This window comes from Diabrotica virgifera, chromosome 7, assembly GCF_917563875.1.
Source record: "Diabrotica virgifera virgifera chromosome 7, PGI_DIABVI_V3a".
NCBI lineage: Eukaryota > Metazoa > Arthropoda > Insecta > Coleoptera > Chrysomelidae > Diabrotica > Diabrotica virgifera.
The window spans coordinates 34,919,627-35,063,805 of NC_065449.1; the positions used below are offsets into that span (position 1 = coordinate 34,919,627).

At 33.3% G+C, this 144,179-nt stretch overlaps 3 protein-coding genes across 3 annotated transcripts; 1 reads left to right on the plus strand and 2 right to left on the minus strand.

The window, feature by feature from the left end:
* Positions 1 to 245: 245 nt before the first annotated feature.
* Positions 246 to 73,587, minus strand: LOC114326460 (uncharacterized). The gene is made up of 6 exons (XM_050656123.1): positions 73,413 to 73,587; positions 55,063 to 55,130; positions 40,336 to 42,201; positions 23,307 to 23,954; positions 9,785 to 10,521; positions 246 to 1,901 (listed from the first exon to the last, which is right to left on the minus strand). Exons 1-6 carry the CDS (start codon positions 73,443 to 73,445, stop codon positions 1,672 to 1,674), a joined length of 3,582 nt encoding a protein of 1,193 aa, XP_050512080.1. The 5' UTR covers positions 73,446 to 73,587; the 3' UTR covers positions 246 to 1,671.
* A 31,408-nt stretch (positions 73,588 to 104,995) lies between these two features.
* LOC114326461 (uncharacterized) lies at positions 104,996 to 120,537 on the plus strand. Its single transcript, XM_050656124.1, has 3 exons — positions 104,996 to 105,118; positions 116,728 to 117,055; positions 120,185 to 120,537. Exons 1-3 carry the CDS (start codon positions 104,996 to 104,998, stop codon positions 120,457 to 120,459), a joined length of 726 nt encoding a protein of 241 aa, XP_050512081.1. The 3' UTR covers positions 120,460 to 120,537.
* A 5,329-nt stretch (positions 120,538 to 125,866) lies between these two features.
* On the minus strand, positions 125,867 to 137,674 carry LOC114326459 (uncharacterized). The gene is made up of 6 exons (XM_028274839.2): positions 137,550 to 137,674; positions 135,490 to 135,679; positions 134,590 to 134,794; positions 134,313 to 134,528; positions 131,801 to 132,627; positions 125,867 to 130,975 (listed from the first exon to the last, which is right to left on the minus strand). Exons 1-6 carry the CDS (start codon positions 137,562 to 137,564, stop codon positions 130,500 to 130,502), a joined length of 1,929 nt encoding a protein of 642 aa, XP_028130640.1. The 5' UTR covers positions 137,565 to 137,674; the 3' UTR covers positions 125,867 to 130,499.
* Between the last annotated feature and the right edge of the window lie 6,505 nt (positions 137,675 to 144,179).

Sequence of the window (144,179 nt, forward strand, 5' to 3'; positions counted from 1 at the left end):
ACTCAAATTGACTTAAAGTTTCATTACCTTCCAATAACTACCTTCAATTTTTCTTTCAGTTCGTAGTAAATATAAGTACAGTACGAGCATACGAGCATGCGAGCATACGAGCATTATATAGGCTACGATAAAAATTTATTAACGTAAAAACTGCATTATTTTTTTAACATAAAAAAGTTTGTGGATTCTCGGATATATGCATTTTTGATGTAAACCAAACCGTTAACAAAAAATAATACAAAGTCTTTACAAAATATTTGTTTTATTATTATTATTAAATAAACATATAATAAATAGGGTAAGTTTTTATGGCCATGCTTAAATAACAATTAAAATTTCAGACTTGTGAAGAAAATCTATATATTTTTATGATATTACTGTTAATTATATCTAACCTTTGTTATATTCCCTCATGATTATTAGAGCTTTTAGATTCTCGGAAAAAAATTACACCCTTATATAAAAATAGAGCACGTAAATAGGCTGCAATATTATCTCATTCTTGGGTTTTCCATCGGTGATGTTATCTTTAACTCGTCCATATCTGCTTCCAATAATTCTTCTTTCAGCAATTTTCAATGGGTTCTCAGTTTGAGATTTACATCCTCCATGTTTCGTTTATTTGTCGCACGGTGCTCTATAAAGCAATGTTAAAGAGGACTCGAATGTATTTCCCTGTTTGAGAACCACTGTTAATTGTAAATAAAATCGAGTTTTCCTTAAATCCTAATTGCACTTTTGGATACGTCTATATAAGGTTCTGTGAGCTTAATTATTAGTTTCTTCGGTATGCTCAGTTCTGCCATAACATTACACAGCTCTACTCTACAAGCCTATAATAACCTTAAAGGCTTGATTGATTTTTTTTATTGATTTTCCTTAAACCAAGACTGACAAAATCTTTAAGTAAAAAATATTTTCGTTATTTTTAGTTATAGAACACGTTTTATATTTATTATTGTTCTTCGTTTGTTAATTTCATTTATTGTTCTTCGTATATGTTACTCATCTTCTTTGGAAAAATGAATTTTTTTCTTATTGTCTCTATCCGTTAAGATATTGGAAACTATCATGGCTATTTTGACTTTGTTGATTTCTGCAATAAAGAGGCCGGAGGTAGTCCAGCTAAACCATTTTCGTAGCTTATGAAGCCAGGATATTTTTCTTCTTACTGGACTTCTTTTCCGAGTTCTTTACTTTAAAGTAGGGTCCGAAATAGGTCGTATCTTTGTTCATTGCGTACACTGGGGACTTAAAACCAGGGAAACAGAGTGAAGAAAATACATCGTGACACACTTAAACTGATTGACCACATAACCAGGGTCCAGCCAAATGGTTGGCGGTTGCTAAAGACAGCCAAGCAGGGAAGAAAAAGAAAGAAGATACCTATATTGTATATATTATTGGAATGTAAATATTGTTAGGGTAAACGTTTTTTATGGATTTTCCTCGTTGCTGCCAATAAAGTAAGGATAATTATAACGATCGCTAACACTTGATGACAAATCGACACTAATAGAAGGATATGGTAGTTTTTAAGGAAGTTTTTTAAAGGTAATTTACATACTTAAAACGTTGTACTAAACCTATTAAAAACTGTATCAATATTGAATACTGAAAGTATTTTCATCACAAGTCTTTAAAATATGTTTATCACAAATTCTATATCTACTAGTTTTGATGAAATTTAGTGATCAGTTTGCTTAGATATTCATTAGCCGTTTCAGTGTGACCCCCTTTTGGTTTCGAACCTAAAACATAGTTCTCCGCATGAATTGGTATCAATGCTTGCGCTGGATCTACTCCTGCTATTGCAGTTCCTACTGGTCTGGCTATTGCTAATCCTCCTGGACCTACTACGGCGGTAGCTATTGGTTTACTGGCAGCTACGCCACCTTCACCTAAAAAATAAAATAATCATTTAAGAACACATTGTGAGAGTCATACAACCACTAAAAAAAAATCAGAAATGAAACGAATACTTTAGTCAGACAAATAACAAGGACACACTGATAGAGCTTCTCAAAACAGATGGAACAAAACTTCTACGGAACAGAAAAGAAATATGGAGAATAATCAGAGGACAAAGAATAGAGATGTTCGAACTAATAAAAATGAAATAGGTTCAGAAAAAAACATGGACAGACTACTTTCGATCCCTATTTGCTTAATATGGCGATAATGAACCACCGACACCCGAAGTGACGATAAACGAAGAAATAAACATTGAGGAGGAAGAGGTAAAAGAAGCATAAGAAAATTAAAAAATAGAAAATCACCAGGAGAGGATAAAATACCTAACGGACTCCTTAAGTATGGAGGACTAGATCTGATGAAACAACTATTAAAACTAATCCAAAAAATGATAGAATAAAACAGAATACCACAAGAATGGAGATCAAGAATCCTAAAACCTCTCTTCAAAAAGGGAGACAAATCGGACCTAGAGAATTACAGAAGAATTAATTTATTAAACACAACACTAAAATTACCAGCCAAAGTGATAACAAACAAACTAAATGAAATTATAACACTAGCAGAAAAACAAGGTTTTGGGTCGGAAAGATCATGGACCGACGTTATATCTGTTACAGTTCAAGTTGATTATCCAGTTGGAGTTGACTCCAACTAGTTGGAGTCAACTCTAACGGCTGGTTTCAGTAAAAGTTGATTATAAATATAAAATGAAGATTTATATTCAACATTTACTAGTAAAAGTAGACTCCAACTAGGAAAAGTATACTCTTCCCAATGCCATTTAGTAAAAGTTGATTCTGCTTCACACAAACAGCCGATTCTAGAAATTAAATGTTATTGAATATGTTCAAATTAGTCTAGGCTGTAGCGTCGCCATCGTTGGGTAAATTACTCCGATTCGAATTTTCTGCACAAACTTACTCAAAAAGAGGTCCATATAACAAATCTACTGGGTGCAAGGCAGTACCTTGATCGATAAATTGTAAACAGTTTTTTTTAGACAAATCCACAAAAATAATTTTTTCACTTCGAACAATTTTTTTAGATCATTTGGGTTATTCTGAGCAAAAGAAGGTATTTTGTGATTTTTCTCTAAAATTGATTGTTGTCGAGTTATACGCGATTTAAAATTTGAAAAATGCGAAAATAGCCATTTTCAAGGCTTAATAACTCGGTTAAAATCCATTATTATGAAGGTCAGAAAGTGACCAAATCAAAGTTTATAGCCCCCTCTACAAGATCCAGCAGAAATTTTTGTCACTATTTTATTACTAAGCTTTATCTTTAATTATTAACAATGAGCGCTAAGTGCGTATTAGGCGGATGTCAATGGTGATTGCTAAAGAGATGCACCATTCCAGCCGTCCAATGGTGAATCTCACTCGCACTCACATTGACGGCCGCCTCAATACACGGTTAGCGCTCATTGTTGATAATTAAAAATAATATCTTATTAATGAAATAATGACAAAAATTTCTTCAGGATCTTATAGAGGTAGGTTTAATCTTTGATTTTTTTAGATTCTGATTTTCATAATATATAGTATCGTATGGCATTTTTGCCTTTCGGACAGTTCCGGCGCTAATTACATCTTTAACCCTGTTTCAAGTAACTAGTGTCGATGTACACTAGCCCATTTCCATGATTGGAAATGAAAATGGTTTGACTTTAGCAGGGCTCGAACCCACGTGAACTGGCGTATGAGGCCAGCGATTATGCCGTTACTCCACGGCCGCTCGCTCGACTTTCACAATAATTATCTTTAACCGAGTTATCAAACCTTGAAAATGGTTATTTTGGCGTTTTTCAAATTTTAAGTCGTTAATAACTCGATAACAGTCAATTTTAGAGAAAAATAGGCCCAACGGATCTAAAAAAAATTGTACGAAGTGAAAAAATTACACACACCGGCAAAATTAGCCGAACACCTTAAAAATGGGACATGTTTGATGTCTCGAATTTCCTAAACCTGTTGTCCGCTTTGAGTGATTCTTTTAGTAAGTTATAGCCTTATTAGTTAAGAATATCGGTGTAATAATATTGTTGCTAGACAGGTACATGTCATTTTAAACCGGGAGTTACAATCATACTGTGTTTTTTTCTTAAAGTTCGGAACACCCTGTGGAATATTCTAGTATATATAATATTTTAAAATAAATTAAAAATCGATTGTAGACTTGGGCTTTCTTAACATTTTCTTTTTTGATTCCTTTGCTTATGTTGGAATATAAAAAAGTTATGTGCTTTAACAACTAGCCATGTTTTTTATCAACAAATCCTCATAGTAGGGGAGGAAAGTATGCTAAATTTGCAGTTTGTAAAGATGTTTCCTATTTAAGATTTTAAAGTAACCCCCCAGCCCACCTCCGTCGGGGTCGTGTTTGGTGCCATTCGGTAGATTTTTGAAAAATATTGAATAGGTGTATTTTGCAGTTTTACGATCTGATGTTCATTTCGCGAAATATCGCAGGGTTCGTATTTAAAAAGTTTAATTTACCCCCCTCCCCTCTCCGTGGGTTGTCACGAACCTCTACGGAGGTGGGGTGGGGGATTTAATTTAAAATCCTAAATAGGAGCCCCCAATTTTTATTGCAGATTTGGATTCTTTCCGTAAAAATAAGCAACTGTTATTCGACACATTTTTTCTAATTATGGATAGATAGCGCTATAATCGGAGAGAAATGATTGTTTCAAATGGAAAATTACATTAAAAAATGAAAAAGCCCCCACTTTGTGGAAAATGTAACTTAACCTTTTTCTGATTTTAGCACATACTCTTCACAATCCAATAGGTTCCCATAAAGCTCGAGTAACTGCAAATTTAGTATCGTTTCCTCCCCTACTATGAGAATTTATTGATGAAAAACATGGATAGTTGTTAACGCACATAACTTTTTATTATCTCACATAAGTAAATGAATCAAAAAGAAAAATGTTAAGAAAGCCTAAATCTACAATCGAGTATTAATTTTAATATTTTACATGTGCTAGAATATTCCACAGGGTGTTCCAAACTTTAAGAAAAAAACAGCATGATTTGTACACCCGGTATAAAATGATATTTACCTGTCTAGCAACAATATTATTACAACGATATTCTTAAATAATAATGATATAACCTACTAAAAGAATCACTCAAATCGGATCAGTGATTTAGGAAACTCGAGACATCAAACATGTCCCATTTTTAAGGTGTTCGGCTAATTTTGCCGGTGTGTGTATTTTTACGAATTTGTTTAGTCATTGTTTATCGCCAAACGTCACTAAAATCATTCATTATTGTACTCATTTTTCCTCATTTTCGGCAGTAAAGTAAGACTTTGTTGTATTGAAAGAAGAATGTTGCTTTACCTGCCGCGATTATTAATCAAATTAACCGAGATTGAATGTAAGTGGTCAATGGCAGCAATAGATTATTTATTTGAGTGAAATTAAAATTTATTTACTTTAATTATTAAAAATATTGTACAAAATTTATCTTATTACATATTAATAAAATTTATGTCAAAAAGTAAAATTCTGTAGTGTTTCGCAATTATATTCATACAAAATAAATCAAAACTTTACAGATTTAGTAATTAGGTAGGTATACAGTATTGATAACTATCGATTAAACAGCAAAATCGGCTATCATGCAAAAGTCATCTGTCATTACTGTCATTACTGTCATACGAATTTTTTATTTCGTCTAAAATTAAAAAAATTTCCTCAAAGTTGTAAGTAAGTGTTAATGTTTTTTATGATTGACGATACAATTTTGTACGCACCACCTGAATACTCTTTATCGAACGCGTCTGTTCCTCTGCTCGTAATATCAGACTCGTTCGATAAAGAGTCCCTTTACTGGCTGACTTTACTGAAATTGGTTAAACAATTTTTCGACCGCGGTACCGCGTGACACCCTGTGTATTTGTTATAAGGATTGTTATACGGATGTATTTCTTTGAGTAAGTTTGTGCAAAAAATCGAATCAGAATAATTTACCTAACGGGGGCGACGTTACAGACTGTACTAATAAGTTGTTGAAACGGTCAAAACAAAGAAACGCACACTCATCAAAAATGCACTTGAGATTCTCGTATAATCAACATTTACTGAATCGATCCAGGAAGAGTCAACTCCAACTAGTAAAAGTTGATTTAAATTTTTAAAATCAACTTGTACTGCTCGTTTCAGTTGGAGTTGACTCCAACTAGTTGGAGTCAACTCTAACTGAGAATCAACTTGAACTGTAACATATCTACAATGAGGCAAGTGCAAGAGAAATCTTTAGAATACAACAAACCGGCATATTTATGTTTCGTAGACCTTAAGAAGGCATTTGATAGGGTTAAATTAAAGAAAATTATCAACTTATTGTACGTAAGGGATATCATCATCATGGCATCTACACTCCTAGCAGAGTGATTGACGCCCTCTTTGGGCTCTTCCGATTCGTTTGTCGCGGTGAATCAATCCGCATTAACATTTTGGTTTTACAATTGGGTGTGTGACTTGGCATCTTCTACAATTTTCCTCCATTCGTTCCTGTTTTTGCTTCTGGTTACCCATTCTCTGACTCCCATCTTCTTAAGGTCCTCGACTATCTGGTTCTCCCATCTTTCTCATGGTCTGCCTGATCCAGGGTCTCCATTTGGAAATTTTCTTTATAACGGCTTCTGGATTCCTCCTTTCTATACGTCCCATCCATCTGAGTCTCTGTGCCTTGATAAATCTGAAGATGTCTTCTCCGTTCAGAAGTTCTCTTACTTCGTGGTTTATACTACTACTATCGGTTTACAGCGTTCTCCGACGCCTTCCGACTCCTAACCGCCATTCTTCTCTGTTTAACCATAGACCTGGAGGGATTTCTCTTTCCTCTAGTTCTTTTTCAATTCCCTCCCTCCAGCTTCTTCTCGGCCTTCCTCTTTTTCTTCTCCCTTGTGGTGTCCATGCCAAAATCTGTTTAGGGATCCTGTCATCTGGCATTCTCTGTACATGGCCGTACCATACCAATTGTTTTGTTTTTATGTCATCAAGTATTGTATGTGTTACTCCCATCATTTCTCGTATTCTCTCGTTCGGTATCCGATCTCTTCTTGATTTGCCTGCTGCTCTTCTCCAGAAGTCCATTTCTGTTACTAGTAACATTTTCTGCGCTCTTTGTTTCAGTGGCCAAACTTCACTGCCATATGTGATTATACTTTTAAGTATGCTATTGTATATGAGCTGTTTGTTCGCTTTAGATATTGTCTGGTCCCACAGAATGCCGTTCATCATGGATATGGCTTTTCTACCCTGCATGTTTCTGTCTTTTATAGCAGCATCGAGTGTTCCATCTTGAGTTATCTTCATGCCCAGGTACTTGTATTCATCGCAGTGTTTAATTTCTATCTATATTCATCACTTCGTGGTTTATGAGTTTTCTAAATTCATTATTACCTAAGCTTAGTGGTTCTGCTATCCTCCGAATTATTTTCCTTTCTAGGATCCTCAATATTTCTTCCTCTTTCTGTGTCAGACATATTACTTCAGCGCCATATGGTGCTACTGGTCTAATTGCTTCTTTGTAAATTTTCAGTTTTGTATTCTGAGGGAAAGATTCAAGGAAAAAGAAGCATAGAGACACAGAATATCGTGGCTGAGCAACCTGAGAGCTATGAAAGTCCGAATAGCTATGATGATTGCCAACCTCTGTCGCGGAGATGGTACTTAAAGAAGAAAAAGATCGAAAATATCTGTCAAAGCAACACACAATATAAGTAAAAGTAGAGGAAGAACTAACTGACCCAATTAAAGCATGTAACGGAATAAGACAAGGAAATTCTCTGAGCCCTCTATTATTCAACTTGATCTTGGATGAAATAAAAAAAAAATAAGAACTAATAAATGATACCAAATGGAGTAAAACAACTTAAAATAATTACGACGCATAGTGAAGATGCTTTACATCGTATACTGGACCAATTAAATATAGCCACCAGAAAGTTTAACATGTTAGTTCCCCCACAAAAGACAACATTTTTAACAGCAGATCGACCAAGATATACATTAGAACTGGAGGGTCTATCTAGCTACGGAAACTCAAGAGAAAACAAAAACAGTGTTAGCAACAGCAGAGGTGAAAACCCTTAGAAAAATCGATGGTAAAACACTATGGGACAGAGCTAGAAATACAGTGATCCGACGGAGATGCAAGATGGAGAACATTATCATCTGGGTAAGAAACAGAAGAATAGAATGAAATGACCTCATAAGCCGAATGACAACAAATAGAGTAGTAAAGACAGACCGAGAGGCGGTTCCCAAATAGGAAGACGATCAGTGGACAGACCATGAAAACGATGGAACGACGATTTACTGGACCCACATTGAAAAATGGACAGAATCATGTCTACATAAAAACAACAAGAAGAAGAACTTCCACATGGTCAAAGATTTCATAGTAATTGCTCGAACAGGTAACATATGAATTACATTGAACAGAATATTTAAATGATCTGGGGGCAAACATCAATAATAAAAATGATTAATCGAGACAAATCCCAAGCAAAATCAGCAGAGAAAGTAGAAGGGTCTAATGATATATTAAAACACAAAGGTATATCAAGAAAAACAAGCCAAAGGTAGGGTTTATAAATCTGTCATAAGACCGATCATATTGTACGTATGCAACAGCGGAAATTAAACAAAAATTCAGAAAACATGGGAGATGAAAGAGAGAAAATATTATGCGTGATATATGGATGAATCAAAGACGACAAAAGGGGCAAAAAATTACAAACTCGAGAATACCGAAGAATCTGTTAAGAATATTAATCACGGGACCTAGATGAAGATGTACACCCAGAAACAAGGCTTATAGCAGTGGATGAAAATTTAGGGATGCTAAGCGGTAGAAATTTGAAAACAAATAAAATATATTTTTAATATTAAATACATATACAGAGTGGGCCAAAGAAAATAGTCCACCTCGATATTTGGCAGTATTTATTGGATTTTAAGGAAATGACGAAACAGGTCGATTTTTGATCTAAGGGGGACACATTTTTAGGGTACATACATTTGCCATTTGTCAACCCCCTCCCTTCCACTTCCCCCACCCCTTATTTTTAAATAGGGAATAGGGGTCGTGTGCAAGCTCATTTAAAAGGTTATTCGATTTTCTATTCAGTAATATAAACATTAACATAATTATATATACAGGATGTCCAAGAAAAAATATTTTAATTAAATTAATTGACACAAAAAGAAGAATGTATGTAATTTATTTAATTCAAAATATGTACATTCTACTGCTGTCACAAAACAGAAAAAAAATGTTTTTTGGTAAATAAACATTGCTTTTCGCTCAATTTCAATGTTCAAGCTGCCACCCATCTGCCTTTTGGTAGGTTAATATTGAATTTAAGCGAAAAACAATATTTATTTGTCAAATAAATATTTTTCTCTGTTTTCTGTCAGTACTAGAATGTATTTTGAGTTAAATAAATTGCATACACTCTTCTTTTTGTGTCAATTAATTTAATTCAAAATAATTTTTCTTGGACACCCTGTATAAATAATTATGTCAATGTTAATATTAATGAATAGAGAATTGAATAATCTTTCAAATGAGGTAGCACACGACCCCAATTCCCTATTTAAAGATAAGGGGTGGGGAAATGGAAGGGAGGGGGTTGACAAATAGCAGATGTATGTACCGTAAAAATGTGTCCCCCTTAGACCAAAAACTGACCTGTTTCTTTATTTCCTTAAAATCTAATAAATACTGCCAAATATCGAGGTGGACTGTTTTCTTTGGCCCACTCTGTATAATCTATTTACCTGCTACCGCTAGTCCAACGGGTCTGGCTTCAGCCACAGAAGCATCATCTGTGGGTAAACCGATTCCAATGGTATCGCCGTCACCTTCTTCCTCTTTTTCTCCCTCTTCTTTTTCTCCTTGGTTGCCTTCTTCCTTTTCACCTTCCTTTTCTTTTTCCTTTTCTGCTTCTAATTTTTCTTGTTTTCGTTTTTGCTCCTCTTTTCTTTTTTCTTCATCAACTTTTCGTTTTTTCTCTTCGTCTTTTTTCCTATCTTCTTCCTTCTTCTTGTTTTTATTTTTGTTGTTTGAATTTTTCTTGTTTTCCAGCCAAGCACTTATACCTTCTCTGTTTTCTAGTCCGATGGGATTGCTTTTTTCTTGTATTTCAGCCAATTTTAAGGCAGAGGAACTTAAGCTGTCCATATTTTCTTTATACGCTGCTTCTTGAGCTGGACTTAATTTTCCTTTCTGTTTGAGAATTTCTTGTAACGATATTATCTTTTGAGCATAGCTTTGTATATTTTTTATATTCCTTCCGAAATCTTCTAAATCGAATTTTGATGGAAGGGGTGGATTTTCTAGCTCAGATGTGTCAATTATGTTGTCTATACCCGTGCTTTCATCTTCTTCATCTTTTGTTGGCGTCTTAATTATGGATGTATGAACCGAGCCGTCTGACTTTTCTATAATTTGAAGAGATTGTCCTTTTCCTCCCCCGTAGAATGGAATTAGTGTGATTTTGTCACTTAACCTAAAACTAAAAAATATATGTCAATATTATACTACGGCTTTTTAATTGAAATGCATGTAGAGAAACTGTTAAACTCTACATGCCCTCACTCCCAAAATTTATTTTTTTATTTTCTTATGTTCTATGTCAGTGCTTCCCAAACTGTGCGCCGCGGCGCCCTGGGGCGCCGTGGCTCGACTACAGGGGCGCCGCGAAAGTTTTCTTCCAATATTAGACATAATCACATAATTACCCTTAAGTATTAAACATTAAACTAAAGTTGTTATGACAACTTTTTAACTTTTAAAATATACCTATATAAAAATGTTTCCCATGATAAACGAGTTCAGTTATTAGTAATTTTATTTGATGCCGACAATATATCCTCGATATTTTAAATTCCACGAAACAATTCTCTTACTACTGTAAATTGACTTCGGACCGACAGGCAATAAATCACTGCCGGTCGGCAAATACAATCGTCTCTTTGCACGTGCACATTTTAAAACTATGAATTTTTACTTATCTAAATTTTAGTTAGTTGAATTTGTAGTTTCATACTGTTCGCATCGTTTCATTTATCAGTGTGAATATAAACAGGGTTGTTTCACCTACTTGTGTACAAAAGTTGCTGTAAAAATGGAAAAGTTTTTGAATTTATATAAACAAGGTGGTTTAAAAATAAAGTGGATGCACCACAAACTAGTGGTAGAGTCGTGAAGAAACGAAAATACCGTAAATATGATGACAGCTATTTGGATTTTGGCTTTACATCAACAAACGTCAATGATGAAGAGAGACCACAATGTGTATTGTGCCTGAAACTTTTGGCTCCAGAATGCATGCTTCCAAATAAGTTACAACGCCACTTGGAAGCCAATCATCCAAACTTTGCTGACAAACCTCGTAGCTTTTTTACCAGGAGGTTAAATGATTTGAAGCAACAAAAAGGTAACTTTTCCAAGCATTTGTCGATACCTAAAAATGCTTTGCTGGCATCATACAAGGTTGCGTATAAAGTTGCAAATAAAGTTGTAAAAAGCCCCACATAATCGCAGAACAATTAATTCTACCGGCTGCTGCAGATTTGGTAAACATTATGATCGGAGAATCTGCGGGAAAACTTCTTTCAGCGGTGCCTTTATCTAACAACACCATCAGTCGCAGAATTCAGCGTATGGCGGAGGATCTTAATGATCAAATAATTGAAAAAATAAAAGAAAGTGAATTTGCGTTACAGTTGGATAAGGCAACAGATTCTAGTAAAGATGCACAATTGATTTGTTACATAAGGTTCTTGGATGATAATACCATTGTGGAGGATCTTCTGTTTTGTAAAAAAATCACTGCAAGTACAAAGGCGCAAGACTTGTTCGAGATCCTGAATACATTTGTGGTTGAAAACAATTTGGAGTGGACAAAGTGCGTTGGTGTTTGCACTGATGGTGGTCGTTCAATGTCTGGCCGTTATGGAGGATTACAGGCGCTTGTTCGAAACAAAGCTCCGGATTCAGTATGGACCCATTGCATCATTCATAGAGAAGCGCTTGCATCAAAGAATCTGAGTCCTTCACTAAATTTGGTCTTAGAACGTGTGGTAACTGTGGTAAATTATATAAAAACTAGGCAGGTGAAAGCAAGGTTTTTCAAAAAAAATGTGTGAGGATATGGGTGCAGAACACACGTCTCTGTTATACTACTGCCACTCACGATGGCTCTCTCGTGGTAATTTTTTGTCTCGTACGTTCTAATTACGGCAAGAAATGTACATTTTTCTTGAAGAAGAAAAACACCAGTATGCCAAGTACTTTGTAGAAACGGATTTTTTGATTCAACTAGCATAGTTATGTGATATCTTTGAAAAGTTAAATGCGTTGAATCTCTCCCTGCAAGGCCGCAACACGCACATTTTAAAATTGGCGGAGAAGATTTCAGCTTTCAGAAAAAAATTAGAAGTATGGAAGAGAAAAATTAATGATAATAATATCAATGATTGTTGTCCCTTGTTGCAGGAGTTTATTATCTCCAATGAAGTTAATATCTCTTGCAATATTAAATCTATTTTTGCGGATCACTTATCAGAGCTTATCAAATGATTCGAAAAATACTTTCAAGCTGATAATATCGACCAGTTCGCATGGATTCAAGATCCATTTAGAGCGGAAGCTCCTTCTGAATTTACTTCTTTAGAAGAAGAAAATCTCATTGATTTGGCTTGCGACAATACGTTGAAGACAAAGTTTGGCTGCACGGAACTAACTGATTTTTGGATATCAGTAAAAGATGAATATCCGCTGCTGAGTGGTAAAGCTCTGCGCATCTTAATTCCATTTGCAACATCCTATTTGTGCGAAGCTGGGTTTTCGGCGGTCGCTGTAATAAAAAGTAAATACCGTGCGAATATTAACGTGGAACAAGAAATGAGGGTAGCTGTGTCCAGTTTGATTCCGAGATTTGAAAAGTTGTGTAATGCACAAGAACAAGCTCATTTATCCCATTAATTACTGTAATTATTTTTTCAATAAATTGTTTGTGAATTTAAAGTATGTTTCATTATTATTAAATTAACCTAACCATATCAACTGCAACAGAAACCGTATTAACTACAGTTAAAGTTAGACGTTAAATCAATATTTTGACTCAGGGCGCCGCGGAAAAATTCTAGTTTATTAAGTGCGCCGCGAACTAAAAAACTTTGGGAACCACTGTTCTATGTGATTAAAAAATAGGACTCAGCTCAATTTTAATCCTCCAGCCCTCTCCCCCACCATCAAAAACGTCATTTATTCGTTTTTAGGTAGGATACAATTAATTTAAAAATTCCAAAAAATTCACATGCATAGTTGAGGCTTTTACAAAACATGTCTATTTTTTTTGTATATCCGTAGGCTGAGTGTACATAAAACCTCGAAATGCATTTTTTTTAACGTATAACTTTGGGATGGCTGCAGGTCTATTTTTTTTTAATTTGTGTATGTTGTCAAAAAGTATATTTATAATTTATTTCAGATATTTCTGTAAGGTGCGCCACCTTCAAAAATCCGAAAAATTGATTATCCCTATAGTCCAGAAAGCCACTGCGCATCCGCTAGGAAAAAATATTCTAATTCGGATTTTTTGCACAATCTTACTCAAAAAGGACCCCTTTTAACAAATTTGCATGTTGCCAGGACCAAAAGTTGGTCAAAAATTTTTTAAACGTTTTTTTTTTGTTTTTTTCCTAACATTACTTTTTTGCATGCAACAAAATTTTTTTAGGTTTTTTGGATCATTCCAAACAGAAAAGGTCTTTAGTGACTTTTCTCTAAAGTTAATAGTTTTTGACATATAAGCGATTAAAAATTGAAAAATTGCCAAATTGGCCATGTTTAACCCTCAAAAACTATGTGAAAAACTGAAAATTTGAATGTTGCCAAGGTAAGTAGATATTCTTTAAACATCGATTGATCAAATGCCGAAGAGTTTTTTGCAATACAATATTCAAAACTCCTTTGTTTTTTAATTGCTAATCAGGCGTGCGCGAAGAAAAATCTCGAAACAGGTCGATTTTTATTTTTAAATTATGATATTGTGGCATATATGGTACACTAGTGACATCATCCATCTGGGCGTGATGACGTAATCGATAATTTTTTAAATGAGAATAGGGGTCATGTGACAGCTCATTTGAAAGTTTTTTCAATTCTCTATTCAGTAATATAAACATTTACATAGGTAATTAATTATACAAGGTGTCCAAAAAATTTTTATTAAATTAAATTATTTGATAAATTGACAAAGAATTAAATTATTGGACACCCTGTATAAATAATTGTGTAAATGTTTATATTACTGAATAGAGAATTGAAGAACCTTTCAAATGACCTAGCACACGACCCCTATTCTCATTTAAAAAAAATCATCGATTACGCCATCACGCCCAGATGGATGACGTCACTAGTATAACATATATGCCACAATATCATAATTTAAAAATAAAAATCGACCTGTTTCGGGATTTTTCCTTAAAGTCGCCGATTTACGAAATAACTAATTTATTTCTTTCATTTGCACCATATCTGTATACACATGCAACGGTGGAAAATAGTGTCGCGCACGCTTGATTAGCAATTAAAAAACAAAGGAGTTTTGAATATTGTATCGCAAAAAACTCTTCGGCATTTCATCAATTGATGTTTAAAGAATATCTATTTACCTTGGCAACATTCAAATTTTCAGTTTTTCACATAGTTTTTGAGGGTTAAAAATGGCCGATTTATATGTCAAAAACTATCACTTTTAGAGAAAAGTCACTAAAGACCTTTTCTGTTTGGAATGATCCAAAAAACCTAAAAAAATTTTGTTCCATGAAAAAAAAAAATAATTTTAGGAAAAAAACAAAAAAAAACGTTTAAAAAATTTTTGACCAACTTTTGGTCGTGGCAACATGCAAATTTGTTAAAAGGGGTCCTTTTTGAGTAAGACTGTGCAAAAAATCCGAATTAGAATATTTTTCCTAGCGGATGCGCAGTGGCTTTCTGGACTACTATTTTATAGACATCAAAATAGATCAAATTCATTTTTTACATTCTATGTGAACGTTATTCACACGCATAGTTACGATTTTTACAAAAAAAGAGTTGAGTGTACATAATCTCAAAATGCATTTTTTTAAAGGCCCATAACTTTTTTTTGAGATGGCTGCAACTCTAGTTTTTTTATTTTGTGTATTTTATTAAAAACTATATTTATTTTTATGCGTGGGACTAGCAACCTCACCATCATTCCTCATGCTACTTGAAACACCGCAAGGTGTCCTTTGCTCCACTTGGAGATGTATGATATATGATGATGATATTTATTTTAAAAAAACTATTTATATATTTGTTTTTAGATTTTTCAGCCCAGCTTTCCACTTTTTCTCCAAATCTATTGGTTTCTCTATAACCCCAGAATGTAGTGTGGTTATTGAAATCACTAATAATAATAGTTGTAGGTGTATACATAATAACGATTACAATCATATTCCTTATGAACCCTTCACCACTGAAGAAGTCTCGAATACTATCAAAGAGCTTCACAACTGGAAATCCCCTGGACTTGACGGAGTTCAAAACTTCTGGATATAGAAGTTCTGGAGTGTTCATGAGTGTTTGTCAATATTTATTAATCACATTATTTCAGCCTCAACAAAAAGGATGCGCTAAGGGTTCCATAGGTTGCATAGAACAACTTTTCATCAACTCACTCATTTCTAACCAAGCATATATCAAAAAACGAAATCTCCTTACTGCTTTCATCGATTACAAGAAAGCTTTTGATTCAGTGTCGCATGGATGGCTTATAGATATACTGAACATATATTAAAGAGATGATAATATAGTGACCTTTTTAAAGCATATTATGACGAAGTGGAAGACTAAAATTCACCTTCAAACAGCTGGTGAAAACAATATCGAAACTGAAGATATCCCAATTAACCGGGGGCTTTTCAGGGGGACTCGTTTAGTCCACTTTGGTTCTGCCTAGCGATGAACCCACTATCTCAGCTACTGAACTCCAGTAACTCAGGTTTTAGCATCAAAAATAACAACAATGCGGTGGCGAAGCTTAATCGTCTGTTGTATTTGGATGATTTGAAACTAATGGCTTCCAGTCAAAACCACCTAGATCAGATACTGAAAACTGTAGAAACATTTTCAAATGACATCCGTATGCAATTTGGATTAGACAAGTGCCGTATTCTAAATCTAGTCACGGGAAAGGTTCAGCCCGGAGGTTTCGATATGCAAGATGGCCAAAACATCGAGGCCATGGGTAAAAATGACATATATAAATATCTCGGAGTAAAGCAACCACGGAACATTGATCATAAACAAATGAAAACCGAACTAACTTCTGAGTTCGTACGAAGAGTGAGACAGCTAAATCGGTCATATCTTAATAGTAAAAATTTGTTTAAGGCATTGATTGAATACATACGCCTTTTCCGCGCTTAGCTACTCATTTGTTATTATAAAGTGGTCAAAAACGGATATTGAGAATCTTCAGCGAAAAGCAAGAACACTTCTAACAAAGGCACAAAAACATCATCCACGCAGTGCAGCAGAGAGAACATTATCGAGATACTTAGGAGGAAGAAGACTTATGGACATAGGTCAGCAACTGGATAAACAAGTTACTAATCTAAGAACTTATTTTCAGGCGCAGGCTGAGATATCTACTTTACATCGCGCAATATGCGCAGTAGATGACACAACACCGCTTAAACTGAGGGAACAAGAAATGCACATAAACCACCAATCTAATGAAGAAAAACTGCGCACCTGGATGGGTAAGCCTCTGCATGGGCGGCATCTGAATGAGATTAGCCAAGAACATGTCGACAATTCAGCGTCGAACTATTGGTTGACGTCAGGAAAGGTGTTTCCCGAGACGGAAGATTTCATACTTGCCATTCAGGATCAAGTGATTCCAATTATAAATTACCTGAAGTATATTGTCAAAGATCCTCAAGTCCAAAACGACAAATGCCGATATGGATGTCAAGCCCAAGAATCCATCCAACATCTTACCGGGGGCTGCCAGGCGTTTGTCAGAACTGAGTATAAAGAACGCCATGACTCAGCAGGAAAGATTCTTCACCAGGAACTAGCTAGAAAACTTGGACTCCTCCAGACCGACCATCTCCCTTATTATCAATACGTCCCTGATAGAATCCTTGAAAACGACAACTACAAGCTATACTGGGATCGGACTGTGCTCACAGACCAATGAGTGGTACATAATAGACCGGATCTCATACTAGTTAATAAACTTACTACGCAAACAACATTAATAGATGTGGCCATACCTAACAACAATAATCTGCTGGAGAATGGAAAGTACCCAGAAAATACCTATTGTTCTTTCTACTACTGGAGTCATTCCGAAGAACCTCATAGAAAACATCAAAAAGCTGGGTCTAAATGAACATCTTTACAAGACCATGCAGAAAGCTGTACTACTCGCGACGGCCAGAAGTGTACGAACATTTTTGGAAGACCCACCTGTATTCCAAGTCACCTAGGGCTTGATAAAATGGAAAGAGTCCCACCAGAGCTCAATCCTTTTGATACCCTAGGTATCTGGGATGAGTCAATTTTCCCCTTAGAGGGAGTGTGAGTCGCATGGCTAAATCTGGTACATAATAATAAGACTGTTTAGAAAAAATACTAAAGCAGAGTACTTGTATATAGTTTCAGAAAAACAAAATAGCTTTATGATGTTAAAATTTATGATTTTATTATTTTCTAAAGTTTCATAAATATAAAAGAGAAACTTCACTTATTCCCCGTTAGAGGGCGTTCTAACCATACTGCGGTATATATAGTTTTATTTTATACCGAGAAACTATGGACGTGTTGGTGTAAATTTGTCTTCTACAGAGCCTCCTTGACAACGGGTAGACCTAGAAATAGTACCATCGGGGGATGGCAGGAGACAAATTTGAATTAAAACGAAACCGTAGATTTTCTATTTATAAATATAAAAATTTAACTGACAGATTTTGCACTAAACGTGGCCCAAGTTTTTGAATTATTTTTGATATTATCTCTGCTTTAATTTTGTTTAAAGCGTTGGTTTATATTTTATGTTTTTGTTTGTGTTTTTCGAATAGCTTCTTAAGGGTCACATAGTTTATTAGTTAATATGCGTCAAGGCACCTATTAGTTAAGTAGGTAAAAAGCTGATCGTGAGAGGAATTGGAGTACATGTAAAGACAGTCGATTTACTTCTAAACACTCTTATTATTCTGACCAGCTTGTTTTTATTGAACAGCTTATTTGGCAACTAATGAAAATTAAGTAGGACATTATTTGTCTTTGATAAATAAATTTACAACCAAAAAAATCGTTTGTTTAAATTCGCTAGTTGTCAAAAATTGGAATCATATACTAGATGGTCTGATTAGTATTCTCATTTAAAATTAATATCATCTTTTTTAGAAAAATTTTTTGTTGTATTCGATATAGCCACATATTATCTCAATATAATGATTTCAGCCACTTTCCTACTTTTTAAGCAGTCTCAGTAACAAGATTTTTACTTACGAGCCATCTCATTAAATTTAGGAAAACGTAATAATCTAAGGGGGCCAAATAAGGAAAAGAAGTTGAACAGAAAAGCAATTAGAAACCAACTTATGAACTTTTGCCATTGTAATAGCACTCTTGTAAGTCGGTGCTTTGTCTCGAAGAAACAACACTTTTCTCGGCAATATAGAGCGTTTCTCACCTGGTCTCTTTCTGTACTCTGGTGTATTTATAGTAGTTGATCTAGTTTTCATTAACGGTTGCCAATCGACGCCAACGGCGGACGGATTGCGCTTTATAAGGTCCTGTGATGGTACACGACAACCCTCACGGAATTTTCCTAATTTATTTGTTATAAAAATAAGGTCATATATTATAATTGCAAGTTGTATAATTTATTATGATAGTAGCAAAGTTCAAAGTATTGAACTCATTTTAAAGACTGCAAAGAAAGCACACGTCATTCTTGATATACGTATAGTACCTCACCATATATGGTCATACATATTGGCACTGTTTTTATTTATGACAGATATAAATAGGAAGGTCGAGTACCTGAAACATCGTCGTTGTCGTTGCACTCTCTAGCGCGTAGTCAGGGGATATAGTTACCGAGAAATGGGTTATCCCCGACCTATCCCAAGGTCAACGTAATGTAATTGTACAATTAATTATATAAGAATTAAGTTTCTGTAAAAAGTTTAAGTTTGCTTGTTCGGGGTAGTGTCTTCGTCCAGCAACCCCCCAACTTCACAGTCCAAACACTGCTAAGAAATGGTAATACGATTATGTTTTTGGTCAATCCATCCATCCATCTATCCATCCACCCATCGGCAGGATAATTTTTTTTAGGTAATCAAAACTTCGTTCAAAGTATGACTTAGTGCTTGCTCTCTTTACTAATTCTTATGATCTCTGCCAATTCACGCACCTTTAATTTACGACCAGCTAAAACCATTTCGTGTACTTTCTTCACATGTTACCGTGTAACTGCTTCGGTGGGCCGTCCAGTATGTCAACATGTCAACTTTATGTAGCTGTCAAAAATATACTAATAGCCGCATCACGCTAAAATTTGACATGCATATCTAAAAGGGTTAAACCCCTATATCTAAAGAAGTCTGAAACTTACAGAACTGTTTTTTGAGATCGCAACGCCCTAAATTGGTGAAGGAGATTTTTTATCTAATCACCAGATGAATGTAAATCACGATTTTAACACTGCAGACATAGCCGGTAAATTTAAATTCTTTGGTAATGATCTCTTTGATTTTTATTTGATAGCTCTCCAATATAATAATATAAAACTTCTAGTTATATTTTTTTAGTAACCTCCTTCTGCTTGACTTTTGTGTAATATTTGTTTAGCAGTGCTTTCTTCAGTTTTTCCTGGGACGTCATTATGCTTGTAACTTTGTATATACATATTTTGCTCTTAAAGGTACTCTCCATGCTTACTAATCTTCACATGAATAGGATTTTTAAGGGAACATTAAAAGAGTTAGAGCAATCATTATATTGAAACATTTCATATAGAAATGTCACAAAAGCGAACCACAAAGACTAGTTTGAATTAAAACAATATAATTTGGAAAATTCCGAGTTCTGCAGGACTTTCCCCAGAATGGGGACCCTTATATGGGTTTCTTAATTTTATTGCTAGGAATAATCCGTTATATACGTAAATAATACACAGATACAGTAAAAAAATAAATTTATTTAAATATGTACAGAAATAATCTTATAGTATACTCATATAACTTATTACAAAACCATTTAATAAAAAAAAATAATGTTCTTTTTATAAAACATAAGTAACAAACAAAATGTGACTTAAAGAGGATACAATTTCATATTATATACCTATAAAATCGATTTGAAACCGTGGAAGGAGTCAGACAAGGTAACCTGATTTCTCCTCTACTGTTTAACTGGGTCTTGGAGAAGATTATGAGTGGACAACAATCATATCATCAATTTATGGAATACAAATTAGACACAAAACAAAGGGTCTAAATGTAAACTGCTTCGCTTTTGCAGCTGACTGTTTCTTTTAGCTGGAAAGACTGATCGTCAAAGGTAGAGTCGAAGGCAGAAGATCAAGAGTCAGACGATGGCCTCATCTAATTTTTAAAAAATCACATAACTCTCCCTGTCGGAAGCATCTCATAAAGTTTAAAAAATAATTAAATGGTCAATCAAAAAATAACCGGCCTTAACAAAAAAAAAGTACAAAAAACCTGTTTGAAAATTATTTAAGAAGACTATCCAGTTGTTAGGCTTTAGTTTGAACCCCTACACTATGGGCGAAAATTAGAGGATGAGGCACACACATAGAATATATTAGTGATACGCAAATGGATATTAATAACAGCAAAGGGCTTAAAGATATCTAGAAAATCAAGTGATTTCAGTACAACAAAGCAACAATGAAACATTGCCTCCTTTTTCTAAATCAATCTCTAATAGAAAACAACGAAAGCAAGCACATCATACTCTGAATGTAAGCGTGGGGTGAGATTAGGTAGTGTGCTTGGGGACTGGGGAGGAGGGGGTTTTGCAGCACAAGATCTTGAGAGTGAATTTCTGTATCCTAGTCTGCTGAGCAAGGTTTCCACTCCCTTTAGGTGCATGAGTGTGCAAAAAATAGCGGGTCCATTAATATCAGTGAAGCCAGCAATGCATTTGTGTACTGTGTACACATATGAAGATTGAGAAAAAACGTACAATGGACTAACAGCCAATATTAAGTTCGGGAGACTAACAAATATTATATGAATGTGGGATTACTTCAAGTTTCCTTATTTATTGACATTATTAATGAATCAGCTAACAAGTTAACATTGACCAGGGTAGTGCAGGATCTTCAAGAATAAAGTTTAAAATCTGTTGTAAGAAAAACATAATATTTTGAATGCTGATTTGAAGCAGAGCCGTGCGGTACATCTTTTCAATATGATGCAAGTCTTCGAAATGCCGCCCCTTTATTGAAACTTAACTTTTATATTTATAAAATGCAACTGCACAAAATAAACGAAAACTTTTATTTTAAAAACAGCATATTTTACATCAAATGAAATATAACATTTACAAAAACTACAATTTTACCCATCTGACTCTAATTTTGGCAAACTCGTCAAGTCGTCACTCAGATTGGAGTAGCATAAAGTAGCAGCTAGTGAGGACTCTATTGAAATTAATGCTATTTTTTAGTTTGGTTTGTCTTATGGAGCTTCGTAAATAGTTTTTAATAAGTTTTAGAGACAGAAAGTGTTAAGAAAATTCTTAATGAACAACTACATTTGGGTATAAAGAAATTAGGTTATTTTGGCACAAAAAATTCAAAACCTCTAAAGGTTTCGTGGAGTATGGTATCATTAGAGATATATCATGCAATTCTTTTAGAAGATCATTTGCCTCGATATCCGCTTCTTTTTCTATTTAAAGTATTGAATGAAGATTCATACAATATACTTTTAGCGTTTTATCATATACTTAAAAAGATCAAAAATTTATTTATTTATGAATTTCTAGAAGCGAAAATTGATCAATCCAAGAATTAATGGCAATGTCTAATATAAAAAGTAGATAAACAAATTTATTTTAAATTTATCTTCCCCTGTTAAGAGCTCATTTCCAACATTTTTTGTAATCAAATTGACGCTTTTTTCTCGTTGTTCGAATTTCATTTTCAGCTGGAAATTCGGAACTTACATCAAAATTTTCTGCTATTTCATTAGCAGTAAGTTTCGTTTGGTCATAGCCAGATTATTTGTAACTCTTAATTTTTTTCCATAGTTTTTGACAACAGTTTTACACAATCTGACAAATTTATAGTTACATATTGCAACATCTTCGAGACTGAATTTATATGAAATAAAATATGCCAAAGAACTACACCATATATAAATTTATAATTTTTAATATTTTTTGCTAATTCATGTGCTTTGACTTTAGTTCCTGAGTCTTTGTTGACTCCTTCTATTTCGAATGACCAAATCGGATGCATTGAAAAAGGTTTCAATGCATCCATTTGACTATCTAGTATACTATATATACTAGACTTGACCATCTAGTATAACACAACGGTTTTAGAGTTAACTAAGAAACACGTTTTTTCCGAAATTCCCAACGCTTTGTAGAACCAGAAAAAAAGTGTTCAGTTCTTGTATTACAAAAAAAACGTTGTCGTTTTTGTAGAAGAAGATACTTTCTTCATTTTTAAAATAACTAAAGAGTGATTTGATTTTACTGATTATGCCGCCCTTCTTATGATGCCGCCTGATGCGACTGCCTCACCGCATCATAGCACCGCATCATAGTACGGCACGGCCCTGATTTGAAGATCAAGCTGCTACAAGTAAAATGTTAAATCTGGATGGCAAAATGTTGGTGAAAAGTAATAATTTTAGATATCTAGGATTAGTAAGTATTTTGAAAAGGTTATAGATGTTTGGGGGCGTATTGTATCTCCTATTGGAGGTGAATGAAAATGTGATGAAAGTGATGTGTTGTATAATAAATCAATTTTTTTATATAAATTGAAGACCTAATTGAATAAGACCGTAGTAATACCATATACGATTGACCGCACTGTTCTTGTGGGATAATATTTGTCGGAATGTATTTTTATACACTAACTTAAAATACTGAATTGTACTATATTCCGTATCGTGTTGATATTATAATCATCTGCATAGCAGATTTTAACAATAAATATATACAAAAATAAAACACTCTATAAAAAACCACTACACTCATTCATCTTCATAACTAATTTCTAGATCACTCTCCGCATGCGCGATTCCACCTGGCCCTGCTATAGCTATCGCATCTGGTTCAAAAAGTATATCAACACTGGTACCTTTCCTAAGAATAGCCTTTGAAACAGGAGTGGCCATAGCTTTACCGTCAACACCTGCTATTGATCTGGCTACTGGTTTTAAAATTAACGTAGTAACATCTTCATTAGTGCTATCAGTATTCCTGAAACGTAAAATCTTGTCTGGTCTGATCGTATTTCCATTTTTTATGTAGTTTAGAAGAGGATGAAACCTATAGGGAGCTAATGAAGGCGGTTTTTGGATATTTAATTGAGAGTTTTTAGATTCTGGTGTTAAGGAATTTTCCTCTAGTTCATCTTTACTACTAATTTCATGAATATTAGCCAATTTTTTATCTTCTCTATCGGATATTGGAACTACCTCTTTGATATTTTTAGTTAATTTGTTCGTAATTACACTATCTTTAGGAGTTTTGCTATCATCTGGAATAAGACGATAAGCGTACGGGTAAATGTTCTGTTGTTGGAGCGGAAGAGGAGGAAATGGATAAAATCCAACCTGATGTATATTTGGATGAGGCAGCCAATTTGGAAAACGTAGTCCAATAGGGATGATGGAAAATCTGGAGAAAGAAGATAGGTTTTAGTTAAAAATGTCGGTTTTACTATTGTTTGTTAGTAGAATTAGTTACATACAGGTTGATTTTATATAAAAAGAATTCATTCTAAAAATAATTAGTCAAATTTATGTTACCTACTGTAGCATTTTTTTGTTCCGTTCTGTATAAATTTTTAATTCACGTATGTCAAATTCCATTGTGTATAAGGTTTTAATTCGGTGTCTTACATGTTTTTCACTCTTTCTACTCTTAGAACAGAAACCCTTCAGTTTCTCTTCGAATACAATAACCAAAATTTTTAATTTTTAGTTTATTCAGACCAAATTGCCTTCGGTAAATCGCCTTCTCTTTAAAAATTGGGTGTCAAAAGCGTCTATTACAATAAACAAAATCGAATAATTTATTTGCATTGAAAGCTGTCGCTAGCAGAATTAAATGTGATTGTTTACTTCTTTGCCAAACGCCTCTGGCAGATACCTCTAATCGCAACCAATTACCCACCTACCGGGGAAAAATCATCCATGCGTGAGAAATAAAATTATTCTCGGTCGAAAAAGTCGGGGATCTGGCATTTTCGCCAGGTGCTGGGACTATCCCAGTACCATCAATTCCCGCTTAGTCTATTTGAGAGTCAAGTAAAACTTTTGGTCTTTGTTAGCTTGCCAGAAGTGGAAGTGGAATTAGACATTCTTGTGATTTTATTTTGGCGAAACACACCCAATGGGCCCATCACCGAAAGGTATCAATGGGTCTACTGATTAAGTAAGTAAGTAAGTATTTTAGTGAAAGATAGTATAGTTACCAGTTAAAAATACTGCAAACGCAAAAACTAAGCGATTTTTGTAATTCTAAGTGCCATAACAGCCTTTCCTATAAAAACAAGTAATTATAGTCTAGTAACTTAAAGCCTAATGCGTGTATATGAGTTTGTTTTTACTTATAAGGTGTCTAGTTGAGTTTTTTTTTTTATTGAAAAATTCTGTTTAAGTGTTTAACTTTATTATCAAATTTCATAAATAAACAATAGTGAAGCCCAAAATGCGTTTTTATTACATTAACCAGAATTGTTAGGAAAGTATTAATAATAACCGGTAAATCTAATTATAAAGGCATTATTAATCACATTGACCAGCTGCTACGGTTAATATTAATATTTACTGGTAATTGTTAATACAGACCGGATTTATCACATCAACCGTAACATAAATATATCGGTGCAAAAAAAAGAAGCGAAAAGAATATATTAGTGTTTTTAGTAAATATATTTATTATAATTTTTGTCTTTGGATTTGTCTTCCTCAGGAGTAAGATGAGTTTATTAAAACATTTATATTTTTAGTAAACTTCACTTCGGCTGTTTGTTACCGTGAATTGTTATTATGTCCGAGACAATATACACAGAGTCCTCGTAGCGTGATTGGTATAGCATTCGGCTAGAGATCGAGAGGTCTTCGGTTCAAATCTGGACCATTCCTATTCTTTTTTTTTTATTTTTGAAAAGTGGTAAGCATTAAAATTAGTTTAGTATTTAAATAAAATTAAAATAATATGTTTAAAGTATCTTTATTTCGTTGAAATCATATAATAGAAGTATAACTTCTTACGTGCGTACAAAGTACACACAAATTCTTTTTTTTTTATTATTATTTTATACATTACCAGGTCATCGAGAGAAATTATTACTGAACTTTTTGTCAGATGAAAGAAGGTAACAATTTGTAATAGATATCTCTGTTTGTACTTGTAAAAGTAAATTAATGTGTCCAGTTAAATTTATGATTTAGCTATATTAGTAATTAATACAACTATTATAGATTTTACTAATACATTTAAATTTTAATGCACCAGTTTATCCTATGATCATTAAATTAATTATCTCCGAAATTTTATATTATTTGTGTACATTCTTCCTATTCTTGAGCCTATTGTAGATTATATCATAACATGAATCTGACTCAACATCACCTGTGTATTAGATATAAATGTAGATACTGTGCCGGTCAATGTTTCATGAATGTTCCAATATACCTGCACGAAAATTTTTTCAAGCTCTTCATTTTTAAAAGGGTTGAAAGGGCTCGAATGCTTTAAACAATCATATTTCGTTTAATTTTTAGTCTATAGAAATAGAAAAATTAAAATCTTTAGCAAAAAAGCGGTTTTTTATATTCAACAATTTTTGTGTAACTTCTTTAATTATTGAGTTTTTTTGAAGTTTGCTGAAATGTTGAAATGGGATTTTTTGAGAAATTTCAAAAATAGTGTCTTCACTTTAAACTCGGATTTTTGCAAAACTAAACCTTATAAACATGTAAATTTCTAGAATGCAATTTTTGTATATAATTGAGGTACATTGCAAATAGCAATAGCAAAATGAGCAACGAGTAGTTTCAACAAGCGTGATTTTGGTGGGGGTGAGTTTGTTACTATTTGCATCACAAAAAATATAAGCGGATTTTATTTTAGTTATTAGTTTAGGCGCCAAATAGAGTTCCTTGTCCTTTTCAATTCTGATGGACAAACTCAACGGTTTCTTATGGATTTTGGGCTGCTGATTACGAATTTCGAGGGTGGATTTCGATCCGAGTGGTCAAAAAATTGTTATAAACATATTGTTATATTTAATTGTTCACAAGGCTCTGGCTCAAACTAAAAGAGATAAAAAAATGGTTCAAATAAAATTTGTTCCTTAATAAAAAACGAAGAAAAAAACGTTTACTAAACTTAAATCCAACAATTAGAACTCAAGATATTGTAAAATTGTGCACAATGCAAATTGTAAATTACAAAATAAGTATTTTTCGAAACTTTATCGACCGTAACTCGGCTTCGGCGCATGCAAATGAGCCTTAGAAAGTCTCATTTTAAAGCTTAATCAATAGGCTTCCAAACAAAATTTTTTAATTACTTTATCTTCATTGGTTTTAAAGTTATACCCGTTTAAAATTATACTTTTCTTAAAAAAATTGTACATTAATTTGTTTATAAGGGTTTCAAGCAGAGCTATAAACATTTATACTTTAATTAACAAAAATGATAGAAGAATTCAAAAGGAACATTTTGAGTTTACGAAAATATTCGTAAGTTAATTTTTATAATTCAAAAGAAACAGGTTAAGTTTACGAAAATGTTCGTAAGTTTATTTTTGGCCAAGATAACGATATTTTGGCTACGAATTTCGTCACTTACTTGACTGTGAGCCAATCTTGCGCCTCATAGCGCGCCATTAAAATATCGATATCTTGGCCCCAAAATAAACTTACGAACATTTTCATAATCTCAAATTGTTCCTTTGGAGTTCTTCTATCATTATTGTTAATTAAAGTATAAATGTTTAAAGCTCAAATTTGCTTGAAACCCTTATAAGCAATTTAATGCACAATTTTTTTAAGAAAATTATAATTTCAAACAGGTATAACTTTAAAAGAAATGAAGATAAAGTAATTAAAAAAACTTTGTTTGGAAGATTATTAATTGAGCTTTTAATTAGCTTTTTATGAGACCTTCTCAGGCTCACTGGCATGTGTAGAAGCCGAATTATGATCGATAAAGCTTCGAGAAATATTTATTTTGCAATTTGCAATTTGCATTGTGCACTAATTTTGCAATATCGTGAGTTCTAATTGTTGGATTAAAGTTTAGTAAACGTTTTTTTCTTCGTTTTTTATTAAGGAACAAATTTTATGTGAAACATTTTTTTATCTCTTTTAGTTTATGGCCAGAGCCTTATAAACAATTAAATTGTTTATAACAATTTTTTGACCACTCGGATCGAAATTCACCCTCGAAATTCTTAATCAGCAGCCAAAAATCCATAAGAAACCGTTGAGTTTGTCCATCAGCATTGAAAAGGACACGGTGACCCCTCTGGCTCTAGACCAGGCTCTGGTCTAGACTATATATGAACCTTACCTTAATGAAAATCACTTTTACTAGCGGTCATTTTAAAGGTCTTTAAAAAAGTCAATAAATTTTCCATGAAAAACTTTCAGCATTCGGGTTATTCAATATCATATGTTTGGATTTTTGCATTCTATCTTTCCTTTCTGTGAACAGCTATTATTTTGTTAATATTATGTTTACGGCTATCTTAAAAAAACGACTATCTTTGTTTTATAAGCTTCATTTTATAACGTTTCAGTTTTTCCGAGAAAATGTACATTTTTGGATTTATTCCCAGAAAACATGCTTTTTGCATGTAATTTGGGAACTTTCAGTCGCGAATAACTCCAAAAATATTGACTTTCTGTTCGAAAAAACTCTTCTTTTTTGTCTTAAAATTCACTATTCTAGCGATTTCCATATTTTTTTGTTTTTTTTTTCATAAACGTTTTTTACTACCAAGTTGGGATGGTAACCACCTCCAAAGGAAAATCACATATTCTACTTTCTCCACTTTACTCCACTTTCATATAAAAAAATTCGGAACAGAAAACCGTCATATCCTGGGCTAATAGTGTAAAATTATCATTCTCGTTTATCCTTTTACTCAAAATTCCTTTAAAAGTACACAAACTCGAATTTTTTTATTTATTAAAAAAATACATAATATGAAAAATTCTTAAAATATCATATTTAAACAGTACGCTTACATTATCCAAAAACCACATAAAATAGACTTTGTGAGAAGACAAGTTTAATTGATTATTGTAAAACAAAAAATCTGCAAAACCTAAAATGAACGTGAAGTAACTTCACTTCAAGGGTTTCAAATGATAAGAAGATCGATGGAAAAGCATTATTTCATGTTGACCTCTTTACAGGGATGAGTATAAGCCAGTTGACATCCTCAGAAACAACGCATGAGCGAATTCCACAGCTCTCTCCCGCGTTCAGCATGCAGTACCTAGCATCACGCCCAGCTTGGCGTAAATAAGCATACTAGTTGACCTCGACTTACATTGTAACAACTTGAGTTTCTACGGTAGACGTGGAAACAAACCGTGACCCCCAAGATCTCCAGGCATTACTCCTATGGATTTCTCATATGGATCATGCTTAAGAACAGAGTTTTTTATTTAAGAGTTTTTAGTTCCTATTTAAGATAGGATAAACAGGATAATAATCGAGCTAAATATCATCAATGAGACAAAGAAGTTCTCGCAATATTATTTCTATATAAAAACGTTATTTGAAGTATATTGGGATGAATGGTTAACATTTATGCCCACTCCTGTATAAGACAATATATTTTATGTTTTATAGCACTTTTAAGCTGTTGGATTACCATAATCAAGATTTAATTGACGATCGTATAGATCCACGCCTGAAAATTAACACAGGATTCATTGACCTCACACAGAGACAAGTTTCCATAGTTGGCACTATTTTTAGCAAGAGTGTATGCAAAACGGTACACTAGACAAATTGTTCGTTCTTCATACAACAATATACCTACCTTGTATTCTCAAAGTGATAATTTGTAGCCGGTGTTTCTTTTATCTGCAATTCCACGTGTTTTGCTCGCTTTAGTTGAGTGCCGACTCTCTTAGTCTAAGATACGATATAAGGTCGATTTGCACCGATCTGCTTAATGGATAAAAATTATTGGATATGTAATTTAGCATATTAGCAATTACAAAAAACAAGGGTTGCCCGATCTAATCTTCTTCTAACTATAATTAATCAATTAAAAAATGACATTTTTTTTATAAATTAAAAAAAATTCGAGCCGGGCAGATATTCTTTCAGATTTTTTAGGTCATTCTAAACAAAAAAGGTCTTTTGTATTTTTCTCTAAAGTTGATCGTTTTCTAGTTATAAACAATTTAAAACTGAAAAAAGAACGAAAGATGTCGATTTTCAAGGCTCAAAAATATAATGTATAAGTATAAAATATCATTTTTGAAATTACGAATCACCTAAATTCAAACCTTATTCTAATAATTCTTGATAAGTCTTTTGGATTTATTTCATTCTGAAATATTGTTTTTTAGTTGTTAACGCCCGTCTCCCATAAGAAACATTCCTCATTAACAATTAAAAAAATCTGTTTTATAATAAAACATGGCTAAAATTCTTATCGAGACCTGATAGGTCCGTTTTTTTCAGTTTTATATTGTTTATAATTCGAAAAAGATCAACTTTAGAGAAAAATTACAAAAGAGCTTTTTTTGTTTAGAATGATCCAAAAAATCTGATATAACATCTGCCCGGGTCGAAATTTTTTTTAATTCTTAAAAAAATGTCATTTTTTAATTATTAATTAATTATAGTTAGAACAAGATTAGATCGGGCAACCCTTGTTTTTTGTAATTTTTAACATGCTAAATTACATATCTAATAATTTTTATCCATTAAACAGATCGGTGCAAATTGGCCTTATATCGGATCCTCTACTATCTCATTCATCATAAATACAGTAAGGTCTCTTTTTATGCGGATTATTTTTATGCGATTTTGAAGTTATGCCGTTGGTATTTCATTCAAAAATGTCTATTATTAACAATCAGTATAATTAATATTAACTATTTCCATCCAGTAGTCTGAGAGATAGCAATTCGGGTATTCCCCTTGTTACATGATGTACCATGCAGCTATTATATCAATCTGAATTTCGCATTGAAAAGTATTAGGTCTGGATCCCGCGTATAAAAAAAAGTTGACTAATAGCAAGCTGAAAATTTGTTAATAGCTTAAGGGTGTCTAGTCGGATAAACTTTGATATATAGGAACACTGGAACAGAGGAAGTTTTAATTGTGGAATAGGTTAAAAATTTGGAACGATCATATCACGAAAACGTCACATGTATTTTGTCCGACAGAACTTCCAATTGATTTGTTACCCTTTCATTAAACTCTAATGCAAAAATCAGACTGCCTTTTATCCCCAAATGGGCATTTTAATGAGTGGAACACGTAGAACATGTCAAATGACAGGAATTATGACAGGTGATAAATTTAATAGCAGTCTAATTTTTGCATGAGAGTTTAATGAAAGGGTATCAAATCAAGTGGAAATTCTGTCGGAAAAAATACATGTGGCGTTTTCGTGGTCTGATCGTTCCAAATTTTTAACCTGTTCCACAATTAAAACTTCCCCTGTTTCAGTATTAACATATATCAAAGTTTTTAAGTCTAGACACCCTTAAGCTATTAACAAATTTTCAGCTTGCTATTAATAAACTTTTTTTTCATACGCGGGATCCAGACCTATATAACCTGTAATTGTTTTGAAATTAAATTTAAATATTGCTGAATTCAAGTTGCAGTATATCTAAAAACAGCACATTTTGATTTCTGGATTGAAACATTTAAGTGTTATAAAGTTTTATGTTTCATTAGAAGAGGTTTTTGCAATCTCAATATCGTTAGTCTGCGTTTTTAATTTCTTCTTTAAGATTTTATTTGTCCCAATGAAGAATAAAAAACATCAAAAACACAATTTTTGGTGGACAAACGTCCACCATTTTATGTGATTTTAGAAAATCACGGAACGTATCCCTACTTTTTCCATGCAAGTAAAGTCTTTTTTTATGCGATTTTGTTATATGCGGTTTTCTCAAGAACGTATCTACCGCATAAAACGAGACCTTACTGTACCGTCTTTTTCCTCCTTGTTACGTGTGTCTAGTTGTAGTTTAAATATAGAGACTAGAGTTTTCTGTAAATGTTTTTTATATTTTAAGTATACAAGAGAATAATCTATTTGTCCAGGATACATTTGTTTCTTACATATTGTGGCTTCCATATTACGAATGATGGCACAATGGACCACGTAATACGGTACAGAAACGTGCAGGTTAGGAGAACAATATCGATACTAAATGGGCTCCTATGGGATCATATGATAAGGCCTCCCGAAAATTTTCCACCTTTTTCTCCCTTGAGCATCTTGCATCCAAATTGTGGTGATGCGCTTTACATCATCCGTCCATCTAGTCGGTGGTCGTCCTCCGCTTCGATATGCCTCTTCTCTTGGTCGCCATTCCAGAATCTTTCTGGTCTATCTATCATCCGTCAATCTTTCAACATGTCCGTCCCAAGCCCATTTAGCTTGATTATTCTTTCAACTTTTATCAAAGCAACTATTACTAAAGCAACTGTTAAATTAGGTACCGCCGGGATGCAGAAAACGAGGAAGACTAAGGGTAAGAACAGAACAAGTGGGTCGCGGTGGAGGTGGAGGTCGCGGTCGATGTCGATATCCATGTAAAACAAACACATTGTAGTGAATGGAAGAGAACAGAGCAGGTAAGTCGCGGTGGAGGTTTAGCGCGATGCCATCCAGGAGGTTTACATCGATGCTTTTGAAAATAAAAAGAGTTTGTTTTACATGGATGTCTACTGCGCGGCCTACAAGGATGCTTCCCTGTGATTGGTCCGTTCGAAGCCAAGTTGTCATTACCTGCGCTATCTGAGTTGATACTTTTTATATAATCCCTTTTTTGTATTAAGTTTATTTTTTAATTTCTAAAGTAATTAAATTCAGTAAATTTTTTAAATATGAAGGAGTATCTGATTATTTACAGCTGACATTTCATCACTATCATCACTTGACTGACAAAACATCGCAAAAGCACAGTCTTTTTGTCATTCAAATTTCATTAAACTACTTCACTTGATAGTGGTTCTAGCTCGACTGACATCGCAGGTGACCTCCTTGCTATGTGCTGTCGACATCGACTGCGACTTAACTAGTAGCATCCACCGCGACCTACACCTCCACCTCGACCCACTTGTTCAGTTCTTACACTAAGAAAATGCATTGAGAGATGAAGGTGGATAATTCAAAATATCATGACATTAAATCACAAACTTTATAGCCTAATCCATTGTCTCGAATTGTTGTGATTTATAATTTTGGCTTTTAGTGCAGTAGATGTTTCTCTTTTCTTCTGTACCAGACCAATCAATTCTAGATTCTATTCTTCTTCTTCTTCAGGTGCTATCTCCGCTACGGAGGTTGACAATCATCATAGCTATTTTAATTTTTGAGGCAGTAACTCTAAATTGTTGTTTTGAGCTGCATCCAAACCATTCTCTCAGGTTTTTCAGCCATGAAATTCGTCTTCTTCCGATACTTCTTCTGCCATCTATCTTTCCTTGCATTATGAGTCGCAGGATGTCATACTTCTCGATCGCATCGCATGTCCGAGATACTGTAGCTTTCTTTCTTTAATTTTAGGTTCAGCTTCTTTCTCTTTATCTATTCTTCTCAGTGCTTCATTGTTCGCAAATCTATCTACCCAGGAAACCTTCATAATTCTTCTATAGGTCCACATTTCAAAGGTGTTAAGTCGTCTCATTGTCTCTACATTTAACGTCCATGAGTTCACTCCATAGTATAGTACACTGTATACGTAACATTTTGTTGAGCGTACTTTAAGAGCTAATGTTAAATCTTTGCTACATAGGACCTTTTTCATTTTCATAAAATTAGAACGTGCTTTTTCGATTCTGATTTCTGCAGTGTGGTCATTATTTTCTGTTATATGTGTTTCTAGGTAAGTCTACTTTTTTACCCTTTCAATTTGCTGGACCTCTACTATCAAGATTTCGTTAGTATTACGGTTGTTTTAAAAAGAAAAGCATTTAACCAGTGCGTACTTCCGGTGCTTACTTATGGAGCTGAAACACTAACATTGACTAAAACATCAATAAGAAAATTACAAGTAGCACAACGAAAAATGGAAAGATCCATGCTTGGCCTAACATTGAGAGACAGAATACGAAATGATGAGTTACGGCGAAGAACTGGAGTGGAAGACATCATAAAGCGCATTACGAAGTTGAAGTGGAAATGGTCAGGACACGTCGCAAGACAGAGAGGCAAAATATGGACAAGGAAGATCTAAGAGTGGCGGCCAAGGGCGGACAAACGAAGTCGTGGAAGACCACCTACAAGATGGACCGACGATATTAAAAGTATAGCGACAAACTGGATTGCAGCTGCCCAGGACAGAGAAGGGTGGAGACATATTGAGGAGACCTATATCCGACAGTAGACAAATTTGGCTGTGATGATGATGATGAATGGTTGGTTTTACTAATTTTCATAAACTTCGTCTTTTTAATATTGAGAGAAAGTCCGTACTCCCTACTAAACCTTACTATTTTACTCATGAGTCTTTGCAGAATATATTCTATTCCCTTTTACTATTTTGCAAAGTAATTTTGCTTAAAAACGTTAGCTAAGTTTGTTATTCACTAATCCTGTGGTTATGAGTATTGTTGCTTACTTGATGAAAACGATTTAAACATTAAATAATTGCAAACATATTTTAATACGATCTGTTCAAATATTATGCAAACCGTGATTTTATTTTGATAATAACCATCACAAAACTCCCTTGCTCCTGTCCATGAAGCTAAAGAAAAATGAAATTCGGTTTTTTGAAAAATGGGTAATCTGACTTACCCAAATTTTTTATGTATTTTGACCCGTAGAACACGAATTTTTTGGGTAACAGTCGACCTGGATGTCGATAAGATTGTTATAAACAAAGAACTTGAGAAATCACATAACAGCAATTTTTCGCAAAACAAAACATTTTTTTTTTGTGTTTTTTGGGTCATTCTAAGCAAAAAATGTTTTTACAAGTTTTTTCGTAGGATGCATGGTTTTCGACATAAACGCGGTTGAACTTTCAAAAAATCGAAAAATTTCAATTTTTGAACCCGAATAACTTTTGATTAAAAAATAAAATAGCAATTCTGCTTACCGCGTTTGAAAGTTCAAGTCAAATTTTATCGGTTTTAATTACTTTCATTGCTAAAAATTAATTTTTTTATTGTTAAACAAAGCTATAAACACATAGTGACTGAATGATGTTTTCAATGCTTTTCTCATTTGAAATCGAACGAGTAGGCGCGCATATAGACAATTTCTACGACATTAAAACGCATGCATTGGGCACGGGAGACATTATGTGTTTATGGCTTTGTTTAACAAATAAAAACTAAATTTTTAGCAATGTAAATAATCAAAACCGATAGAATTTGACTTGAACTTTCAAATGCAGTAAGCTGAATTGCTATTTTATTTTTTAATCAAAAGTTATTCGGGTTCAAAAATTGCACTTTTTCTTTCGAATTTTTGAAAGTTCAACCGCGTTCATCTCGAAAATTATGCATCCTACGAAAAAACTTGTGAGACCATTTTTTGCTGATAATCACCCAAATAATACAAAAAAAATGTTTTGTTGTGCGAAAAAACGCTGTTATATAATTCCTCAAGTTCTTTGTTTATAACACTCTAATCAACACCCGGATCAACTGTTACCCAAAAAATTCGTGTTCTACGGGTCAAAATACATAAAAAAACTTGGGTAAGCCCATTTGAATTAAGGAGGCCGTTGTACCCCCCCTGGAGACAGGACTACAGTGAACGCAGGGATTTGAGGGATGACAGCGTTACTTGGACTGTTTTTTTTTGTATACCTACATCTCTTCAGAGAGATAAAACATAAAATTAGCTACATTGGCTGATAAAACAGCAGTTTTGACAAAAAGAGTAACCATGGAATAATCAACGGTCAATTACAAAATGCAGTTAAATACATGCAACGCTGGTTTCAATATTAACTTACTAGTACCTACATAATAACTTACTTCCAAATTATTCTAAACAATACCGTTGTTCTTAAGGTGATACAGTAGCGATCAACAGGTAGCCAAAACGCGTTCCAAGATTGCGGCTGTAATTTTGAATATTTTTTCGAGATATTTGGCACACGTATTTGTAATATAATAAATAATGGCGGTACAGAGCCCAATTTGAAAAATATATTATTATGTAGAAATTACTCTGTAATTAAATACAATATTAAAAAAACGAGCCTGTACCGCCATTAAGAAGAACAAAAAAATAAACTTTCTTCAAATAAACTTTTTTATCCGATGCCTAGATTTTGTGTCATTTTGGAACTATTAATGAAATAAAAAATTTTAGTAGTTCCAAAATGACACAAAATCTAGGCATCGGATAAAAAAGTTTATTTGAAGAAAGTGTATTTTTTTGTTCTTCTTAATGGCGGTACAGGCTCGTTTTTTTAATATATTGTATTTAATTACAGAGTAATTTCCACATATTAATATAGTTTTCAAATTGGGCTCTCTACCGCCATTCTTTATTATATTACGAATACGTGCGCCAAATATCTCGAAAAAATATTCAAAATTACAGCCGCAATCTTGGAACGCGTTTTCGCTACCTGTTGATCGCTACTGTTTCCTCTTAATAAAAAACAAAATATCTGGGTTTAGATCTGGAGATCAAATAGCAAGAAAAACTGAACAGTTTAAGATTGTTAATAAACATATTGGTTAATATGACAGTCGTAGTTTCCCATCAAGAATAAAGTACTTATTTGGAAGCCAATTTTTTAAACTGTTGTCGGTTTGGCCTACAATTATGAAGAAATTATGAGGTTGTACCAAAAAAAGCAATTAAAGATAGATAGAAACGCTTCACAACCGAATACTAAGAAATATTGTAGGTGCTCCATTGCACATGTGAAACAACGATTCATACAGAGAGCTACAAGTTGTCGACAAGAGTGCTTAATTATAAGAGGAGATATGTCGGCTACCCAAACCATGGAGGACATGCTTGACCTCTCTACATTACACATATAATATCGTGGGCGTACTGGGAAAATCCTTCTTAGAGTTCCCTCTCCTATCGGAGGTTGGATATCATAATGGCTATGGTCACTTTGTTGGCTGCTGCTCTGAACAGTTGTAATGAACTACAGTTAAACCATTCTCTAAGGTTCCTCAGCCAAATCCACTAACTCACAAAAGTAAAGTTTTGAAAAAAACGCCTTTAAACATTATTATACCTTATGTATTACCTCAAAAAAATCAGGTACACTGGCTGTTCAAGTTTTGCTACCTGGATATGATTTTGAAGGATGTTAACCACAGGTGATGCGCACATACATGTATATAAAAATATTTGGAAAAACATTATTTTGTTCATGAAAACTTAGTAAAAGATGGAGTTAGTTGATTTTCGTTGTCATTAAATGTGCCGATTTAAGCATGGTGGATAGCGAATTTGGAGATATAGGAGTTTTCCTCTTAACATAATGATGTTTGTGGATTTAATGGTAGTAAAATGTCAAAATTGAAAAAAAATGGAGTTAGTGGATTTTCCCAGTACGCCCACGATATATGGATAGAGAAGGATACAAATGTAGGAGCATACTAAAAAGGGAAAATATGGCAGGAAGCAGGGCAAAAGGATACCGGAATCAAATCTGGAAAAATAATTAAAAATCACCCAGAGGGTGGTACCAGATGCAATGAAACCTAATATTATTTCAAAAAGCCGTCCTCTTTCCAGGAAGGGAGAATGGCCCTTGAAACCAAGGCTAAGCCTTAGTGAAAACCTAGATAATCACTCTACTATTTTACAACCGAAAATGTATTCTATAGAGGTGTGCCTTCAAGAACTAATCACGAGGAACTGCAGGGACAAATCTATAACAATTATGTCTAATAGGCAGGGGACTTTAAAGGCACTGGAATTGAATCGGATTGGCTCCAAGTTAGTTTGGAACTATCCTCGGGATTTGCTTCGGATCGAAAAAAGTAACCAAGTAAGTTTACTCTGGATATACAGGGTATCCCTAAAAGATTGGTCATAAATTACACCACAGCTTTTGCGGTCAAAACTAGGTTGATTGAACCTAACTTATCTTAGTACAAATGTGCACATAAAAAAGTTACAGACCTTTGAAGTTACCAAATGAAAATCAAGTTTTCCAATATATCGAAAATTCTTAGAGATTTTTTATTGAAAATGGACATGTGGCATTCTTATGGCAGGAACATCTTAAAAAAATTATAGTGAAATTTGTGAACCCCATAAAAATTTTATGAGGGTTTTGTTCCCTTAAACCCCCCCAAACTTTTGTATATGTTCCTATTAAATTATTATTGTATTACTATTAGTTAAACACAATGTTTTAAAACTTTTTTGCCTCTTAGTACTTTCTCAAAAAGCCAATTTTTATTGAGATATTTTGAATATTTGGCAAATCCACCACATATTTGTGTATGATTATTAAGTACGATTATAGAGACCTGGTAACTATATGAAAATTTATTTATAATTTACATTTTTCTCAATATTTTGAACCATATTAAAGAAGCCACATCTCGATAAAAGGTCTCATGTCGAAAAAATACTAAGAGTCAAAAAATTTTAGAAACACTGTGTTTAACTAATGGTACCGCAATAATATAAATGCAATAAATAAACAAGCAGAAAATGTTAAAAGCATTGACAGAATGCCGAATAGACCATCGCTACACGCTACACTAACATGATAAAATATATCTACCACAATGCAACAGCTAGCGTAAGACTTTCTGATCAACAAACTAATAAATTCTGTATGCAACGAGGAGTACGGCAAGGAGACACCATCTCACCAAAGCTGTTCACAAACCTTTTAGAACACACTTTTAAGAAGGCAGATCTGAACAAATATGGTATCAATATAAATGGAGAGAAGCTCAGTCATTTGAGATTCGCAGATGACATCGTCATTATAGCCGATCGTATGGATGATGCAATAATAATGTTGAACAAGTTATATGACGCTTCCTTAGAGGTCGGACTAAAGATTAACATCAACAAGACGCAAATAATGACTAATCTGGTGCTAAATCGTAATATTGTTTTTGATGGAATGTATATTGAGCAGACTGCATCTTATAAGTACCTGGGACATGAAATTCGGTTGGGAAGAGATAACCAGACGTGCGAGCTCCCACGTCGCATAGGATTAGCCTGGGCAGCGTTTGGTAAACTGAGCTATGTATTTAAATCGGACTTACCCATATGCCTGAAAAGGAAAATATTTGACCAGTGTGTATTGCCTGTACTCACTTATGGAGCGGAAACATTAACACTAACAAAAAAGGTAGTGAAGAAGATTCGCATAACTCAGAGGGCTATGGAGCGTCAGATGTTGGGTGTCTCTTTGAGGGACCGAATTCCAAACGAAGAAATACGTCGTAGAACAAAAACAACGGACGCTGTCGAAAGAATCGCGTCGCTTAAGTGGAATTGGGCAGGACACGTCGCCAAATTGTCAGACAATCGATGGACAAAACGTATTGTCGAGTGGAGGTCACGAGAAGAAGCACTACGGAGCAGAGGACGACCACCAACCAGATGGGCTAACGATCTGAAGCGTATTGTCGGCAACTGGATGCAAGCCGCATAAAACAGAGAAAGATGGAAAGAGCTGAGGGAGACCTATATCCAGCAGTGGACGGGTACGGGTTGATGATGACGATGACCGTAATAATAGTTTAATTGGAACGTACACAAAAATTTGGGAGGTTTAAAAGAACCAAACTCTTATAAAAATTTTAAGTAAACAAATTAAAAAAGAAGTCGCATCTCGATAAAAAATGGCTTGTCGAAAAAATACTAAGAGGCAAAAAAGTTTTAAAAATATTACGTTTAACCAATGGTACCACAACAATAATTTACTTGGAACGTACACAAAAGTTTGGGGGGGGGGGTTAAGGGAACAAAACCCCATAACATTTTTATTTACAAACAAATTTCACTGTTGTTTTTTTAAGATGTGCGTGCCATAAGAACGCCACATGTCCATTTTCAATAAAAAATCTCAGTTTTCAATAAAAAAAAAACAGCTTTCGATATATATAAAAAAAATCGATTTTCATTTTGTAACTTCAAAGGGTTGGAACTTTTTTTGTGTGCACTATTGTATATAGGTAAGTGAGGTTCAATCAACATATTTTTGACCTCAGAAGCTGTAGTATAATTTATGACCAATCTTTTCGGGACATTCTGTATATCTGGATATATTGCCTGGACATACTGGTATTGAAGAAAACGAAAAAGCGGACCTACTTGTCAGCGGAGAGGCAAAAGAAATATTTATTGATCCAGAACCGGCCATTGGCGTCGCAAGAAGTGCAGCCAAAAGAACAATATGGAACTGGGTGGAACTGATTAAACGTAACCACTGGTACGACCAAATGGGTCTCGACTATTCGAAGGCTTTCATACATAACCCTTCGAAGAAGAGATTTAAAAGTCTACTAGAAACGCTGCAAAGACTCATGAAGTGTTGTAGCGCTATTGATGATGATGTATTTAAATATATTACTTGGTCTATCTTTGATCCGTTGTGATCACATTGGATCTATTAGATACATAATAGGAAACCAAGGACTATTTAAAACATTTCTTTCATACTGTGTATGACATAGTATTTTAAGATGCACAGACATTTATAGTCATCCATAATGAGGGTTTTACAGATTTTTTCTAAGAATTAGCGCTGTTGCAAAAATTTTAACTATTTTACAGAATGCAACCAACAACCATATAACTCGAATCCTCAAAAAGTCAAATACCCACAAATACACTTATAAACCAAATCAGTCTTTTCCTTTGTTGTAGTAAATGACAGGTCCCACAGCTACAACTTTTCCTATTCTAGAAGGTGGAAATACAGGATCAAATCTTGTTTTATTTGGAAGACCATTTTCCTTGACCAAATCACCTAAATTAACTGTAGGGTCAACAGCTACAACTTTGGTTCCAGATCCAGCAATGGCAAGACTATCAGGCTGAGTATAAGCTACTCCACCGGGACCAACAATAGCAGTACCACCGCTACCTGCAGTTGCTATACCACCAGGTCCAGCAATTGCAACACCTCCTTTTCTTACTTTTAGTCTATGAATGAACACACCACTTCCGGTATTATCGCGACTAAACAGCTTCTTATTGTTGTCATTAGATATTATTTCCTCGCTCTTTTCTTCTTCACTTTCATCTCCAAACTCATCGGTTTGATTTGTAGGATCTCTTGATGGTGGAGAAACGATTGGAGCTTGTGTTGGTCTGATAGGTCCATTCTTTACAACGGTAATTGGTCTTAAATCCTTGTGAAAATCAGATGGAAATTTACTACTATGCCTAGCATTAGAAGAATTTGTATTTAAAACCAACGAATTGGACTTTCCGGTCACCTTAATTTTATCCCAACTAGTTCTACCCGTTCCAATGTCATCGGTATCGTCTTTTACTTCTCTCTCTTCCTTTCTTAGGTTTAAAGTGAACTTTAGACTACTATCTCCTGTAGCACCTATATCAATATCCTCAATATCCAAGTAAGTACCATTTCTGTCATCTCCGTTTATGGATATCTGAGGAGAAGAACGACTACCATCAACTTGAACGCTAATTTTGGCCTCATCAGAATTCTTCGCCTCCCTGATAATATTGTCAGATTTGATTTTGCCTGTGACTGGATTTCTACCCTTGTTACACGGATTTTGACTCCCAGCATTTGGACCATATTCTATCATGGTAGTTATGGCATTGTACATTTGGAGAAAAGGGTCTTTGATGTGTACCGGAAAATAATTAGCACCAGGCCAATTCCAGTTTTGTCTAGATGTTTCAACAGTGGGGTACGGTATGTATATGTTGTAACTATTATCAGTATTAGGAGCTTGACCTAAGGGACTTGGTTGTTCCTGTTCAGGTTTGTTGGGGAAAGTGTAACCGTAGAGTTGTTTTTGGCTGGGATTATTATCGATTGGTAAAAACGTATTATAATAAGCCGGATATCCTTGATTCTGAGAGTTACTAATAATGTTTCTGATATTAGAGATGGTTTGTTTTTCAAGATTGTTTAAATATTTTGTATCTACAGGGGTACCTTCTGGATTTTGTTTATAAGCGCCAGGATTTGGTGCAACCGGATATTGAAAAGGGTATTGGTATCCCATCGGAGTTTGCATTGCATAGTTAGGATTTGGAACCAAAACAGTTTGCTGATGCACAATTTTTCGCTTGATCGATTGACCAGGAATTACATCTTCTGGTGTAATTTGAGCATTATGATCCGTCGAAGTTATTTGAAAACCTTGAGCAGGAGTTAAGTCCTGAGACTGACGATTTGTTATTTCATAAACTGATGGATATTGATTACTGTTTTGGTTTCCAACTTTTTCTTGTTCTAAGAATTCCAGAATTGGATTTTGAAAAGGACTTGTTGGGAATCTAAATTCACTGCGTGCAGTTTCTTCTAGTTTACTGCTAAGAAAATGAACATTATGCTGATTTTGTGAACGTGGAAGGCCTAGTGTAGGTTTTTGAGGGCTAACTGATTTTTGTGTTTTATTATCCAAACCATGTTTCTTGTTTACTTCTGCTATTTTTTCCAAAATATCTGTGGTTTTCTCAGCTATTTTTTGTAATTGGTCAGGTTTACTTTCTGTGTTTACATTCTTCGACCTAAAAAATATTCATTGTAAGTACTCGGATTACAGTACTGAGGACATACAAACCCGTGTTAATGATATTAATACAAATTAGTAAAACTTACCCCAAGAAAAAGAGGCCATCTAGATTCCTATGTCTTCTAAAACTACACTATAAGTTCTATAGTCACTAAAGTTCCCAAGTACACAGAAAAAGCATTCAGTCTTAAATCTACTTGAAAAAGTATACTATAAGAAATTAAAAGGAATATTTATTCTCAAAGTAAGGAAAATTGAAAATACTTATAGAGATATAAGCTAATAGGTGCTGATATTTAATCTTTAAATAACTGTGAGAAATCTGTTTACTAGACTACAATCTTAATAGCAATAGTAGAACCGTAGATAATAATAACCGCAAAGTCTAACTGAGATCAGGATATCAATAGTGAGCAACATGTATGTCTATATTTTCATTTTTTAGTATTTTTTTGCATTATCTTATTGCCATGTTAAAAGAATATTATTTGAACAGGTTATTTAATGCAGAGTTTACTAAGCAGCTAGCCTTTAAATCAAGAAATAACAAAACATATACGATGGTGATATCTCAGATAAACATCTACTGCTTTTGTTCCCACGAAAGTAAGCTATCTTGAGACTCTTTAGTTACAGCATTTCACACGGACACTTTATACCAATTTGAATTCGAATTTTAATGAGGGAAGTAGACAAGGTGAAAAAAATTTAGTGAAAAATCCTTTTTAAAGGTATAACATTTATTAAAATCTCTTCAAGGGCTACACCACAGAACGTTTTTAATATTTAAAATATCATTACCAGTGTTTAGAACTGGTTGATTAAAAGCTGAGCCACTAAAGAAATACCACGGTATAAACACTTTAAATGGTATAAAAATTTGTTATATTAACTATTAAATTAGTCTAGTAAAATAAAATTACACTACATGTAAATCAAAATGTAAATTCGTACAGGTTGAAACAAATTTTATATCAAAGTTTAGGTGGGTACAAAAGATATTTTCAAGAAAGTATCCAAACCATACAAGGGGATCATTGTTTAAATAATTAAGAAGGGGTCATTTTTGCAAAAAAAATTACTTTTTTAACTGCTGAGGTCATTCAATTACTAATGAAGGTCTATGAGATTTTTTTCTGCAAAGTTGAAGGGTAAGTCTTTCACAAAAGACTTACTAAATTAAATTTGACCCCCTATTTATTTAAATAATTGTATATAAAACTTTAAGAACAAATTTGCAAAAAAATATTTTTAGCGTTTTAAATAAGCACTATAAAATATCTTGTTTTACAGACTAAGTTGCGCTATGTTATCAGTATTAAGCAAAAAAAAATTGGTCCAAAAATATATAATATTTTTTGAGATATTGAATTTGTTTATTAAATGTTACTCTATTTTCTATTGCAAAAACGCGGTTGTTGCCAAAGAAATATTCACCTGTATTAAATCTTATTATTTTTATTTTTATGTATATTTTAGATAAATATATTGATAAATTCAAATTTCAATTAAACTTCCCTGTAAAATGGCATTTTAAAATTATTCAAATTTGTTTATAATTTGTTTTTTTTTAATAACGTCGCGGGGATTAAATATTTTGAAATGCCGTTTCGGTAATTGGGTTCCTGGGAATTTTTCACTAATTAACAAATTTTTTTGTCTTTTTTTCCTCTTCTTTTTTTTCTTGGAGTTATATTATTACGGGCCCTTTTAGGGTTAAGTTTTATTAAGAATGTCGAATCTCTAAGTTGTAGATTCTAGACATAAAAATATTAAGATTGGTCTAAAATCACTTAAATAAAATGTGACTACTTACTGAGTTACAGGGTGTTTTATTTAAAAATTTAAAAAAAATTTTTACCAATTATTTTCAAACTATTTGACGTATCCTTATCATGCTTGGCATAAAGTGTGTGTACTATACAGTCTACTAAATTGTGATAAATAAAAGTTTCTAGCTACTACCAGAGGCGTACGACAGGGGAAAGTTAATGGTTTACCTTTCCCAAATTCTACGCCACTGAGGGAATTACTATTTTAGCGAAATTTTTCGATTCTCCAATACTTTCTATGTAAATAATACACTCTTTACTGGTAACGATTAAGTCATTAGTTTTCGAGATATTGGACGTTAAAAATGAAATGGCATAGTTATTTTGATTCATTCATTCATTCATTTTAAACTTCCAATATCTCTCAAACTGATGACGACTTTATCAATACCAATAAAGTTATTTACATACAAAGTATTGGAGAATCGAAAAATTTCGCTAAAATAGTAATTCACTCAGTGGCGTAGAATTTTGGAAGGGTCAATCATTCACTATCCCCTGTCGTACGCCTCTGGCACTAGCTAGAAACGTATATTAATCACAATTTAGTAGGGTGTATAATAGCCACACTTTCTGCCAAGTATGATAAGGATACGTCAAATAGTTTTAAAGTACTTGGTAACAATAATTTTTAAATTTTTAAATAAAACACCATGTAGCTCAGTAAGTAGCCACATTTTATTTAAGAGATTTTACTTAAATCTTAATATTTTTAGGTCTAGAATCTACAACTCACAGATTCGACATTCTTAATAAAATTTAACCCTAAAAGGGCCCGTAGTAATATAACTCCAAGAAAAAAAAGAAGAAGAAAAAACGACAAAAAATTTTGTTAATTGGTAGAAAATTCCCAGGAACCCAATTATCGAAACGACATTTCAAAATACTTAATCCCCGCGACGTTATTAAAAAAAAAACAAATTATAAACAAATTTGAATAATTTTCAAATGCCATTTTAGGGGGGAGTTTAATTAAAATTTGAATTTATCAATACATTTATCGAAAATATACATAAAAATAAAAATAATGACATCTTAAGCAGGCGAATATTTCTTTGGCAACAACCGCGTTTTTGCAATTTTAAAATATAGTAACATTTACCAATCAAATTCAATATCTCAAAAAATGTTAAATATTTTTCGACCAATTTTTTTTGCTTAATACTGATAACATAGCGCAACTTAGTCTGTAAAGTAAAATATTTTATATTGCTTATTTAAAACGCTAAAAATAATCTTTTGAAAATTTGTTTTTAAAGTTTTATATACAATTATTTAAATAAATAGGGGGTCAAATTTAATTTAGTAAGTCTTATGTGAAAGATTTACCCTTCAACTTTGCAGAAAAAATACCATAGACCTTCATTAATAAGTTAATTACCTTAACAGTTAAAAAAGTATTTTTTTTTTTGCAAAAATGACCCCTTTTTAATTTTTTGAACAATGATCCCCTTGTATGATATGGATACTTTCTTGAAAATATCTTTTGAACCCACCTAAACTTTGATATAAAATTTGTTTTAGCCTGTACGAATTTATATTTTGAATTTTTTTTTATTTTATTAGGCTAAATATAATACAACAATACTTGCCAGTCAATTAACTTGCCAGATGAACACGACTGTATATACAGACAGTCATTTCCCTTTGTAAGTGTCTGCATATGCAGTCGTGTCCGTAAATGGGTTAAGTTCTCTTTTTACGTTTTCATTTTGTATCAAATTCTAAGAGTTATTTCTGGTACCAAAACTATATAAAAATAAACAATTGCAATGGGCTGTTAGCCTTGGCAGAATAAGATTGTTTTTGACATTTTATTATATTCTAGAATCTAGAATGAGATATAAATCATTATGAGCCATATATTTACACGGAAAATACAATATAATAAGAAACGTAGGACACAATTTTTAAGAAGACCAATACAAAGAACAATGAGTTATTTACAAAACAGAAAAATAAAAAATGGTTCAGTTTAGATGTTTTTCTTCATCTTTTAATGTAGACATGGCTGTCTGTTTTTCAATATTCCTGCGGTAAGTTGTCATTTCATCGTTTTCGTGGACATAGGTACATTGGATAATTTGGGATAGATATAATAGTGGAGTCACTGAAGGTGGATATGAGCTATTACCGCCGATTCCGTTGAACCTCCATAGATTTGCATGAAAATTGGTGAGTGATTAGAGGATATCTCAAGGAACAAAGGCTACATGGTGTTAACTTGCGCTTTTACCCTGGGGGTGGATGCCACCCCTTCTCGGGGGTGAAAATTATTTTATTAAAAATAACCCCATCATTCGATAGAGGGACAAATTTCAAGCAAAATTTGTTATATAAATTTATTAAAACAAATCAAACCTTTTTGAGTTATTAAAAATCAAAGATTTTAATTTTTCTTGAGAAAAATGAATGTTTTTAACCAATTTTTCATCAATAACTCAAAAAGTGTAAGTTTTTACAAAAAAGTTATTATTATCAAAATTGAAGCTAATAAAAAATGAAATTCCTTACCTTTTAATTTTAACTAAAAGTGAGTTATAGGTAATTGAATGTATATTTTTTTCGGCGAGTAAAAAACTCTAAGTATTCAAGCTGAAATAACGGGAAATTGATGCATTTTATAACATAAACTTATAAAACATTTGTCAAAGTACTTAAAAATATCTATCAAATGAGCCCCCGAACATGTTGATAGCGTTAAAATTTATGCCCCAAATTTTTTTCAAAATTTATCCTTTAAAAATTTTTCCAAAAAATGTGTTTGTTTTTTTTTAATAACTCCGTTCATGTTTAAGATATCAGGTTCATCTAAATAGTGTTTGAAAGTTAATTCCAAGTGCTATTTAAGCTCGTTGAACCTAATCTTTTAAGCAAAATTTAAGATTTAAACGTTTCTATCTCGGTTATTTTTTACCCAATAGAAATAGTAAAACAGGTAAAATATTTGGCACAAAGAAAACTAAAATTTGGTTATATATAATTTTTTACGTATATTGAGTATTTTTGGAGTTATTATCAAAAGAATATGAGAATTACAACAATTTTAAAAAGTATGATTTTTTTAAATTATATCTTTTTTTCAAAAATATGCATTCTAAACTGGTCAAAATTATCGAAAACATTACTTATGCTAATATAAAGAAATTCTTGTAAGGATTACTATAAATTTTAATTTTTGTGGAAATGGCGTATGTTTTATTTTTCACTTTTTCCTAAAAAATTCGAAACGGTTCTTTTATTTTCATTATAACTTGCTTAATTTTGACGGTATTACCTTGTTCTGAAGCTCATTTGATAGATATTCGGAAGTACTTTGACAAATGTTTAGCAGGAATATTTTATACATTGCATCGTTTTCCGGTTATTTCAGCTTGAATACTTTAATTTGAGTACTCGTCGAAAAAAATACACATTCAATTGCCAATAACTCACTTTGAACTAACATTAGTTTAGTTCTTTATGTGAGGAATGTATTCAATGTTTTATTATCTTCAATTTCAGTAATAATAACTTTTTTGTAAAAGCTTATAGTTTTTGATTTATACGTGAAAACCGATTAAAAACATGCATTTTTTTACGAAAAAATAAAATCTTTGGTCTTTAATAACTCAAAAAGTGTTGATTTATTTTAATAACTTTATATAACAAATTTTGCTTATAATTTGTCCCTCCGAGAAGGGGTGGCATCCACCCCCAGAATAAAAGCGCAAGTTGGCATCATGTCATCTTTGTTCCTTGAGGTATCCTCTAATTACTCACCAATTTTCATGAAAATCGATGGAGGTTCAACGAAATCGGAGGTGAAAACCTTCAGTGACTGCACTATAAAATAAAATCGGTATTTTCAAACCAGACTTCCTTGTTTTCATTATTAAGACCATAATCCATTCTATTCAAAAAAAAAACTGCTTTTTATACTTTCTATTTTGTTAAACTTTGTAAAGTATATTTATATTATTTTTATTTTTTAATTTTAAATAACCTATTTTAGGTACACCACTGGTAACGTCACTTTGACGTAAAATATGCGAAAAAAATATGACGTAAAAAATAAATTAAACGAGGTAATAATTTAAAAAATCGGCTCCTATAGATACGCAAGCCTGTAAACTATTCAATGACCGTAACTACATAGTATCTGCATTATTTACAATGACTAGAAAAATTAATTTTCAGCGGAAGATTGAACTAAACTCCAAATTAATTCGTTAATTCGTACAGGGCGGGATTAATAAAGAAATATATTTTGTCCATAAAGAAATATAGACAGAGCCGTATTAACCCGTAACCACTGAAATGCGGTATGTTATACCGCCCCGAGAATATATTTTTTTGTAAAACTTGTTTTATAAGCCAAGCTGCACACCAAAGAAACATGAAACGAAATAGCTATTTGTATAACAAGGGAGGAAAGTGTAACTTTTCCTCCCGAGAATGAAGTTTACTGCCCGACGCGTAGCGGAGGGCAGTAATCATTCAAGGGAGGAAAAGGCACTTTACTCCCATGTTATACATATGGTTTTTCCACCTTCCTCAAATAACAAGTCATTTTGTCATTTTTACTTAATTTATTTATGTAACTAACCAACAAAATTTATTAGAACTAAAACAACAAGTAGGTACAATATAACTGTCAGCTGTCAAATATAAGTCAAATTATTAATGTAAACATTGTTAAATAAAAATAACAATTTACTGTTTTTTACCATTCTGCAAAATACAGGATGTTTTATAAATAAACGTTAAAATGTATAGATACTCCGTAATAGAAAATAGATATTATACAGGGCGTCAATAAGTTATATTTCATGAATGAAATATTATGACGTCACTTTTACTTTTCCTCCCTAGGGAGGAAAAATATTTTCCTCCCTAGGGAGGAAAAGTACAACTTTGCTCCCTACAATCAGGTCCGGAAAAGTATACTTTCGGTAGAGGTAGGTGGAAAAATATGTATCATGAAACTAAAACACTGCTAAACAAATTTCAAAGTCCGCCTACCAATGAAACGAGTGTGATTCATGCTCATGACACATTTTTATTTTCGGAGAGTTTCATAAATGGCCGGACGTATATTTATTTAGCACTGTTTTACTTCCATGAAACGTAAATTACGTTTCATGTTTCTTTGATGTGCGGCCTGCCTATAAAGGCGGAGATACATATGCGCTCTGCTCGGTGTGCGAGCCGCTCGCGCGCAGCGTATTCGTCAGATTAGTACGTGTTTTCAAGTGACGCACAAACGGCACGCACACGGCGCACCACGATCTAAATTCTGTCGGTTTTTCAACAAACGCTTTGATGGTTCGCAATACGTATTTGGACGGGTTTGCGAGTGATTTGTTGGTTTTGGCGCGCATGAGTTGAATATTTGTTAGTAATGGAATGGTCGGAACTGTCGGAAGGAAATTGATGTTTACCGTGGAAAATCATTATTGTGGGATCCTCAATAAAGAACCATTTAATTTAAAGAAACAACTTAAATCCGATCTGAACGGAAATAGAAGCTGAAATAAAAAAATGTACATGCGGACCTTTTTAAAAGATGTTAGTTCATTGTTGTACTAAAAATAACATGTATTAAAAATAAGATTTATTATTTTATTTGGGCATAAGCCACAATTCGAGTTTGAAATCAAGTTTACTTGACCTTTCGACTTTCACATCGGAAATAGTTATCAATATCAAAAAAACATTCATAAGCAGATATATATTATGTGTCACCGGAAAGCGAAATAGGTAACGCACGACTTGGAGAACCTATAGTTTTCTAACTTCGTGTCTGGTGAAGCAACGCAGTTGAAACAAGCGGATATATTATAATTGTGTCACCGGAAAGCGAAAAAGGTAATGCACAACTTGGAAGACCCAATAGTTTTCTAACTTCGCTTCTGGTGAAGCAACTGAGTTGGAACAAGCAGATATATTATAATTGGGTCACCGGAAAGCCAAAAAGGTAACGCACAACTTGGAAGACCCAGTAGTTTTCTAACTTCGCTTCTGGTGAAGCAACGGAGTTGAAACAAGCAGATATATTATAATTGGGTCACCGGAAAGCCAAAAAGTTAACGCACAACTTGGAAGACCCAATAGTTTTCTAACTTCGCTTCTGGTGAAGCAACGGAGTTGGAACAAGCAGATATATTATAATTATGTCACCGGAAAACGAAAAAGGTAACGTACAACTTGGAAGAGCCTATAGTTTCCTAACTTCGCTTCTGGTGAAGCAACGGAGTTGAAACAAGTAGATATGTTATAATTGTGTCGTCGGAAAGCGAAAAAGGTAACGCCCATCTTGGAAGAGCTTATAGTTTCCTAACTTCGCTTCTGGTGAAGCAACTGAGTTGGAACAAGCAGATATATTATAATTGGGTCACCGGAAAGCCAAAAAGCTAACGCACAGCTTGGAAGACCCAATAGTTTTCTAACTTCGCTTCTGGTGAAGCAACGTAGTTGGAACAACCATATATATTATAATTGGGTCACCGGAAAACGAAAAAGGTAACGCACAACTTGGAAGAGCCTATAGTTTCCTAACTTCGCTTCTGGTGAAGCAACGGAGTTGGAACAAGCAGATATATTATAATTTGGTCACCCGAAAGCCAAAAAGGTAACGCACAACTTGGAAGACCCAATAGTTTTCTAACTTCGCTTCTGGTGAAGCAACGTAGTTGGAACAAGCATATATATTATAATTGGGTCACCGGAAAACGAAAAAGATAACGCACAACTTGGAAGAGCCTATAGTTTCCTAACTTCGCTTCTGGTGAAGCAACGGAGTTGTAACAAGTAGATATGTTATAATTGTGTCGTCGGAAAGCGAAAAAGGTAACGCACATCTTGGAAGAGCCTATAGTTTACTAACTTCGCTTCTGGTGAAGCAACTGAGTTGGAACAAGCAGATATATTATAATTGGGTCACCGGAAAGCGAAAAAGTTAACACAGGGCTTGGAAGAACCTATAGTTCTCTAATTTCGTTTCTAGTGAAGCTACGCAGTTGAAAGAAGCAGATACATTACAATTGTGTCACCGGAAAACGAAAAAGGTATCGCATGACTTGGAAGTACCTATAGTTCTCTAATTTTGTTTCTGGTTGTAGGAACAAGCAGATATATTATGGTAGGGGAGCAAAGTATGCTAAATGTGCAGTCACTCGAGCGCTTTGGGGACCTATTGGGTTGTGATTATTAGGTCCTAAAACCAAAAAAGTTAAGTAAAATTTTCCATTTTAGTGGGGACTTCCCATTTTTTAATTTAATTTTCCATTTTCAACAATCTTTTTTCCGATTATAGCGCCATCTATCCATAATTCAAAAAAATGTTTCGAATAAAAGTTGTTTATTTTTATACAAACAATCCAAATCTGCAATAAGAAACGGGGTCTACCATTTAAGATTTTAAAGTAACCCCTCACCTCACCTCCGTGGGGGTCGTGCTTGGAACCATTCGATAGATTTTTCAAAAACATTGATAAAGTGTATTTTGCAGTTTTTCGATATGATGTTTATTTTGCGAAAGATCGCGGGATTTGTATTTAAAATTTTAAATTTACCCCCCACCCCTCTCCGTGGGGGGTCAAGTTTGGTATTTTTCGATAGATTTTTGAAAAATATTGAACACGTAGTTTTTAGTTTTTCAATCTGACGTTCATTTCGCGAAATATTCGCTTTTTTTTGTGAAACTTTTTGACTCACCCATTTCCGTACGCCCCGCTCAAATCGTCATATTTTTGAAATATAGACTCTTTTGCATGTACTTAACTTACCTTATCTTAATCTGACAATTTCGAATATTTTAAGGATAGATTTTTTTTTCGGGCCCCCCTGAACGAACTCCCCTGTGTTAAGAGCCAATATATGGTGGAGGTACATCTGCAGGGTACCACGTTTCTCCCCATATGATAATCTGACGCGCTCGAGTAACTGCAAAAATCCCCGCTTGGGCTCCCCTACCATTATATTTGTGTTGCCAGGAAGCGAAAAAGGTAGTTCCCGAAATGTTCCCAAACTGTGGCTTATTCCACATAAAATAGTAAATTGCATAAGATGACACAAGAAAATAGTTTCAGAACAATACCAAAATAAGATGTAGTAGAAGTACAGGACAGAGACATGATTATCTACAATTACTAAACGTTCGTAAGTTTCCTCTGGATCGTCAAAATGAAAAATTTTAACGAACAATAACCGCGCCACGAACGCGCGGCGCACACACGGCGCGGAGTTTGCGGCGCGGATATGTATTTCCGCCTTAAGACTCCTGGAACACAATATGTGTACCTTCAAGTGGTGTGTAATTGCACTTGCTCTCAACTACTGCAGATTTAGTATGGGTTAGGCTTTGAGCTACGTTGACGTAAAGTTTTCTTGCAGTATCATGTACCGCATGTCAGTGTTTACGTTTCTATAGTTAAAAGCAGTCCAGTGTATTATTTCGCTATATGTATGGCAGCAAATTCACGGAATGGGACGTTTCGGCGTCGCCGTTTCGGCGTGGCCATTTCGGCGTGGCCGTTTGGGCGTAGAGCCGTTTCGGCGTAGGCCGTTTCGGCGTAGGCCGTTTCGGCGTCGGCGTCGGCGTAGAGTCAGGAGAACAATTTTCGACATTTTAATTTTAGAAGATGTAAAATAATACCCGAAAGTTAGGTTTGGACCGAAGGGTTAGGTCTTCCTCCTTTGAAAATTGTACTGTATAATATATAATATATATAATATATTAATTTTTTAATTAATTATGTGCAATTAAATAGCTTACATTTACAAAAGTTGGAAAAAATAACATTTAATATATTTTTTTAGTGTGGTATAGATATAAATCAAGAGCCTCTTAAATTTCTAAAAAAGTAACGTAGGTATAATCTAATGTCTTACTAATAGACTCCAATGTAGGTATTTAGTCAACTAAAATAAAATCTCTGACGCCGAAATGGCCGACGCCGAAACGGTCTACGCCGAAACGGCTCTACGCCCAAACGGCCACGCCGAAATGGCCACGCCGAAACGGCGACGCCGAAATGTCCTAGACCCGCAAATTCATCCAGTTGTTCTACTCTCAACATTATTTTACTATTTTTTAGTTAGAAATACTCAAGTTTTTTTTGTAATTCGGCTTATAAATGATTTTGTAAGACCGTCCACTATTTTTTTAATATTACGGATGCGTTCATAATTTTCTTGAGAAAATATAGTTTATTTTATTTGTAGCAGTATTTTATTCTACAGTAGTCTGAAGAATCATTCTGTAGTTGATGTAAAAACAAATAAAGTGATATGAGACAAACCCATATTAAAAACAATGGAGAATAGGCAACGGTATGACATAACGCATGTCAGAGTCTGTGTCCATAAACATCCACGTCAGTAGTTAAGGGTTAATAAAGAAATATGTTTTGTCGATAAAAAAATATGTTAAGGACGTAACACATTGGTTAGAACTAATCTTATGTTATTTTCACAATACTATTTGATAGTTTTTTTTTTGTTTTTTTTTATTTAGCTAATGCCTCGACAACTAATGGCCATTGGCGCAATAAGTACGGTAAATTTTTACAGTTAGGTACCTAGTGTCATGTGTAGTCTGTGTTGAGTAAGTGTCTTGATACTTAGCAAAGTTAAAAGGGATAACAACTTTTTTTTGTTCATTTAGGTATCGTAGAATTCTTCTAATTTTATTATTTTCGTATATATATCACAAGAGAGAAAATTTTGCCGGCAATATTTGTGACTGGTATGAAAGTTTGTTGCCTGGCAATTTTCGCGAATTAAATTTTGACTTAAATCACGAGACGTCAGTCGAGTGATTTTGTCAAAATTTCATAAGCGAAAATTACCAAAAAGCAACGAACTTGAATGAAACCAGGAGAAAATTTTGCCGGAAATAATTTTCTCTCGAATGATATTCGACAAGACTATTTCACGAGACAATTAATGTACCATATCAAAGAAATATAATCTTTATGTATTTGTTATTACCAGACACTTTCGTGACGGATCTGTCATAATTTTGTCGCTGAGAAATCACGTCGATAAGGAGTTTTGTCAGTAGGAAACGAAGCGTTGCTATGACGTTTTATCAGTTAAAAACAGTCTAGTGAAATAGTCTCTTTTATAGCTTTGCAATTTTTTTAATCTTCGCAATTTTGTTCGCAGTCGTTTCAAAGTTTATCACATATTATCCACTACAAAGCTTCTTTCGTAGCAAAATTAGAAGTTGTAAAAATATTATTACAAAAGTTATTAACGATGTATTCCATTTTAAAATTGTTATCTCTGGTTAACGTACATTAATAAATACCAAAAAACTAACAAAGCTCATTTTATTCAACTAATTAACTGATTCTATTTTGATAAAATATATCTAATAATTAAAAAAAAAACTAACAGAGAAAATTCCAGTAGTTGGCTGTATACGAATACCATAGTTTAAAAAAGTTACAAAGAAGTAAAAACTTCGTATGTAAAATTGTTTATGTTTTATTTAAAAAACTTTTAAAATAGTCCAAATGGATTACAAAAATTCCAGAACGTTTTCGGGCTAATCACACCATCATCAGTGAAACATTTTACTAGTAGTTGATATGATTTACTTTGTTGTTTATAAAAACCTTAATATTATACGATTATGATGTTAAAATTAAAAATTGAGACGACCCTACGTCGATGTTATCAGATTAACTTAACATAGATGTCCCTGCTCGAAAAATTGAGCGACCTTATTACTTAGTGATACAGTCCAAGTTTGTCTGCCTACATCAAGCAAGTAAGTTTACTTAAAGGAAACAATATTGTTTTTAAAATATATTTTAAATTTAAGGGAAGTTCATTCTTTATTCTTTTAAATACAGTAATCATAGTAGTAGTTTAATTTCTTGGTTTAACAATCAACGTATCGATATTCTGATCTCAAGTTAGTCTTCAAAACTAACAGAACACTTTGGTGACACATAAACACAGAAATGTTATAATATTAGTAAGAATTATTAACACTAGTCTCAGGCAATTAAATTGAAAAAAATACTTACTCTACTGATGGTGGAGCTGCATTATCGTTCAGTTGCGGTCTACTGCAGACTTCAACAAGTAAACATATCTGAAATAAAATCAAACATTTAATAACTGTTATATCTATATAAAAATAAAATTATTATTTGCCTTACTAATCATTCAAAATTAATTTGTTCTGAACTGCAGAATATTTTTTAATTATTACTAGGTATTAAATTAATTTTTAGGTGGCTGACAATTTTAAATTCGTCACAATTACTTATCTAAAAATGATTTTAACTTATTTCAAGCTTCACTCTAAAATTATACTTACTGTGATGAGCTCGCTAATAACCGGCAAAATAACGCTAAAGATGGAAAACATAATACATTGTTAAGTAAAAAGAGATGAAACTAGTAGAGGTGGAAATTATCGATATAAACGTATAAATTAACATTACATTACATAGTTTCCCACCTTTAGACGTATCGAAGGAGTATGACAACTGTCACTGTGACTGGAAATTATGTAATGTAATGTTAATTTATACGTTTATATCGATAATTTCCACCTCTACTAGTTTCATCTCTTTTTATTTCACAATATATTATTATTTCTTACATAGTACAGTTAGGTACCTAGTGTCATGTGTAGTGTGTGTGTTGAGTAAGTGTCTTGTTACTTTGCAAAGTCGACGTCATTGTCTTTACAAAGAGACGCTAATTGTATCCGAACGTCTGCGGTCCCTCCGGTGAGTACCGATTCCACAAGGACAGAAACTATTTGCATCTACTAATTTTTAATAAACGAAAAATCCCTGACCCTGGTGAGATTCGAACTCACGACCATTCGGACCTTTCGATCCAAAGGTAGGCGCTCTTACCACTGAGCCACAGAGGGGGTACAATATATTATGTTTTCCATGTTTTTGGGTTATTTTGCCGGTTACTAGCGTGTACATCGCTGTATAATATTTTTTTGAATGGGAGTAGTTTTTACCTTTAAAAAATTAAAAGCCACTTCCGGCGCAGGGTCAACTTTGTAATGGAGAGTAAGTAAAGACTAAAGTAGAATTTTTGGTGTAAATTGGAGATATTTGATAAGCCGAATTCTGTTTAACATATGGGAGAAGCCGTTATGTACGAAGCAATCCATTGGCGGCCTAAGAATCAACAACTAACTCATACAGAAGTAAAAACTTTGTATACTGGTATAAAATGGTTTATTAAAAAACTTCATAAAAAGTCGTGCAAAACGTTTTCGTTCTAATTCAGAACATCTTCAGTGCCTAGAATGAAGTATTTCCACGTTAGATGAAGGCAAAAAAGGTTCAAATTGTGACTGTTGATTAGAAAAAAAACATGTGGAGAATACTTACATTCTGCTAAGTAGTTGAAACTAGCACACTAATTAAAGTGGTGACATCATAATATATGGTTTACATGATAGATTTAAAGAAAATATGATGAATACCAGTCGATGTTAAAGGATTAAATTAGTACATGCTTAAAGGGCAACATGCTTCCCTGCTCGAAAAACTAGATCCTTGCTAGTTCAATGGGCACAGACCAACTGATATAATAGGAAATGTACTTTCAATATGACATGACAAAGAGTGACATGACAAGATAAGACAAAGTCAATTTTTGGTTAAGAACTTCGAAAAGTGTAGTTTTAAGTTCGGATTTTAATTAAAATGTAATGGTTGTCAATAACTGTTTAAAAATGTAATTAGAATTGTTTAAAAATTATAATCTATTTTAAAGTATAAATTAGCAATTCTCTATTCCAGAAAAAACTTTTGGATTGTAGAATTTAGGTTGGTATAATCAAAGGTTAAAAGTGTGACGTCATCGGTTGCAAAATTATAAGGTGAAAGTTTAATTTAGTATAATAAAATGAGATATATACTACATAGTAAACAATTAATAACCTGACGTGGAAGGATTGGATGGTAAATAAAGCAAAGTTCTAATTTTATATGTTTTAAAGATATGTACTATTGGTTGCCTAACAAGATGGGAAGTGTTTAGATTTAGCTGCATACTGTTGTAATGATTAATTCTGTCTATTAAGATTGGATAGGAGTTGTGGAGAAGTTAAAGTAACTAAAAGAAAATACAGATCCAGAAGTGAATGATAATGTTAAATAAATAATTTTAAATAATAAAATGAACAAAATTATGCAATGGAATTAATAACGAAAAGGGGAAATAAAATATGTGGCAGCAAAATATAATTGACCTTTATGTTGTTTTCGATGGAAAAAATAATTCGAGGAAATATAACATGATAGGCTTCCAAACGAAGTGGTTATTGTATGAGTGAATAATAGAAAGAAAGCTAACTAATATATAGGTCTAAGTGTGTGTTAATGTCAATATGTAATGGAGAATCTAAATATACTGAATATATGAGATAGCGAACTATGAGTTATTGTAATTGGTAGTGAAGTGAACAGACTGAAACAAGTGTGATATATTTTGAGTGCAACAGTTTATAAACTTAACTGACAGAGATGACCAAAATAATTAAGACTGATATGTAAGAAAGAACGAATATGAAATTAAATTAAGATAGCTGAGTAATGGGGGTTGCCTGATATGAAGGTAGAAAATGAAAAAAGGAATGGTAGGTAGATATATATGAAATTATAAACTTAAATATATGATATGAAAGATGTGTGAATGAATGTAAGCTAATGAATTTAGGTGTGCAATACCGTATTGTTAAGTATAGTCAAAAAATCAATAACTAACTTAAGGTACGCAGATGACACAACGCTTTCTGCCGAATCCTTGGAAGAATTGACGGAGGTGTTAGAACGAATAAAACCAGTGATTTTGGAAGCAGGGCTGTCCATAAATAAATAAAAATCAAGATTATTATCCTACATGGAAGACATAACGACCAGCTATACATTTTCATAATCAATGACATCTAATTGGTAGATCAATTTGTATGTCTCATCAACCTCATAACCAATTCCGAAGAATGCATTAAAGAAATAAAATGAAGGCTAACCATGGCCCAGGGAGCAATGAAAAAGCATGGAAAAGCTACATCACCATGGATACAAAGATAAGGCTTTTAAAAACAATGGTCTTCTCCATTTTTCTGTATGGATCTGAATGCTGGTCTTTGAAGGAAGTTGATACCTAAACGTACTATGGACGCGTTAGAAATATTTTGCTGGCGAAGAATGTTGTAAATACCCTGGACCGCAATATGAACCAAAGAGTATATTCTTAAAGAACTGCACGTTACAATTAGTCTTCGAAACATTTTGACCGAAAAAATCACCGCTTGCTTTGATCTGTGGTGCATAGAAATGGTCTGGAGAAGCTGACGTTGCAGGAGATGGTGCAATAAGCGAGAACACGGGGAAGATCACCAACAAGGTATGTGAACCACATTATAAAAGAGGTCGCAGCTCCACTAAACCTTTGCTTCAGAGTTGCAGAGAATAGAGAAAGATGGAGACAGTTTAAGGGAAACCCGGAGCCCGGGGGCCCCGGGGCAAACGTGAGATCTGGGGCCCCATAAGTGGGGGGGGGGGGGTTAACCCCCAACTCTCATCTGGAAAATGTTTTACGAAGTTGATGACTTCGTTTAGAAGGTCTTGTTCGTTTGCATTCAAAATAAAATCAGGTTGAACAATTCGGTATGTATCTAACACTGCTTTCATTCCTTGAAAGTGAGTGTCTAGCTGATGGCATAATGTGTCGAAAACAAAAGCATTAATTGGGATCTTGAAGTCTTTCATCTTCGCACAGTTCATCTAAATGTTTTTTCGTCTTCTGCATTCTTTTTGGAGCGAACCCTACTGGTATTCCCCAACGTTGACACATATTTGAAGCCTCTTCAAAGAAGGTTTTAAATTTTCCACTCATTTCAGTTAGTTTTAAGAGGCTCTCTTCAAGTAAACTGTAAGCTGTTAAAAGATCCAAAGATTATGATTGCAGTGTTTTCGAGACTATGTTGAGGATTTCAAGGGTTTTATTTTGCACAACTAGTAACAAAACAAATTTGAATGATTCTAGTTTCTTTTTCAGTTGTGCTGCTTCGTCTTTTTCATTTATTTTGTAACTTGCCAGAACTAGACTTGAAAGGCACTTCAAAACATCGCAATGCATTGACTGCATCAAATCTTCCAGCCCAGCGTGTTGGATTGAGAGGTTTAGAGTCACTTTCGAGGAACATCTTTCAGATTGGTATGAGGACTTCAGTGCCTCCCAACGATCTTGTAGTTATATGAAGATGTGAAGGTTTATTACTAAACGGTTTATTGGCAGAAAGAGATAAACCAGATTGCTGAGAAGATATAGAAAATTGAAAAATGGAAGAAAAATTCGAGAATGCGTTAAAATTTGATATGGAAAAAGTGGAAGGAAAATTAAAGGAGATAGGAAGATGTCAAAAAGGAGGAGACCATCGGGAAGTAATTGTATTAAGCTATAATGAGAGCAGAATCCAATTTGGCGGGGATATTAGAAAACGACATCCGGTACCTTTCGTTAAAATCTTAAAAAACAAATTCCAACAAATGCAGAACTTCGAAGACTGCAAATAAATTATAAGAAGCAATCTAAAAGACGGAGCTGCTTTGTGGTTTGAAAGGAAAGAAAAGGTGGTGATTTCATGGAGAGATTTTAAGACAAAATTTTTAAAAATTGTGCAGGTGAAACAGGTTAAAATCGATCATTGAAGTTGTTAGAATTAATATGCCGTGTACTTATTACAATCGGACAACTCAAAGTAGAACTTGACTGAAAATACTTTAAAAAGTGTATTTGACCTCGTTACAATCTATGCACGGCCAACCAAATGTGAGCCCCTGCGGGGGCCCTCTTTCCGTGGCTCCCGGGGCACTGTCCCGGTTGCCCCAATGGTAGTTACGGCCTTGACTAGGGGAGGTTTTTGATGGTTGAATCTGCTTAATAAAACATGAATTCTGTCCCCTTATGTAAAATTACTTTCATTTCATGTATTTCTAGATAATTTCTACCCACTCACTACACGCTTCAGTTTATAATTTTATATTGTTTTCGAGTAGAAGTAGTTTCCAGTCGTAAAAAATAAAAATAACCATATAGCACAAAGTGAAGTTTGAAGTAGAGGGTAAGTAAAAATATATGTATAGTCAAATTTTGGTGTAAATCGGTGCAGTCTCAGAAAAGTGTTACCTGATTTTATTGACTCCTTGTATGTTTTGTAGTTAAATGAAATTAAGATTCAAATATGGATAGGAGTATTCTAAAATACCGAAAAATTAACAAAAATTACATTAGAATTATGAGAATAGCATGCGCTTATTGGTGTATAATATTTTTGGTAAACATGTATAAAAGTAGGTAATCAGCAAATAATCATATTTGCTAAAACGGCAAATTTACCATAAAAACCTCGTCACCAGCTACACAATTCCAATGGTACCGTTGCGTGGTTCAATTTGGACACAATTTACATAAATAGGTAGGTGGCAAACTAGATACCTAGCTAGCTAAATAGTTTGAATTATTATCATGGTAATCATCAAGCACAGTTATTAAAGTATATGGAGTCTAGTTTTTGCTAGATTTGTTATTAAGATAAGATGGTAACTATGTACTACAAAACCACTTAAAGAAGTATCCAATGCAGCGGAATAGTTTACGCTGCACTAAACATGAAACGTAGAAATAACGGTTATAATAAAGTATTTTAGTTTTTACTCAAGGGTCGGCAGTCGACGTTAAAGCTCTGGTTAAGAAGTTTATATAAAAAAATAATTATTTTCTGTAACACCGATTCTTACGGCATAACGTAAGAAATACGTTAGTTGTAGTCGTTTCCGTTTTTTGAAAAAAGATGAAATGGCAGGCAGGAAGTCACATAAAATTAATCATTCAGAGAAGTAAGGTAAGAAAGTACTCTGTTTAGAACTTTGACTGGATCAGGCATCCTGACAAGATTTTGAGTTTTATAGACCTCAAAAACCAAAAACTTTGTTAAGTAAAAGATGGTTTTTGCTTGTTTTCGATTCAGAGGGATGCACAATCCCTGGACAGCTGTTTCTGCCTTAAAGGCTTCCCCAGCAGAGCAGCGTGCATACCTCCTAAGCGAAAACCAACTAGCCCATCTATTTAAGGGAAATTTCAAAGATCATTGAAAGCCCCATTGGGACGCAATTCAGCGACATCTATTAACCCTAAGATAGAACTTTCAACAAGAAAAGTTTTAGATTTAAATAACTATTTACCATTTTAATTTTTATTATAATGGTGAATTCTGCATCTGGGCAAAAACTTTGTTTCCTTTAGTGGATTCGGTAACTTTTTTAAATTATTAACAATTTATGGCCAAAATACTATTTATAAATGTTGATTTAGTAATTTGTTGCTTAGTAACAATAGTTCCAGTTTAGTGTCAATAGTTTCTTCTATTTATTCATTCTAACACTCGATCATTTATGCTCTCTCATCTTCTTCTTTAAGTACCGTGCCCAAATTTTTAGGCGTGGGTAGCTTCCATAACAATTTGCTGATATCGTTCTCGATCTTGTGCGGCATGTAACAATTTATCTGCTGATAAGCCAGTCCATTAACGAAGGTTTCGGAGCCATGAATATTTCTTTCGACAAATTCCTCTTTTTCCGTCGATCTTTTCATTGAGTATTAACTGCAGCATCCTGTATCTGCTACCTATCATTATATGCCCTAGATATTCAAGTTTTCCCTTTTTTATCATCTTCATTAAGTTACCTTCGCCTTGACCTACTCTGTTTGAAATGCGTTGAACCCAAGATATTCTGAGCATGCTACGATACGACCACATCTCAAAGGCTTCTAATTTGTTCATCATGCTAACCTTCATGATCCAGGTTTCACATCCAGTAATACAGGATACACATAACATTTTAGGAACTTGATTCTTAGTTGTAAGTTCAGCTGAGAGTTGCTCACAATAGATCTAAGTTTCATAAATGCTCCTCTTGCAATTTCTATACGAGTTTTAATTTCTTCATCCGGATTTAGTGTCTCGTTTATCCAACATCTAAGTATTTAAAATGGTTAACTTTTGTTATTGATTCATTACTGACAATTAGCTGCATAGGGCTGACATCTTGTTTACTAACCACAAGTAACTTTGTCTTTGTTGCATTTATGTTAAGTCCGTTATTGGAGCATTCTCTAGTGACTCGATCTATAAGGAATTGAAGATCTTCGATATTTTCAGCCATGATCGCGGTGTCGTCTGCATATCTGATGTTGTTAATAGTTTCTCTCAGTCCATGGTATTTTCAATTACCGCCATCGCCGGTACAACCACATCTCAAAAGAATCCAGACCTGAAATGGGTCTTGCCTTTAATGAACATCCCTCAACTCCACATAATAGTGTATAGAATGTAACATTGAATAGCACGTCATTAAGGCCATTAAGCAGTCAGACTCTTATTTCTATTGTAGAATAGTGCGCTTCTATTTTGAAGAACTTATTCCTGGCTATTTCGGTTCTAATTTTGGACTTCACAATCAGGATCCAATTTATCGTTTAACCAGCATCCCAAGCAATTAGCCGCACATTAATATTATGAGCTCGTTGATCCATTTATCGTGGGGATCACTCAGCTTTTTCTTTGTTTTCTTGTTCTCTGCCGTCTTCCTTCACAGGTTGTTGTGTGATTTCATTCGATTAGATTTTTGTGTGATTTCATTTCTCTTTATCTCTATTAGTCAGGCATTCTCTCTGGTGCCTATGCTACGACAGATTTGATTAACGTTTTATATATTTTTACTTATGCTCATAATCTATAAAACAAGCGAAAGAATTCCTCTAATGATCTGAAATTTTCTGTACTCCCAGTGCACGGAGGACTAAAGTTCTTGATTAGGCATTTCCTCCTAAGTAATTCCTCGTTAGTTTTCCTTATCGTCCATGATTTAAACTTAAATGGATTATAAGCCATAAACAGGCTAAAAAATAGGAAGTCGCAGAGACAATAACTAATGAGCTCCTTTTATAGGATAGGAGCGAGATGGTATAATCCTAGAGATGACAAAACTCATCCAAAAAATAATTACATTACAAGATAACAGAAGCATGGGGAAATAATATAGCTATATAAAAAAAAGGGACAAAAAGATCTCATCAACTCTGGGGTATAAATCTATTGATCTCTGGACAGAAACTTACTACAAAACTCTTAACAGAGACAATAAATTGATAATACTATAAATAACAGGAATTCAGATCAGAAAGATCGTGCGTAAACGTCGTGTTGGTAGTCAAATCAGTGTAAGACAACTCACAGAAAATACATTGAATATGTTCCGTCTTTTACACATATTTTTTCTTAAATTATTTCGGCTTGCATGTACATGAGATAAAATTCTTTCTAATTATCGTGGGTGCGTTCACTACGGAGACCATCGCAGCGTATCCTAGCTTAGAGCTTAATATCCTACTCTTCATTTTGGTGAACGCTCGCATTTAAAATAATGCATCTGGCGATCGATAAAATTTGTCCATGTGGTGAGACCGCTCCCGTCTGAAAAACATTTCTAATTCGGTTTCTCTGCGGAGTCATATTCAAAAATGTCCCCTTTAAACAAATCTGAAGGGTGCCGGACGGAATTTTTGGGCAGACATTGTTTAAAATTTTTTTTTAAACAAATACAAAAGATCACGTTTTTATCCTCTGGTACATATATTTTTAAATTTTATGGGTCATTCTAAACAAGAAAGGTCTTTTGTAATTTTTCTCAAAAATTGATAGTTTTCCAGTTATAGGCGATTTAAAATCTGGAAAATGCGAAAATACGCATTTTCGAGGCTAAAAAACTCATATTTAAATTAGTATTTTGGAGGTTGTCAGATACTTAAATTGAAGTTTAAACATTCAGCTTCAAGATTGTGAAGTGTAATCGCATCTAACCTTAACTTAAACCGTTGTTTTTTTAATTGTTAAATATGCATGTCCATCCGAAATTTTCCCGGTGCGGCGCTCTATATTTCAAAAATCTCCTATTTTTACATTATACATACATAAATTATAAATAAAATAAGTTTCTTGACATTTTCCTCAAAAGTTACTAGTTTTAAAGTTATAAGCGATTTAAAATGCGAAAATGTGTTTTTTTGTCATTTTTCGGATTTTAAATTGCTTATAACTTTAAAGCTATCAACTTTTGAGAAAAATGTCAAAAAAATTATTTTATTTAGAATGTCCCAAAGAATCTAGAAAAAAATATTTTTCGGAGGGAAATAGGAGATTTTTGAAAATAGTGCGCGCCGCACCGGCAAAAAACCGGATGGACACGCATAATTAACAATTAAAAAACTACAGTCTAAATTCAAGCTAGACCCGATCACTCTTCGGAACCTTGAAAAGGAATGTTTAAACTTTAATTAAAATTATTGGTACCCTTAAAAATACTAATTTAAATGAGTTTTTAAGCCTCGAAAATGCGTATTTTCGCATTTTTTTAGATTTTAAATCGCCTATAACTCGAAAACTGTCAATTTTTGAGAAAAATCACAAGATACCTTTCTTGTTTAGAGTGAACTAAGAAACCTAAAAGTATATTTCTTTGAGCAATAAAATGTAATCTTGTGTATTTGTTTAAATAAAATTGTTAAAACAATTTCTGCCCAAAAATTCCGTTCGGCACCCTTCTAATTTGTTTAAAGGGAACATTTTTGAATATGAATCCGCAGAGAAATCGAATTAGAAATGTTTTTCAGACGGGAGCGGTCTCACCAAATGGACTAAATACGAGCAGTACGATTGATACCAGGGAGCGAGGGTAGGCGCAGGCGCCTCGTTGTGAGCACAATATAATATTATACGCTCTACACACACTATTTAAAAAATTTATAAATTTGCATTTAACTTTTTTTCGTCATAAAATATAAACCCAACATGACTCCTATTTTGTCGCTTGATGACTTTTGTACAAATACAGTAGAACCCCGCAAATCCGACCTAATTGGGGGGACAGCCTGTTCGGATTCCGAAAAGTTCGGATTATCCGAAAGTTAGCCTTAACTAGTAGTTCAAAGCTTTCATTGTGATTTTGAGTAGCCAAACGTTCTCGCAAGAGTGTGGACAATATTTTTGGACTCAAGTTGACTAAGAGAGAACCAAAGTAAGTTTGTGTTTAATCTTTATAAACACTTTATAAATCTATATATTAAAGTATAATATTTATTTTTAAGAAATTTTAAATGTCAAAGTCCTAGTAATCCTACATTGTCCAATTTTCTGGCTTTACTCTGTATAATAAACATGTTTTTAAGTTTTTGTCTTGAATTTTTAAATTTTTTTCACTTTCCGTTGGTTCGGATTTGCCGAAAGTTCGGATTCGCGGGGTTCGGATTTACGGGGTTCTACTGTATAGTAAACCGGCATATTTATTCTCCGTAGACATAACAAAGTTGTTAAGCCCACTGCTTTTTAATATACATACATAATATGGCCGGCAGACAGTCAATTTTAAAAAAATAAAAAATTATCTACCGCTAAAATAAAACAGACAAATCAAAAATGTTATATGTATGGCACAATCACAATTTTTTATATTAATTAATGCTTGATTTAAACTTAAGTTTTAACTTTAAAATTCAAATTTGTAATGTGTGATTTCGATTGCTGACCACACTGGACCAAAAAATAGGTAATTCAAGCAGTACGTCAAGGTCACAATTAAGGAATGGAAACAGAGAGATCCGAATAATATGCTAGGTAGACGACCCTGCACCAGTCACCGTGACCAAAGATGATCTCCATGTCCAAGATTAACACACATTTTCAATACAACAAGAAAAGAATACAATGTGTCAGTAGAAAAAAACCAAAAAATGTGTAACACACCGACGAGAAATCGACGAGAAAATAATAAGGCAGGAAATGTATACGGTGCTAGTCAAAATCCGTTCCCCCCCTCATATCTTTTGAACGGTTATACTTGTAATAGTGAAATTTAGAGGGAGGACATAAACGGACGTGAACTTCTCAACTAGTCATGACAGGTGACGTAATTATGACAGATGACTTTACAGCACCACTGTGACAGATAATTTTAAAAGGGACCTTATGACAAGTGATATCTCGTTTGAAAGGTATTGAAAATACCTATTCAGTCATCCTAATTTTTTTGGGTTTAAGTTCATTTTAATTTTGGTGAATAAATTAAATAAATATAATATTGTAGTTTCGCATTTAACTAATAAAAATTCAAATGTCATCATATGGTATTTTGTCAAAACAGTTGACGTTTTTTAGTTCTCTAGTAGTTTTTACGTCAACGTCAACCTTTTTGACAAGTAACCATAGGTGGAAGTTTGAATATTTATTAATTAAATGCGAAACTACAATTTTATATTTATTTCATTTTTTCATCAAAATGAACTTAATCTCAAACTAGGTACAGTAGAGCATCAATAATCCGAACCCTGGTAATCCGAACGTCCGCTAATCAGAGCGCAAAAAAATTATAAAATTAAAAAATATGATCGCGGACCTAAATTAAATAAATTAAATTCTCGACTGCAAACGCACCTCGTTGCGATATTGAAAGTTGGCAACCGCGCGTATGTCTATCTCGGGTCTAGTATAACTAACGATGGTAACTGTGAAGCAGAAGTTCGGGGACGTATTGGTATGGCAAAAAATGCGATGAGTCGCCTAACTAAAGTTTGGAAAGAAAGATCTATCTCTCAAAATATCAAGATGAGACTGGCGAACGTCCTTGTATTCTCAATATTTTTATACGGAGCAGAGACTTGGACTCTTCGCGCATGCGAGCGCAAAAAAATTGATGTCTATGAGTTGTGGTGCTGGAGAAGAATGCTGCGCATACCTTGGACAGCTCATAAGACAAACGTTTCCATTTTAAACCAACTCAATATTAAAAAAAGGCTGTCCACAATATGTCTGCAACGACTTCTGCAGTTCTTTGGTCACGTGGTTCGCAGAGGTGACGACAGTTTGGAGAGATTAATTGTTTATGGAAACGTTCCGGGAAGAAGATCAAGAGGACGATCACCAACTAGATGGTTTGACCAAATAAAGCATTCAGCTGGAGACTCATTCTGAAAAGCTCTTAGAGCAGCTGAAGATAGAGACCAATGGAGAAACATTGTTAGGAATATTGGAAGAAATCACGATCCTCAGTAATGGGGAAACGACAAGAGAGAGAGAACCGCGCGTAATGCCTCGCACTCCGTCGGAGACCGCAATATCGCAATTAGAGTTTAAATTTTTGTTTTGTTTATGTATAAATACATACAATATATTTGTTTATTATGCAGGTGTTTTATTCCTTGTAACTAAAACTTATGTACATATGTACTAAGAGCATTGCATTTTGAACATATGTTCGATAATCCGAACTACCCCTGTACCAATTAGTTCGGATTATCGACGCTCTACTGTATTTTCAATACCTTTCAAACGAGGTATCACTTGCCATAAAATCCCATTTAAAATTATTTGTCACAGTAGCGCTGTAGAGTCATCTGTCACTATTACGCCACCTGCTATGACTAGTTAAGAAGCCTACGTCAGTTTATTTCCTTCCTCCAAATTTCACTATAGTCCTTTTTATGATCATTTTTCAGTGCGTAACAGTTTTTCGATTTCTCTTTAACTCATTAAATTGTATGTGACAGAAAAAAACGCACGTCGCTGATTACAGACATTTATAACATTTATTCTAGTTATTCTAGTTGTCGATAAATGGCGCCATAATCAAAAAAGAATTATTTATTAAGTAAAATAATAATATTATCAATATAATCTGTACACTTTATAAGACTATACAAATCAAAGAAAATACCATTTTATATTAAATGCAATAGACACAATTGATTTGTTTTTATTCCAAATTGAAAATAAAATGTGACAACTGTCAGATTTAACTAAAATGTCATGTTAGAATAAATGTCATAAATGTGTATTATCACGGACTTACCTTTTTTCTATAATTTGTGACACACTGAAAAATGGTTATGAAAATGAGAATATTATAAGTATAAACAATCAAAAGATACTAGGGGGAACGGACTTTTAACTAGCAATGTATATGAGACAAAATATAAATAGTTATGGAAATATTGAAAAAGTTAAACAATAATTTGCAACTTCACAAACGTCACATGTTTGTTGCTGCTCTTTAAATAATGATTTTATTCATTTTTCTTGTGATTGTATTCATTTGTTAATTTTCTGTTTTGCTTTACTATTTTTTTCCCAAATACAGTGGAACCTCGATAACTCGGATTAATCGGGACCACGGCCGATCTGGGTTATCGAAAATCCGGGTTAGCCGGAGAATATGGTAAAAATTAATAAAATACGGTATACTTACAGATAAACTGAGATATAATTGAAATACGACTGTACTACACACAATAAGGTCACAATCGGAACGATGTTATGTTATTTAAGAACAGTGGAGACTAAGATCATTGTTTAAAAAATAATTTTTTAAATAGTCTTTTAGTCTTTTTTAAGCAATGCTAAGACAGTTTGAAATAAATAAAGGAATAACAGGCGCCTGTTGTTTCCGATAATCCGAGACAATGAACGTTGTTCTGCCGCCGTGTGCCATGAGTCATTTTTACTATCGTATAGTTCAAATTACACAAATACCCATTATCTCTCAAATATTATATTACATACATTTTTATTGTTGAAATGTTTGTCTGATGAAAATCGGTCCGGGTTAGCCGGACTTCCGGGTTATCGGGGGCCGACTTATCGGGGTTCCACTGTAGTAGGGAAATTTATTATTAAGTTATTTATTAAGTTTATTAAGTTATTTATTCTTTCATTTCAATTTTCACTTATTTCGATTCTATTCTCATTTACTCTTGCTATATTCCCCATATTTAACCCCGTTTAATATATTCCTGTTATTTACATCTTGTCATAAAAATATTTGTCAGTTAGCAACTCTGATTTTCGAGTTCTGTCATGTCGGTTTTACTTCCGCAATGGAAGAATGTGTTTTCTGCATCTTTTCGTCTATTTAAAGTGGAGTTGTAGTTCATAAACCCATTTATATCCTTCATCGAATTTTGGGGTGAGTACATATTGATATTAATCGTTTCATATTTTTAGTTCCTATTCAATTTTTATGCAGGTATATGTGTGTGAATTTAACTAACTATTTTAATAATAATTATATTTATTTAATACTTGTCTTGCTAAATTCTTTTTAAAAGTTTGCTTTTCTGTAATATCGTGGCACGACAATATTTAAAATATATGCTATCGCTATGGAAGAATAAACAAATACTTGAATATCATAACGGAAATAGGAGTGCAACGAACACATTAGCAGACTATCAGAAATAGTAGGTAGTCCAATGTAGGAGGCTAATATCGAAGAAGAAATAGGCCTAAGAAGGAAAACAAAGAAGAAAATTTATTATGGATGGAAAGATACAAGAAAGAAGAGACCCAGGCAGGTGTACAATCTCCTACCCGAGAAATGGGTTGGTTGGGTTGGAGCCCGGTAGAAAATAAACTGAGAAAAATTATTAATGTCATCAAAAGACTTCGTAAAGAATAAGCTACGGTACCTATATCAAAAATGGAGTTCGTTTAATTTCTTGGTATAATTACTTCCAAAATAAATTAATTTTAGTCAAGAATTCTTTAGTAATACATATGTATTATTTCTTTTATAACACATTTTCACATTGTCAGATCAATTCATCTCGATTAATAATATTAAGAGTATAATAAATGTGTCAATGTATTCAACTGAATTATAAATGAAGCTATTGAGTTTCTATTGAATTACGATCTATCATCACAAGCGAATAATACGAAGTACCGTTAGATACTGAGTAACGAAGTACTTAATTTTGTAGGTCTGGGACGTAAAAAATTGTATTGAAAATTTTAAATGGATGTTTCATTGTATACATTATTACTGGATTATCATTAGAAAATATTGTGTATTAGATGTAGATCTCTGATATTACTGAAGCTAAGTATTGCAGGTAACCGTCAGGAACAGCACGATACGGGTAGCCAATTCCAGCAAATAACGACAGCCGTTTCAACATGGTGTATAATGTTAATAGATAATTTAAATTAGCGGGGCAGTTACAAGATAGATAGGTGTATAGATAAGATAAGTAACTAAACTCACTGGCCCATCGTCACCATCGTATTCAGGATGATGACTTGTCATAATTATAAACTGGCATACTATACTGTTTTAAACAGTAAATTATTCTCTTATCCTCTTTCCTCGCCTATTTGTTGTCGCTGGTCAAATATGATCGCTCCATTCTACTCTTCTATTCCTTAACCCAGTCCTTTATGCATATCCGTTCTATATTTGTATTTCTAATTCTGTCTCACCCTCGATTTTTCTGAGGGTTTTCATCTCTGCTATTTCTAGCATGTTGTTCTCTCTTTGTCAGGTCGTGTTTCTGCCACATATCTCATTATTGGTCTGATGATTATTTTATAATGGTAGGGGGCCCAAGCGGGGATTTTTGCAGTTACTCGAGCGTGTCAGATTATTACATGGGGAGAAACCTTGTACCCTGAAATGTACCTCTACCATATATTGGCTCTCAATGCAGGGGAGTTCGTTAAGGGGGGAGGGAGCGAAAAAAAAATCTATCCTAAAAGAGTGTATATTTCAAAAATCTGACGATTTGAACGTGGCGTAAGGAAATGCGGTGAGTCCCAAAGTTTTACAAGAAAAAAGCGAATATTTTCCGATTTGAATGACAGATCGAAAAACTAAAAAATACGTGCTCAATATTTTTCAAAAATATATCGAATGATACCAAACACGACTTCCAACGGAAAGGAGGGGGAGGGTAAATTTAAAATATTAAATACGAATCCTGCGATATTTCGCGAAATGAACATCAGATCGAAAAACTGAAAAATACACTTATTCAATATTTTTGAAAAATCTATCGAATGGCACCAAACACGACCCCCCACGGAGGTGGGGTGGGGGGTTACTTTAAAATCTTAAATGGGAGCCCCCATTGTTATTGCAGATTTAGATTCCTTACGTAAAAATAAGTAAATTTTATTCGAGACATTTTTTCGAATTATGGATAGATGATGCTATAATCTAAAAAATGATTATTGGAGATGGAAAATTAAATTAAAAAATGGAAAGTCCCCACTACAATGGAAAACTTTACTTAACTTTTTTTGGTTTTAGAACCTACTCTTCACAACCCAACATGTCGGCAAAGCGCTCGAGTGACTGCACATTTAGCATACTTTGCTCCCCTACCATAAATTCTGCCTTTCATTTCTTTCCCGATATTTTTACTTCTCCAAAACACAAATAAATACAAATACTTGCGATTAACTATAATAAATACAGGATCAGATGAAATGGATATAATAAATAAAATAAAAAAAGGAAAGACAATAACCCAACAATTACACTCGATTACATGAAGCGACTAATTACACTGACCAGTGGATGTAGGATAAGTAGGATAGAAAATATTAAGCAGATAGGTATAGGAAAATATATTGTAAAATAAATGAGCAAAAGTGGTGAATCGGCGAATGAGCTTTGAAAGGTCCGTAGTCATACAACTTCAAACGAAAAAAAAAATGAAGCGACGATATTAATAGCTAAACTAAACACCAAATATTTAAGATAATAGTGGAAAGCTGCACAATGTATGGACCAGAGACGTGGGTGACAAATAAAATAATGGCAAACACAATAAATGCAATGAAATTGATGCTTTGATGAAGAAACTGCAAATTAACAAGAATGCACAAAGTAAAAAATTAAACAATTGTACCAGAAATGCATGTGAAGGAAACACTAAATGACGAAATAAAAAAACAAAATTTACTCTGGTCTGGATATGGTAGCATGGACTAGACAAGGATACTGTAGATACCTACCTTAGAAAAGGAAACCAAATAAAAGGAGGAAAAGAGGACGTACAAAGTTACACTGGAACGTATAAATAAAAACAGCAATGGAAAAAAGATAACTCACTGAAGAGGATCTATAATTATAATAAGAAACGACGACTGGCATGTTAGGTCTGGATCCCGTGTATGAAAAAAAAGTTGATTAATAGCAAGCCGAAAATTTGTTAACAGGTGTCTAACAGGAAATTTGTTAATTTGTTAAGGGTGTCTAGTCGGGCAAACTTTGATATATGGGAACACTGGAACAGGGGAAGTTTTAATTGTGGAACAGGTTAAAAATTTGGAACGGTCAGACCACGAAAACGTCACATGTATTTTGTCCGACAGAACTTCCAATTTATTTGTTGGCCTTTCATTAAACTCTCATGCAAAAATCAGGCTGCTATTTATCACCAAACGGGCATTATAATGAGTGGAACACGTAGAACATGTCAACTGACAGGAATTACGACAGGTGATAAATAGCAGTCTGATTTTTGCATGAGAGTTTAATGAAAGGGTAACAAATCAATTGGAAGTTCTGTCGGACAAAATACGTGTGACGTTTTCGTGGTCTGATCGTTCCAAATTTTTAACCTGTTCCACAATTAAAAGTTCCCCTGTTCCACTGTATAAAAGTTTGTCCGACTAGACACCCTTAAGCTATTAACAAATTTTCAGCTTGTTATTAATCAACTTTTTTTTCATACGCGGGATCCAGACCTATGTGGTAAACGTCAAACTGAATATGCTGTGTAACACCACGGACAAGTAAGTATTAAATTTTATTTTATTTTACTTTAAATGTATAATATTTATGTAGTTCTGCTGTCTATATTTTTATAATTCTAGTATTTACACTTTTCAAAACGGAAAAAACTGCAAAACCATTGTGCAATATTAAATACTCTTCAGTTAGAATCGTATGGATCATTTTTTAATCATTTTAAGAAAAACAGTTATTTATAAAAGAATCTACATATAATAATCAATAACATGATAGAAAAATAATAAGATATCAAAATATTTCGCTTGCATGCAAATAAAAATTATAAAAATTAAAAAAAATTAAAATTTTGCTAATTTCTATTGAAACTATATTATGTGTATAATATTTTGGAAATATTATTAATATTAATAAAAAGAAACAATGTTGAAAAATACAAATAAAGTAATTAAAACAAAAAATAGTTTGAAATATGAATAAAATTTAAAAAAATATATTCATTTAAATATTACGATTATAAATAATATAACACACTAAATATGGAAAACTTCACCTAAAACTGTAAAAATTGATTATTTTTAGAATTTCATATTTAATTGTTCAATTTAAGTTTCTAGCTAAGCATATTTTTCTTAAAAATAAAACCATTTTCCATACATTTCCATCTAAAGTAAACACACTGCGGTATAATACCATCACCACGATCACAATAAATCACTAAACTTCACCAAAATAGTTCTTACCAATATAATAAACCACTTCCTATCGAACACCATCGCTGAGCGTTCTTGATGACGTTAACCTCTGGTGACAGTCCACTAACTACGAAGAAGCTCCCGATTACGTGATGGACTTGACTGTCTAGCGGCAATGTCCGTCCTGCCTTTTTAACTTCTTGCTTCGGCGAAGACGATTTTGGACCCTCTTCGTCGGTTGGTCAACGGTCTTCGTGTTGTGAGATGTAACGATTATGTCGATTCTTGGGAAGAGGAAATTAAATGAGATTTTAATAAATGAGAGACTAAGAGTATTCTTTTATTAATATAAATGACAAGAGATTTGGTTTTACCAAAAATGACACGAAGAATGTTGAAAAATAAATAAATCGATTGTCCAAGTGCGAGACAGTCCAATTACTTATTTGACTTAAGAGATACTAAAAAAATATATAGGTAAAAGTTGGAGCATTGATAGGATCGTATTGTTACACTTTTTTGAAATCAATTTATTCAACACCAACTTTTTAACCCAATACTTTTAACACAATGACAACTATAAACTTCAAAAACTGAATTACTACTGTTACTTAAAATGTCAACCTTCTACATTGATAAAGAGATTTCCATCGAGCCCAGCACGCCTTTATAGTTGCACTGTATTTGGTTCATCAGCATCATCATTAGAGCTCCATTCCCGGGAAACTCCCGGGACAAATTTCTCGGGAAATCAGTAAATAATGAAAATCCCGATTCCCGAGAATTCTCATAGATTTCCCGGGATTTTTTTTATACTTCATTTTAAATTATGAGGGGATATATTGCTAACTCGAGTGTCATGATAAAGTTTGGACGAGAGTTGTGCAAGCTTCATCAACAGTGTTTCCATCACGCTATTAATCTTGGGGGTTTAGATGTTTTATTAAAAAAAAATGATGGTGATCGTTATGACAGTGACTGTGACTCTCCCACGAAAATAACGATAAAACCGAAGAAAGTTTTAATTATTCATAAGTTGAAACAGTAAGACTCGCCAGTAACCAACACAATTCTTCAAAATTAACACTATCAAATCGTATACACCGTATACAGCGTCTTAACCAACGCAGACAAACTGATGTGATTACATTGATGCGATATATTCAAAACAAGGACTTTACTGAAAACAGACATTTGCCATTATCTAATAAAAGGACAATGAATCAATTAGTCAGTGATTTAATAAAAATTTTGTTCTCAAAGTGATACGGATTCATCAGTTTCATCGGATACCAATATAGGTCTGGATCTCGCGTATGAAAAAAAAGTTGATTAATAGCAAGCTGAAAATTTGTTAATAGCTTAAAGGTGTCTAGTCGGACAAACTTTGATATATGGGAACACTGGAATAGGGGAAGTTTTAATTGTGGAACAGGTTAAAAATTTGGAACGGTCAAACCACGAAAACGGCACATGTATTTTGTCCGACAGAACAGACTTAAACTCTCCGAACAGAGATTAAACTCTCATGCAAAAATCAGACTGCTATTGATCACCAAATGGGCGTTTTAATGAGTGGAACATGTAGAATTTTCTGAAAACATGTAGTCTGATTTTTGCATGAGAGTTTAATCTCTGTTCGGAGAGTTTAAGTCCATTCTGTCGGACAAAATAAATTTGCCGTTTTCGTGGTCTGACCGTTCCAAATTTTTAACCTGTTCCACAATTAAAACTGCCCCTGTTCCAGTGTTCCCATATATCAAAGTTTATCCGACTAGACACCCTTAAGCTATTAACAAATTTTTAGCTTGCTATTAATCAACTTTTTTTTCATACGCGGGATCCAGACCTATTTATTTTTATTTAGCGTATGGCTTAAGTATATCACAGAATATATTTAGATTTATGCATTATACAATGCATCACAAACAGATGTCCAATTTTTTTATATATTCGATTGACCCTTCGGTTGCCATTACAAAGTCTATAGGGTCGCCTGTGTATGCTCTGCGTGGGCAGTCCTGAACAATGTGACTGATCGTCTGTCTTGCAGCGTCGCAGTCACAAGAAGGCGAGGGGAGTTTACCCCATCTGTGGAGGGAGTCGGCGCATCTTCCACAGTTTGTTCGAATTCGATTAAGGGCTGCCCAAATCTTACGGGGACGTTCAAATTCGCCAGGTTTTCCTATGATGTCCGGTAGACTATGGTAATGCGGATCTGTCCTACTTTCCCAATCTTCTCTCCATCGGGTATTTAAGTCAAAGTTGGATTGCTGCAGCGCTTGAGCAGATTGTAGAGGGGGTAACCTGGATCAGAGACGGTTTCCAAGAATATCGGGGATGTCGTTGTGGACTAGAAGCTGGCGACTGTCCATTATTTTGTTATATTCTTTAACCAATGCATGTTCGCGGCGTAGGTTGGGTGGTGCTATATTACTAAGGGTAGGTAGCCACATTGTAGGGGTGGGCTTAATTGTGCCTGTTATCATACGCATAGTACGGTTTAGTTGGGTGTCGACCAGGTGGGTATGCCTGCTATTTAGCCACACTGGAGCACAGTATTCTGCCACCGGATATATCAGGCCAAGAGCAGAGGATCTTAATGTTGATGCTGTGGACCCCCATGTAGTGCCGCAGAGTTTCTGTATTATATTGTTGCGTGTTTTCAATTTTGCTGCTGTTTTCGTCAGGTGTTCTCTGAATGTGAGCGTTCTGTCTAGAGTAACCCCAAGGTATTTCGGGTATTTATTGTGTTTTAACAGCTTGTTATTAAAATACACTCGCAATTCTCTGTTTGCCAACTTGTTGTTTAGATGAAAAGCTGATACTTCAGTTTTTGTAGTACTTGGCTGTAGTCTCCATTTCTTAAGGTATTCGCTGAGGATGGATAAGTCATTCGTGAGAGTGATTTCTGTAGTTTCTAAAGATTGGTGGCTTGTTGCAAGGGTCCAGTCGTCAGCATATCCAAACTTCCGAGATTCGGTTTCAGGCATGTCAGCAATATAGAGGCTGAAAAGTAAAGGGGCAAGGACAGACCTAATCTGGGATCCAGACCTAATACTGATGATTTGAAAAAAAGTTATCGTCTGCAATTGCGTCTGCCATAGCTGTGAGTACTCAAAAGAATTCAAATGATGATGATCTTGATCTTGAACATGTCATTAAACAAGAGCCCGCGCTGTATGACAATTCAAATCAGCTGACCAGACATTTAAAAAATTACTTACTGCACTAAATACCATCAGACTTATGTACATCAACAGAAAGCGAACGTGCGTTTTCAACTTCAGCAAATTTTTGTACAAAAAAGAGCCAGCTGAACGATCAAATATTACTGAACCATTTATGTTTTCTTAAAATATATTTCAATAATAAAAACAAGGAAAATTCAGATTAAACACAAAATAATTTTGCTATTTTTAAAATTTCTTTTAAAATTTTGAATTTTCTTTTAAATTTTTGAATTTTTCTAAATATTTTTAAAATCAAATTTATACGTTTCGATATTACTTAATTGCGCTTAATTTTCATTAAGAATTTAAAAAACAATTTATTCTTTTTATTTTAAATTTCTCGATACCCGGGAATTCCCGGGAAATCCAAATTACCGACTCCCGATTCCCGAGAAATCAAAATGGGCCGGGAAAATGGAGCTCTAATCATCATCAACAGCTATTCCATCCATCGTTGGAGGTATGCCTTCCTTATTGTGTCCATTCATTTCTCTTCGCTAAGAAAAGATTGAGTCGTATATATACTTTGGACAAAACGTTTAACTCAAAGGCTGATTTAAATAGAAGATGCTCTCTAGCATGCGCAGCCTTTGGTCGATTACAAACAGTATTTAAATCAAATTAATACCAAGTATTTTAAAGGTAAAATCTTCCTATCAGTGCGCATTGCCGGTTCTGACATAATATGGAACTGGAACATGGACTTTTAACAACAGCGTAGTCCACAAACTTTAAATGATTCAGAGAGCTATGGAACGGAGAATCCTCAACATTAAGTTCTTCTTCTTCTGGTAGCACTACAACCCGGGATGGGTCTTGACTGACTGTATAACTCGCTTCCATCTCGAACGGTCGTCCATGATAGTTGGGTCAGTGAGTAGCCCCATTGTTCTTAGATCTGACTATATATTGTCTCTCCATCGCATTCTTGGGCGTCCTAAGGGCGTTCTTCCTGTGGGGGCTTCCTCCCTGATCAGTTTGGTTAGGAGGTTATTAAGGAGTCTATGGACTTGACCAGTCCATATTAGATGCTGAAATTTAATTCCTCTTGGACTATGTCACTCGCTCTATACATCTGCTTGACCTCAGCATTTGTTCTCATTCGGTATTGGGTCGTGATAAGGTCCAAAAATTCTTCTGAGGATTTTTCTCTCAAAACATCTAAGTTTTCTTTCAATTGCTTTGGTCAGAGTCAACGTCTCACACCCATACATAAGCACCGGTCTAATCACTGTTCTATATATTCTGATCTTTGATGCTCGTGTTAGGCTCTTAGATTTAGTAGTATTGTGGAGGCTATACATACATCTGTTTGATGCCTGAATTCTACCTTTAATCTCCTCCGTGATATCGTTATACGCAGTGATTGTTGCTCCGAGGTATTTAAAACTCTACACTCTTTCAAGTACCCATATAACTCTACAAGTTATATGGGTCTATCGTAATATTTTGCCCTATTATATCTCGTCCCTTTTGTCTGTAGATGCACATGTATTTAATTTTCTCCTTATTTACCCTTAAACCAGTTTTCGTTGCCTCTAGCTCCAATTTATTGAAAGTTTCCTTCACATTGGTGACTGTGTTTCCCACAATGTCAATGTCATCCGCGTATGCTAGTAGTAATTTTGGTCCATTTACTGTCAGTAATTCTAATTTTTGCTGTTCTTACTACTTTATCCAGGATTATATTAAAAAGAAGAGGTGACAGCGCATCTCATTGTTTCAGGCCACTGCTTATTTCGAACGATTCTGAGAGTTTGTTACCTATCCGTACTCTGGAACTCTGGATCTACAGCCGTTTAACATTAAGTTCAGTGATCGCAAATCCAGTGAAGAGATAACAAGACGATCAAAAGTAACAGTGTGATCCAGAAGATTGCCACTTTAAAATGGAACTGGGCAGTACACATAGGAAGAATACAAGACAACCGTTGGATGAAGCGAATTATTTAATGGTGACCAAGGGCAAGTAGGACAAGAAAAAGGACAAAAAATGGTGACCAAGGGCAAGAAAAAGGACTAGGTACTCGAGAAGCTCTCTTCGGTTTGAATTTTCTTACACAAAGATGCCTAGATGTTAATCAAGAAGTACATGCATGTTTTATCGATTTTGAAAAAGCATTTGGCAGAGTACTCCACGATAGGCTAAGAGACATTCTTGAAAGGAAAGACATACATAATAAAGATCTGCGAATAATTCTCAACTTATATTGGAATCGGAAAGCTAACATCAAAATAGAAAATGAGCTATCAAAAGCAATAGAAATACGTAGAGGAGTACGACAGGGATGCATTTTGTCACCACTGCTATTTAATGTATATAGTGAAAGCATCTGCCAGGAAGCCCTTTTGTAAGCAAATGAAGGAATCGTAATCAATGGAGAGGTTGTAAATAATATTCGATACGCGAACGACACTGTACTAGTCGCAAGAACAGTAGAAGAACTACAAAGATTACTTACCAACATAAATCTTGCTTGCAACAATTATGGCATAAACATTAATATCAAAAAAACCAGGTATATGGTCTTCAGTAAAATCATGACACAACCAGCACATATTAGTATAAACGGCATTCAAATTGAAAAAGTATCAAGTTACAAATACTTGGGAACTTTAATAAACGAAACTGGAGACCAAAACAATGAAATAAAAAGACGTATCGAAATTGCCAGGGCCACCTTCATAAAGATGAGAAAATTCTTCTGCAACAGAGACATAAGCATCCCTCTACGATTAAGAATGCTAAGAGGCTACGTATTTAACACGCTATTATACGGTGTAGAGGCCTGGACTCTCAAACAGAACAACATAAAAAATATTGAAAGTTTCGAGATGTGGTGCTACCGTCGAATGCTGAAGATAAGTTGGGTTGAAAGAATCACAAACCTTGAAGTAATACAAAGGATAGGAAGGGACCCAGAAATTTTGTTAACGATAAAACGAAGATATTTTGAGTATTTGGATCACCTGATGAGAGGTCATAAATATGCATTACTTCAAAATATGATGCAGGGAAGAATAGAAGGAAAACGGAATCCAGGTCGTAAAAGAATTTCATGGTTGTGGAATTTGAGAGAGTGGTTTGGCTGCACCACTAATGAACTTTTTAGGTCAGCTGTAAACAAGGTCAGGGTAGCCTTGATGCTTTCTAATCTCCGATAGGAGTGGCACAAGAAGAAGAAGAAGGGCAAGTAAGAGAAGTAGAGGTAGACCTCAAACTAGATGGAGTTACTCCATTACAACATTTCCTATTATAGGACATGTTTTTTTTCGTCAAATTTCCTCATTTTATTTTTATTCACGGTAAAATTGGATGTCAAATTGTGCTTTGTGTAACGTCAAATTTGACCTTAAATAACTTCGTGAATTTCTTCATGAATTTAATATTGGTGTAAAGCGATTTCAATTATTTAAACTTCATCTCGTGCATAGGCGTAACCAGGATGATCCTAAGGGGGGTTACAACTACCTGAAAGGGGGGTTACAACTACCTGAAAGTAAGGGTTACAACTACTGGAAGGTCTCTGAGGGCTATGGTGTTAAGCGTATAAAGCTCAAAGTACATCCCAATGGGGGGTTATGACCCCAAAACCCCCCTGGTTACGCCTATGATCTCGTGATGGATAAATTGATCCATATACCTCCAGTTAACATCTTACAGGTGTCTTTACCTACATGTTGTCATACATTTGGGTTTAGTGGCTAATATCACCATTGTCAACAATTTCGTTGTGACGTTAAATTGATGTAGAAGTCGTTGTAGATAGTCCTCGTTTTCGGCAGCCAATGCCGAGTCACTTGCATAACACAAGATTTTAGTCTCATCTCACATGCTATCTTTTATTAATTGCATCGTAATCCTAGATGGGTCTTTGCCTGTCTGGTTATGTCCTTTCAATCAGATCTCTCTTGTGCCACTCTCCTCCATTGTCTTATATTCATAGTTTTCAGGTCGTCTTCCATGTCATCCAACCATCTCGTCCTGGGCCTTCATTTTTTCCGCCTTCCTGCCGGCTTCCACTGTAACATCTTCTTTGTCGTTTTCATGTCTTCTTGTCGCTGAACATGTCCCAGCCATGACAGTCTTTGACTTTTCACAAATCTTACAATGACATACCCTTTATTCAATTCATTAACCTCATCGTTTCTCCTGATTCTCCATGTGCCTTATTTCTCTTGCACCGAACCATACACTTTTTTTAGTATATTTCTCTCGAATGTCGAGTTGGGCTTCATCTTTTTGGTCATTACCCAGGTTGAAAACCATAGGTTATTACGGGCCTAATCAATGGTCTGTCGCTAGTTATTTTGGATATTTTGTCTAATAATTTTGATGTCAATTTTTGATTAGCATAGTATGTACGATTTCCACTGGAAATACGTGCATAAATTTTGATAAGGAATTATTCTGATTCATTTCTGTGCCCAGATATGTGAAGGCATCCACACGTTACGCACTTTATTTGGTATCTCCTCCATAATAATGTTGAAGAGCAACGAGCTCAATGAGTCAGCCTGTCGAATGCCATTCCCAACTGGTATTTGGTTGGTAAGATGTCGGTTTATTTTAGCTTGAATTTGATTCAATTTATAAACGGTTTTTTCCCGCAATTTTGATTGTTTCACGTGGAATTTGTCTATCATAGAGAATATGTATAATGTCTTTTAGTTGAACACGGTCGAATGATTTCACTAGATCAATGAAACATATATAGGCAGGTTTGTTATATTTTATTAATTTTCTCTTATTTGTCTTAGAACAAAAACGGCATCTGTAAACGGTAAATCCTTGTTCATCCTCTAGACTCTAGGGGTATAAGACATTAATCTTGTTTTTTATAATCCTTGGTGTATAGCTGTTGGCCAAAGGCTGTTGTTGACAAAGACAAAGTAAGGCTTTTATGACCTGGAAACCAGTTTTATGTAACCGAAGCCTGTCAATGAATATTCGCAAAAAGGTCCTAAAATGTTACGTGTGGTCTATATTATTGTATGGTTGTGAGACATGGACGTTAAAAACCACAATGCTAAATAAATTAGAAGCATTCGAATTGTGGTGCTATCGACGAATCCTAAAGATATCGTGGGTTTCTCATACTTCCAATGAATATGTTCTCCAAATGATGAATTCAGAACGTCTGCTCATAAATATCATAAAGAAGAGAAAAACAGAATACTTCGGCCATATAATTCGAGGACATAAATACAATCTGGTTCGCATTATAATACAAGGAAAAGTGGAGGGAAAGAGATGGATAGGTCGAAAGAAACTTTCATGGTTGCGTAATATTAGACAATGGTGTGGTTCCACGGTAGAAGAATTATTTCGCGCAGCAGCCGATAGAGGTTTCAGGAATTTGTAAACATGATGACGGCCAACGTCTGAACGTCTGAATACAGACACGGCACTTGAAGAAGAAGAAGTAGGCGTATGGCTATCTTTTATATTCAATTTACATGTCTAATGAGAATTAAAAATAATTGCAGGTGCAAGATAGTTACACTGTTTGCATGTACTAAAACTAGTGAAGTAGTTGTTATATCTTCTTAAACTTTCAAATATTTTACCCGATTAAAAAAACAAATTATATATTGTTAATTAAAAACTGTTGTAATATCCTTAGTTTTGAATTTGTATAGATAAAATTGATGAATTACCATGGAGTTATTAATATAAGTAAAAAATTTGAATAGTCTTTCGCATTTTTCAAACTAAACAGTTATTCTTGATTATCCTAACAATGAAGAGGAGTGTGATTTATTGCCTCTGCAACGAATGTCCACGATATTTGTCTAGGAAATATTGTTCTTTGATTATCCCGTAGTTGATCTTCCGGTCGTTGACTTGCAATGTCAAGGTTTCCTACAGGCAAGGTAAATACCGCTTCATCTTGACTGAGTTGTTCAGTGTCGAGCTAAATGCACCCTGAACGATCTTGCTAAAACAGTGACGTCGAATGAATTTAAAGAAAAATTTCTAATACGAAAAATAGTTTTTCCACTATTTAGCTAACAATGGATAATTATGTCTTTATTATAACATCAAAATAAACTACAATTAGTAGGCATTGCTAAATAGAAACTAATTTATTTGATATTACGGACTCTAGATCGCAATTGTCGTGTCATAGTTTTTTCAAAACATTTTGCAAACTATTTTTTTTTTAATTGGGGACAATATTTCTTCATAAGCTTCTATCTTGGGTCATATGAATAACAAACAATCCCATTTACCCAGGTGTCCTGCATAAGAGTCTCCCCAGATCTTCTTTGTTCTTCCTCTCCTGCTTCAGCCAGGAACCCGCAGTTCAGCAATTCTTGGTATTGGGTGATTAACGTCTCGACTTTGAACATGACCAAATCCTCTTAACCTATGCTTTCTCGGTTTGGGATCAATTAATGCTACTTCTAGACTTCTTCCCTTATATACTGATTCACTCTTATCATCCATATCAGCATTATCATTTCCGCCACAAGCATCCGTAGTCCCTTTTTAACTGCACAACATTCGGTTTATAATTGGTCTTATGACTGTTCTACAGAATTTTCCGTTCAGCTTCATTGGAATTTTTCATCAGATTTACATCATCCATCCGACCCTTATTCTATTTCATGTATCTCCAGCTATTTCCCTATTATTCCGTAATATTGATCCTAGGTACTTACCTAAAATTATTAGTGTTCACAATCGTTTCATCATCCAAAGATATGTTATTGTTAGTAACTGCATCTTTGGAAGCAGAAAGCAGTCACTTGAGTAGATGACAGATTAACAGATGTTACATTCAAAGAAGCATTAGACAGGGATGCATTCTATCCACGCTGTTATTTAATAAGTACTCGGATCTAATTTTTAAGCAGACTTTGCCAAATCAAGACTTTGGAGTGAAAATAAATGGCCAACTGATTAATAATCTTATTGATACGCTGATGACACTGTTATTTTGTGACAGTCACTTTCAAAGTCTTCAAAAGTTGTTGGATTGCCTAAGTCAGATGGAAGAGGGATGGGTCTAAAAATGAATTCTTCTAAAACAAAATTAATAATATTTAGTCGGCAACCTCAGGACAGTACTAGGGCAACAAAATATTCTTGTATTGATTTTCGTGTCATGTTCTCTATTATTGAACTACCAGTATCTAATCATCTGCGTAATACATAATGTAAAGTTCAGTGTTATCCAGGACGATTCCCATCCCATGACATTTCCTCTTTCAATATATCCTCTAGATCTATGTATTTAGAATAGTGTGGAAGACAGGCAATATCCTTGCTTTAAACCTTTGTTAACTGTGAAACCTTGCTATACTCTATGCCTAACTTTTAGTTTGGCGTTAGTATGGAGCTGGAACAATAGTTTTTTAGTCACTTTATTCCTATCTTTATTTATATTGGTTTCTTCGCCTTCCATTGCTATCGGTGCGCAACACTTTCGTCGTCTTTTTAAGTCCACATAAAGCAAATGAACTTCTGGATCAAGCGCTGTCTTCTTTTCAATCACTTGGGTTACACAGAAAACGTCATCTGTCGTGGACCTTCCTGCTCTAAAGCCTGCCTATTCTTTGGCTTCGATATCTTTATAATCATTTTTAACCCGATTTTTAAGGATGTTTCTACATAATTTGCGCATTGTGCTAGTAATTGAGATACCGCTATAGTTATTGCAGTCAATTCTACTGCCTTTTTTTATGTAGGTATTGTCGAAATTTTATTTTCCACCCTGCATGTACTTCTTGTTAATGAAGATCTGAGATAGTTGATGAAGATGCTAATATAACAATTTTAGTCCATATTTTCCGATCCAGAAACTTTTCCATTTTTCATAGCCTTACATACCTGTCCTCATCAGTCCCTGTTACCCCACCAGCCGTAATTTTCAGAGGCGATGTGGACGTTATCATAGTTCTGCTTTCGACAATGTTGAGATACTCTACTATGCTTTTAGTTAAAAACTGAGCTGTGCTGTTATTGGTGATATCACTTCCGTTTTATTATAAAATCGTAATGTTTTAATCAGTTTCTGTATTCCTGCGATCTCCAATAAATGAATTAATTTTGCCGAATTTTTTCTTCCAAGCTTAATTTTCTTCCTGGAATATCTTCCTTCGTACTTACTTCAGCATGTTATTTTTTATATGCTATTTTAACGTTGTTTATCTGAGAGCTTAAGAACTAATGATACTTTGTCCTCTTTTCTTTAGTATCCTTTCCTATTTCTTCGTCTTAGTATTGATTTGATTTTCTCACCGTTTTTTCGTATCGTGCCAAAGTTTCATTTGCTAATAATTCATGGATGCAAAATTTGATCCGATGATAGCATCTTTCAAACTTGTTCAAATCTACTATCTTTGCTGTTTAGTCTAGATTTGTAGGAGTAGTTGCTCACTATCTTGGTCGAAGCTTTCTAAATTGTACCTCTTTTCTTCGGTTATTGATAAATTTTGCTTTCTTACTTCTGCCTTAACAGTGAAACTTCTTCTTTTTGAAATTACTGTTTTGTATCTTATGGTATACCTAACGGTCGCTACTACAATCTGCTCCTCTATACTCGCTAACAACTTGGACTAAGAGTTTGCTTTCTGCCTTATTATATTGTAACCTATAATAATTGAATTTGGACTTTGTACATGTACTACCCATGTACACTTGTCTATCGAGTGATGCTGGCAAAAATCGTTAAGAATCTTTAATTCGTTTTATTCACATACTGTAATTAGCCTTTTCCTGGTATCATTGGTGGTGTTTTCTCCAAAAGGAAAAACCTACTACGTTGTTCCTTCCAGTTCAATAGTTTAAATCCCCAAGTAATATTAGTTCTCAAGTATTTCCTCTCTTTGTTATTTCTTCTTTATGTTATTTAAAAAATTCTTCTTTATCATGAATAAGTAAGTGAATCGTTATTCATTCCATATTCGCCCAGTATTATTAATTTATAGCCGTGTAAATTTTGATTTATTTTGATAATTTCTTCATTACTAGCTTCCCAGATTGTAATAAATTTCCGTACACTTCCTTTGATTTCTTCTTTTCTTTTTATCTTTTGAGGCTTCGCTATAAAACTGGCCGTTTCTTCCTATAATAAATTCTCGGCCCCTTGTCTTTTCTTTTTGATTTCAGTGTCAACCCTACAAAAGGCCTACCGTTCCAGTACTGTAAATTAGTAATAAATATATCAAGACGTTGTGAAACTGTTATCTTATGCTTTTTTAGTTAATTAATATTTGCGATTAATAATTATCTTCATAAAAACCTTTTTTTAATAAATATATAATTTTAGTTTAATCATACCTTTCTCCCATATTATTTTGTGCACTAAATCTACCGTTTTTTTATATAATGCCGCATGCAGCAAATTCAACTAATAATTTATAAAATACAAAATGACTTTTAAGTACACTCCTACGTGTCTTTAACATTTCTGTTGCCGCCTCTGTATCGCTATATATGTGCATTTTATTATAAATACCTGCGTTTAATAATTTAAATTGCTAACGGAAACTGTAAATTCCTATAATGACTATCCTATAATAGTTTTCACATAGGAAATTAATCAAGAAATCTTCTTCAAGTCAAGTTCTGTAGATAACGAGAAAAGACTAAAAGTGTTTTGTCTGATATATCACTCAATTTCAGACAATTCTAAGTAAAAAACTCCTTACTGTTATAAATTATGAAATAATTGATATTGTTGTAACTTAAGAGATGATGATGATAATACCAATTAAAGTATGGCAAAAAATCAAAATATTTTACTAGGATTGGGAATGTACAATTTAAGGCATCTTAAAATAGATCTATTGCTGTAACATTTGATGACATATAATACGGAATTCTGTGTACATCTAACACAATATCTCATTTTATGTAAATGATATAGCTTTACGAGTAGGTAACACCTAATTCGGTCGTTACTTGAATAATAAGCAGCCAGTCATTTTTTATTAATACAAATGAATAAAAAACTTTTATGTCAACTGCCAACCCAGTTTCGCAAAATGACTGTATAGGCATAAAGAAAACTTTCATTATTACGATTAAAATCGTGATGGGCATTTGTAGGAAGCGTTCGTTTACAAAATTATTCAAATGAAGCGAAAAGTTTGCCGATGTAATAAAACAAAAATATAGGTAGATTTGTTTTATGGTTATAAATATACATAGTACTGGCTTAACAAAATCTACTACCGTCTTTTGTCCTACCGATATGTCCTATATGCTCCGAAAATTAGAAGAGGAATACACAAAAGTGGACTGGAAATAAACCTAGAAAAGGACGAATACGTAACAACAAAACAAGATCCAGTGTTTAATTTAAAAATGGACGATGATAGGGAAATTAAGGGCACTGAAACATTCAAATACTTAGGATTCATACTCTCCAAGAATGGAACCACCGAGCAAGTGATAACCAGCAGATTAGCACGAACAAGAACATGTATTAAACAAATGAACAAAGTACTGTGGGATAGACAGATTACCAGAAATAACAAATACCTATATAACACCTTGGTATGTAGTATAATGACCTATGCAGCAGAGAATTGGGTAATAAACTAACGAAACAGGTCCAAAATTACAGCAACTGAAATGGAGTTCATGAGTAGAAGATGCAGAGTGACAAGAATAGATCGGATTTGAGATTATTAGATAAAACGAAGAATGACAGTAGAACACAACATACTCAGCTACATTGAGCTGAGAAGAGCAGATCGTACAAGGTGAATATCAAAGATTTCGGATTGGAGACCAATAAGAAAGAGAAAAAGAGGTAGACCACGAATATAATGGAGAGTTAAAATGAACAAGGCCTTGGAAAGACGAAACCTTAGAGCTAAAGAGTGGAAGAACAGAAAATACTGGAGACGTTGACTGAAATAAGGAAGGGAGCGACAGCTGTAAAAATCCTTATATACATACATAGATAGATAGACCGTCTTTTAAAGTGCAAAATATTAAATACCTAATACTAATATTTATTAACCTACTTTCATTTAATTTTAACAAACATGAGAAATTTATAATTATCTTGTATCTTTCATATTCTCTTAACACGTTGGTGAGATACAAATGTTGTGTCGCATGTTGTTGTTGATAACAGCCGCGTGACAACTTTTTTAACATTATGGCAGCCAACGTATTAAACGTAGATCTCTTCCATCTCTCTTCCTATTATGTGCTTTCTGCATCCAATTATCTATTGTTTTTAGTAACTCATCGATCAATATTATATAATTATAGATATAATTATCATTATATTGGTAGTCTATATCGGTGTCTCTTGTTTTCTCTAGGTCTCCATTCCATATGTTTTTGGTTTACCTAATATCATTTAAACGTGCTATATAACCAACTAATCTCCATTCTGCTTGTGTAACCTATTATGTTGCTTTAATTCTTTCTCTTAGTATCCTATTTGGTAAACCATCTCTTATTATAACCATTTATTATGTATTATAAGAAGACTATTTTAATTGTTTATAATGGAATTTTAAAAGCTGACGTGGCATTATCCAAGAAAAGAAGTATTTTTGTATAACCAACGTACTAATACCATTTAAATGTGCTATATAACCAACTAATCGCTATTTAGCTTGTGTAATCTATTCTATGATATATGTTGCTTTAGTTCTTTCTCTTACTATCCTGCTTGGTATCACACCTGTTCTTCTTACGATCATCTTCTTCTTCTTCTTCGTCTAGCCATTCACGTCCACATCTGAACATAAGCCTCTTCAAGTCTTCCCTTCCATTGTTTTTTGTTGTACGCTACTTGTAGCCAATTTTTCCCGGCAGTTCGTTTCAGATCATCTGTCCATCTCATAGGAGGTCTGCCTCTGGGTCTTTTGTGTTCATATGGTCTCCAGGTTAGAATTGTCTAAGATCGCTCCTACCTACATGTCCAGCGTATTCCCATTTCAATTTTAGTGATTTTTGAACCACATCGGTGACTTTGGTTTTCTGTCTTATCCATGTGTTTGTTTTCCTGTCCTTAAGTGATATGCCAAGCATTGCTCTTTCCATCGCGTGTTGAGTGACTCTGAGTATGTTCATATTCTTTTTTGTGATTGTCCATGTTTGTGCCCCATATGTTAATATCGGGATAATGCATGCATAAAAAACTTTTGATCTAAGATGTAGTTGAATTTGCTGATTTCTGAGTATATAGTTCAGTTTGCCGAATGCTACCCATGCTAACTTTCTTCTTCTTTTTATTTCTTCCGTTTGAATTTCCCTATTTAGTATTATTTTTTGTCCTAAGTATATATATTCTTTAACTTTTTCTATAACTTTGTTGTTTATTATGGTCATCGTTTCTTCGGAGTGCATGACTTTTGTTTTGTTTAAATTCATTTTCAGTCCTATTTTAGAAAATTCTGTGTGTAGTTCTGAAAGCATGGTTTGCAGTTCTTGTAGGTCAGTAGCTATCAGGATTATGTCATCCGCAAATCGTAGATTACTGAGGTAGCGGCCATTGATGTTTATTCCCTTATATTTCCAATTGAGATTTTTAAAAACGTCCTCCAAAACTAAGGTGAACAGTTTGGGTGATAGAGTGTCTCCCTGTTTGACTTCCCTGTTTAATGGTACAGGGTTCGTGTATTCATTTTCATTTAGGTAGTATGTAGCTGTAGCTTTGTTCATAGTTTCTTTTATTAAGTTAATATATCTGCTGTCTATTCTACAATTTTCCATTGCGTTTATTACGGCCGTGTGTTCTATAGTATCGAAAGCTTTTTCGTAGTCTACAAATGCTATAAAAACTGGAAACTTGTATTCGTTACATTTTTCTATCAATATTTTTGTGGTTAACAAGTGATCGGAAGTTGAATAGCCTTTTCTAAAACCTGCCTGTTCATAGGGTTGGTATTCATCTAATTTTCTTGTTAGTCGGGTAGTTATGACTTTGGTGAGTATTTTAAATAGATGTGACAATAGACTGATGGGCCTGTAGTTTTCCAACTTTCGATTATCACCTTTCTTGTGTAATAAGATTACTTTAGAGTTGTTTCAGCTCTTAGGGACTTTGCCCTGGTGTAAACAACTGTCTATAAGTTTAGTTACAATTGCAATGAGTTCCTTACCTCCTTCTAATATCATATCTGTGGTAATCCTATCTTCTCCTGCAGCTATGATCATCTATTATATATTATATGAAGACTATTTTATTTAATACTATACTTTGTAATAGAGCTAATGATATTATGCAAGAAAAAATGCATTTTTCTTTTGTTTTTCCATTTTATTGTCAAATTTATGCAGCTATCTTGTCATAATTTCTGTTGTCATGCAAACCTTTTTGTTAAAAACCAATTCTATGACTACCCTTAAAACAGCGGAAATGTTTACTTTTCCCAATTACTAATGGATCTTCAGCTCTGAGAGCTGATCATGTAGCCCCTCTGATGAGGTCTGGGGAGACTGAAACGTACGTAAGGGGATGATTGATCATCTCTGAACCAAAGTGGAACATTTAAACTCACAATCTACTATTAATTACTTCAACATCAGAGTCTTTCATTTTCTTTCAATAATTCGTCTTTTACTAATTACCCAATCAAAATTAATTACTCAGAGTCTTCCATGATCAACCACCTATAGTTTGGTCCTCGTCGTATATTGAGGGACAATCACAACAATATGAAAAGCATGACTTGATAGGAATAAAAAATAATCTAATATAACAAAATGTGTTTAAATCTAATTAAATTTCACAATAAAACTAACAAAACCAAGCCTACTCTTTGTCAAGAACTAGTTTTGTTTATTGTTACAAAAACCTGCTTCTGTAACTGTACAAAGTGAGTAAAAATGCATGGAAGACTTCAGTGGTACAAAACTTGCGTATCTTGGTAGTATTAAGATGATATCTCCGTTACTTACGATAATTTAAAATGTGGTTTTCGTAATGGGGCCAATAAGTCAAATTACAACCGCGAAGCATCTTTTTTGCATAATTTTTACAAAATCCACAAAAATAAATCGGGGTACGTGAGCTTGTTAAAATAACGGAGGATTTTTTCGAGTGCCAGTAAGAACTGATTGCATAATGGAATTACTAGACGAATATTGAACCAAGATTAAAAGAAACCGGTGTTTTGTTTTTATATGTTTAACACTTAACTGAATTATCATATTTTTCCATATTTTGTAACTTACCATTTCCATACTTACTCATTAATTTAATAGCATGTTTAGAAAACTATGAATATAAGACAGTGGATGAGAAGGGCACAAGAGAGGTCTGAATGGAAGGACATAGCCAGATATGCAAAGACTTGTCCAGGGTTATGATGTCAAAAGAAGAAGAAGAATAGCACGTTTGGCAAAAAGACCTAACTTATTAATAATAATTGAGATTCTTTTATTTAAAAAGCAATACATAAACTAATAGACTGATCTGAATAGGACTAATCTGTAAAAAAACGTGTATTTTTGAACGTGAGAGGTGGCATTCGGATTTTTGCAGACAAAGTTAGGTGACTCCTTCAGTAATACTAATTGACTTATGCTCCTTCTCAAATATGCCCGGAACATTAATAAAAAAATTAAAATATTTAAAAATTTCGAAAAACATCGATTTATTTCTGCTTTCTTTGCTTATAACTTTAAAACGGTTCGTTTTGGAAGAAAGTCGTAAAGAAATAAAATAAATATAATTGAATTTTGTATGATATAAGACTAGTCAAAAATGTCTTAAGTTATTACCTTTTCTGCAATACAGCAATAAATACAAAATAAGGGGGCAAAATACGCCTGTTGTTATTTAATGTTTCTTAACCACTATGGTGGCACTTAGAACCTTAGTAATTCGCTTGGATAATTCTTATAACTTACTTAAATGGTCTACCAAATTTCATTAAAATCGACCTAATAGATTTTGCATAATAAATTTGCAATATAAATGTAAAGTTCAAATTTTTAAAAATCTTTCTGAACAAAAAGTAGACCATTTAAAAGTTGGCTAATTTTTTTACATATAAAGAGGTGCTCTACCTATCTAATACACTTTACAGAATTAAAATCGGATTATTTAAGGGGCCCCAGCAATGTTTTAAATTTATAAACAATTTTTTGGCTTATAAACAAATAGCTTTGTTTAATAATAAAAAAATTAATTTTTAGCAATGCAAATAATTAAAACCGGTATAATTTGACCTAAACTTTCAAATGCTGTCAGCAGAATTGCTATTTTATTTTTTAGTCAAACTTTATTCGCGTTCAAAAATTGCAATTTCTCGATTTTTTGAAAGTTCCACCGCGTTTATCTCAAAAACTATGCATCCTACGAAAAAACTTGTGAAAGCAATTTTTGCTTAGAATTACCCAAGAAATACAAAAAAAATGTTTCATTTTGCGAAAAATCGATTTTATGTAATTGCTTAAGTTCTTTGTTTATAACAATCTTATCGACATCCGGATCAACTGTTACTCAAAAAATTCGTGTTCTACGGGTCAAAATACATAAAACAACTTGGGTAAGTCCATCTAAATAAAAGAGCACCCGTAGCACCTCCTCCTGGACACTGCACTAATTTGTTTATAAGCCAAATAAATTGATTATAACTTTTGCTGAGGCTGCTTAAATTTAAATAATCCGATTTCAATTCTGTAAAGTGCATTAGATAGGTGGAGTGCTTCCTTATAATGTAAAAAAATTGACAAATCTTTGTATGTTCTAGTTTTTGTTGTGCAAGATTTTAAAAATTTTTAATTTTTTAAAAAAGTTTAGATTGCAAAATTATTACGCAAAATCTAGTAAGTCAAATTTAATGAAATTTGGTGGACTGTTTTAGCACATTACAAAAATTTTCTAAGCGAATTAGGAAGGCTCCAAGTGTAACCTAAGTGATGGAAAAACATTGAATAAAGACAGGCTTGTTTTGCCCCCTTATTTTATATTTATTGCTATTTTGCAGCAAGGGTGTTAAATTAAGACATCTTTAACCAATCGTATCTGATAGAAAATTTAATTATCTTTGTTCTATTCCTATACGACTTTGTTCCAAAATGAATCGTTTTAAAGTTATAAGCAAAGAAATTAGAAAAAAAAAACGAACTTTTTAGAAATTTTTAAATATTTTATTTTTTTTATTAATGTTCCGGGCATATTTGAGAAGGAGTATTAGTCAATTATTATTAACGAAGTTATCACCTAACTTTATCCGCAAAAATCCGAATGCTACCTCTTACATCCACCTAAAAACAGATCTTTCCTGGTCTACAATACTATTGTTAGAAATAATTGAATAGGATAAGTTTTTTTCATAAACTGTATTATACATAAATTATTTAAGAAATTGTTGAAATATTGAAGAAGTATATTAATCATAAATAATTTGTTTTACGATAAAAATTATCTCAATTATTACTAACAAAACATAACAAATTGAAAAAAGTTTTTAAACAACTTAGATGGTTTGTTTAAAATTTAATTTATTTAAATAATACATATTCGTAACGTACGCAAAAATTACATAATATTATAGTCTTTTGAAATTTTACATTTAGGATTGCATTTCTTAGAGGAGTCAATTTTATTTTTTTAATGTGTAGGTCGGTTCAATAGAAGCTTAAGTTCAAGTTTTTGGGGTCACCTCCCTTGTCCCCCGGCCGACATCTTGGAAAAATGGGTGCAAACGGATTTCGCGCTGTATCTCCTAAACTAGCAACCATACAGAAAATTTAGTTAGACATAAAATTTAGCAAATTAAATTTTCTACAATTTTATATCCATTACTTTTTATCGTCCAGTGACCAAGCAAAAAGTTATAAACAAAAATAAGAGACAATTTTGTAAGAAGTTTCCTTTTGGAGATTTTAACTTTTTTCCGTTCATTTTACAATAAAATAACAGCATAGCGATTTTATAGAGTATTTTTCAACGAACAATTTCCACCATAAAGTTTTTTAATTTTATTTACTTATCTAGGTTTTACAGCGCTCCAAACTTGACCAGATTCTCGAATTCTCGTAGGAATACAATACAAACAAAACCTTGGGCTTACTTTTCTATCTATATATTTATTTATTATGATTTTAACATTCCTATGCTATTATTAAGCTATTTTTGACCCTTTTCCCGGCCACCTATGAGGTAGAGTCTGGAAGCGCGTTTTTTGTGTGGTATCCCCAATAGGCCTAATCCACGGACAATTTCTAGGCAAAATAATATTATTTATTATTATATGTTGAAAAAGATCCATCATAGTTATTATTTTTTCATTTTTTCGATGGTCCAGGCTGCGAGTCAATATCTGAATCAGTATCCGAGGTGAATTTTTGTGGTATAATGAGAGTTAGAGTTTGCGTTATTGTCGGTAATTCATCTACCAATCCATTTTCTTCAATAATTAATGTTGATATATCCACGATGTTGCTGCCAGTTTCATCACCACAATAGAGGCACACTGCTGAACATTAGAGGTCTGCTTTTCGGCAACCATATGCAACTCCAGTTTCCATTGCATCTGCTAAAGATGAATTTCATAAGCTCGGGGGTACTGGAGGCTTGGAAGTTTGGATTGGTATCCAAAATTTTCCATGCTTTTTCCAGTCCCATTTTTCTGGATCATGATGTATACCGAGCCATGACTGAATCTGGTGATACACTCGGAGTGTGTGGAAACGGGCTGCATCTTGTGTTGGATGAAGTGAGAAGAGATTAAATGCATTTTTTGTCACTGTTTTAGCGAATCGCTTGTATCTCAGGGTTTCCAGAAAATCGTCTTTATTTTCGCCATATAAAGAGGCGAAAAGCGTTCACCTACAACAGTGAGTGAAGGTGGCTCGACTTTCCTACTGACAAATAATTTTCCCTAGAGGTTTCTTACAAATAAAATAACCACCACTCATGATGCGCTCTTACAAAAAATACAAAATGAAATTCTAATCAGAAATTTCTAATCAGAAAAATATAAATTTTACCCACAAGACTCTCAATAGTATTATCTATAAAACTCAAAATACTTTTTTTAATACTTACAATTTTTAATACGACTGTACGTGGCCAAATAAGTAGCACAACTGTAAGAATAAGTTAAGTAGAGAGGGACCGACTGCTCTGCCAACTAGGATAAATTATAATAATAAAAGTAATAGCAGGCAGATATTCAGTCCAATACGGAAGAAAAATGACGTAACTGCAAATGTTGTCAATTCCTGTTTATTGCGCAATTAACTTCTAAAATACTATGTAAAGATGATACAAAAAGACCGAACTGTAATAATGTGCTGAGCCACTATAGGGTAGTTGCGTCGTTACTGAAATACGCACTATGTTAGACCTTGTTTCAGATGCAAAATGACGTAACTGTAGATAGGGTTGAAAATGGGGAGATTAAATTAAGATAATGAAATTCGAACCAATATCGATGAAAATAAAAGCCATCGTTGTCAAAAAGCAAGCGTCACACCTATGCTCCTGGACGATTACTCTTCATTTAATCCCTATTTTAAATATTTAAAAAATTTTTTTTGTTCTTTTGAAGAATTTTGCATTTTGCTGTTGAATTCTTCTTCTGGACCGGCGAAGTTGTCCTCAAACAACTTTTTGGACCTTTTCTATATATGTTTAGGGTTCTAAGTTTTATAGTGGAGAGAAAGGTCAATTAATAATAGCATAGGAATGTAAAGATCATAATAAATTGTATGAATAAAAAAATATTAAAATAGAAAAGTAAGCCTAACGTTTTGTTTTTATTGTATCCCTATGTGCATTCGAGAATCTGGTCAAGTTTGGAGCGCTGTCAAACATAGATAGATAAATAGAATTAAACACCTTTATAGTGGAAATTGTTCGCTGAAAAACCCTCTACAAAATTGCTATAATGTTATTTTATTGTAAAATAAACTGCAAAAAAGTTGTAACCTCCAAAAGAAAACTTGTTAAAAAATTTTTACTTATTTTTATTTATATCTTTTTTGTTGGTCACTTGACGATAAAAAGCAATAGAAACAAAATTGTAGAAAACTAAATTTGCTACATTTTATGTTTATTTGATTTTTCGTAGGGTTGGTAGTTTACGAGCTATAGTGCGAAACCTATTTGAACCCCTTTTCCAAGATGGCGGCCGGGGGACAAGGGTGGCGACCCCCAAAAATTAAACTTAAGCTTCTACTGATCCCCCCTATACATTAAAAAAAATAAAATTGACTCCTCTAACAAATGCAAGGTATGGCCTAAAAAATGTAACATTTTAATGGACTAATATGAATTAAGTAAAGGAACGTCGAAATCCATAAAAGAGAACCAGAGAAACTGTTAACAGCTCCTTTTCCCCCTCCATCGTTTCCGAGAGTTTCAAAGCCCGACTATTTTGAGGACCACACTTTGAAGCTTTGTGGACGATTCCGTTCAAAGGCAATCTTTTTAGAATGTTTCACATTAAAATTTAAAGTAAGTGTGTTCTTTCAGTTGATGCTAATTAAAGCTCGAATTGTCATAAACAAAGCTAGCTGCTGTGAATTAAAAAAGTGACTAACTTCGTCCCAAATTGTCGTAGGACAACTTTTTTTTAATTTGTGAAAACATGCTAGTTTCCTACGTATAAAAAAATATATTTTTGTGAAGGTAATGGTTAAAAAGTTATTCTAAATGTTTATAAGCAAAAAAATCAACATGAGGGACCGCAGACGTTCGGATACAATTAGCGCCTCTTTGCAAATATAATGACGTCGACTTTGCAAAGTAACAAGACACTTACTCAACACACACTACACATTACACCTGAGTTAGTGATAAGTATACAATTATGTGGCTAAAGGTTATAGTTCTAAACCAAGGCCAGGATCAGAGAGAAAAAAAATCGACATGTTTTTGCAATTTAAAATTGTTGTTCTTCATTTTTTTTAATAATTTTGATACAATAAACCTTCCTTTTTATTTTATAAATCTTAGCCGTAGAATTACTGTTCATTATTTTCTGACTTATATGGCTGCAAAAGAAATCAATTTGGGATAAATAAATAAAAAACCTTTTTAACTATTTCACCCATAGTTTTTAAACTTTAAGCATATTTTAAGCACCAGAAGATCCGACATTCCATGAAATATGAAGGATCTAAGTTCATTTTTGAACTTCGGGGGGGTACTTCGGGGGGGGGTATTGTAATCGGTCAGGCCATGGACTTCGGGGGGTACGAGGTTTGCAGCGCAGTATATCGTGCCCCCAGTTGTACATGCTATGGCATGCTGGACGAGCCATACAGCCTGTAGTCACTACCCCGATGTATGAGCGGGAACACAATATGCATAAATACTCATACGCTCATGAATCGCACCTGGCGAGTCATGAGGGCCTTCACATTTCACTCTTCTTCAACTGGTCTTAAGTGAAATGTTCTTTGATCTATCCTATCAGCCTCCCTTGGCTAACTCTTGTTTTCTTCCGACCCCGAATGGCTATTAGGTTTCCGAGGGCAGACGGGTCACTATTTTATTCACACTATCTATTATTTCCTCTTAAACTCGCCAACACGCATGGCAAGCGCGGCGTTTTAAATTGCCATTTTCCCTCGAAAAATGAAATGTCAGATAATAAAGGAAGATTACCCCAGGTGAGTAGGGTTCAAAACCCAGAGTCTCACACTGATCTATCAGTCTGTCCCACGGATTCTGGGGGGGACAAAGTTCTGACACAACCTGAGAAAAACACAAAGCGATTTAAGATGAAAGTTGCAACGCTTAACGTTAGATCCCTGATGTCGGAAGACAGATTACTGGAATTAGAAAACGAACTACAGAACATTAAATGGGACGTAGTCGGACTCAGTGAGGTAAGAAGACGAGGAGAGTCTCTCGAAACACTAAACTCTGGTCACCTACTTTACTATATGGGAAGTGAACACATCTCTGTAGGAGGAGTAGGCATCATAATACACAAGAAACTCTCCAAAAATGTGGTGTTAGTAAAAGCAATATCTGAGAGAGTAATTTATATAAATATACAGTTAAATAAAAAATGTACTGTTAAGTTCATACAAGTCTATTCACCAACATCAACCCATCGTGACGAAGAGGTAGAACAATTTTACGAAGATATATTAGAAGCCATAAGAGAAAATAATGCCCACTACACTGTCATAGGTGGTGATTTCAACGCAAAAATGGGAACACAGTTAGATGCATCGGAAATATCTCTGGGAAATTTCGGAAGTCCGGGTAGAAATGAGAGAGGTGAAATGCTTTTGTCATTTCTACTAGAGAATAATCTTTATCAAATGAATAGCTTTTTCTACAAAAAGCTACACAGACGCTGGACATGGAGGAGCCCAGACGGCAATACCCGCAACGAAATAGATTATTTTATTACAGATAAAAAATTTATATTTAGAGATGTGACCGTTCTTAATAGATTCTCGACAAACACTGACCATAGGATGGTTAGAGCTACCATTGAGATACCAACTCATTTAGATAGAAGCCATATATTAAAAAAGAAATACTTTCACTGGACACGCCCACAAGACGAAACAGCATTTGGAGACTACATTAATAACACTCTTGATCACACCATAATATCAAACGATGTCGATGAGTTGAACAAACAAATAGTTGATACACTTAAACTGGCACAAGCACGTTTTTGCCCAAAGACCAAACGAGATGAAAAGATCACTTTAGAAACACAACACAAAATAACAGAAAGAAGACAGTTAAAAAGTGAAAGGGACATTGATCCACAAACCATTAGGGCACTCAATAAAGACATATCGAAAGCTGTGAGAAGAGATATTAGGAAATTTAAACATGAAAAAATAGTACAGACTATAGAGCAAAACCGGAGCATGAAGGTAATGAGACGAAAAATGACGACAAGTAGAAAAGAAATTTTCCAGCTTAGGGATAAAAATGGTGAGATAACAACAGACAGACAGAAAATACTAGGAATAGTCGAAGAGTTCTACACTATATTATACACAAACCAAGTTAACAATGTCATAAATCCAGAAAATAGACACACGGTACAAAACCAGGGATCTGAGGATATTCCAGAAATTAGTCAAGATGAGATACAATATGCACTCCAAAAAATGAAAAACAACAAGGCTCCGGGAGATGATGGAATAGTTACAGAAGCTATAAAACTTGGCGGAACTTCTCTTCTGAAAAAAATACAAGACCTCTTCAATCTCTGCTTGTATAGCCAAAAAATTCCTATAGCTTGGAATAACTCAATTACAATTCTTATGCATAAGAAGGGTGACAACATGAACCTAGAGAATTACAGGCCAATTTCTCTACTCAACCATTTATACAAACTGTACACCAGAATAATAACCAATCGATTGGAAGCAAAATTTGAGCTGTACCAACCAAAAGAACAGGCTGGTTTTCGCCCCAACTACGGTACAAATGACCACCTACAGTGCCTCAAAGTCTTGATTGAAAAATCAATTGAATATAATAGACCTCTAGTTCTAACGTTTATAGACTTCCATAAAGCGTTTGATACTATCGAATTACCCGCACTACTTAAGGCATTGGAAGAGTGTCGAATTGATCATAGGTACACCAATATTATAGAAAATATATACAGAAATGCTACAACAACTATAAATCTGCACGGTCCTACCAATAAGATATATATCAGGAGAGGTATTCGACAGGGAGATACTATGTCGCCTAAGTTGTTCATTACTGTACTTGAACATGCTTTGAAATCACTGGAATGGGAAAATAAAGGAATAAATATCGATGGTGAGATGCTCAGTCATCTACGATTCGCAGATGATATTGTTCTGATTTCAGATGACCTAAAAACTGCCAATGATATGTTGAATGAACTCCGCAATGCAGCACGTAAAGTAGGTCTAAATATTAATTACCAAAAGACCAAAATGATGACGAATTTAGTTCCGAGCCATCCTTTAAAGGTAGAAGACGTCGAAATTGAAGTTGTTGACAGCTACATATACCTTGGACATACGGTAAAAATTAGCAGAGACAATCAAACTGCTGAGCTGCTAAGAAGAATAACTCTGGGATGGGCAGCATATGGAAGACTACGTGATATTTTTAAAGGTGATATACCTATCAGCTTAAAAAGAAGAGCCTTTAATCAATGTGTCCTGCCTGTTCTTACATATGGCGCAGAGACACTTACCCTAACAAGGACATCTGCACGAAAACTACAAGTGACGCAACGTAGAATGGAAAGATCATTGTTGGGCATAACGTTAAGAGATAGGGTAAGAAACGAAGAAATTCGTAGAAGAAGTGGTGTAGAAGACATAATAAAACACATAGCCAAAATTAAATGGAAGTGGGCAGGACACGTCGCTAGAATGAAAGATGATAGGTGGACCAAAAAAATCTTGGAATGGAGACCGAGAGCGGATAGACGAAACCCGGGAAGACCACCCACAAGATGGACTGACGACATAAAGAGGATTTGTACCAACTGGATTGCAGCAGCGCAGGATAGATCTGAATGGAAGTTTTTCGAGGAGGCCTATGTTCAGCAGTGGACGACTATGGGCTGATGATGATGATGAAGTTCATTTTTAAAAACCTATTAACATTTATAAAGAAACCGAAATTTTTGATATATTTTGTAATTTACTCTTTAAGCAATAAATAAGGACAGAAATATTATAAAGGCCATTTTGAATGTATTTATATGATTTTTATAAGTTTCTTGCTCTTTTTGTTTCAAATGTATCACTCTTTGCTGATAGATGAAAAAGGCTAAATTGACCGTTTTGACCTTAATTTATTACGAACTAATTAAATAAAAAAAAATCGACTATTGGGACCGTGCAAGTTCTGAAAAGCGAGACCTGGTTTCATAGCTCAGCAACATTTTTAGCACTTTTAATTATATTGGCCAATTATATTAGTCCTGGTTATTGGATAATTGTCAAGACCATAGCCCAAAAAAAATTATAAGAAGAAAAAGTAAGATCGAGGTTATGTTATTAAAAGGTAAACAATTGTATATAGTAAATAAAATTAATAATTCGAATTCAGTACTACAAGCAAAATACAATTAATTAAATTTACTTTTATATAATAATTGCATATCACAATATGATATGCAATTTTTATAAATTTGTTATGCAATTTATTGATATTATCAATATTGTGGATCAACATATAATTTTTCTTCTTCAGTGACAGTAGGTATGAAATATACATCAATTTAACAATTTCAATTGACAATATGAATTATTTAAGAAAGTTGCAAGATTTCTCCACTATTCGCTCACGTAGTTTCTCGTATACCTTCCAAGTACTTGCACACAGCAAATATCAAACATGTAGGGCTTTTCATCGATTGTCATTTGTTTCGAGCTTCTGTCATGTGTCACATAATATTAAAATATCTACGTCATACGTCTTTGGTTTGTATCATTAGTATATACGAATAACGTATGACTTAGATAGATTAATATTATGTGACACATCATGTGACAGTGACAGAAGCTCGAAACAAATGACTGTGAATGAAAAGCCCCATAGATTCTTGTTATAGAGGCATAGATAGAGGTCCATACTACTCAAAACAACTGTCGCATGTCGTTTTCCTGGAGGGGTTAGCGAAAGGCCCCACGGGCGATAATTTACGGCGCCGTAAGAGTAGTAAACCTGACGAGGAATTGGTTGACTAAATAATTTAACAGATGAAATAGGAGTTAGTCTAATGTCTCGTCAGGCTTACTGCTCTTACGGCGCCGTAAGAGCAGTAAACCAATTGGTTGACTAACTCCTCCACCAATTAGTAGATGAAATAGGAGTTAGTCAACCAATGCCTCGTCAGGTTTACTGCTCTTATGGCGCCGTAAATTATCGCCCGTAAGAGCAGTAATTACTGTTACAAACGGGGTAATTTTTTTGCTTATTTTCCCAAACTAAATAGGGCTTTTATTATTTCGATTGATAAAGTCGAGTACTTTTTTGAATGATTTTATGGAACCAAGATACTTGTAGATCTTGAAACTTTGTACTAGGAAAATAAAGATAGGTTTTATATTCAACAAAAATATTATTTGAACAAAAATTCTTCGCCAACTCCATTAACATAATAAAAGAACCAAAACACAAAATCACTGTTCATTTATTAGTACATATTATAATAAAAGTCTAGTCTAGAACTGTTATATTGTAAACTAGTTTCTACTATAATACAAACATTTTAGAAACAAAAGATGCAAAGTTTGAAAATATTTTCAAGAGAAGAAAGACATTGTGTGTTTCGTACAGTTGTCTGGCTTTACTGGTTTTATGAAAAAAGCAACCTGTTTAATTACGGTTCTTTTCCACCACAAAAACTTATTTGAAGCATTCGACCGAACAACGGTCTATGTTACAAATTTATTTTCACAAAAAGAAGGAGTTTTTAAAATCCTATTGCTCTTCTTGAATTTGCTGAGCGTAAATCCAACATATACACTTATACCTACATACCACAATGATTAAAAATTATAAGTCCTTTATTGAAATATACACTTTATGCACATATTAAGAGACGTCAAGACTGGTTCGATAAAGAATGTAGGAATGCTTTGGCAAGAAGAAACAGGGAAGAAGTAGATTAATAAAAGAATATGAAATATTTTAAACAGAGAAAATATCCAAAATATGATCGATAACTATGTGGTTAGAAGAAGATGAGTAAAATGATTTGCAGAAAGAAGAAAAGAGAACAGCTAGAAAAGCAATTGAAAAACAGAAGTAGCCTACATAAAAACAGAGATAAAAAATGTATACCAAGAAACCATTTCTAGCAACTACAGCAAAAACTATTAGAAAAAATTAAATGGAATATGAAAAAGAGTTATCTGAGAATATCAGGAAGGGTTTAGACCAGGAAATACTACTAACTAAATACGTATTTTAGAATTAATAATTCATAATTGAACCACCAACACCTGAAGTTACGACAAACGAAGAAATAAACATCTAGGAGGGAGAAGTAAAGGAAGCATTAATAAAATTAAAAAATAGAACTTCTCCAGGAGAGGACAGAATATCGAATGGACTATGCGTGGTTATAACAGCAAAGCCAATAAGATTTAAATTGGAGATGGAGAAAATAGAACAAGTGATGGAGGTTCAATATCTAGGCATCACACTATCTAGCTGCGGAAAGCTCGAAACAGAAGTAGAACATCAAGTGAATAGAGCAAACAGAGCCTCAGGTTGGCTGAATGTCACAATAGGGAGAAACAAAAATATCGGCGGAAAAGAAATGAAAGGAGAATTGACAAAACGGTCATCGGATAGATAATGACATACGCAGCACAAACACGACCTGGCAGAGAGAGGACAAAAATACTGCTCGAAACAGCGGAGATGAAGACCCTTCGAAAAATCGATGGTAAGAAACTATGGAACAGAGCTAGAAGTATAGATATACGACGGAGATGCAAGGTAATTAATACCCACATTAATAACTGGATAAGAAACAGAATAATAGAATGGAATGACCACATAAACTAAATGACAACAAACATAATAGTAAGGATAGCGAAAGATGGTCCCCAATAGGACGACGATCAGTGGGAAGACCACGAAATGGAGATCCACGAGATGCAACGACAACTTACTGGAGACACATTGAAAAAACAGACAGAGTCATGTCTATACATAAGAAAAAGAAGAATTAGTCCAAAATAATAGCTACGAACAAAACTTAACACTGAACTATGTGACTACAGCTGTTTCGGTAGAGTGCCTTTCTCAAGTGATTTATGATTTAGATTACTAGGGGTTTACCTTTTTAAAGTCTTTAACTGAAGAGGTTGAGGAGTGGGAAGCTGTTTGTCTCGAGTTGGTCAGTCAGAATTGTATCTGTATTTTCCAATTTATTAATTTCCATAGATTCTAATAAAGATAGCTTAAGACCTTTAAGCTCTTTTTAAAAAGAAGTGTGCGACAGGGATGTATATTGTCCCCATTATTGTTCAATACATATTCAGAGCACATTATGAACCTAGCGCTAACGGACATAGACGAGGGAATACTTATAAACGGAGAACGATTGAACAACATAAGATACGCTGATGATACTGTCATTTTTGCAGACAGTCTTGAAGGTCTGCAGATACTTGTCTCCAGGGTGGCAGAAGTAAGTAACAGGTTTGGGCTTGATTTTAACACCAAAAAACCAAATACATGGTTATAAGCAAAAATAGGATACCACCTGGTCAATTACTAGTTAACCAACAACCTGTAACAAAAATCACCAACTTTTGTTATTTGGGTGCAAACTTAAATGAACAGTGGGACCAATCGACGGAAATTAAGATAGGGATCGAGAAGGCAAGATCAGCTTTCGTCAAAATGAAAAAAATCTTTAACAGCCACGATATAAAATTGGAAATAAAAGTTCGTTTACTAAAATGCTACGTATTCTCCGTTCTTTTATATGGCATGGAGTCATGGACCTTAACTGAAGCATCACTGAAGAGACTCGAAGCATTTGAGATGTGGTGCTATAGACGCATGTTGAGGATTTCCTATATAGACAGAGTTACCAACGAAGAAGTTCTACATAGAATGGGTAAAGAGCGCGAACTAGTCGTAACCATAAAACGTCGCAAACTGGAATACCTGGGCCATATAATGCGCAATGAACAACGATATGACCTACTTCGGACCATACTTCAAGGTAAAGTGCTTGGGAAAAGAGGTCCAGGACGAAGAAGAATATCCTGGCTGCATAACCTGCGAAAATGGTTTAACTTAACCACTACCGGACTTTCCAACATCCGTAACGGATAGGCACCATAAGAAAAAGAAGGCCTTTATTTTGAATATGCAGAATTTGAAACTGTTCATTAAAAGAATGATTATGATCTAGAAGGTGAAGTGCGTATGTAGAAGTGTCTGTTTTTCTATTGTTGAAAGCCCTTTTGGGTTCTGCTATCCATTTGTCAAAGCTTCTGCCAGTTTGACCGATGTAAGTTTTCGGACAGTCACCACATAGTTTACAAACTAACTTGTGGTGACTGTCCGAAAACTTACATCGGTCAAACTGGCAGAACTTTTGACAAACGGATAGCAGAACACAAAAGGACTTTCAACAATAGAAAAACAGACACTTCTACATACGCACTTCACCTTTTAGATCATAATCATTATTTTAATGAACAGTTTCATATTCTGCATATTCAAAATAAAGGCCTTAAGCTATCTTTATTAGAATCTATGGAAATTAATAAATTGGAAAATACGAATATAATTCTGAATAACCAACTCGAGACAAACAGCTCCCCACTCCTCAACCTCTTCAGTTAAAGACTTTTAAAAAGGCAAACCCATACCTAATCTAAATCACTTGAGAAAGGCACTCTGCCGAAACAACTGTATAGTCACATAGTTGTAATAAATTTTGTGGAAGTATAGAAAACAAACGTTTTCAGTGTTTTATTGTTAGATAAAAAAAAGAATGGAGAAATGTGAGAAAAGAAGAGGACTCCAAAACAAGATTGAAGTAACAGAAAAGTTTGACCTATCAGAAACTAGCGTAGGAGATTGCAGAGGAAAAGCAACGGACCGTAAAAAATTATGTGTACTTACCTACAACTACGTGTACTTACTTTTCAATTGCTTTGTTCTGTGGTGGAATAAACTTCGACTACAGGAATTGCACGTACTGTAAAGGATGCAGTAGATTCTTGATTTGTTTTTATGACGCCAAAGAAGAAGGCCTATTGGTTCTTTACCAGAAAAATAATCGTTACCATCAATTTTTATATACTCTAGACATAATGCCTGATGCACATTTATTTTTGTTTTTTTAGTCTATATAAGTCTCCTCTGCTCTTGGACAAATACCAGTATTAAGTTATTTGTAAAGTTCTAAAGTCTTTGAAAATGATCAAATTGGTGAGTTAAATTCCTAATACTAAAAATGTGCACAAATTCTTAGTGATATGATAGAATGGCTAGGAGATTTTTTGAAAATTGCTTATTTTTTTTAATGAATCTAATAAAATAATCAATTTTTCTTGTATCTTTAATTAAAAAAAGCTTTTGCTTACCTGTAATAAAAAAAAATTAATTTTGAAAATATTCTCTCACGTTCCGTTGACTTCGTAGCATATTATCGCTTCATGTACCTACTTACTTAGCTCTGTTTTGCTTATATTTTAACTGCTTGTTGGTAACTTGTTACTGTCTTTATTTTTCCGTGAGTATTAAAATATTATTTTTGCTAGGAGATATTTATTTCTAAGGAGGATTAGCACAAGTAAGGATTAGCCCATTTTTTATTAATAATAATAACTGATAATGTGTATTTTTGGTCTCTATAGAATTTTATCGTATATAATATCACAAGAGAGAAAATTTTGCCGGCAATATTTTCGACTGGTATGAAAGTTTGTTGCCTGGCAATTTTCGCGAATTAAATTTTGACTTAAATCACGAGACGTCAGTCGAGTGATTTTGTCAAAATTTCATAAGCAAAAATTACCAAAAGGCAACGAACTTGAATGAAACCAGGAGAAAATTTTGCCGGAACTAATTTTCTCTCGAATCATATTCGACAAGACTATTTCACGAGACAATTAATGCACCATATCAACGAAATATAATCTTTATTTCTTTATTCATTTATTTATCTTTATTTATTATCTGTCATAATTTTGTCGCTGAGATTTCACGTCGTTAAGGAGTTTTGTCAGTCTAGTGAAATAATCATATTAAAAACCACCTTTTTGGTTTATGTTTTGTTTTATTTTCTGTTTAGATGTTTCCAAGTGTATCACAGATTTTTCTTAATTTTTAGATTCTAATTTCTAAGTTGTGCTTGCGATAATCTTTATTTTCTAATAAGGGTTATTTTTTACTTACTTCGTTATCCGTTATTTTATACAGCATATTCTGTTTGCTATTTACCAAATCCTAGTCGCAATTTCTTCTAATCATATATTTCTTCTTCAGTCTTTTTTTTTATTGCTGTTTTTATTTGCCCATTCCTACTTAATCTAGGACGTCTTCTTTTTCTCATTTTCTCAAGTTCTCAGTGGTATTCATTTCTCATCTATACTTCGCATATGTCCATACCAGAGTAATTTTCTTTTTTCTATTTCATAATTTTAGTGTCTCCTTTACATTAATTAGTTCTTTAATTTATTCATTTCTCACTTTGTCCATTAGTGTTATTCTGCAGTTTCTTCTCTAAATCGTCATTTATTCGATTTTCCATTCTTTTATCTGTCACCCACTGGGCCATAAAGTGAACGGCTTTTCACTGTTATTTAAAATATTTTTAAATATATACCTATCTGCAATTTGTATTTGTCTGTTTCTTACTTCGTAAGCTGGGAGAGTATTTAGATATGTTTTATATTGTAATAATTCCGAGTAATGGGTATTATCGCCAACCGTCACTAAAGTCATTCATTATTGTACTCATTTGCTCTCATTTGCCCTCATTTGCGGCAGTAAAGTAACACTTTATTGTACTGAAAGAAGAATTTTACTTTACCTGCCGCGATTAATCAAATTAACCCAGATTGAAGTAAGTGGTCGATGGCAGATGGAACTTAAAATTTATTTACTTTAATTATTAAAAATATTGTACACAATTTGCGTTATTATCAATTAAATTTATGTCAAAAAGTGAAATTCTGTAGTATTTTGTAAATATATTCATATAAAATAAATTAAAACTTTACCGATTTAGTAATTATTCAATATTGATAACTATCGATTAAAAATCGAAAGCGGCCATCTTGCAAAAGTTATCTGTCACCACATTCGTATTATTATGACGTTTAAAATTTAAAAAGTTATTAAATTGCAAATTGTAAGTAAGTGTTAAAACCAATATCAAATTATTGTAGAAAGTGAAATTGTAGATAAAATATATTTTGGCATTTTCCAAGCTGTCAAGCTTTCGTACTTCATTTTCCAATTTTTCATTCAGGGATTATTAAAATTAAAGATGATTAAAATTCACAAGGAAAAAGTTTTCCTGTGGTTGGCTGTATACCATGTAATACAAAAAAAACAGTAAAATCCTGTATAAAAGGTATATTTAAAAACCCTCAAAAGGGCCACATCAAAATCACATAACTAGTTTTTGACTGGTTTACCAGTCATCATCAGTGCTTACCTAAATCTTTAAATCTTAGATCTCTCGATAATAAGGTTTTTTTTACTGGATTTAGTTATTGAACACGAAACTTTTGTGTAATGTGGTTTGCCTAACTGCACTTACAGTATACGCGAATACATTTTAAATATAACAACTAGCTTATTGAATTCTAAATGATAATTTTCACAATGGAGTGTGTTGTTACATCATTTCTAATTTTAACATGCTGTACACCTTAGTCTTAAATATGACAGGTTAATTTTTAACTACCTGTGGAACTGTCATTTCTGTCTTGTCATCGTTCAGAGGTCCTATCCATCTCATTGTCACTTGCCGTCATACATTCAACATGTAAACAAGTCAAATCCACATCTCAGATGTTACCTGGGGCAGATTAGCTTAATATTTTAAACATCCATACTTTATGTAGCTTTTTAAACCAATATTTTTGTTAAATACTATCTTGATGGTTAGCATGTACATTTCACGTGAGTATAACTGACTATTTCATTCATAGGAGGTTCTGACCAATAGAAAGCTACAGAAATCTGAATTAAATCGATAATTTTTGATAATCTCCCGTCGTTAAGTATATTACGTCAGATGCCCTTCGTTGCTACGAAAAAATACATTCAGTGACATTAATGATAATTAATGTTTTAAAAATTATAAAAGTGATGACTTTCAATCGTCAAATATTTATAAAAACTGTGTGTTTAATGGTACTTACATAAATAAATTACAATAAAATTTTGGTTTTGAACAGTTTTATTCATGAAATAATCGCAACAAATTGCACTCGACCTCTGAAATTAATATAGAATTTTTGTTCTCGTGACACTTTGACATAATTTCACTCGCCTTCGGCTCGTGAAATTAAAACTGTCAAAGTGTCACTCGGGAAAAATTCAATAATTTCAGAGCTCTTGTGCAATTACTACTGATTATTTCATTCATAGGATATTCTGACCAATAGAAAGCTACAGACATGCAAATTAAGGTGATAATTTTTGATAATCTCCCGTCGTTAAGCATATTACGTCAGATGCCCTTCGTTGCTACGAAAAAATACGTTCAGTGACATTAATGACAAATGTTTTAAAAATTATAAAAGTGATGACTTTCAACCGTCAAATACATATTTATAACAACTGTGTGTTTAATTTCACTAATTGTTACTTACATATATAAATTATAATGAAATTTTGGTTTTGAACAATTTTATTCATGAAATAATCGCAACAAATTGCACTCGAACTCTAAAATTAATATAGGATTTTTGCCCTCGTGACACTTTGACATAATTTCACTCGCCTTCGGCTCGTGAAATTAAAACTGCCAAAGTGACACTCCGGAAAAATTCAATAATTTTAGAGCTCTTGTGCAATTACTACTGATAATTTTTTAACCCTAGTCAAAATTTCAATATCTTTGTATTATTTTATCAGGTTATATTCATTTTAGGTAAGTACTGATAATGACTGGTAAACCAGTCGAAAACTAGTTATATGATTTTGATGTGGCCCTTTTGAGGGTTTTTAAATATACCTTTTATACAGGATTTTACTGTTTTGTTTAAGATGGTTAATTTTATGAAATAATGAAGATAATCAAATTAAAAAAATTGTGTAGTGTTATAATGAGATTTTAAAGAAGTTAAATAAACGATATTCAATCTATTTTATAAATTTTATATTATTTTTAAATAATTACAGAGCCCAAACTCTTACGTAGTCAACTTTAAGGTGCGAATCATCGGAATTTAAATTCCAAGTTAATTTCCAATCAAATTATGTTGGCGATAAAATTTTGTATGCACCACGTCAGTAAAGACCCTTTATCGAACTCGTCTGTTACTCGCCTCGCTCGCTACGCTCGCTCTTCTGGTAATATCAAGACTCGTTCGATAAAGAGTCACTTTACTGACTTGGTACATAAATAACTCTTATCTTTACCCTTTCATGAATATTTTGTCAGAAGTTCCATAAATTTTTCATGACTCTCTTGCTTTTGAGCTATTACGCTATCTATATCTTTAAATTTTTTTGCCAAAATTGTTTTTTTTTTGCTCTTTATTTCTTTTTTTGTTTCATAAATGTTCCTTATGTATTCTCTTCTATCTTCTTGATCACCTGTATTTACCTACTTTTGGTAAGCTTTCTTCTTTTGTTTAATTTGGTTTTCTATCTTTGCTGACCACCAATATGGTTTTGTGTTTGTATAAGTTAGCTTGTCATTATCCCTTCTAATTGCCTCTTGTGCTGCTATACCTCGCTTTTAAACTAAAAGGAGTAATATTAATTTACCGCACCGTAGTGATTGTTTGTAATTGGTCTAACCGCAGGCAAGTTTATTCCACTAAATTATAAAATTTTGACGCTATTGACATTTATGAAATTATAAAACTATTGACACTTAAAATTCAGAGGTTAATTATGTTATATCGGAGTTTTTTGTGTTATAACATGTACAGGGTGAGGCAAATAAAGGTCCTATTAGAAATATCTCGAGAACTAAAGGTAACAGAATCATGAGAATTTGAATTAAGGGGTTTTGAAGAGTCATCTATTTAATGAAAATATTTTCATTTATTTGCTACTTCCGGTTATACCGGAAGTTGCTTATAACTTCGTTTTTTTAAATGGGACACCCTGTATATTTCTACATTTTTGGATTCTCTTCGATGTCTTCTTTCTTAAAATATGAGGTTTTGTAATGTTATACAGGGTAGGTATTTTAAAAGATAATTACGTTTTTTTTATTAATTTCGTAGCAATATTCACACTATATACTTTAGTTTTTAAAATCTAGGTTTCCAACTATCATTCAGTCCATTTTTGTTTTTCGTTTTCACAGAAGTTTTCATACAGACTATCCATGAATTTACTCTTTTTGGTGAAATCCAGCCTAAGATTACTAGAGAAAGCAGACCAGTTAGTTCTATTTGGGGCACGGAATGATCTTGTAACTAGCATTTTAATGCCAAATTTGATCACAATAGGTGATATCCACAAGGGAAATATCAAACATGATTTTTCGTAATGCTAGTAGAGCGTGGCCTTTGTCTTCAGTGGTAGGAAAACAAGGATCGAGGTTATAATCCTACTCTCTCCTATCACGCTACAGCCCAAGTCGGGCCCTGGTCTCCTCCAACATCCTTCTCCAATTTTCTCTGTCTCTGGCCTCCAGTTGTCCAGTCTCAATATCTCTTTAGCATTGGTTCTCACTTCGTCTACCACTAAGCTGTAGATGCCATGTTCAATTTGATACAAAATGTAGAGTTCAATAAGGGTAAAAAGTATTAGAGTGGGCAGATTATCGGAGAATAGGCATATTTTACATTTTTGGATTCGATTTCTTCTTTCTTAAAATATAAGGTTTTGTAACAATGTACAGGGTCGGTTAAAAGATAATTACGTTTTCTTATTAATTTCGTAGCAATATTCACACCCTGTAGGATTGTAGTAGTTTGACATAATAAACTTTATTTATGTTTAGCTATATATTAGTGTAGCTAAATTTTTAATTTTAGTATACAGGGTGGGTCGAAACTCGGAATGAGTTTTTTCTGAGTTTTCTTAAATGAAACACCCTACATTTTAGTATTGTAATGAAATGATATTTCATGGTACTTTTTTACTTCTTAAGCATTCCCTTATACCTAACTGCTTTAATTTGTGCTTAATTGTTAATCGCACCAACAATCTTAACTTCGATGGTATTTTGATAGCTAAACCATTATTGGCAATTTTAAGTATCAGTCTAGATTAATATGTATTTATTTTCAAAAAATTATTTGTGATTGAATATTTTAACGGCCAACCTATTACAATTTCACATCTTTTGAGTTGCAATTAATGTTTGGCATGACTCACCAATAACTCACAAACTAAAGCAGTTAGATATACGGACTGCTTAAGAAATTAAAAAGTACCATAAAATAACATTTCATTACAATACTAAAATAGAGGATATTCCATTTAAGAAAACTCAGAAAATACTCATTTAGAGTTTCGACCAACCCTGTATACTAAAATGAAAAATTTTACTATACCAATAACTCTTAACAATAGTAGACTATATTAAAAATTATTTGAACATTAATAGAGTTTATTATGTCAAACTACTACAATTCTACAGGGTGTGAATGTTGCTACGAAATTAATAAGAAAACGTAATCATCTTTTACCTACCCTATATAATATTACAAAACCTTATATTTTAAGAAAGAAGAAATCTGGGAGAATCCAAAAATGTAAAAATATACAGGGTGTCCCATTAAAAAAACGAAGTTACAATCAACTTCCGGTATAACCGGAAGTAGCAAAGAGACCAAAATATTTTCATTAAATAGTTCATACCTCAAAACCCTTGTATTCCAATTTTTATTTTTCTCTTAGCTTTAGTTCTCAAGATATTTCTAATAGGCCCTTTATCTGCCCCACCCTGTATATTACTAATATAGGTATGCAAAGTCCGCAGATAGTGTGCTACTTTTTTTATAAACAAATTGGCGCCCGAAAATCGTGTTATTTTCAATTTTTGCTCTATAACTTCAAAGATTTTAACTTTACACCAAAAACACCCAAATAAAAATTCACCGTAATTAAATTCTGCATAGAGACGTGTTTTTCCCGATTTACTTCGACAAAAATTTTCCCCGGAAAATGGGAGTTTTTCCACAAAATCTTTAATTTTCAACTAAAATTTTAGATAAGTAATTGTTTATAAATAATTAAATAACTTGGTTATATAAAAGCTCGTTTCGAATAGATTATAATTCCAGAAGCCGATGGAAATTGAATGAACAGTTTAGCAACAATTGAATTGTTAATTTAAATTTTACGGTCGCTATAATAAACACAAAAATTATGACACATAAGAATAACTATGATTTTTGTATAAGATATTTTTTGATATATTTTTGATAGTTAGATGGCTCTATTCGAGTCACTTGGGAACAAAAAAAGAATGAAGAAAGTTGCTCCATGGGAAGCCCAGAAAATGTATTTTTTTAACGTATACCGATTTTGAACTTTGAGATTACATTTTCTCCAACCTAATTTTTGATTGGAATTTTGCTATTTTTGGCAATTTTCACTAGTAATATCGATAGTTTTTATTATAACAATATATGTTATGAGTATTTTATAGATATTAAAATTGGTATGGAGAAAGAGGACCGAAATAAAAAGGTGATAGTTCGAAAATTATGATCCTATTGTTTATATCTTTGGCGTAAATGTCGGTCAACTTTGACCGGTTGTATCTCAGGAACCACTCATCACAATCAAATGTCTTTTATTTTAAAAGAAGCGTCCTGCCGCTTTTTTTCCAATACCGTTTTGATATTTCCCGAGATATTCTATTTGTTTATAAGCCAAAAAATTGTTTATAATTTTAAAATATTCCTGAGGCCGCTTAAATAGCTTAATTTCAATTCTGTAAAATACATTAGATAGGCACAGTGTACTTTTATACAAAAATCATAGTTATTCTTATGTATCATACAGTCGAAAAAATAGAAGAATACCCATGAACGATCACATCAATCACTTATTTTTTATTTGCTATCTTTTTCTATAACAAACGTTTGTTATTTATAGAAAAAGACAGCAAATACAAAATAAGTGATTGGTGTGATCGTTCATAGGTATTCTTTCATTTTTCTGACTGTAATTATTGTGGTTATTATAGCGACCGTAAATTTTTAATTAACAATTCAATTGTTTCTAAACTTTTCATTCAATTTCCATCGGCTTCTGGAATTATAATATATTCGAAAAGTGCTTTTATATTACCAAGTCATTTAATTATTGATAAACAATTACTTATCTAAAATTTTAGTTGAAAATTAAAGATTTTGTTGGAAAAACCCGCATTTTCCGGGGAAAATTTTCGTCGAAATAAATCGGGAAAAATCTCTATGCAGAATTTAATTACGCTGAATTTTTATTTGCGTGTTTCTGGTGTAAAGTTAAAATCTTTGGAGTTACAGAGCAAAAATTGAAAAATCACGATTTTCGGGCGCCATATTGTTTATAAAAAAGTAGCACACTATCTGCGGACTTTGCATACCTATATTATTAATATATACAATACAATCATAAGATTCGATTCTAGCAATCAAATTGCTGGTAAATAACTTGTATTTTTCTAATTAGCCCAGAGTATATTAACACGGTATGGTAAACAAATTCTACTCAGTATGCACTTAGTACTCAAGTATATTATGCTTCCTTTGATGCTATGTCTATAGTACTCTCTTATACGATATTAAATCACGTACCTCCTGCGATTAATAATAGGTACACGCGACCGGAAGATTTTTAAACGAGAAACTTTATATGTCTTTCTTCTAATTGCCAATTATCTCAAGAATATCGATACAGCGATATCTTTATGATGTAGTTTACTATTTTTTTTTTATTTTTGAATTAAACCACAATTTTACTTTAAAATTACGTTTATTAAACGAAGTAGAAATCGAAACATTGAACTTATCTTAAAGTAAAATTGAAGCTTATTCACAACAAAAACAGTAAATTACCTACATTAAGATTCCACAAGAAAATAGCTTCAGAATAATAATATCTATATGATGGTAGCTACTTCTTATCCGCCAACTTTAAGATATTTGAACTGTATTACTGATGTAATATTATGCTATTGCATTTAAGTTTTTACTATATGTTCCGTTGGTGGTTTACGGAAACGATTAAATGAAATTAAAATAAGTGTAAGACAACGAACAATAATATTTATTTATTTATTTTTGGTTAAAAAGGCGTGCTTATATCTCGTAAGAGGGTTTGTTATTCTTTGCGGGACGAGGGTTTGTGTCAGACTGCCTGTGAATGAACTAAAAAACATTAGTTTTACATTTCTGTGGTTTTTAAAGAAGTTGAAGACTGATTTATTGACATAAGTAGGCTGTCCATTTATCGGTCCGTAATCTATTATGGAATTTGCGTTTCCCATACATAAACTGAACAGGCCATCAACATCTGGTGTTTTAAAAGCTGAGAAGGCATTTTATCTGAATATTGATATATTTCGTTTCTTAAAATTTAACAAACCCTTTATGCATATGGTTTGTGAATTTTAAAATGGGACGTATTATTTCATTTTGAAAAAGTTATTAAAATTTAAAATTAGCAAAATAGTAATTGAACACTCAAAAAAATTTAGTTCGTAATATTGATTAACAGTGATTATTGAATAGTATTTCGTTGTAACAACAATTTAATTTGTTGTTTCAACGAACTTTTGGACATTGACGAATGTATTTGGTTATTGTCACAATGATTGAATAATAATTGTGAAAATAACTAGAGTACATTAATCAATAACACTCAATTTATTCAGCCAATAACTTAGTTTCGTATATTTAATAAACAATGTTAATTGTGGCAGCAACTCATTTTCTTGGTTTCGTACATGACAAGCAATTACCTTGGTTTATCGTGACAACGTACAGATTTCATTAAAACAATGTACAAATGTTGTTAATATAGAGTAATATATGATTACTGTAAAGATGTAAACTGATTGTTGAGACAACAAATGCATTAATCAATCTACTCCTGCGTTTAATACCCACAATAAATGCGTCATTGTGACAATAATCGTAGTTGTTGAGACAATAAATGTTTTGCTTGACCATTTGAAATGTAACGGCTTTTCCTTATCGTGATACCCCTAGATTCTCTGTGTTTAAAAAAGAATTCTTTGTTAAACAATGCTGTAACCTCTACCGAAGTGCCGGATATTTCGTTTTCAAGTGTAGTCCGTAGTAGAAGCAAGTTTTCGTGTGTATATTATCGTGAAATATTTTGAAAATTTAAAAGCAGAATAAAATATTATGGTATTATCGAGAGTCTGAAGTCCCTGAGAACTTCTATAATGATTCTTTTAATAAGTCACAGGGGTGAAAAAGAGAAAATTTAGTATGATTTTTAATTTCAAATATACCATTAAAAAGAAACTTTTTGTTTAATCTAAGGGACTTTCTGCCCTCGGTAATAATGTAATCTTTTATTCTGCGTTTAAATTTTTCAAAAATACTTATTAGTTTTCTCAGAATTCCAAAAAAATTAATGCGTTTAAAAATAATTCGATCAAAATTTTGCACCTGCGCTCTCAAAAAGGATTAAAGTGTTATACATTTTTGGAATCACTATTTCAAACGCTTTTAAATGAGCTATCAGATGACGTACTTTCCTATTTAAAAAAATCAAAGTTACGCCTGTCACCTGAAGAGGGATCGTGTTAAGTTCGAAACATTGATGTTATAATATACTTTGATTATTTTAAAAATCGACTTATTCGAGCGTTTTGCTTACGTACTAAGAATAAATAAGTTAATAAGGGGGTGGGGGAGTGTAACACTTATTCCAGTGCACTGTATAAGTGAAATCATGAGAAATCACACAGTATAAAGTCCATTAGGTTAATATAAAAAAGGGGGATTTAAAAAATTATTATTAATCAATTAATATCATACATCGGGCTAATGCATTCAGTAATTATTGATATAAAATAAGTTCATAGTAGGAATGAACGAAACTGATTGTAATAATGAATAAAATTGCTTGTAAGAAAAACCGTATTTATTGTGGGAATGAACGGAATTAATTGTAACAACAAACGGAAATAATTGTAGAAATAAACGAAATACGTTAGGAGAAATAACACTGTTATTGACACAACGAATAGTCTTTGTCGGTCAATTAACTACGTTGTTGTTTCAATAAATAGTGTTCGTTGGCTCAGTGAACAGAGTTCGTAATATCAATAAATAGTGTTCGTTGACTCAGTGAACAGAGTTCGTAATACCAATAAACTGATATTATGGTATACATAATGAATGTTCATCTATTCAATAAACGTAAAACATTGGCTCAACTAACGAAAATAATGAATTGATGAACATCGCTTTGTTGTTCCAATAAAATCAGAATTCGACAAATTTTAAGTATTGCCTTTGTTGTCTGAATTAACATTTTTATTGATATTACGTACCTTTTTCGTTGAGTGAAGCGTGTCGCCACACTATATTTTATAATTTACAGGTTATATTTACCATCTTAATTCTTCAAACGACCCTACAAGCGGCATCAATCCTTCCACTAGAACAGTCTTCAACGTCATCCGTTAAAGTAAAACAAGATGGCAGTGAATACTCATACTCTATAAGTGAAAATAAAGGACTAGCTACCAGTAATATCCAACCTCTTCCTTTAATACCTATAATAGAAACTACTCTATTAGAGAAACAACCTCTTCCTTCACTACCTATAATAGAAACTACTCTGTTAGAGAATCAACCCGTAAAGCAATTTCTTATAAATGATTTGAAGAGAGTACCAGAAAAACAACCAGTGGAAATAAAGATACAAGGTATGTATAAAAAAAATTTAATAAAATAAGATATGGTTGAATGCTCGAATATAAGAATTTTAGAAATAAAATGCAGATATCGAGCACTGTAATTTATTAAATCTTGGCCAAGTACTTTCGCTTTCAGAGTATCTTCAGGATCATTTCGTCAAACGATGGGAAAGATATCCAAAAATGTCGTAGACAATAATTAAAATTAGAAAATCTACGGTTTCGTTTTGATTTAAATCTGTCTCCTACCATCCCCCGATAGTACTATTTCTAGGTCTACCTGTTGTCAAGGAGGCTCTACAGAAGACAAATTTACACCAAAACGTCCGTAGTTCTCGGTACAAAAATAAAACTATTTATACCGCAGTATGGTTAGAACGCCCTCTAACGGGGAATAAGTGAAATTAATGTCGACTCGATTCAAGTTCTCTGTTTAACCCAGATATGACAATATCAAAAGGCACCGCTAGGAAAATATTCCAATATGCGGTTCAGAGAACCTGTATGAAACGAGTCTTTGTACTCTTTTACAGCAATACTCTAAATGCCACACTCTGTATTAGAGTACAAAGACTCGTTTCATACAGGTTCTCTGAACCGCATATTGGAATATTTTCCTAGCGGTGCCTTTTGGTATTGTCATACCTGGGTTAAACAGAGAACTTGAATCGAGTCGACATTCATTTCACAATAATTAAAATTAAAACACACATTAACACACACTGGAAAAAGGACAAACAGATTAAAATATTTTGAACGTGGCTACATTCTTTGAAAATTTGAGGTATATTAATAATTAATGTACCTCCCTCAAAATATAATCTGTTTGTCCTCTGTCCAGTCTGTCTTATATGTTTTAATTTTAATTAATGTCTATAATAATCTTGATATCGTCCCCATCTTTTAACGAAATCCCCCTGAAGATGCTCTGAGAGCGAAAATATCCAATAGAGATATTTTATCATTAGTTCGAGTTTTACATTATCTAATGCTTTCTCATAATAGATGAAACAGATAAAAACATGTTTCCTTTGGTGTAAATAATTTTGTATCTGTACATAATTCAGTTTACATTTTTGCTCTGTTAAGTCGATTTTTGAAACCAAATTGACTCCAGCCACTGATCACTTCCCATTTCTTAAATAATCTTCTGTGTAGTATTCTCAAAAAAATTTTAAACAGTGGCTCGTTGGTCTTACTAGTCAGTGGTCCTTGCAGAAGTGTGTACGTGGTGTTTTTGGTAGGTCGATACGTAGATATACATGTAGAATTGTAAATATTTTACCTTAATTTTTAAGACCCTTGTATATATTTTTTCTCTTAATTATTATTACGAAAACGAAATAAGAGTCTCGCGCATACGAACACATGTGCGGATTGACTTGGGGATTTGAAATCGGAGTTATTAAAGACGCAAGATGGGCAAGTAGCCGCCTTGACTAATTTGAATAGTTTTCGTTCATTGGAAAAAAGTCGGTACATACTTTGATCCAATCTTAATAGGTTAAAACGGAAAAGAGAGATTAGATGTATTTAAGAGAATTTGTTTTAGCGTGGGGGTTGTATAGTCAGTCGATTTTAAGATCAGAACCGCGACTGTCGTGTTATTGGGGATAAGACGCTTTAAGACGAATGTTATGACAAAGCCGGTTATAATATTGATTAGGTATTAACATTTACTACATTTCTTTTTGTAAGAACACGTAAAATTTTTGTCGCAATTACACAAACACTTTTACATTTCGTCAGTTTCTATAATTTAGTTATCTATTTTATTAATTAAAACTGTTAAACATCAAACGGACTTTTATTACGATTGTCTATAAAGAATCCCACATACATACCTGTTAATCCAGTGGCGGATCTAGACATTTGCCTTGGGAGGGGAAACTTGCCTTAGGGGGGGAACTTGCCTATGAAACACCAACCCAAAGACATAAAAAAGTTAAACTTACACTACATAAAATATATAATTAATAAATTATAAGCATTAGGTTCCCGTATAGGTCTAGATCCCGCGTACAAAAAAAGTTGATTAATAGCAAGCTGAAAATTTGTTAATAGGTTAACGGTGTCTAGTCGGACCAGCTTTTATGTATGGGAACACTGGAACAGGGGAAGTTTTAATTGTGGAACAGGTTAAAAATTTGGAACGCACTACTACGAAAACGTTCCATATATTTTGTCGGACAGAACTTCCAATGGTTTTGTTACCCTTTCATTAAACTCTCATGCAAAAATCAGACTGTTATTTATCAGCTGTCATAATTCCTGTCATTTAACATGTTCCACGTGTCCACCTTATTAAAATGCCCAGTTGGTGATAAATACCAGTCTGACTTTTGCATAAGAGTTTAATGAAAGGATAACAAATCCATTGGAAGTACTGTCCGACAAAATACATGGGACGTTTTCCTAATCTGACGTTCTGACTTTTTAAACTGTTCCACAATTAAAAGTTCCCCTGTTCCAGTGTTACAGTACATCACAGTTTGTCCGACTAGACACCGTTAAACTATTAACAAATTTTCAGCTTGCTATTAATCAACTTGAATTTGTCAGTATGTGGTTTCAACATGTATTTTTATGTTTCAACAATTTTTTTTTAATTTTGGACCTTGTTAAGGGGCGAAATTTCCCCTTTTCTCTCCCCGTAGATCCGCCACTGTGCTAATCTACAATAGTGATAATGTTTTGTTAATTGTGTACATATCAATCTGATTATTTAGCTGTATCTGCTTTGTTTGAAACTGCATATTTTGTGTTGTATGTTGCACTAGCGGATCCAAAGGGGGGTCACCGGGTCATAACCACTCCCCCCAAAATATTTGAAAACCCACTTATCCTATTGTTGATAAGACTAAAAGTGATCTTGCATCAGAGAAAAGTAATCACCATCCAGATCCCTAACCTCCCTCCCCCCCAAAGAAAATTTCTGGATCCGCCAGTGGATGTTGTTGAGATGCTGGGATTCTCTGAGTGTACCTATAACTTATAATAAATTATTTGAAGATTACTTCTCGAAGTTATTTCCGCCGTATTAAACACAGTTTTTTGGTGTTATTTTTTGGTGTTACTCTACTAGTGTATTTCTTTGCTTATATTTAAGTTTATAATAAATCATTTATATATTTTTAGATTTGGAAAAAGAAAAGTTACAAGAGAATTTAGAAATAAAGGAAAAATCGGAAGAACTATTACCCGAACAACCAAAATTGGAAATGCCCAAAATGCCGTTAAAGGAAGACGTAAACATCCAAAAGTTGGAAAAACCACTAGAATATTATCAAATTATTCCTGCAGACTACAGACTGATTTTACCTAGTAACCTTCTTTTGGAATATCCCCAATACGAATATTATCCATACTATTATAGATACGCCAATCATTACCCTTATTTCAGGTTATATTAGAAAAATATATCATTCGAATTACTTTTATTAAGTATTCATTTTTGTGTACCCTATAAAAACAGTATGAGGGTTTTAATAAGTCTGAATCACTTTTTAATTTTAGGTGATGGAAAAATAGGTTATCATTTATTTTTTATTATAAACATAAGAAACTATTTTAAGAAATAAAAAATTATAAAAATATTCTGTTATTTGAATTAAAATGCTAAACATGTTAAAAAAAGATCTGCATCTATGTACAGTAACAATTCCTTAGTTTTTCATCTCTCTTCCTTCTGTTCCAAAGTTATTAGACCTGATATATCTTCATTTTTCGGACATGTCACTTCACAACGATTAGATTAACTAGTAGTAGATTGGTTACTTACTTACCAGTGGCTTTAGACATCATATTCTCTTTGCAATTTACTACATCTCAATTTTTTCTCTTTTTACCATTGGTGTTTTTATTTGTCCGTTCCACTGTAATTAAGGATGTTATTTTTTTTCTTCTGTTTGGTTTCCGTTTCCAAGCTATCAGAGGTATTCTTGTTTCGTCCATCCTTTGCATATGTCCATAAGATAGTAATTTTCGTTTTTATTTCGTAATTTAGTGTCTCCTTCAAATTTACTAATTTTCCAATTAGTTCATTTCACACTTTGTCCATTAGTGTTAATCTGCAGTTTCTACTTTTCCAGAATATTGTTTCCATTGCATTTACGGATTCTCTTTTCCATTTTTTTAGTGTTTTCTTTTCATTTCATATTCAGACAGCTTTCTCTTTATTTCTTCTTCAAATTTCTTTCGGGTCCTTTCAGTTTTCCTAAATCAATAATTTTTTTCTTGGTTTATTCTACTTTGTCTATAAGCTGATCTAGACCGATCAAAGAACAATCTGACCCCAAAAAATAAAGTAAGGAATAAAATTTGGGAATATGTAAATGACTAATTCTAAGCAACTTTTGTTCTATAGAGTTTTTTTCCCTAAGTCAATACTTTTCGAGTTATTTGCAAGTGAATATGTTAATTTTTAACAGAAAAAAACATGTTTTTGGTCGGTTTTTCGGAGATAACTCAAAAAGTAAGTATTTCAACGAAAAAAATATTCTTAGCAAAAATATTGCTTATAAAAAACTAAAAAAATGGTGTATGCTTGAGGTATATAGACCCAGTAGAAGCAGAGTTGTAGCTAATGAAAAGTAGGTTCTTCTTCATAAAATTGCAAATCGAATATTTCAATGTGAAATAACCCAAAAACGGAGCACTTTTCGGAAAAATTCATTTTAACTTTTTTAAATTATTTAAGAAAAGAATTATTTTTGTCTTTTAAAAAAACTTGTAACATTAAAAGTAAGTCAGTTACGCTCAAAATATTGTTGGTCCCTTTTATTTTTTGGTAAAAGAATCGCGAAAATCACCCCCTAATTAGCATCACAAATAAATTTTATCATGACTACTTTACAAGTTACTTTGCTTATGTAATATTTATATGATCTGTAAGTTTCATCGGTTCAAAGTGCTTATTTTTGAAAAAGCTGTAATTAAAATGGCTTGAACGAGTAACTAATCACGAGTTTAGGCAAATTTTAAACAGCCATAGCATAATCAATTTTAGTATTGTATAACAAGAAAACAAAAAGGAAAAATATTCAGAAAAGCAAAACGTACATTTTATTACTCTTTAAGATTTTTGGTATTACTTATATTTTTTAAGTTAATTCCATGAACAATTCCATTTTTTTTCAAAATTAAAAAAAATGTTTTATTTTAAATCCAATTTTTTTCAAAACTGAGCACTTTGGACCAATAAAACTTATAGATAATATAAACAATACATAAGTAAAGTAACTTGTGAAGCGGTTATAATTAATTTTATTTGGGAAGCTAATTAGGGGGTGATTTTCGCGATTTTTGTACCAAAAAATAAAATGGACCAACAATATTTTGAGCGTAACTCACTTATTTTTAATGTTAGTAAAAACAAAAATAAACTTTTTTTAAACAATTTAAAAAAGTTGTAATGAATTTTCCCCGAAAAATTCTCTGTTTTTTTCTTATTTCACATTGAAATATTCGATTTGGAATTTGACGAGGAAGAACCTACTTTTCATTAGCTACAACTCTGCTTATACTGGTTCTGCAGACCTCACGCGTACACCCTTTTTTTCAATTTTTTATAAGCTATATTTTTACTAAGTATATTTTTGTCGCTAGAGTACTTACTTTTTGAGTTATCTGCGAAAAACCGTCCATAAACATGTTTTTTTTTTGTTAAAAATGAGCATATTCACTCGCAAATAACTCGAAAAGTATTGACTTAGTCAAAAAAACTCTATAGAACAAAAGTTGCTTAGAATTAATAATTTTATCCAATTCCGGGCCTATTTTGAACGTATATTTTTTCACTCACGAGAAAATATTTTAACCCCGTATTTCCTAATTTTTGTAAAATGGAGCGGATGTAGAATTGTAAACTGTTTCTTATATAATAATAGACAATTTTAACTACCTATTCCCAAATTTTCCTCCTTTCTTTATTTTTTTGGAGGTTTTCGTAAAATTTTGAGTTCCCTGATCGGGCTAATCATGTGATCATACATCTAAAGTGTATCTGAACTAGTAGGTAGTCTGAGTCACATCATGTACCTCGTGTACTTTTTACATCCACAGTGCTTGTTGGATCACTTTTCACTCCAGTTGTAGAATGCACCAAAGATTACCCCCGAAAACTTTCCGTATTAGAAAAGTTGTCTAACTCAACAGGAATAACTGAATAGACGAAGTCCATCAGGGAGGTAACCGTGATTTTTTTTAATTGTAGCCCAATACCTTATAATACTTTACTGAGATTTGGCTTAATTGGCCACACAGTACAAAATATAAGATTTCTCTGAACATATTAGTTTTGTCATTAAAACTGTGTAATGGAAAAGGTAGGAAAATGATTAATATTGAATTTGTATAAATAATTTATTTAAATATAATCGATTTTTACAAAATTATGTTATTATTATTTGATATAGATATATGCAATTCTATAACATATTTTATATGATGAATGGTCAGTCTGTAAAACAGCAAGTGAAAATAGGGGTCACATACATTACTAAAAATTATTTACCCTATTTATACTGCAGGTATGGAAAATCGGTAAATGTTAAATATCTTCAATAATATATGAAATTTTACATAACAATAGTTGGTATATTACGTTAAAGAATTTAGAAGAGGGGAGGGGAAATGGAATGGAAATGGAAAACATCGATTTACCAAGAATCTGTAGAGAAAATATTTACAACAAGCCATGTAATAATTTTATATATTCATTGCTTCTTGCACTTCATACGATGCGCCACTTACCCAACTGATCATCTTCTTCGAAATCTTAGAAAATCATTCCTTTATCAATGCTTGTCTCCATGTCCTTTTTTTTTCTTTTATTTGTTTATTTTTGGCATATATTCCGGGGCTTTCTTCGGCCACTAAGCCAAATTAACTGGTGCGTTTTAATTCGCTCTGTGACTGATATTTATCTTTGATGTTTGTCATATTGTGCTTAATTGCACATATTGTAGTCTTGATATTTCACTGTTGATTTCTCTTAATTATTCAGTTGCCATCATTCTGCCTCTTATATCAGTATAGGTCCCACAATGGTTTGATATATCCGTGCTTTCCTTTTTTGGTGAAATAAAATATTTTGAAATCGCATAGTCTAACTATAGAGAAAATAAGCAATAAGAAAATCTGATATGTAATCAGAGGTTCCAAATATAGCTTGCTACAAAATATTATGCAAGGGAAAATAGCAGGCAAACACAGTCCAGGACGAAGAAGAACTTCATGGTTGAAGAACTTGCGATATTGGTATGGTGTTGATACAATCACGCTACTTAGAGTGGCAGGAAATACAATTAAGATAGCTATGATGGTGATTGGTGACCAAAGTTCTGAAAGGTCATGGTACACGAAGAAGAAACTACGGAGACTTGGACAAAAATTGAGTACAAAAAGCAAATAGGTAGACTGACAAGATGTCTTAATAATGCTATACAGCTAAACCAACATATTAATACTGAGATGAAGTCAAGAATTTATAAAGCCAGTATAAGACCAATAATGACATATCGCTCATCCGGAAGAAAAGTGACATAACTCAAAAAATGCATAAATCGAGTTATCTTGTTAAATTGACGCCAAATATCCTACACTTTTATCAGAAAAAATGTCACATACTCGTATATGTTTACTTCCAACTTCGAAAGATGGCGGTAGTGTCATTATTCTTTTGATGGTCAAATGGTTACTTTTATTCCGGAAAAATGACACTTTCCAGTTATGCTCTGACATTCGACGTGAACTTATCGCTATTTAACACAAAAACCGTTGTATTTCGAGAAGTGTCCTAGGTATTTTTCGGTAATTTAAAAAAAAAGTGGCCAATATTTTAAAAGAAAAGTGACATAACTCAAAATTTGCATTTTTTTCTTTGTTAAATCAGATATCATAGTGGTTTTGTCTCTTACACAATTAGAAACATTCACTTATCCACATTCTTCGTTTTTAATTTATAAATTTTAGCAGTTACCGTTTAAAACTTATAGTCAAATTAAGATCTAAAAAATCTATTTTTATCTCCCCTGAAAAACGCGGTTTTTTGAGTTGGGACACTTTTCTTCCGGATGAGCGATATGCATCAGAAACAAGAACCGAAAACACAAAAACTACTGGAAACAGCAGAGATGAGAGTATCTACTAAGAAGAAATTACAGGAAATACACTGAGAAATTGAAAGAGAAGTGAAGACAATATGAGAAAATATAACGTACAATGTATAACCGAATTTAAACTAAATAGAAAAAAAAAGAGTGAAATAAGCACATACGCAGAATGGAGGAGTCCCTTGTGGTCAAAATAGGACAACTTCCCCTGAAGGACAACCTTCCACAGCGTTCTTAATTCGTCAGTGAACAAGCAGAATTGGTTATAAAGAGAAAGAAGAAGAAGAAAAGCATATTCGATTTTTTAAGGAGATAAACATTACGTACGAATTTTAGCTTGTGGCCATAGGTACCAGAGCAAGTTAGGTAGTGATTTTTTTATCTCTTTTTAGGTTGGCCTAACAGGCGGGTAGCGATACCTATTTCCAAAAATATTTCAGGCAGAGATTCATGCAATCTTGTTTTGGCAAGAAATAAATCTGAGAGCTTTTGAAATTAACCGGATTAATCCATTAATTAGTAACTATATAGGCAACCAGTAATGGTAATGAATGGTAATGAAACCAGCTCACGAGAAGTACTATAGTATTTTTACTACAAAAACGTTATTACGTAGGTCAAAATTTTTGACGTAAGAGAACTGTCAAAACATTAGAATGTTACTTTTCATTATTGCCGTGTTTATAATAAACATAGCAATAATGAAAAGTCACATTCTAATGTTTTGACAGTTCTCTTACGTCAAAAATTTTGACCTACGTAATAACGTTTTTGTAGTAAAAATACTATATTTAAGTTATTTCATATTTTGTAAATAATTAGATATCAAACCAAATAGGTGCGCAAATCGTTATTTCACACAATATATTTCCAGTATTCATGAATATGCTTCGGTTGTCTGCTGAACAAGGTTTGGGACCCTGAGACCGAAATAAAGTACTTGAAGTAAATAATGTATATATACCAGGGGTGGCCAAACTGCGGCTCGCGAGACACATGCGGCTCTTTGAAGAATTGCTTGTGGCTCTCGATAAATGTACCCGAGATCTTTTCAATTTTGTGTAATTATTGAAAAAAATTATTATCGTTCCATATGTGTTTCAGAATGTCTTTTAAATTACTGACAACAAAAATATGAAAGACCAAATTGAACTTTGTAACAAATTCCATTTCCATCCAAGCTAACAGTGATATAACAAATCGAAAACTGCGCGAAAGAATATTAAGAGAGGCGCGACATAAAAGTCAGTAATCAACCCACTCCAGACCTATTTGTATACATATTTAGTCATTTTACTCGACTTAAAAAATTTGTTACAATATTAAACTAGAAAAACTTAACGAGTAAATAAAAAAGCCAGAAGGAATATTGACCGAAGTCCAATATTTATTTCAAGACTTAAAATATTTTAAATCGTCTCTTCATTTTTTTCTCAATTCATTTGAAATATACATAGTCGATAAGGTGAATTTTTGTATGTATTACCAATATATGACCCAAATAACATCTGGTGAATTAAAATTAATAGAGCCGCAAGAAGATCAAGCTCGAAAATAAAACTATAAGTTGACGCCGATTACCGAATTTGGGAAATTTGTACCAAAATCGAAGTACATACTCTAAATTTAAAAAGGATGCTGGTCGAATTATTTCCATATTAGAAACAACGTACTTGTATGGCACATTTAATTCCATTTTAAAATTCGTGAAATCCTAACACATATCATTATTAACTAACCAGCATCTGAAAGAATTACTGAGAAGTTACAAATTATTCACCAAATTTTAAAGAATTACCAAAAGAAGGAAAACAAATGTTGGACAGGGAAAGGAACGAAAACATTAGAAACAAGACAGAGACCAACAGAGAAAAAACATCGAAAAAAACCTGAATTGGTTTGGACATATAACTGGCATGAACGAGAACAGACTAGTAAAGAAGGTGACAGATGCCAAGAGACAGGGGAAAAGAAGAAGGAGCAGACGTAGAAAGGGAACAAATCCAGGAAATCGGAACAAAGAGACGGAAAACAACACAACAGGTGAAGGAAATGGGAAGAAGGCCGGGAGGCGTGGAAGAAATGGGTAAAAGGAGGATAGGTGATAGGTGATAGCAAAGTTCGACTCTCTTATTGGGCATAAGGACAACGAGAAGAAGAATAAGGAAAACAAAAATGTAATTAAGTTTTAATATTGCGTAATTTTATTTCTGTTTTCAATAAATAAAAGTTCTGTTAAAAAACATTGTACATACCTTCTTTACATACTTTTTGAATACGTTTTTAATTGCGGCTCGCAAAAAATTTTAACTTATGAAAAGTGGCTCTGCCTATTAAGAAGCTTGGCCACCCCTGATATATACGTATAATATTGTTTGCATATACAGTGCTAGTCAAAAGTCCGTACCCCCCTCGTATCTTTTGAACGGTTATACATATAATAGTGAAATTTGGAGGGAGGAAATAAACGGGCGTACGCTTCTTAACTAGTTGTGACAGGTGACGTAATAGTGACAGATGACGTTACAGAGCCACTGTGACAGATAATTTTAAATGGGACCTTATGGCAAGTGACACCTCATTTGAAAGGTATTGAAAATATCTATTCAGTCGTACTAATTTTTTTGGGTTTAAGTTGATTTTGATTTTGGTGAATAAATGAAATAAATATAACTTTGTAGTTTGGCATCAAATTATTAAAAATTCAAATGTCCGCCCATGGTTATTTTGTCAAAAAAGTTGACATTTTTCACATAGAGGTATATATTAACATAGAGGGAGCCTATCTTCCGCGCTTCCTGACGACAAGATCTCATGGACTGGTTTGCTGCATCTCTTTCTAACACATTGTATCGAAAATCTATGATGACATTCAGTGTGAAGATAGGCACGGAAGAGGAGGACAACTGTAGCAGCTTTACTATGCGTAAGAGTGAAACAACACTAATCCAAATAAAAAAGATGGTGTCGTCACTTCGCTCTGAATGACACTCTCTCTATGCTAATATGTAACTCTATGATTTTTCAGCTCTCTAGTAGTTTTTACGTCAACGTCAACCTTTTTGACAAGTAACCATAGGCGGAGGTTTGAATTTTTATTAATTAAATCCGAAACTACAATTTAATATTATTTCATTTATTCATCCAAATGAGCTTAAACTCAAACAAAATTAGTATAGCTGAATGAGTATTTTTAATACCTGTCAAACGAGGTATCGCTTACCATAGGGTACCATTTAAAATTATCTGTCACAGTGGCGCTGTAAAGTCATCTGTCACTTTTACGTCACCTGTCATGACTAGTTAAGCAGCCTACGCCCGTTCATTTCTTTCCTCCAAATTTCACTATTATAAGTATAACCGGTCAAAAGATACGAGGGGGGTACGGACTTTTGACTAGCACTGTATATTATTTATATGCCTTATGATAAAAAGTAAGATGATACCACAAGAAAGTGTACGTGGTGTGCCATAACTATTAAGACATAGACTAGGAACTGAATTGTTCCTGTTGCTCCTGCTAGTTAACATCAACCTACCTCAAGTAAACTACACAAAACTACTCGAACAAAATTTTTACCCTTTTATATGGAGTGTCACCAAGAATCATCCACATGGGGCTTTTCCTAACAAAATGTAACATAACAAACACAATAATATTCGTAAGTCAAATGAGTGCCTCTACTAGTCTAGTCCCAACATAGGGGGTCTCGTGGACACTTTTAGTTCGCCGCGATTTTATGGTGGTATTATAGGTTTTTTGGGTCGCTGAATCCAATGGAAGTGGTCTTGAAGCCCAAATGTGGTGCGTTTAACTGTTATTAACAAATTATGGTAAAATTAAGTGTTTCTCAGAAATTATTAGAAGCCCTGTAAATAAATTGATAGTGTTAAGGTCTTGTCTGGTGTATTTTTTGTCGATGAATCGAATGCGACTAGTAACGGTTACTGAAAATATGTTCTAAGTCCGGAATTGGATAAACTGATTAATTCTAAGCAACGTTCGTTCTATACACTTTTTATCACTAAGTCAATACTTTTTGAGTTATTTGCGAGTGAATATGTTCATTTTTCAACAAAAAAACCAAATAAATCGAAAAGTATTGACTTAGTGAAAAAACTGTATGGAACAAAAGTTGCTTAGAATTAATCATTTTATTCACTTCCGGACTCATTTTAAAGGTTTCTTTTTTCACCCCCGAAAAGGGGTGAAACTCACCCCCAGAGTAAAATCGGCACAACATCACTTGTTTTGTTTGACATGTTAGCTACGTGTATGCCGAATTTCATGTCAATCTAAGTGGTTTTTTAAAATTTAGAGCAAAAACCGTGAGTGAACGTACTATAAACCGTTATTTTTGCAATAATTTATTAATAACAATATTGGAACGTGGTTTAAGCTATCACGACTAGCCGCAATCGATTTAGCGTATAAAAATACTATGAAAAAGACTACAAACTTGCTGTAGATAGCGCATTTCGAGCTTTTCGGCGAATAAACAATTATTTTGTTATTAACAAAATAAAAACCCATTTTGAGTAATCGCGACTAGTCGCATTCGATTCATCGACCAAAAATACACCAGAGAAGACCTTAACACTATTAATTTATTTACAGGGCTTCTAATAATTCCTGAAAAACACCTAATTTTATCATAATTTGTTAATAACAATTAAACGCACCACATTTGGGCTTATAGACCACTTCCATTGGATTCAGCGACCCAAAAAACCTATAATACCACCATCAAATCGCGGCGAACTAAAAGTGTCCACGGGACCCCCTATGTTGTGACTAGACTATACACAGGTGCTCCGAGGATTCTACGAAATATGTATAAGCACATTGTAGAGACCCTGTCCTGGAATCAAATCTGAATCATCTTCACTTTCAAAATTATATTCATTGTCAAAAGATATGTTTCTAGCCAGATTTTGATAACAATTTATAAATAAACAGCTAAATTATAAGCAAAAAAGACAAAAAATCTGTCGACTTTTATTCATTATTTTGGCCCAAACAACCTGGCCCTATCTCCCAATAGTTTTATGCCCTACCTTGTACTGAAAATACTGCCAGCGGAAATGAAAAAATAGAAAATGGACGAAAATATGTGGAGGAATATAATAGAGACAAAAGGTAAGACACTTACTATAAATAAGAAACTATGTATACCAACTCAATGTAAATTAGTTAAAAAAATTTCAGTTTTTTGTATTCTTATCAAATGCGTGGTATGGTAAATTATTTTACAAGTGTTTTATGTTTTTTTCTATGACTTTTAAAACCATGTTTTGCACATTTTGATAACATTTACCTGATCTAAATTATTTCAAATCTAAGTAGTAGGTGCATCCGTATTGGGCAGATTTGTTGTAACATCAACATCTGTTGTAGTCTCTTCAGTAGTGAATTCTTCACTGTCACTTTCAGTAGTTATATCTACTTCGCCTACAATTTTGTCATTTTCTGAATTGAGTTGTTCAGTGTTGAGCGGTAACTCAGACTTGTATTGTTCACTTGGGCCGGGAAACCTAGAACTGTAAGGAAGCAAATCTATTGCTTGTACGTGAGCTCGTACCGATACTCCCGGAGGTACTGAGAGGTAGGTGTCTCCAACGTTGGTCAAGACAGCACCTTGACATCTTGGGCAGTTTTTGTTTGGTGCTCCTATGGTGATAACTGGGCCTGTGGATCCGGTATCGCCTTGATATGGTGGTGGTTTTGGTCGATTGGTCTCACTACCAAATAAGCCGAAATCGTCACCTTCTGTTGAAAATGTGCTTTGAGGTCTGCTCGATGGTCTGAATGAACCTGACAACAAGAAACGAATACAATTTTTTAATCAAAAACTTATAATAAAAGTAGAAAATCTAATAGATACAACAAGGTATTCCTACCAAAAAATAATAGCAAAAAATGCAGAAACATATGTATTATCTAAAGCGGTGGAGACGAGGAAAGTTGAGCAAAAATTAAAACAAACGTCTTAGACTCAACAAAAGAAGCCCTAGACGGAGAAAGATAAAGAAAATAAAGTCTCTGCCAAAGCGAAAAATTCCATAATTCCATACGGAGGTAAAGTAAAAATGGAAGAAAAAAAAAGCTTACCTGAAATGCATATCAAACAAGATACAACAAGCGTACGAAAATTACAAGAGAATAAGAAACGAAACATATTTACCTACTTGTGAGAAAAATGGAATTTAAAAATGGGAATAAATATGGTGCTTTATAGACGTCAAAGAGCGAAGGGAAGGAATTAATAGACCCGAAACATATCTAAAAGTCTGCATGAATTGGCTATCTAAAAAAGTTATTTACAGAGGAACAACAAATGTCGTTGGGCCACAATTCCTAGAAATTACCATAGACAAGGAAGTTCACATATGCAATAAATACCAGAAGAATTGAGAAAAGGTGAGCTAATCTTATTATTCAAAAAAGGGCGGTAAGAAACAACCAGAAAACTACAGAACAATTAACTAAATGTTGATTCCAAGCTGAAACTGAAGCTAAACCAAGACTTACATAAGTTAGAAGAAACTTAATAGAAAGTTAAAAAAAAAGAAGAAATTTGCTAAAGAATATCTAGTACTTCACTATAATAAAACACATGATTTTGAAATATTAACATACCTGAGGGTCTTGTAGAGGAAGGTCTACTACTTGGTTTTCCAAAACTATCTCCTTTGGAACCATAATTTTCATCAGAACCTTCACCAGATTTACCATTGTTAGGAGGTATGTATTCATTACTAGGTTTTGAACCTCCATCTTCCTTTGAACCACTACTATCTTCTTTTGATATTCCGTTACCAAAAGATCCATCGGAAGGTAGAAAAGGTTTATTTGTTGTAGAAGTAGGTTTTGATTTGCTAGAACCTCCCTTTCCTGGCCCCTGTTTTTTTCCTCCACCATCACCGAAGAGATCACCAAAGTCATCATCAGTATCATAACCATCTGAGCCATCCTCATCATAAGGAGATTTCGATGGCTTCCCACCTCCTGCAGTAGAAGGTTTATTACCTGAAGGTTTTTTTCGTCCAAATTCAAAGTCATTACCAGAATCGGCAAAACCTGGCTGTCCAAAATCGCTGTCTCCGTCTTTGCCTCCATTGTCTTGCTCTGCTTGTCCAGAATCTTTTGAACTAGGAGGACGACCACCAGGCCTACTACCGGGTCTACCAGGTTTTATGTGACCACTAGCAGCAGTATCGAAAACGTCTTTGTCGTTGTAGTCGTAGAAATCTGGAGGAATTATATCTGGACGATTAAAGGGAAACACAGTGGGTAAATGTGGTCCTTTAACGGTTTTCAGAACTCTGTATCCAGTCTCTGGTCCTGCGATATAATGAACTGAATGCTGCACCCCTTTGTCATCAAGATATGTATAGGATCCTCGTACATGACCAGTAGCATCACTGGTTTCAGTTCGTCTTTGGTCAGGACCGGCTGATACAAATCTAAATAAATATTTGGTGTAGTATTTATTATATGTTAAAACGATCTACGAGGGTAAATAATAAAAATTGTGTTTAACAAAACAGCAAAAAAAAATAAAGCAGCTAGAGAAAGATAAACGGAGGATCAATACTGTACTTAATGCCCTAACTTAAACACTAATGCTACTCAACCGATCAAGGAGCTATTGGAAAAATTGACTGAAACAAATCTGGAGCTGCAGCTTACTAAGAGGAGCCAGAAGAATTGGATGAAAGTGTATTCAGCTGAAATGAATTATATGAAAGACGAGGTTAATGTATATAGGAATAAAAACAAACTAAAAGATATACAAGAAGAAAAAATTTACATAGTTTGATTTAACAAAGAAAGAAAGAGAACTACAGACCAAGATTAGAAAAATGATGAAGGATGAAAAGGTCTATGAAGATGGTGATAAATGGAAAAGAGTAAAAATGGGACTACACGAATGAAAAAATTGTCCAAATAGGAATAAATCCAAGAAAAATGGTTCGAAAAACTGATAAAGGATAAAGCAGAGGAACCAAATATGGTAGTAACTGAAACAAAGATAAAAGGAAAAATCTTAAAGTAAATATACAAAGGATACTTAATTGTAAAACGACAACGCAAAGAAGAGAAAGGCAAATTTTTTGAAGAGCTAAATGATAGATTGATAATTCAGAAAAGGGTATAATTATAATGGGCGATTTAAATGGTAGAGTTGTAATAACAGCAAAGGACTAGAGAAATGCATGGGACAGGGAGAATAAAATAAATATGTAGAGAAAACATACTGATCATAACAAACACAAAAATTTAAACATAATTTAAATATTTAAAATCCATAAGGAAAATTTTTCCGGTAGCTGGCTGTATACATGAATTATAAAAATTGAAGAAAAAGATCTTCTGTGTAAAAGGTATGTTAGTTTGAAAACCCCAATAAAGGGTTACATTAAAATACAGAACGTTTTCGCTCTAAAGAGAGCATCATCAGTGTTCAGTTGGCTTTCACCTTTCTCTTTGTGAAGACAGAGAAATCAACTCAACCAGCCACATGCTTGTGGTATAGTCATATGGTGCCTTAAGGTATACCTTTTAAATTTCACCCATCGCCAGGGTTTAATAAATAATATGCCAATGTAAGACCTTTGGTCGGCATTTTAAGGGTTTTAACCCATGTATTTTTGGTGGCTTAGCATGTAGAGCTTGCTTAGAACACTGATGATGCTCTCTTTAGAGCGAAAAGGTTCTGTATTTTAATGTAGCCCTTTATTGGGGTTTTCAAACTAATATACCTTTTACACAGAAGATCTTTTTCTTCAATTTTTTAAATATTTAAGTACCATAGCAAGAATATTTAGAAGAGAACAAATAAATATATTTTATATATAAAATAGACAGCTTTTTCAGCTCAGAAGATATGAAAGGATTGAACAGGAATAGTAGTAGTAGAAAAATTCAAAATCGTTTACTACTAGGAATTCTCGGAATGCAGGAAGACCACCAGTCTACCACAAAAACTGAAATATACATTGCAAGATACGACTGGAAAATGACAAAAAGCCAGAGGATGAATATACAAAAAGTGAAAGAAAAAGACTAGCAGTATAAATAAAAGGACATAAAAGTTATAACGCAATAAGAATTACTCTAATCAATAATATTATCATTAATATCATACTTATAGCTTCCATCGAGTCCTCTTTGAATTGAAGTTCTTCCCCTTGGTATAGGTCTTCCCCTTCCTCTAAAATATAGCGGACCATAAGCTTTTGGATTTGAATCAGGAAAGGGAGTCTTAACATGGAACCCTGTGTTTTTACCAGCAATATATTCGACATTATGTCTCTCTCCTACGTCGTCTGTATAGGAATACCTTCCGGTTACATCTCCTAATCTATAAGAAAATTGATTAAATTACAAGGAGTTCTTTCTTTATAGTTAGGACAAAAACTTACCTATTGGCATTTTCATCTCTGTTATAAGTTCTGGTTCTAAAGGAGAAACTATAGCTTGGATCTTCATACGGATCAAAATAAGGATCGTAACGGGAGCCTACTGGTCTCGGTCCAGCCTGACTTAAATCGTACTTTCGGACGACATTTTTACCTCTGGGTCTAAAACCTCTTGGTCCAGCTGTATAAATTGTACTGTCTATCGCACCTACAAAAAACCTCTAAGTTGTTAAATAGTGAATCAGATATCTAATCATAAACACCAACCTTGGGAACATCTAAAGCATGATGCAGTGTAACTAAGAATGACGCAATGCAACTGCAATATAACGTATTGCAATATAACTCCAATAGTACCTATTTAAAATATAATTCAAATACGAGAGAAATTGGCATGAAGAATGTTACGAATTTAATAGACCGACCGTAGAAGACATAATACTATTCTAAAAGAACTAAAGATCTTTAACAGACATAGACAATATCATAGGTCAGACATAGACAAATGGAGAGACTCATCATTCAAGGGAAGATAAAAGGCTAAAGTCCACGAGAAAAACGAAATTGATTGACTAGTTTACAGGAAGTTTCAAAAGACCTATGCATGATGTAATAGAAATGACCAGGATCAGAAATATATGGAGACGAAACATACTACATGATATTATGACGACCACTACACTCCCTTCAGGGGGTCAAGACTGAATAGAGAGAGAGAGTTATTTTGGTATATAGAAAATTCATACCAAAAATAATAAGCAACTTAGAAGCAGCAAGTTAAATTGTGGAGTAAAGGAAAACCATAGATAGTGTAGACTAAAGAGAAATATAAGAACGCCAAAATGAATAAAGATAACAAATGTATTATGAGAAATTTATATTAAAATAGAAGAAATAACTTACCGGTTTTGGGGTTTCTTCCTCCAAACTCACCCTTTACTACGTTATTTCTGTTAGCTTGTGCATAATGGTATGAATCGGGATTATTGTAACCAAATTCGTAGGCGCCATCTGTATGTAAAACGTTATAATCATCATCTCCAGCTGATGTTTCGTTTGTTATTAGAACCACCAAAATAAAAAATATGCTAATCTAAAAGATACATTTAATTTTATTATAAATAGAACAAAAATCATGAAAAAGTATCATCACCAATCGTATTACAGACCTAAGAGGTTAGGGTTAGGCTATTGATGATGTAGGTAGTTTAGAAGGGAGATATAAAATTAAAGGTTTTTTATTATTTCATATAGTCAATGGATCCTCAAATATAAAAAACCGCGGAGTGCTACTCTTTAAAATGATGCGTTTTTAAGAAAGGGGTGAATTAGTCTCTTTGCATTAGGGTACATTAGGGAGAATTACAGAAAAGTTGTTTAAAATTAAATTTAATATCTAAGTCTCACCTATTAAACTCAAAAATAATTTTTTTATAAAATTTAAATTCAAAAACCTAGCAAACAAAAAGACGAAAAACACGATTGCCTTTTTGTATGTGTACAATTAAAATAATTACTTTTATTAATTATTATTACAAACAAATTAGCTGTGAATTAAAAAATAATTGTTACTTTGTATCTAATCGTCTATTTAGTCGTCCCAGAATAACTTTCTATTTCTTTTAAATCTGTGTAAAAATTATCAGCTATACAAATATCTAAAAATATTTTGTCTAAAAATAATAGTTTAAAAGTTATAGGTCTGGACCCGCGTATGAAAGAAAAGTTGATTAATAGCAAGCTGAAAACTTGTTAATAGCTTAAGGGTGTCAAGTCTAACAAACTTTGATATATGGGAACACTGAAACAGGGGAAGTTTTAATTGTGGAACAGGTTAAAAAGTTGGAACGGTGAGACCACGAAAACGGCACATTTATTTTGTCCGACAGAATAGACTTAAACTCTCCGAACAGAGATTAAACTCTCATGCAAAAATCAGACTGCTATTTATCACCAAATGGGCGTTTTAATGAGTGGAACATGTAGAATATGTCAAATGACAGGAATTATGACAGGTGATAAATAGCAGTCTGATTTTTGCATGAGAGTTTAATCTCTGTTCGGAGGGTTTAAATCTATTCTGTTGGACAAAATAAATGTGCCGTTTTAGTGGTCTGTCCGTTCAAAATTTTTAACCTATTCCACAATTAAAACTGCCCCTGTTCCAGTGTTCTCATATATCAAAGTTTATCCGACTAGACACCATTAAGCTATTAACAAATTTTCAGCTTGCTATTAATCAAATTTTTTTTCATACGCGGGTTCCAGACCTATTATTATAATTGTTTATAAATTAAAAAGAACAGTAACTTTACAAAACAGTTTTTGGTTAGAAAAATGATTTTTTACTTTTTATTAAAAGGATAATTTTAGAAAACGCCATTTTATTTTAAGGATTTTAACGCTAAAGGCTTTCTGTTTCTTTACAAATAAAATGTTTATATTTAAGTATTAATATATTTATAACAAAAATTAAAAAAAAAACTCATTTTTCGCACAAAATTGGTAATAATTAAAAAACCTACGCTAAAATTTTTCGAAATTTCTACAGAAAACGTATAGTCTTGCTTAAAATAAGTACATATTCACGAAAAAGTTGTCAAATACCTGGCAATTAACAGCTCCTGAACCCCCTTAAATTTTGCTTATTTTTCTGGAATATTAGCTTTTACCTAGATTTTTGTTTCAAAAAACGAATTATTTCAAATTTTCACGCAATATGAATAAAATATTAAATTATTATTTATTTCCAATAAATATATAAATTAATGTTAAATTCTGTTAATTACTTCCCATGCAAAGCCCAAAACTTTAAATAAAAATTTAGATTTTCACTAGTTTTCTTTCCAAGCAATTATTTAAATTAAATAATCGGTCGTTAAATATTAACTTATCCACTCAAAGGTAGCACCTTACACATTAATCCAAATAAGACGATGTAAAATGAAACTACAAACACTCACTTTTTCAAAATACATAACTACAAAAACCCACTCACTGCCAAAACTCCAAACATTACTGTCTTAAAAAATAAAGAAATAACTTTTATATTCCCATATTTAAAAGTGGGGTATTAACACATTTTTTTCATCTTTCGAACATATCAACAAAGTCAACCAAACAAAAAAAGCAATAACCCGTAATGAAAACCCATAACAACACAATTGGTTGCTTGTGAGGAAAATCTTCCTACCGTGAAGATCAGAGATGGCCTTGCATTTTCCTTAATGGTCTGATGGGTTCAGGACCTCATAGATTGGTCACTTCATTTTTTAATAACCACGAGAATGTTTACGTACACCACTTGATTGTTTTAATGAATATAGTACGGAAGCTCGAAATCTCTTTTTAATGAGTTATATTACAGACGAATGCAAATCCCACGAAAAAAACGTAAATAATGGTTTTTTGTTTGTTAATTTGACAATATATCAGGGAATTAAGAAAAATTGTAATGTTAGTAAATCGATTAAATAAGCTAGTACCATTAAAATGCATACAAGAACTTCTTCCCTTTGCTATCATACTTCTTACAATTCACATCCCTTTCTAAATACACTACTCTACAAAACTAACGCACCACCTTAAATATACTACACGTTTAAAGATATTTTTCTTCTGAGCTGCTGACTGAATTTTGATGATTTTTTTAGTTTAGTGAAAAAATAAAGTTGTGTTTTTTGATCCTATTTTGCCACAACCTGTGGAATTCATTAGAAAGAAACACTATATCGCACCTCCGCTCAAAGAGTGTCATAACTCAAAAAAAATTAAAATCGGTTTTATTACACCAACAGTTTAATAAAACTGTAAACTCCTATCTCTCAAAGTGTCACGTCTATGGGTCAAGTATTTATCGTTAGATGACACTAGTGTCATTATTAGTGTGACCAACTAGTCCGAAAAATCCGGGACATGGCCCGAATTACAAAGTCGTGTCCCGGCGTCCCGAACAAGGCTTTCAGGTCATCCGAATTTTCAACGTTTTGGTAAAATTCTATTTTGAAAACGTTATTCTTCTCAGAATTCACATCAAATTGAATTGGTGGCACGAAAAGGAGTTGACAATTTCTAGAGTGTAAATACTAATACCACATCCAAAACGTATGTAGTTTATATCGTGGTATTATAGTTCTATGAAAACTCAAAATGTAGACTTTGTTTCGTTTCTGTATTTAGTTATCGTTTTGTGAAATAATTACATTTTTATATTAACATAGAAATCCAACATCAGTTGATTTTATAATTTTTCCTTTCTTGTTTTATAGTAAATAAAAATGGCCCGATTTTCTTTGAAAAGTCCCGGATTTCAGATATTATTTTCAGCTTTGTCCCGAATTCGACTCAATTGGAGTTGGTCACACTAGTCATTATACTATTATCCGAAATCACCGAACACAAACACCGAACGCAAACAGTGTCACATATCTACCCATATTAAGCTGCACCCCCACCATCGCGAATAAAGTTCGGAATAGGCAAAAAATTTAGTGCTATTTATGTGCTAATTAGTTGCTCTATTCCGAAATTTGTTGCTCAAACCGTTTACCAGGAAATCGCGTTGAAATTGGGGGGGTGCAGGTTAATGTAAAGCTGCACCCACCCACACCGAAAAAAGCTCAAACTTCTTGATTTTTTTTGGTGATAAATTTAGTGCTATTTATGTGCTAATTAGTTGCTCTATCTATCTACTTGTGCAAAGCATTTGTCCATCTAAGATGTGTATAAAGCGTCGTTTATTAACGACAGTTGTATGTGATTATAGACGGAGAGCTAGAGCCGAAAAATCATTGCCATAAGTAATATGGAGTTTGGCATGTGAAATGTGTCTATTGTATATTGATAATTATGACCCCTTTCAGGCTGACACCTCAGTGGATACAGGAAGTAGCAATAAGGGATGAAAGGGGAAAGTTAGTGCAGTGATTAAAGGTTTTCACCTCCTATTTTGTTAAACCTCTATCGATTTGCATGAAAATTGGTGACTTGTTAGAGCATACCGCAAGAAACAAAACTGATTTGATGCCACTTGCACTTTTACCCTGGTGGTGAATACCACCCCTTCCCGCGGGTGAAAACTATTTTATTAAAAATAACCCCACAAATCGATAGATGGACAAATTTTAAGTAAAATTTGTTATATCATATTATCAAAATAAATCAATACTTTTTGAGTTATTAAAGATCAAAGATTTGTCTATTTAAGAGCATATGCGTGAAGTTACGGATGATAAAAAGAACATGTTAATTACTTGTATGTTAGTAAAATATTATTTTTATATTATTTCGATATTTAATTGATTTTTTTTTTGAAGATATTCTTCTTTAGCGGCGAATCGATTGAGGGTAAAATTGTACATGAACCACGCGCCTGCGCACACTGACAGTATGTAGTTCTGACAGTATGTAGTTCATTGCTGATCTTTCAAGATTATATGTATGTATCTGTAACCGTGCAAATAAGTCATTAAAAGAATATATTAGTGGTTTTAGGAAATGTATTATTTATTATAATTCTTATGTTTTTGGATTTGTGTTTCCCTGTAGTAAAATAATAAAATATGTAGGCATAACATTTTTACAGTTTGTCGCCGTGTTGTGTAATTATATCCGAAACTTACGTGTCAATTCAAGTGACTCGATGGCGTAGTTGACAGAGCGGTGGGACAGAGAACGGAAGCACACGGTAGGTCGCGGGTTCTAATCCTGGACGATTCATACTTTTTTTTATTTTTCGTTATTTTAATAAAAATTTATTAAAGTTAGTTTAATTTTTAAATTACCTATATAATAGAAGAATATCTTCTTACGTGCGTACAAAGTACACACACATTCTTTTTTTTTTTTTTTTCATTATAACGCACACCTAGTTCAATTGTGCCACAACTGCAAAAAATTCGAATTTTGTATTAAGGCTGTAAAATATTGCCTATATAATGCCCCATCTTATGCAATACAGCCTGAACTAAAATATTGTTTTGGATAAGTATAAAGTAAGTTACTTCGGTATTTCACTGTAGGGTTTTTGGAGATTTTGAAAATGCAATATGGCCATAACTGGGAGATGTGGCGATAATATACACTGCCACAATACAACCGATGTAATTATTCAATGCGTTCAATACGGCCACAACTGCAAAAATCAATTGATTTTTTCATTACATTGCCGCCGTATCTCCTAAGTATTGTTTTATAAATGACTTTCTTCACAATTTTAATAAATTTTAATAAGATCCAGCGAATAACTGTATAATTTGCTACCTAAATTGTAATTTTGAAGCCAGTCATTCTCAAAATAAATTATTTACAGGGCATAACTTGTTTGCTACAGAATGTTTTGCTCATTTCTCGAGAATAGTGTGTTTTGCACTTGTGGCACTATTGAACTAGGTGTGCGATAAACTGAATATGTCCAAAAACTGGGAGTGTCCAATAATGGGTACATTTGACATATTCGAAAACACTTTTGTTAAATTTATAATATCGAAATAATATAAAAATAATATTTTAGTAACATACAATTAATTAATATGTTCTTTTTATCATCCGTAACTTCACGCATGTGCTCTTAAACGGACAAATCTTTGATCTCTAATAACTCAAAAAGTATTGATTTATTTTAAGAACATGGTATAACAAATTTTACTTATAATTTGTCCCTCTATCGATTTGTGGGGTTATTTTTAATAACATCGTTTTCACCCCCGAGAAGGGGTGGTATCCATCCCCAGGGTAAAAGTGCAGGTTAGCACCAAATCATTTTTATTTTCTGAGGTATGCTCTAACTTTTCACCAATTTTCATCCAAATCGATGGAGGTTTAACAAAATAGGAGGTGAAAACCTTTAAAGACTACACTAACTTTCCCCTTTCATCCATTATTGCTACTTCCTGTATCCATTGAGATATCAGCCTGAAAGGGGTCATAATTATCAATATACAATAGAGACATTTCACATTTCAAACTCCATATTACTTATGACGATGATTTTTCGGCTCTAGCTCTTAGACTATTACTTTATTCAAAACAATCTGCATATGTGCTCAAGAAAAGTGACACATTTACACATATTTATCTTTTTTTTGCAGTATTTTGTGTTTAATGTTGTTACTTCTTGTATTTAAAGTCACATCATTAAAAATTATAAGTCTGTTAACCAGATAATAATATGTAATGACATTATATTCTGTAGGTACTGCAAGTGTCACTTTTGATAAATAATATTTCGTAAATTTTTTGTTATGTTATCTGTATAGTGTCACAAATCAAAAAAAATTTAATATTTTTAATATAGGTACTTAATACGCTTTATAGAGCTTCAAAAACCATTGTAACTGATTAAAATAGTTATTATTAAAATTTTTATAGTTTTTGAATTAAACCCGAAAATTTTGTAGGACAAACTTTATACGTCGTTTTCTCGCAACTTTGCTTTTTTGACTATTACACTCTTTGAGCGGAGGTGCGATATCTTATTAATAAATAATATGGCGAGATAGTTTTATCTTGTTTCTCCACAGAACAGAATGTAAACTAATATTATACAGAGCAACTTAAATACCGTTGTTAGCTTGAAAAGTTGCGTACAGTCTCACAAGAGATACAAGAGAAATTGCTCAATAGACCTAATGGGACTAAGTTTCTAATTACGCCTATTTGTGGTTTTATTATTTTCAAACCAAACGAATGATGAATGAAAGAAGACACGGGAAAGTCTAAAGTTGCACCTCATTACCTGTCTATTCAGAGGGTTTATATTCGTGAGAGTTAAACGTAAAGGCGTTTATACACCCTCTGAAGATTTCTAATGAGAGTAAAACGTACGTAAGGGCGTTTATGGTCCTCTCTGAACAAACTGAAATATAAAATGCCTCTTAATTTCGTTTTACAGCGAATATTTTGTGAAGAAAAAATAGTTTATGATAATTGAGATTTTAGATATGATCGGAAGAGATAAAAGTTCAAAGATAAAGACCCGACATTAAACAGAATGATAAACAAAGAGATCAAAAAAGTAATTAGAATAGCTAAAGATACACGGTTAAGAGAACACTGTGCGGATATAAAGCTATTGCAACATTAGCACGATTCAGTCAATATGCACATAAAAGTCAAAGAAGCTGCAGGTTTACAAGCCTAAAAGCTGGGTATTTGGCAGAAAACCAAGTCAAAGCACTATTAAGTATGGAAGATAAACTAGACTGGGAAAAAATATGTGAAAATAACTTTTGCAGATGAAAAGCAAAACACAATTAAAAACACGGAATGCAAAATAGGGCCCCCGATTACCATCGAAGACATATAAACTATTAGAGAAACTAAAGATGATAAAGATGTAGGGATGACAGCTTTGTTGCAGAATCCTAACTATATTTAACAAAATATATGTAACTGGAAAACATTCTCAAAACTGGTTAAAGTCGACCTTCGTAACTATACCAAAAAAAACTACATGCAAAATCATGCGAAGAATAATCAGCCTGAAAGGTCACTTACTTAAAACGATTTTAAAAGTCATACACAGCAAAATAAATATGCATATGAAAAAAAGTGAAAGCCAAGTGGCATGGAGATACTTTTGATTCCGCGATGTCTCAGCCAGACCGCACATCAAAGAAACATGAAACGTAAATTACGTTTCATGGAAATAAACCACTGCTAAACAAATATACGTCCTGCCATTTATGAAACTCTCCGAAAATAAAAATGTGTCATGAGCATGAATCACACTCGTTTCATTGGTAGGCGGACTTTGAGATTTGTTTAGCAGTGTTTTCTTTTCATGAAACATGTTTTTCGTTTCATGTTTCATGTTTTTCGTTTCATGTTTCTTTGGTGTGCGGCTTGCCTTAGGCATCTGAGAAGCTCTATGCTCTGTACAAGTGCCTATGCAGAGGTGCATGGATTTCAACTGTGGCGTATATATTGGTTTTATCGATTTATAAAAGCTATTTGATTATGTTATTTAACATGTACTCTGAAAATATTTTTGAGCAAGCACTGGAAGAACTACAGGAAAGCGTATAAGACACCGGAGTATGTATAAACGACATTAGATATGACACCTATTATTGATGCAGTCATTTTTGCAGATCGCTTGGATGGTTTATAAACAATAATGTCGCGCATATTAGATATAAGCAGAAAATATAGTCTGGATCTCAATATGAAAAGAATAAACTACATGGTATTCAGTAACCGCGAAATATTAAATGCACGGTTTTTGGTTAACCAACAGCCAATATAATGAGCCTACTGAAATAAAACAACGCTATGGAAAGCAAAATCAGCGTTCGTAAAGTTGTAGCCTCCTTTAAGAAGTCACGAAAGTGACTCAAACATTTAACTTTAGTCGGTTATTAATAATAGTTCACAGATTTTTATGTTGGGATATATTAAGTCATACTGTGAATGGCTTACTAGCGCTTAGTCTATATGTTATAGCCAAAGCCCGAATTTCAGGCACTCCTAGGTTTGACTAGGCAATCCTCAGGTCTGACTGACGGTCTTAGTCAAAGCCCGAAATAAATTACAGTTTCGGCATTTGACTAGTCAAACCTAGGAGAGACTAAGTTGGTCAGGCAAAGGTCGAA

Bases quoted from the DNA above. Each gene is read 5' to 3' on its own strand.
- LOC114326460 (XM_050656123.1), bottom strand. From the start codon at position 73,445: ATGGTGTTCGATAGGAAGTGGTTTATTATATTG. The intron at 10,522-23,306 runs AGTGTAGTGGTT...TATATTTTTTAG, and splicing joins ATTAGTTATGAAGATGAATG to TTTTAGGTTAAGTGACAAAA. The intron at 1,902-9,784 runs GTAAATAGATTA...TTTATTTTTTAG, and splicing joins CGTTGGACTAGCGGTAGCAG to GTGAAGGTGGCGTAGCTGCC.
- LOC114326461 (XM_050656124.1), top strand. From the start codon at position 104,996: ATGGAGAAATGTGAGAAAAGAAGAGGACTCCAAAACAAGATTGAAGTA. The intron at 105,119-116,727 runs GTACTTACCTAC...TATAATTTACAG, and splicing joins CGGACCGTAAAAAATTATGT to GTTATATTTACCATCTTAAT. The intron at 117,056-120,184 runs GTATGTATAAAA...ATATATTTTTAG, and splicing joins AGTGGAAATAAAGATACAAG to ATTTGGAAAAAGAAAAGTTA.
- LOC114326459 (XM_028274839.2), bottom strand. The intron at 134,529-134,589 runs GTAAGTTTTTGT...ATTTTCTTATAG, and splicing joins AGAGATGAAAATGCCAATAG to ATTAGGAGATGTAACCGGAA. The intron at 130,976-131,800 runs GTATGTTAATAT...TCTTGTTGTCAG, and splicing joins TTCCTCTACAAGACCCTCAG to GTTCATTCAGACCATCGAGC.